The following is a 117,580-nucleotide window of genomic DNA, read 5'->3' as shown; positions in this document are numbered from 1 at the left end:
AGTAGGGGGTAAATGAGCCTCCTCCCTCCCTCCTGGACTAACACTGTCTCACTATTCAGACCACAGGAATCATTAACTTGCCCAGTCAACAGGCACACTTCCCTCATTCGCTCTCTCACTGCCTCTCTGTCCTCCTTTCTGTCTCCCAGGGACTCTCGCACACATGCCCACGCACACACAAACACAGCAGCACACAAAAGCACAAATAAGCCCCAGTGAAATATTTAACCACGCTACTCAGCTCACATTGCCTCTGCCATCATTTGTTATACTGTATCTCCTTGTCTGTCTCGCTGCCTGTTCTCTCGGCTCATCTGTTGTCTCTGCTGTCTTTCCTTCCTTTCCTTTCTTCTGTTCATCTGTTCAGTTATTTCCACGGAGCCCTCATCAGCCCCTGGCCAGAACGTACCGAGTGCAACTCTGCTTGATACTTTGCCTTTCTCTTGTCTTTCACACTGTGTGGCTTTTAAACATCGCCCTTTTCCCTTCCCATCTTTTATGCACTTTTCTCCCTTTTTCACAGTTCTTTCTCCCCGCCTGTCTTGATGTTGTCCAGTTTTCTTCATGCTCGTTGCCTCCTTGAATAATTTTCTTTTCCTATCTCATTGTGTGTGTGTGTGTGTGTGTGTGTGTGTGGTTTTTTTTTTTTTTTCAATTTCAACTACCTTAAGCTGTGCATTGGTTTGGAGCAAATCTATTATCCTCATTCATCCTCCCACCCTCTGTCCTCTTTATCTCTCTGTGTCTCTTTCTGTCTGTTTCTGTATCTTTTCCTCTCTCCTCTCCTCACTTGCTTCTGGCCCCAGCCCTGTATTCATTAACATAGTGTTAATGATCCCAGATGGACTGACATGTACTCTATGGTGGCGAAGTGTGAATGGCTTCTTCCAGGGTGTATGTGGGTGGTTGTGTGCCGGTGTGTGTATGTTTGTGTGGGCACGTACGGCTGTTGGGTACACATGTGCATAATTGTGTGTACATACGTGCATGCCTGTGTCTACGTACATGTGTGCATGTGTGGGCACTTGTGTGGGCACATGTGCTCGTATCAGGATTTTTTTCTTCTGGCGGTAGATTGCTCTGTTGTTGATGATAAGCATCTTTCATGCCCTGCTTTTAGAAAGAAAACAATGAAGCTGATCACACCACAGCCAAGCGCGTTCACAGGGAATTTATTCTGCATTTCAGTATCAAGTGAGTGCAAACGGTTGGGGATAGTAACAGTTCTGGACTTCACCGAGGTATTAAAGTCCTTTTTTTTTACATTTTTGGGACAAACTTGAGAAGGCCTTGAAAAAAATGTCTCAATGCTAAATTGCTTTGATGGATGTCAGTGGCACTGCATGCAAGTCACACATTTAAGTTTCACATTTGTGGAAACAAAACTAGACTTTACCAGTGCTTCTACAAAGCTACACATCCAGCAGCTTATTGTTTCTTAGATTGCCCCATTAGCTTGTCTGCAAATTCTTCATGAGATTTCAAAAACCTATGTTCAACAGATTTTTGTGATTTTTGTATACAGTCCCATTCACAACAAGTCGCCTAAAGGCACTTTGCATTGTAAGGTAAAGACCATAAAATATTGGAAAGAAGGAAGTCAATAATACAGCAGTGAAAACAGGTGAGTGAAGAAGAAACACTCAGTGCATCATGGGAAGCCCCCCAGCAGCTTAAGCCCATTGCAGCAGAACTGAGGGTTGGTTCAGGGTTGCCCGATCAAGCCATAATTATAATCAGTCAATCAATTATCAAAAATCAAAGTTTCAAGCCCAATCTTAAAAGTAGAAGGAGTGTCTGTCTCTCAAATGCACTGGGATCTGCGAACTGCTTTCTCAGAAGAGACTTTGGAAAACTATAGGTATCAAAAGTAGGTCTCCAGTCTGAAAGCAAGGAGCTCTGTTATAATAATGAGGTATTATGAAGTAGTTAAGATAAGGCCTGATTATTCAAGATTTTGTATATGAGAAGAAGGGTTTCAATTTTTTCTAGATTTAACAGGGAGCTGATGAAGAGAAACCAACATTGGAGAAACATGCTCTGTCCTTCTAGTTCCTTTCAGCACTCTCATTCTGCTTCTGGTATCAGAGACACCTAATAATAATGAGGTTGGAATATTGTCCAGAGTTGCTTTTTTTCTTGTATGTAACACCGAGCTTCAGACATGTTCTCACTACTGGAAATATTAGTTTGGACAGGGGTGCTACTTGGACAGAGTGTGCTGCAGGAGGGGCACCGGACACTCATTCGCCCACTGCAAATTCACCAGAGTATTTGCGCAATCAAACTTCACACTGACTTTGTACTTGGAAGCTGGACAGCTAAAGACTGCAAGCTCTAGTAAAATACTGAGCTATTCCTGAAATGATTTCAGGTCAGCAAGTGTTGCTCCTATTAACAAAAGTCTAAATCCTGTAGAATGCAATTACATTTTAGATGAGAAAGTTTTTGAATTTATGAGTATTTTGCAGAAGGCACTGCACGTGTCAATGTTCTTATGCACAATGCAAAGTGAGAAAGATCAAGGTCCACCAAGAAGTGTCTTAACAAATTTGGTGTATAAAAACTTGACCTGTTTGCACAGAGCCTTGAGCTTGAGCTCAGCCAACACCAGTGTGATGGATTGAATGCTGACTGTGAGTCAGGCCTTATCAGCACCAGTGCAGGATTTCACTAATATCCATGTGGCATAACCTGAGCAAATTTCTGCAAGCTAAGCTTCCAAAATCTTTTAGATGTCTATAATTCCAAAAGACCCCATTTTACTTTGCTCCTGCATCAACACTGCTTTTGACCATGCGAGTTGTTCATAAAGTAATATAGCTGCTTAATGATTAAACAATATATCATTTTGTGGGGGGCACAGACATGCATGCTATGTTAAATGCGTCTAGGGATAGGTCCAAAGGATCATCATGTTAGTGAAGGCAATAAGTTAAAACCCTGCTCAAGTTGAGATCCAACTGGTGCACACACACACAAACACACTGTGCACACACGTGTGCACACAGTCTGCTAAGGTTACAATGTTACAGATGCTAGGGCAGAGTGCATGTATATGTGTGTCACAGATACCTTAGCATTCTTAAAATGTATACGCACACTTTGCCTGACCCACCCGCCAAATATAGTTTATTGCACTAGTAGGATAAATCTCAGTATGCATGCACCATAAACACCCACTGCCATCCAACTTCAGCCAAACAACAAAACGTACCAACCAGCAACTTAACTTTATCTTTTAATACTTCTGAGCGGCGCATCTATTTTTTTTTTTTCTATCTCTCTGCGGTGCTTCTTTCCTTTTCTCAGTAAGTTGTTCAGCCCTGTCACGCTGTTCCCTCTGCCTCCTGTTCTGTCTCTCTGTTCTTTCTTTGTCTATCACTGGCATGGTCACGATCGTTGCATAATTGCACAGTTGCTTAACTATCGAGAACACGCCGTCTAGCACTTGCCATGTCAGGGACCGGTCCATTTTCCCTTCTTAATGTAAGCACACACGACACAGACTCTGGTGCACACAGATGCACAATATCGATTGCTGTCGCTACCTAAACCATTATCTCTGCATCTTTTGTTTTTGGTTTTTTTGTTCCTATTGAGAAAAAACATGGCATAAAGCTAATGTGCTACTACAAAGACACCTGTGGATGCAATTACAGAAAGCAACTTCCACCCACACTCCGTTCAGCCACATACCTAGAATTATTACGCTTCTCTTTTTGTATGCATTTTCTTGTGCACTTTCTGTAATTGTATAGCTTATAAATCCCCACAATCATATTTTACAAATACACATAATTACAGAGAGTTCAAAGAGGAAACGCTCGGAATTAGAGCGCAGATGTGATTCTTGAAGAGATTGTCTAATGAGGGACTGAAAATCAATTTAGTGAGCACAGTTCATTAATAATTGATGTTCTCCAGTCAAACAGGAGATGTGCCTTTTTGTGTGTGTGTATTTGTGTGTGCAGCTGTGGGCAAAGAGTGGTCACCATGGTGATCTCCTTAACCAGGGTCTTCTAAATGACACAAGTGGGTGGCAGAAAAGTCACACGAATACACACTGGCTTTACTATTTTAGTGAGGACTTGGTATTGCCAGTGTATTACTGCAGTAAACCGCTGCAAACCTACAGCTGCAGCAGGGCCACAAGTGATCAAACGGGGACAGTTTGTATAGCGTCTCTTAACTTTAGATGGGGTGAATTGTGACAGGGTGAAGCAGGGTCGACAGTTACCCTCGCACAAGGCTTATTCTGATTGTGTGTCAGAATAAGCCTTTATAATAAGAATTCATCAAATTGTCCTTATTAAGAAAAACGCCCTCATTAGATCAGTGAACAGTCCCCACAACTGTGCAGGAACTTAACCAGAGCACATGCAAACACACACAGACAGATATGCTTGGAGGTTTTGATGGTTTATCCTTGGCAGACGGATACATGCACAACATGTTCCTGAGGGATTTTCTATACTGCTGCCAAACCTGATCAGTACAGGGTCATCCATACACACAGATAGGCACGTTGGCGATTTATGGATTTGCAAGGACTGAAATGATCCAAACTACATAAGCATGGACAGGTTGTGCATCCAATTTTCTGATCAGAGTACGTGATGGGCTGAGGGAAGATCGGGTCATATCTTGGAGGTTACAGACAGAGTTGAAAACAGACAGAGAAGGAAGGATCAGTAGTGGTGGTGGTCTCCTCCCAAGCTCCTAACTGCTAACAGATGGTCTCCTCTACCAAAATGAACTAATAGAATAAAATACCATGATGCAGTTAGACACACGCGCAGACACATTGATCCTGCAGGGAAGAGGCTCATGGGGATCTTAGGAATGTTTTTGAGATTATTCATTTTAAGCAAAAAGGAGGTTCTTTTGGAGGAGTCTTTTCAACAGGGACTTTACTCAACCAACTAAAATGTTCCTCTGATGTGGGCTTTTAGAGGACTGCCGGGAAGGAATAAGCTCAGAACCAAGACATCTTAGTCACTGGATGGTGCGCAGTCAGTACAGCCTCAAAAATTAATGAGAAGCATAGCTATAAAGTTTGCAGAAAACATATCATTTTCTCATATGATTCTGACAAAGATTTTCAAAGCTGAAACTCAACAGCAAACAAAATCAAAACTTTGATTTTTGTGTTAAAGCAAGAAGAACACATTGTGACCTTATCTGGTTTTGATATCTGCCGTCTGGATCAGCTGGCTTGCCAAACCTTTCAAAATGCTGGAATAGATTTTAACACGTTTGACTCAGAGACTCCTACATCTGGGTGTAGATTTAGCCCCATATGTACGATATTGAGGGACACTTTGAACGGACACCTTTCATATTTAGATCTTAAAAGTTTAGGTTTTGAAAGAATGAAACACTTGAAATCTGCTTTCTGCTCCTTAACTAATGATCAACAGTGGAGGCTTTTTCAATTACTCATTAGCCAGAAGTCACATTAGCTGGGATGCACTCAAAGGGCAGGTGAGGGATGGTTATCCAAAGGACAGTCAAAGAACAGTACCGGATGGGATTACTTGGATGTGAGACTGTATTGTTACTCTTACACGATTAAAACCAATCACATTACTGCACCCACGTCTGAAAGGAGGATAATGTATACTAAGGAGGCACACTAAGTCTGGTTATAACAGGCTTAAGAGTTATTAAAGGCTATGAACTCAGAAGCACATTAGTTAGCCTGCAAACTGTGTAGGGCCTCACTAAAATCTTACATGTTGTGGGTTTGACTTCAACTGGAGACAGAACTGATGGAAAAATGGAGGATGATTCCTGAAAACTGATTTTAAGGTCATCTGAGTACAAATGCGACCCCACCTTCCTCTGCTCCTCTGCTCTCCCTTACTAGAATAAATCTCTAATCCCATTATTGGATATTATATGTAAGTGGGTTAACATCAGTGGCTATGCCTATTACAGGGATAAGTGTGTGTATGCCTGTGTGTATATTTGTGCATTATGAATGTGACTGCAGCTAACTCTTCAGTGTGTTTTCATAGGAACACATCGTGGAGGATGTCAGTGCATCGTCCTAAATCAGTCAAAGAAACATGTCAGATTTGGAAATGATTATGGTTGAGAAAAAATGTAGCTTATCACTTATCAACATCATAGCAGAGTGGATGTCTGGAGGCTTGTGCCTGCTAGTATGCTGTCATTTAGATCATTTGCATGTGTATTTCATTACAGTGGTTATTCCTATTTACGGGTTCATTTACTGTTTTTAATTCTTTTAGCTATTGTGCAAAGATGGAACCTAAAAAGTAAGACCTGTACTGTTCTGCACTGGTGTTTTACTCACGTATGTTAAAGTTATGTTACTTTCTATATCTGCATTACATAAGGAAATATGCTCAGTGTTCGCTTCTTTAGGTAAATCTTCCTAGTTTCAGGTTGGACTTCGTATTTCCTTCAGAATCATCTATATCGTGGCATAGATTCAACAAAGAGCTGATGTGACTCTCTTGTTCCACCACATCTCAAAGCTGCTCTAATGAATTGATATCTGATGCCTGTGGAGGGCATGTGAGTATGGTGTGCTCATTATAATGTCAGGAAACACATTTGAGATTATTTAAGCTTTGTGAGAAGGTGCGTTACACTGCTGGAAACAGCCATGAGAAGATGAGTACTCTGAGCACATAGCCCATAAAGGAGGGGTCTCCAAGTCCAGTCTTTGAGAGCTACTGTCCTGTTCTGACACACCTGAATCAAATGAATGGCTTGTTTCCAGGTCTTTACCAAACTTGATGACATGCTGAAGAGGTAATCCAACTGTTTGATTTAGCTGTGTTGGAGTAGGGATGCATCTAAACGCTGCAAGACAGTAGCTCTCGAGGACTGGAGTTGGAGACCCCCGCCATAAAGGATACCCATCCTCTGATGGTCAGCAACAATGCCTAGGTAGGATCTGGCATTTAAACAATGCCTAGTTGGTACAAGTGGACCCAGTGTGCTAAGACAAAAGAGAATTTCCCTCACACCGTTAGCAGCAGTCTGAGCCACTGACAGAAGGCAGGATGATCCACGCTTTCATGGTGTTGATGCCAAATTCAGACTCTACCATCAGAATGTCACAGCAGAAATAGAGAGGCAACATTTTTTTAATTTTGGTGGCCCAGCGTGAACCATATCCTTAGTTTCCTGTTCTGAACTGACAATAGTTGTACCCAGTGTGGTCTTCTGCTGTTGTAATCCATCTGCTTCAAGATTCGAGATGCTACGTGTTCACAGATCCACTTCTACATACCTTGGTTGTAAACAAGTGGTTATTTGAGTTACTCTTGCCTTCCTATTGGCTCAAAGTAGTCTGACCATCGTCCTCTGACCTATGACATCATGTCGGTCTTTGTAAACCCTACAGATGGCTTTGCGAGAAAACGAGATCTAGATCAGCAGTTTCTGAAATACTCAGAGTAGTCCATCTGGCACCAACAACCATGGCATGTTCAAAGTCGTTTTTCTTCATCATTCTATTTCTCGGTTTGAGGTTCAGCAGGTTGTTTCAGCCATGTCTACATGCTTAAATGCACTGAGTTGATGCCGTGTGAAAGGCTGATTTAAAGGTGAATAGGTGTACCAAATGTAAAATTATTAGTTTGAATGCACAAACGTTTCCTATATTCTCATGTGATCAAATAGTATTGCAGTTCATACTGAAAGATCTGAGTACTTGTGTCCCAGTCAGTTACATATAAAATAAAAAGTAAATCATATCTGTGATTTGTACATACAATAGTAACGAATTCATACCAGTACACCTTTGATGTAACATGTTTTGTCGGTTCACTGCAAACTGTTAAATGTTACCCTCCTTGACTCTTAGCACTATGTGATCTGAAACACAATACTGCCAGATATTTCAATGAAATGTCAACTTTCTCAATCGATTTGTGCTGCTGGCTTCAACCCTGCACCTTGTATTATAGGGGCTTAAAAACAGACAGAAGTCAAATGTAGCAAACTTTACATTTTAATAAAATAAGTTTGCTGAATGATATAATTTTCCAATTAATCAGCAAACCCCTCTGGCTCAAAAAAAGCTTTTAAGTCAGTTTCTCTCAGGGTTGTCATCTTCTGCAAGGTGTGTCTGTTAGCTGATAAGCAAGCAAACGGCAAATGGCCTTTGGAATTTTAGATGTTTTGATGTTTAATGACTTTTTTTAAATTATATTTTAAAACAGAGAACTGGAGTAGTTTAGCAAGTCCATCACACAGTGATGCTTTTTTACAAGCTATATGGTGTTGACTGTTTACTTTGCTGTTTTCTCACTGTTCTCAGTAAAAAGAATTTAATTGCAGTCCTCCTTTGTGGTTTGCTCAGTGTGGTTCAGGCCTGCACTCATGTGCTCGCGCAACTCTCACGGTCATGCAACCAATCCCTGTAGTTTTGCACCACCTTTTTGCTGGCCTCCACTCCATCATGAATGCCCTGGAAATAATTCCCTGACTACAAATGGCTGCCAGCAGGGTTGCCAGTTCAATTCCCACCAGCTGTTTGTCTTGTATGTCTCAGCAGAGGCATGACAGAGAAATGGGGAAGATATACAATAGGCCAGCTCTGGCACTTCTAATTACAGAGCAGGACACAGCAGAGAGAGGGCTGTTAATGTTCAGACTGACTGCTATAATTACAATCAGCCTGGATTCAGCCTGGTACAGCCAGGCCCCATCTATAGGGCCGAGGTGTTAAACCACCCATGGCTCTCATTAGAGGACATGGGCTAATGAGTGCTCTCCACACACATACGCCAGCAACACACAAAACACATACACCGTGTCCAGAGTTCACTGTGCTTTTACAGCATTCTGGCAAGCTTAATTTCACACTTTTGCCTCCAGTGACACACACACACACACAGTCACCCGCACCCTGTGAAGGGAGTGATTTTAAATAGAGGTATTATGACTAGAGCTGGGAAAAAGCCAATTAAGAGTGTGTGATTTTAATTATTCCATCAATTTTACTATGCACCACTCAACGAGGGACCCAGAGAGCACAGGAAATGAGCGTGAGGGAGACATTTAAAGAAGAAATAAAATGGCTTAACTAGGTAGGAGAGGAAATGTTTTCAGAGATACAAGGAAACTGGGATATTAAAAAGAGACACGCAAAGCGAGACGAGGAAGGAGGAAAAAAAACACGGAGCAGGAAAGTGGGAAAGGGCGAGGGAGGTAACCTGATCCCTGCCCTGATAAAGCCAAATTTATTTTGGAGGGCAACAGAAACAGCTCCGTGTCACTACGCAGATCTGCACACCATGGAAGAAGAGGAATAACCAAGTCCGCTACGAAGTTAGAGACATGTCGACTGGGCTCAAGAGAAACAGCAAAACAGAAATGACAGATTAGACATGGGCAATGACAAGTGCAGACAATTTCAGCAGTAAATAGAGCCCGAAAGAAAGAAGCGAGAGAACTGAAAGAATGGACTAAAAAGCTTTCTCAGCTGTCTGAAGGGGCCAGATAAAGCCAATTACTTCACAGCATTTATGTCTCTGCTGCACAAACCAGTGTCAGACCCAGGGTTGACAGTGAGAGCAATGAAACTGCACGTGGGCTGAGCGAACATATATCGCACAAGTGCTAATCAGAAATGACAGAAACAGAAGAAACTTCATGATGTCACTTTGAAATGTACATAACGTCAGTGAAATCACAGTTTCTTGTGATACACCCAGTGCAACCTCACTGGAGTTACTGGTCTCTGAGGCCTGGGTGGTGTTTTTCAAACTGTTTGGGTGGAGCACAAGTGTTTTGGGATTGAGCCACAGGGTGTTTCTCGATCACGTCAGCGTGCTTGTTGGCACTGTCGGGGCTGTTGACTTTTCTGTGGTGAATGACTAAATGCGTGGACATAAAGCAGTCTAAATAAGACCAGCATCACTCAGGTTGTCTGTCTGACTCAATTAGGAACAGACGGAGGAAAAACAAACAAACAAACAACACATGCACGTGTATACACATGCAATTTGTCTCCAACTTCACAGTGCTCATGCAGAATGCTTGGCCTGACCTACATCTTATCGCCCATAGCTTCAGACAGCAAACAGTAGGGTAAGCCTTACTTATGAACAACATTACGGACACCTACTGCAGCTTAAAGGATCCTGGTCCGGGCACCGTGTTAATACAGCTGTCGGAGAAAATGACGGCTGTGCATTTGCAAGCTGTCGGAGAAAAAATAAGCAGAAAGACAGTCAGTGGACAATCTGTATTTAGGGCAGTTTTTAAAAAACAACATTCAGCCCTGATCCTTGTGTCCTTAATGCATTGTCCAGTCTGCTAGAGTCTCCACAAATTAAGGACGAGTCATTACAGTGACCGGACTGCATCAGGAGGATCAGACAGATTCAGACAGGCTAGATTTAATTGACAGAATCGCGGGAGACAGACAGTAAGCTCTGTCTCACACATTTCCTTGTTTTTGTCAAGCTGAGTTGTGAAGAAATGAAAGGATTGGAGAAGTTTATCGGACATAGACAGACGGGCAAAGGAATGGAAACGAGGGCAAGTGAAGGGCCACAGATTGTAATTTGGCCCTGCTTCCTACTGGTCAATCAGTCTAGGTTACCTTGGCAACAGCAGACACAGCTGGGTTTTATTATGGGGTATATGGGATATGCCAATGCAAACTGCCAACACAACCCGCAAGTCTGGGTTATTAATAGAAAGGAGCATGTACGTGAAGAAACACTCGTTGGATAGTAACGTTAACCTGCTATATCTACCTTTGCTCTGCTGAGTCACATGTTTGGAGCGTACGTGCTTTGGGTCACAGCAAGCTTAATATTATACGGGTACTATTATCCAGTTGTGCATGCACCTTGTTCAAGAGCAGATAAGAAAGTCATATAAAGAAGATATAAACCAAGAGAGAGCGGGCCTGTGCACCTGTACAAGTGTTATCACGACTCAGTAAAACTTTTATCTTACAACTGTATGCGCAAAGTTCACCTGTGTTTCTCAAGAATTGACTTTGAAAGTTGTACTGTTTTGGCCTGAACAATGTAAACTGTAATCGCAGCTCTGGAAGCTTTCTTATTGTGTGCCTGCAAACTCCCACAGAGACAGGCACGGCAATGCTCTCAAGGTTTACACAGACACTATTGTCCCTTCATCAGACTAGCATTGTCTCTGTTTGTGCATCGGGTTGCACTTTTGCAGCAGTGTGTGGAGGCATCCATTAGTACATAAAAAAAAGAGGCATGCACAAGCATGATGGCAAGCAAGAAAAGAAAAGAAGGAAAGAAACACCCATTGGACCTTTGTCTTATCAAACCTTATAAAAGGTGACATCATGCCTGCTGGTAAGGCCGGCCACTGATACTATACTATTTACATCACCAGAAACACTTCTCTTGTTTACCTCACCACATGCTCTGTGCTTTCTCATCTGAGTCAACCATTAATGCGATACAGTGTCCACTCCTCTGTGATGCCATGGTGCGGTCAGCATTATTCCAGGCATCGAAATTTGAAGCCTCCTGCTAAGTGTTACAGTCTATGTTACTAGTTTAGTATTCCCACTCAAGTATACCTGATAATTGTAGCTTTTGTGTTCCTGTTTGCATAGCCTTTGTAAATGGAGGTTTGATGTGGTTTCAGGAGACAGCAGACTGAGCAGAATAAACAGTGGAGTGCAGTAAATCTATGAAGCAACAGCTGCTGAGAGTCCTGCAGCGAAGTGTGAATTTCCCTTATTTTATTGTACCTTTCTTTTATAATGCCCAAGGCCAAAGTGAATGATGTGGTGTTTTGTAGAAATGCTCTTCTTTATCATATAAAAAATAATGACTGTGATTTAAGGAGAAAGCCAAGGTTTGGTAATTTTCACATGTAGTTCTCAGTTCTGTGCTTGGCACGTCAAAACCAGCAATTAAGTCATCATCTAAACCATTGAAGAAATGAAAATATTTGTTTCTTACAGACATGTCCTGCTCCCATTTTCAGTCCATGTAATGTCTATTTGAACACATGTGGGAATAGAGCAGGCCTATAATGTATAATTCTCTACCCAGACGCCACCCTGGCCTAAACCACTGTAGTATTTCCAGTAGTGAGAACACATGTTATGTGGACAGCCTCCTTCTGTGTGCTACATGGGACAGTGTCCTGACCTGATTCTCCCGACAGTGTCCGGACTTGATTTGTAGAAACAGCTTAAGTCTGCCATGGCAGGACCTAGTGTAGCCCAGCTTTGCATTCTAGGTCAAGGGAACTCAAAGGCTATGCTCTTCCCTTTATTCCAATCGTTTTATGCGCCCAACAATAACTGGGTCTCTGTTTGGTGCTGCTGTAGTTTCCTCGTATCACAGAGCCCACTGTGGCTGTCAAAAATGTGTTTGTTTCAAAAGCGATGGATTTGAGCAGAATTCTGCTTTTTGTCCGAAGACAAACAATTAGATTAGTGTGTGCAGGGGATGTGGGTGTGGGTAACAGAGTGAGGAGAGCTGGCATTCAAGGCTGTAACTGAACAAACTCATTTACTGGCCGTTTGTTAGGCCTGAGACAGGACCAAACAAGATACAGAGAAGCAGGATAACAGAGGTTTGAGAAAGAGAGCAGGCTTCAAAATAGGGTTTTTTTATTTGACCTTAACTCAATTCATGGTCAGGTTACAAATCATTGTATTTAAATCTGCAGTCACAGTAGATGTTAGCAAACACATATACAGGGAGGCCTAATTTTACTGAAGATACGTACACTAACTAACCACTTTGCTGGGTGAAGCTGTGACATCTGATGAACATTTTTCATTCTACTTTTATGTGATAAATCTCTCAGATGTTTGTTTTTGAGGCCACGGTGGGTGCTGCTGGTGGAACACAGTGCATCGAATTCAAACGTGTTCCTAATATTTTGTCCACACATTAAGACACATGCATTGGCAGGTATACCTAATAAAGTGGTCTGTGAATGTGTACGTATTGTTACACACGAATAAGTCTGTCATCCAAAAATTACACATTCTTGTTAAAAAAACTTCAACACTCTTCATTAAACTTCATGTGATTTCTAATTCATACGGAAAAAAGAAAACCATAAATTGTATAGTATAGGTCTAATTTTTTTATAGGTTGTAAGTGCTAAAATGATAGAGTAGAATTAGGTGTGGAGTTATTTAAACATTACTTTGAAAAATGATCTTTTGTTAGCACAGAAATTGTCCTCTTTATCATTATAAAACAAAGGACTGGGTTATGAAGAAAATGCAAATGGGGGCACTTTCATGAGTACAGCTAATATGCGTCAAGTCTTTTAAAACTTATATATATGTTTTCTATTTCTTTTCCATATGGGAAACACAATTCAGCTTGACATTAACGATGAAACTTAAGTGCTGAGAAAAAGCAATAAAGAAAAACTAAAGTTTGTAGTTCGGCTTCTGCGCCATATGTTTTAAATAATGCATGGATGGCACATTTTAATAATACTGTCGTCTTGCATTAGGAAAACCATGAAAAATGGCTCTACTTGATGCAGCTAAACTGCAAAACCAGTCAATCAGTCATATGTTTCTATCTATTTTTGACCCTGTCTCATCAACAGGTCTTCTTGCTAACACCAACAATCTACTGAAGGGGACACAATCTGCACATCATTGTAGGAAGCATGAATGACTGTGAATCAGATCCACCTGCTTTGGTGCAAATGAAAGTGACAACAGGTGCACTGGAGAGCCAACAAGACCACCAACAATATGGCAACAATTTTGCAAGCGGTGCCGACAGACCATTCCTCTCTCCTTACATCTGCAGACAGCACAGTGTTTGCTATCGTGTCTCCAGACTCGTCTGTCACATGTTCAGCGCAAATGTGCGAAGAGAACTGGGCACCAGTGGTGGCATGCCAGTTCTGTTGTTCTTGGTAAATTTCCTGAAAACAATCACATCGTCCTGGGCTGTGAGCATAGGTTCCTCTAAAGACCCTTATGCCAAACCCATGGTCATCTGTAGGGATCTAGCCGCGATCCTCCTGTTCCTCCTTGCACAAAGATGGAGATACCACTCCCGCTGCTGTGTTCAGTTGGTCTTTCACAGTTTTGAGACTGTGCAGGAGAAAATAGCGTAATGATACATGTGACGAGATGTATGGATTTGGATTTAATATCCTGCAGGAGCTGGATACCCTGTGCAACCTGAATGAGCTGCAGGTACCATCTCATACTACCAGCACTGATGAGGAACCTTTGTATTCTAGGCCAACGGAGATCAGAGGCTATACTCTTCCCTTTATTCCAGTAATTGTATGCTCCCAACAATCGCTGAGTCTCTGTTTGGTTTTGCTGTAGTTTCCTCAGAAAAGCAAAACTGGAGAAAAATCAGCCAGGCGGGATGAGGAGAGGGCAATGATCTGTGGCAACCACCTGCAAACCATTGCTTTCTGGGAGGTTGTCTTGTAGCAGGCTCTCCACTGCACCTGGTGTCACTTTCATTTGGACCAAAGTGGATGAAACTGATTCACATTTGTTTATACTTGCAAAGTGGACAGATTGATGTCCCTGAAGTTTTACGGACTTTGTGCTGTGTAGTTATTTAAGATGACCACTTGATATGTTTGTTGTTCAAAATTCCTTTTCGTGTTTAGACATTTGTTATACTTTGAGTTTAAAAGCACAACTGCTAATAATGATTTCAATAGGAGATTTTTCACATTATATCTATTTCAAGAGAAAAAGGAAATTAATGATGGCTCAGTTTCATTGAGTCCTTTTCAGGGTGCTCCTATTTGTGCATGCTGGCTCATTGAACGGACTGAATAGAAGTTGTTTTTGTATTTGATCGTTTTTGCATTAACAGCTGTGCTTCTCTTACAAAGCTGCAAAAAAGGATAAAAGAGAAACAAAACAGATCCCACAGTTAACAGCTGCATCCGTAGGTCAGTACCTTTGTTATTCCAACAAAAACACCAAAATGAGAGAGGCAAATTACAAGTATATTAATAATAATACGTAAACTGCAATGCAGATTTGCGTAGAAAAAAACAAGACACAGTAACATAAGGCAGCTTTATTACTCATTTATGTCAGATCTGAAGATCAAGGCCACTCACCATCTTGCACTTTCAACACTGCCAAAAGGGAGAAATCCTCTGTAGAGCTGGAAAGGCAAAATATCAAATTCTTCACTGACAGTGGCCTCAGTAGAGCGTGATGCAACACAGCCAAAAGGCATGTCGTGTTTTGAGTAATGGACACAAAAACTCTGGCTTTCACCCACCGGGGACCTCCTGCTGCGACTACCGCTAACACCTTAACTATCACTGCTGAGGTCTGCTCCAGGATATAAACAATGGCAGGATATGTCCAGGCATGTTTGGTGAAAGTGGTTCTGGGAAATGTAGTAAAACACTTAAATAGTGAGGCAGGTTGTGAGGCAACAGAAGGAAAAACATTCTACATAAAGCAGCAGGCAAAGAGACGGTCGTCATGGACGGAGAAGGGAGGCCAACCAAAAGCAGATCTGCTCTTTGGGTCATGTAGTAGAAATTATTTATTATCTCTATGTTGTGCATATGAGCGAGCATTTGTCAGTATAAGAAACCACCCCCGAGACAGCATGTCCAGATGTTCCCAGATTATTTTTCATCATCATCTATCATCCTTCCCCTTCTGTCCTGCCCCACTGACTTACTGCTGTTGATACGTGTAATCCCACCTCTTATCTCCCCCCCCCCCATGGCCGTGTCTTCATTATGTATTTTTCTGTCCATCACTCTTCCCCATTTAATCTCTTCTCCGCTACAGGAGGTATTTTTGGACTTGTTTTGTATAACACGTCTTTAGAGGGCGTGGGTGTATTTATAGCTCACAAACTCTGGTACGACCCTTCAGTAGACACGTGTTAATGTGCTGATGATGCCGAAAGAAGCAAGGACAGCCCGCAGAATTGGTGTTAATGAGGTGTTTGGATTCATTGTAATGTAGCATACTATATGTGTGCGTGTTTTTCTTTTTTCTTTTTTTTCTATCTACCAGCTTCATGGGAGTTGCACAAACATGCTCAGCCTTGGCGAAAACAGGAAGCGCGCAGGCTCAAATCCCCACTTGTAAAACCAGAGCAAGATTTTCTATATTAATAACTTTTTATGTAATAGTCCAAAATAGATGTTATCAAACCGTCATGTAGGATGACATTTTGATCGCAAAAAAATAAGCTGAAGTGAGGAGAAGGAGGTTAGACCCTATTTTTAAAATCTTTATTTTTGATGATACCAGATAGCCCTTCCTGATGTACAACAAAACAGGGAGATTTTTTTTTTTCATCAATTCATAAATATCTCACCTTAAAAATTAATTAAATGGTTGTAACAAAAAACATTTTATACAGTAAAATACAGACGATTTTGAGCCATGGATATGCACTGATACATTAATTGTGCCTGAAATTATTTAATACAATAAACGTAATATAAATGAAAGTTTAGTTGCTATTTTTCATTAACCAATGGATGAGGAGATAACGTAATGCCCCTTCTTCTTGTGTTAGTTTACTTTTTACATTTGCTGAAATAAATGACTAAAGTTTGTGATGCTACTTTTAATCAGACCAAAGAGGAAATTGATGCCTCTGAGTTTATATAAACTAGTATCTCTTCAAAGGCAATGCAGTCTTTCTCAAGTAGCAATGTATAATCCATGTTAAATTAGGTAGAGACCAATGCAAATACCAGAGAAACCTGAGAACTTACACTGCCTAAGAGGTGTCAAATCAACTTTTAATTAGTGTGTACTATTTGTGTAGCCCTCCATTTTTTTGTCCACAACATCGATACACACAAGGGCAAAGGTATTATGATAATTACTATAGTATTATGATACAACCGCTGGATGCTGGAGTATTTCTCCAGTTAGCACTGGTTCCTGGTAGTTTCTGGCAGTAGCTCCACCAAAAAGCTTCTAGTGATTACTAGTGGTTGCTAGCACATTGCTTAGTTAGAAAGTTCAATAAAAAGGTTCATGTTTGGCTGCCAGTCTGTTCTTTTGCATCACTTCCACTTTCCCACGCTCTAAAACTCAATACATCATTGCTGTAGTCCAGACATATTTCTGCCCACCTTGTTTAGGTCAATCAGCCTACATGCTTGCACTTTAAATTGCACTGCTCATCTTTCGTCCTCCCTTGCAGACTCCTTAATGCAACCCACCTCCTCCACATCTCCACCTCACACAAGTCCCTCCATACAAGCCTCAATCTCATCTTTGTCATCACCAACATTTATACTCTGAGAGGTCCTGTCCTATTTCCCATCTCTGTGTTAATTTCATTCAAATTGTCAAATAGCATGGCTGATTTTGAACATCATTAAATCCTATTCAGTTTCTTCCAGTGATCTCTCCTAATTGAATTACTTGTTCACTAAATTGCTTGTTTGCCTCACACTTTTCACCATGTTGCTACAGCTCAGAGAGCAGAAGGCGAGTATTTGAAGAGAAATCTGTCACTTCCATTAAAACTACAAGTGCAGCAATGTACTAGTAACCAGATCATTCACAACTGGTTGGACAATACGCATTTTTTACCTAGTGACAGGTTTTTGCAAGGGGGGGTCACTGACCAGCCTGTGGGCTAGTGTGAATGGAGCTTTAGCAGAGATTTTCCTGGCGACTGTCATCAGCTTCCAGCAACCACTTACAACATGTTGGGGAATGTGTATTTTTCCCTCAAGACCAGTGTTTGCTAGATGGTTGCAGATGGTCGTCATGTCAAACAGACCATTTCTCTCTCCTTATGTCATTGTCATGCCCCAAAACGGCAGAAAAATTAACATACCATGGTTAGAAGTCACATGTTTGTAAAACCTCAGTAATGTTCCAGGATCCTTTACAGTATAAAGTATACATAGTATATAGTAAAGACGTTTTTGGTTACTATTTTCATATCTCATATCAATCTAAAGTACTGTCCAAAAGATATTGACTGTAAATCTGAGGTGCAGACACGACATTGACTCACCTTGTGAGTTAAGTGTCTTTTTATGCTTTAATGATTCATAGGTCAGTGGACGGATTGAAAATGAGTGAAAAAGCAATAAAAGATCAAAGAAATTGTGCCTCAAGACTTTTACACGCCACTGTAGCTTATAAAAACAATACCAGTCTCAGTGCAGTGCTTTAGAGCAAGTCAAGAGAGCATGAAAATCTGTACAACTGTATTAAAAAAAAGTGAGACAGTCCATCCTATTGGAGGGGAAATATTACACTCCAGACTAAAGTGGTGTATACATTAACAGAGAAACATTTCTCCTGCTGGAGTTGTACAGCTTGAATGGCTAAAAATAACAATAGAGCTGAATCAACACCACTCTGACACCACATCAACAAAAGATGCTTCATTAACACGTGATCTGCTACATTCGATTGTATAAAGTAGTCCTGCAATGGCTAAACGAACAACAGTAGATACAGAACAAAAAAAATAAATATACACCCTCGCTCAGATCCTATCCCAGGGGGTCCGGAAACATATATTACCAGATTTTTGGGTGCGTAATGTCAGAAATAATCAGGCTTTTAGTTTCAGCTTTGGTAGATGACTGACATATTACCCTGATACATTCAGTTAATGCATTTGTGTTTACATGAATGTGCGGAGTAATCACTGCTAATTAAAGGTAAGGTCAAAAACAGGTAAATTAGCAAAATTAGCAATGCTGCAGAGTAACTTTCTTTCAGTGAATTTTCTGTGTATACATTCACTATCTGCAGAGGCTCAATCACATTAATTATGTTTGGGTCTTTTGTTGTTATTAAATTTGGTCTCGACAGTGTTTAAGATTTAAATGATTTCTCATTTCTGGACTTTTCTTCTAGACAACCAAAGATCTTACCATCCAAAAGCTTGTACTTTCTGAACGTGAAATAAAAACTTTGTGCAACCAGAGAAGGCTGGGATGAATAAAAACAGGAACTTTTTGTGTATTTTGTACAGTTTACAAGGCTGCACTGTATGAGGCAAGTATAACTGTACATTACAAATCAGAAGTAACATAATAAGTGAATACCTGCCTTCCAGCTGTTACCTTCTGGAAAGATATGGAAGTGATTTTCCTCAGATATCTTGTCCTCACTTGTAAATATTGATAAGAATTACCTCATGCCTTAGTACAGTCCACATCATCAGATGGTGAAAGAATTTCTATGGAAGCAGAGGTTAAGATGCATTGGACTTTCTTTTTCAACTCAACTGTGCCGTCCATACATTCAGGACATATTGTTCATTTAACCATCATTCTAAGTTCTCTCTTCAAATGGATGAATAATATATTACAGGCAAACCATATAAGTTATTGTACATTGTATTTTATATGCATAGTGTTCTCTATGTTAAAGCACGACGTCTTGTTTTTATTTGTAGGCTGTGTACACTGTGGACCCTGAGCTTCGCAGTTTCATCCCTCTCTATACTAATACAGAGATGACAATAAAGTTCACTTTGACTTTGACATAGGCGTTAAAGACTTTAAGCGGCCATCCTTCCCTGTGGCGTATCTGGACCAAATCTGAGGAAGAGAAATAGGCATTATTTAGGATTTGTCATGGTGAAAGTGCAGTCAGTGAGCACTGATTCTATGGTGTGTGCACAAGCAGGAAGAATATTGGCTTTTGCCTCACAGATTTCCCCACTTGGATGCTGTAAAAGAAACAAACAAAACCCCAATAGCATTTAATTTGTGGCCAATGTGAAAACAGAAAGATAGCATCAGCAGAAATGCATCGTTTGATCTGCAGCACCCATCACAGCAGGACTGCGCTCTTTTTTTTCTAATCCTAGCAGGAAAAATGACAATTGCAGTTACAGATGGAAAGCTGAATGTATGTGTTTAATACTGGCAAAAGCAAACAGTATTACAGTGAGGCTGAGTAGTTAGATTTAATGGGAAACCATTGTGGTGAAATGAAATAGACACAAATGGCTGTGCATCAAGGGATGACCTTTTTCAGATTCAAAAAGACAAAATAGGGGTTAAGGTTAGAAGACTGTAAAGGCGAAGTACATTAGATAACAGCCATGCGTTAGATAATGCATGAATGTCATATGAAGTTTATTATTAATAAATGTTTGTACAAAACAATGTCTCTAATGCATTTCACCGCAGGAGCACACATTTGAAATAAGGCTGACAATATAGGACGTGGCTCAGTCTATATTATGAAATGCAGTGACCTGAACACACCCGTTATGTCAGTTGCATATAAGATTTATCACAGTAATAACAATAACTGCGTTATACAATTGTCATTATAATATCCCGATTCTCATAGTCATTATCAAAACAGTTGGTGTATTTCTGGCATCTGATTTATGCAAAGGTCAGAGGTCAGAGGGGATCAGGACAGCGCAGCAAAAAAGCCAACAGTTATGAAATTGCTGCAAATTACGAACCATAGGCTTTGGTGAAATCCCATCACGAAAAACTACTCGCACAAACATCGTCAGAATTATGGAGATCATTAAAGAAAGTGTATTTCAATGTCTGTGAATCTTTTAAAAACAATCAAAAAGATTAAACCGTCATTTTGTAAATTCTTGCTTTTTCATCTGGCATTTATCCTCAAAAGGGCACAGAGTATGAGTGATGCAGTTCAAGATGAATCCCAATCAAAAGGATGTTCTATAATTAGAATCAGAGGGGTTCATCTGCCTCTAACATACCCCCATATAATGAAAGGGCATTCTGGGACACAAGAAGAACAGCTTTCAGAAACTCGACATGAAGCTCCTGCAACATTAAGCCAATGTTGATTTGTAATTACATGAGATAAGAAGATGAGTGGAGGTTTAGTGCATGTCTTGACTAAACGAGAGAGGTTATTTGTGTTCCAGGGGGCCACGGGATGATACACTCATTTTACAAGCTTAGGCCACTGCACTGCCTGCTCAGAGCATCGAGGCCACGAGAGGATCTTTGCCTCGTTCTCTTTTGTGCTTCCATGTGCTAACAAAGCACGTGTAATTAAACGCCGATGCAGAAGCGCACGTGTTCATGTGTAATGACAGTCTGGAAGATCCTTATTCCTGCTCTTTATTTCCTGCTTGGAACTAAATGAACATAACCTACATTGCCAGGATGCAGGTTACAGCCTCGGAGATGTTTACTAATCAGCATCTGTGAGTGTGTATTTGTTTTTTTCGCCATCAGCTAGAAGAGTCAGTTTAGAATTTATTTTATTATGAGTATTAATGCAGCTAGGACATTTGGTGATATCAAGGATGTCTCCCTCAAGAAAAAATGAAACGTAAGCGTCTCCATTGTGCTCTCTGTTTGGAATTAGAATGAGTGGAAAGCGGTGATGGTGTCGTCAGTGTGCAGGTAAAAACAGAGCACAGCTTCTGCACTGGCTTTTTAATCAACACCTACTGTATGGCCTTGGGTTTGTATTCTGCCATGTCACTTTGTTCCAGCAAATCAGAGCCAAAATTCACATCGAAAGCTGAATGCAGTAAAAACAAACCAAAGAAGTTCTTATACACTGCATGTAGCGAGGCTACACAGCCATTTGAGATCCGATTGTTTTATACACACATGCACACACATGCACACGCATGTGCACACTGTCAGTGTCCCACTAGTTGTTATTTTTTCCCCCATTAATTCCTCTATTTGGGCCAAGCATTACTTTGCAAGTTGCAGCATGCTCACAGCTTCAGTCGTGCTCATCAGCTTGTGTGTGTGTGTGTCTGTGTGTGTGTGTGTGTGTGTGTGTGTGTGTGTGTGTGTGTGTGTGTGTGTGTGTGTCTGTGTGTGGGCCATGACGGCTCAGCTGTTTGCTTCAAAGTTGTTGGGCATTTGAGGGACTTGGATAACAGTAAAGAAAAAAATTATGTCTGCTTTTTATGCGGGACAACAAAAAAAAAGCAGCTAGAGTCAAAATGAGGCAAGAGATTAAGTGGAAATCTAGGGACAAAACAGCAGCTAGACGACACACCATATGCCTCATGGTCCATTAAGCAGCACTTCAGTCTAGCTGAATGCCACGGATTTTTAAAGACCAACTTAGCCAACCAACAAATAATAGCAGAGCTTTCCATTTTATTCCTCATTTCCACATAAATTACTTACACACAAGAGAACCGTTTTTTCTGTTCATTCATAAATTAAAGAGATAATTTAACTCCCAATTGAGTGTTTGAGTGTTAAACAGTAACCCACACACTCAAAAAGACATAATGGAAAAAAATGCACTAGAGGTGGGTCTTAGCTTAACTTAGCACGAAGACTGACAGTGAACAACTACAGTCACGTGGAAAAGAAAATTTTTACAAAACACCCCAAGTAGTCCTGTAAAAAAAACTTAATCCTTACTGCTTCCGAAGGAATTTAAGAGGGTAAGAATGAGCCGTTATATTATACTTGGTTAATTGATCATCAGAAATTTCAGCCTCATGTTACATGTTTACATTTAAAATTCATGACAGTACAATTAGGAAAGGGACTGAACTAAAAGACTGACGTATGTTTATTGGAAAGGGTTGTTGAGAGAAAGCCACTCCTCTCTAAAAAATAACGACTTAGGTTTCCAAGGTTGCATCTGAACAAACTTTTGAAACAAGGTCCTTCAAACAGTAGAGACCAAAGTGGAGATTTCTGGCCATAATGCACAAGACCATATCTGTCCAAAACCAAATACAACTCCTACACAACCATTAACACAAACACCTCACAGCAGTGCCGAGCACGGTGGTGTAGGTGTGATGATTTGTGCTTGTTTGAGCTTTGCATGAATGAATGCAACAAACTGAAGCAAAGGTGTAAAGAAGAGCGGTCCAAAATTCCTCCACAACAATGTGTGGCTGATAAAGTTATGCAGAAACTCATTACTTCAAGTTCTTGCTGCTAAAGGTGGTTCTAAAGCCACTAAACCATGGGGTGTATGTAGCTCGACTCAGGGCAACATCAAAAACAAATCTCCCAGGATCTCTACAGCTTCATACCAAAAGGTTTAATTTGTGAAGTTTCAATTTATTTTGTATGTTTAGGTTGATTTTTAAATTGTGAACTATTGTTTTTCAACAGTGTCGGTCTTTAAACTAAACCATCAGACTACATATAACATTAAATCAACTCCACAATTATCTGCGTCACAGACACATGGAGCCTTTATATTGGAGTATATATAATTTTGTGGCTTTACATTTCTGGGTGAATAAGTTAAGAAAGTCTGAACATGCAGAACCTAAACAATAGATATGAATCCTCTTAAATGTATTCCATTAAACCCGAATGACCCCAAGCTGACCACAGGGGGGAAATTAAAACCCTTTAAAAAACACATTTCTATCTATCTGTGAGTCTACAGAAGTAGAGGGTGTGACATTTAAAAAGTACATTTAAGGTTTATGGCAACGTTTAATCTGTGACACTGCATGAGATGAGAAAGTATAATTGAGCAATATTTTTAATTTAATGCAATTTAAGAAAAATCTAAATGGAAATTGCCACATTTAAGCAAACAGCTTCGTGTTTGTTATATTCTGATGAGCATCAGAGAATCATTTTCACCATCCCGACCTGACATTTGGGCTGTGAAGTAAACATATTTCTCTTTTCACGTGACATGGATAAATGGATGAATAATGGAACGGCAACCGTACCCTCTTCTGCAGGTGGTATGATGGCACGTGTGTCACCATGTGTGATAAATCTTTTTGGTCTGAAGACCTCACATGACAAACAACACAATATGTCCACCGTGATGGCAGCCTTAGGTTTGCGTTTATGTGTTGTGTTGTACGTATGTACAGAATTAGGTTAAAGTGTGCTCCGTACATCATATGCTCTCTAGACTTTGGCTAAAAATCAATCAACTGGCAGAAAAGAGACAAGATATGTATCATTTCAGAGATATTGACCACAGGTAGAACAGTTTGTTCATGTTCACTCATGTGTGACATTTTGACATGAATCAGACAATGACAATGATTCGCCCAGGCTTGCCACATATGTCACAGACCACACGTCTCTATGTCACGTGTTCTTTGTTATACATGTGTATTGTTAGTGTCTCATAGTTGAACTCTGTGTAGTGTTTCTTCTGTTTTGAAAAGCTTGAGGTGTGTGTTCATGAGTGACATGCTTTTTGAAACCATAGTACCGTGTTTCTGTTAAAAGGTAACTGTTACTACTACACAAGCAGTCCCAGCGGAAGGAGATACATGAAGAGGATGTGGGACCTATGGAATATTCAACACGCAGTATCTACACTGACGAGGAAATAGAAGATGTGGAGGGTAAAGGCAGCAGCGGTTCCTGTGATAAAATGGAGCAAATAGGACAGCGACCTCCAAACTGGGCGAGTGGATCCAGCATCGGGCAGTTCCCAGGAACGACATCAGAGAAGAGCGCAGTCCTAGGAAGATACTTCGCAGGACCCTCAAGCTCCAAGGCCTCTGGTAGAGGACAAGCGCTTTCTAATTAGCACACACCCACTCACATGACAATGAATGCATCTGGAGTAATTTGGGATTCGGTATCTTGCCCAGGAATGCTTTGACGCGTGGACTGAAGGAGCCAAGAGTCAAATAACTCACCTTCTACTACCTCAGCTACTGTTATTGGTGTGGCCTTTTAGTTGGTGCCTTTTTGTCTCATCAAAAATGTTGCTGTATATATGCTGTATATCTACCAGGGTAAGTCCTTAGAGTATAAACAAATTTGGTGAAGGAGTGACAGTACTTGCATTGGATCACTGGCTTCAAAATAATAAAATAAAATTTTAAAAAACTGAAAAAAAAAACAATGCATAGGTAACACGTCTACAGTAAGCCACTATTATGTGACTTCCTGCCTGCACACGTCATATAAACAGGTAGAACAATTGGTTGTCGTCATTAGCATTTCACACACTCCAAAATAAAGACTAAAGACTATCACTCCGGAAATCCTGGCTCAGATAATCTGGTGCTTACAGGATAAGAAAAGAGGACTTGGCGATTAAATCGCACAACTCCATTTCTCTGATTAATCAATTAGACCTAACTCCATTAAGTCTATCTGAGAAACGGTCTCACAGTAAAATCTGTTCTAAGAAGTACAAACACTACGTCGCAACGTTGCTATCTCTCATAATGGTGCACTGACCTTGGAAACATTTCAAATACTTTATATACGCAATATGCTTTTCTAGTATCTTGATCTGACAAATCATAGCAGGATGTTTTCACTCTCCGGTCTCGGTGAGTCTTTCATCTCAAGTGTGCATTTAAATGTTTGCACAGTGTTAAAGTACATGTGTACTGATGTGTGTGCCAGACAGAGAGACAGAGTAAATATAACCATCCCATCTGTCGGGGCTGTGCAGGTGCTGTCTTAGAAGCGGAAGATTAGTGCTAAACTTGGAGAAGAGGGGGACTTGTGAGGAGGGGACAAGGGGCAAGTTAGGCGGTGACTAATGCCAAAGGCATAAATCTGGGGGAGACTGACAGCATCAGAGCAGCCGCTCGGAGGGAGGATGAGTAAAACGGAGAGACAGCAGAGCATGTGTGTGATGTGACGGGAGGGCCGCGCATGTTGCGCCCACACGAGAGATGAGGAACCGGGAGAAAGGAAAATATACAGATAAGGAAGACAGGATGATAAAGAGAACTCGCACAATTCCTTATCTCATTAAGTCATTAAGTATGGTTGGACACATATATCCATACCCTAGTCAGGGTGATTAAGCAGTTGAAGCAAGAAAAAGCAAATCTCTTTGAGCATGAAAGAAAAATTGCTTTTAGTGAATGTGTGTGTGTGAGTGTGTGAGTTTGTCCCCAGAGACTGGATTACTCCACGATTCACATCAAAACTGCTAGGTATTTCAGAGAAAAAAAGATTTTTGCTTCATGAGAAATCCATGGAAACGTCCACAGTGATGAACAAAGTAAGGCTGTCTTTTCACCTCGGAGCTAAAATTCTGGGTATGCTGCTGAGTTTTCTAAGAAAAACTTAAAGTTGCATTCATCTAAATGTCCCTATTTTAGAACAGAACTTAGAAGCAAAATCCACAAATCATGTCCTCTGGTTATTCCTTTAGCATCATGCTTTGTGAGATCAGATGATTAACTTAGCACTTTAAATGCAGAACAGAGAATTGGGCAGCTTTTGTCGCAAGAGATTCAAAGAGACACAAAAGTTAACATGAAAAGTTTTACAGTTTTTACAGACACATGCTGTTCACCAAATCTTCACAACAGACAGAAAAAAGAAAAGAGTTTTTCTATAAGGTTGGCAAAAAATAAGCCGTTTACAGAGGTGCTAATGAGCTGCTCCAAGCTGTCCTTTCCAGTGTTTGTACAGCAGGGGTTACACTCATTATAATATATGAGTTTTCTTCTGTTTACTCAGAAGAACTCATTGTTGTTTCTCCAATAAGTAAATAGCACATGGCTACCTGTTAAGTGTCATGTTCCCACGTGTGTTTGTGGTTTCTGCTTCTTCTTCTTTTCTTTTTTTTTATGTTGTTTGGGATTCATAGTTTTATTTATTGGTCTGTGTATATAGATATATTTAAATCTTCAGTCTTACAAGCCTTTAGTGGAATCTTTAGTTCTTGTGTCAGCTGCCCAGTTAAGTTCATTCATGCGTCTGTTTCCCCATTCAATCATGGTTCTCACTTCCTGTTTTATTTTGATAGTTTTGTCTCTAGTGCCTTGTGTCCAATTTTACTTCCTCCCTCCTGTGTCATTGTCTGTGATTATTGTCATTTGCGTGTCCTGCTCTGTTCACTTCTCCTAACTGGCCTCATGTGTATAAATGGTGCTATCTCAGTCTCAGTCTTGGTCTCAGCATCTTTTAATGTCTTCTGCATGTCTCACTCGGTTTTGATTTTTTTTTTTATACTTTCAGTGGACTTTATATCTTAGACCTTTCATCATCTGAAATAAAGGCTCGTCTTTTGTTCCTTTAGTTGTTTTTTTTGGATCTGATTTTGGGTTCAGATCTCATGCTTTGTGACAGCCTGACTCTGCCAGCAATGTTAAAAGGTCAAATGAAATGTAAATCACATGCAGTGTTTCACAAACAAATGTGCTGATTTAATGTGAGAGAGAAAAGCAGAAATTGCAACAAATAAATAAATAAATAAATAATCATACTAATTCAAGTCATATAAGACAGGTTAAATGATCAGCATCAGTAATCAGGGATAAAACTGCATCTCTCAAATGGGTCAAAGAGTTGCTTTACATTAGAATCAAAACTATAAAATTCAGAATGAAAACTGTGTAAGAAGGTTTGAGACCTTAAATACATGTCATTATCCTGAAATTTAAAACAAACAACAACAAAACCGAGAAAAAACGTTTTGAATTTTTGTTAATATGTAGGGGAATTTACCTGAGGTGTGTCGCTTGATCACCCACACCCAGGTTTAAACACCATGTAGGCGTTATGATTAAAAAGGTGGGTGAGACGGCTTTGTGAATTTGGCTGCAGGTTCCACCGCATTCAGTGACTCAGCAAGCTTTCACCTTCTGGGCTGGTTCTGGAAAGATGCTGCATCATTAAGCAAACACACACACACACACATAGACACACATACACAGACACATCATATGCATCAGCACCAAACAACATGTAATCCAGTACATCTTGACGCAATCACCCTTATGTTCAGTCGGAGCCCTGACTGAAACACATTAAATACTGAATTAACATGCAGGCAGAAAGGCGAGGGTCAGGTTATTCAAACAGGAACCATAAGGCAGAGTAGGAGGGCTTCCCTTGTGGCTGCATCAGTCACAGGACTCATCAGCACACAGACGTGCCTTAGGGGACATGGAAAGTTGGTGTGTCTCAACAGGGGGATCGTCTGTTTCATATATGCTCTAGTCATTTCTGTGGGTTGAAGGAAGGTCTGGCTAAAACCACGTCTTAAAGTAAAAGCACATTCCAGCACCATGGCCAACAGTTCTGATAACAGTGTAATGACTAAAGTTATTTTTAAGCTCAGAAAGCCACAAAGAATAAACTGAGTGAGTAAACATGAATGGACCTTGCATTTTCTGATTGACTACTCGACGCCCTGTTCCAACACTGGTTCAAACACTGCACTGCTCAGTGTAATTATGTAGCTTTAATACTCTATTGGCATTTTTCCATTTTTAGCTTGAAATACTGCCTGGTCAATTCATTAGGTACACCTTGCTAGTACCACGTTGGACCCATTCTTGCCTTCAGAACTCCCTTAAGTCTTAATGGCACCGATTCAACAAGGTGCTGGAAACATTGCTCTGAGATTTTGGTCCATATTAACATGAAAGCATGACACAGTTGCTGCAGATTTGTCAGCTGCACATTCATGATATGAATTTGTTGTTCCAGTGCATCTAAAGGTGCTCTATGGGACTGACTTCTAGTGACTGTGAAGATCATTTGAATTCAGTGAACTTACTGTTATGTTCAAGAGACATGTCTGAGATGCTTCTGGAAGTATTCTTCAGAAGATGGGCACACTCTGTTCATAAAGGGATGTGCATGTTAAGTAGCAGTAGCAATACACAGTTAGGCTGCAGTGTTTACATGATGCTCAGTTGGTGCTAAACAGTATCACCCACTCTATTACACCATTACACCACCAGCATCTGCCCAAACCGTTGATATAGGGCAGGATGGATCCAATAATTTAAAAAAGCATTACAATAAAAACACAGAGCTTTTTAAAAGTGTCATGGCAGCATCTAAATTTTTAGCAAACTAAAAAATACTAAAATTAATTATTTCCTCTTTATTTATTTTTTTATTTTAGTAACTAAATAGTTGTGATATGGTTATGTGGGAAAATCCCAGTAGATCAGCAGTTTCTGAAACACAGACCAGCTCATCTGGCACGAACAGCCATACCACGTTCAAAGTCACTTAAATCACTTTTCTTTCTCATTCTGAACTTCAGCAGCTCTTCTCGGTCTTGTCTACATGCCTAAATGCACCGAGTTGCTGCCACGAGACTGGCTGATTAGATATTTGTGTTAATGAGCAGATGAACAGGTTTACCTAATGAGGCGAGTGTGTAGTGGTTGCTTTACCCCCTCATAGCTTTTTGGTGTTGTGCTTGTTAAGAATACATTAGCTAAGATAAGGATAAGAGTTTTAAAAACAGGAGCCGGTGTTTTGTATTTGCATTAAAATTGAAAACAGCTTTAGTGTAAGACAAGACCTGAGGTTAGCCTTGCAGCACAGACTTTTCAGCTTAATTATAGTGTCAGAGGTTTTCACTGCAGAGCAAAAAACATGGGTAGAACAAGCCTATCGTAAACAGCTTCATATTTACAAGCTTGGCCATGCATAACGTTGGTTTCTCTATAAAACAAACACAATCAGAGAAAGTCGGGGTTATTTTCTCTCGCTCTCTTCAGCCTGACTCATTGTGATAAATGAATGCAGAAAGAAAAGCTGCTTTCAAGTCTTTGGCTGGAAGACCTTGAGTTTACACAGTCATTTGCTGAATCTTTGGATGAGCAGTCCTTGAATAATTTTTCACTGCTCAATATGTTATAGTACGAGTACTAAGACGCAGTCACATTGATTTTAACCTTTACAAAGCCACAGCAAAGCCTTCCCCATGAACTCACCTATTGTGGCGTGTGCAAAATTAAACGGTTATATCATAACAGTGACATAAATTTGTGCGATTAATCCAGCAGCTCTAGTTACACAATGTCCATTGTGGTTGTAATGGATTTATGTATTGAGGTAAAGGATTACAAGTCAGGGGCATTAGGGAGCAGTGCCTCTGCTCGCCAAAGCTGCGACTGAACAGCATCATCAAGTGGTCAGAACTCGGTGCTGCAGCATGGATGTGTAAGCGCTCCCTTCGTTATGACAAGCATGAAGTATGAGAAGAGTCACAGTTGTGTTTGCGTGAGGAGTGGCTGCTTTAATTCAATATATTTTTCTGTTTTTAATACTTGGAAGTTTGGAGCGTTTGCTTTTTTGTGCAAAACTGAGATATGGCTGCGTCATCTTTAAAATGAAGATATGTGAACAGAAAGACTTGACATCCGTGAGCATGACGAAGAACAATAGCCTGATGTGAATAAAGACTGGGGTCAAAGGACCGTCACACACTCTGAACTGTGTGCTCCTTGAAAAAGCAGACTTCATTCTGGCAGAAAATGATTTGTTGAATGGTGTCAGTCATAGTAGTCATCCCTCAAGCCTACTTCTCAAATGCTACTGGAAGTCTGAATCACTGACGGCATCCTTTCCCAGAAGGCTGATGATGTGTCTGCTTCCAGATGGAAATGATGAGCACATTAGATCAGGAGGATGGACAGCTGCTCGTTTTCTTGTGATTTCAATGATAATAAAGAAAGCAATCAAACCGCTTCTTCTTATCTTGGTTACAGATCTGCCCAGGTAGCATAGGAGTGTCTGATTGTATTTCCTTTCAGATAATTATTTTTATACTAAACATTGTTGAGCCCTTCTGCAGCTCCTACTGGCCGTGCAGTGGAAGTGCAGAAATCGTAGAGTGGTGCGTGAGCTATATTACCTAAATGCCTAGATGTGGAAAAAGTGCCTGTGGTAGCCTGGAATATCCAACACTCTACATCATCATGCTATCCTGTTTTTCTTTTTAAGATTCTTTTTGTTTGTTTGTTTGTTTGTTTGTTTTGGGTTTTTTGTTTTAGCTTTTTGTTGACTGGAATTATGTGAGAGAAAGCAGGCAGACTGGATTATATATAACCGTAGAGTTTTCACAGCACCTGAAGTATTTGAAATAAAACCCTGTTCTTGTAGACATAGTTGCTACTCTCTATTTGGTGTTGCAGAGTGGATCTTGGCCAGCAATAGCAGCCAAGCTAAAAGGTATCTGGTACCAAGATGTTAACAACAGATCTTTTAAGTCCTGTAAGTTGTGAGGTGGGACCCCCATGGGGAATTTGGAGGCCAAGTCAACATCTTAATCTCGTTGTTGTGCTCCTCAAACCATTTCTGAACTATTTTTGCTTTGTGGCAGGGCGCATTATCCTGCTGAAAGAGGCCACATGCATCAGGCAATACCGTTTCCATGAATGAGTGTACGTGGTCTGCAACAATGTAGATGATGTGTGTCAAAGTAACATCCACAGGGATGGCAGAAACCAAGGTTTCTTAGATCACTAGCCAAGGCATCACACTGACTCCCCTGTCTTGCCTTTTTCCTACAGGGAGTGCAGAATTATTAGGCAAATGAGTATTTTGTCCACATCATCCTCTTCATGCATGTTGTCTTACTCCAAGCTGTATAGGCTCGAAAGCCTACTACCAATTAAGCATATTAGGTGATGTGCATCTCTGTAATGAGAAGGGGTGTGGTCTAATGACATCAACACCCTATATCAGGTGTGCATAATTATTAGGCAACGTCCTTTCCTTTGGCAAAATGGGTCAAAAGAAGGACTTGACAGGCTCAGAAAGGTCAAAAATAGTGAGATATCTTGCAGAGGGATGCAGCAGTCTCAAAATTGCAAAGCTTCTGAAGCGTGATCATCGAACAATCAAGCGTTTCATTCAAAATAGTCAACAGGGTCGCAAGAAGCGTGTGGAAAAACCAAGGCGCAAAATAACTGCCCATGAACTGAGAAAAGTCAAGCATGCAGCTGCCAAGATGCCACTTGCCACCAGTTTGGCCATATTTCAGAGCTGCAACATCACTGGAGTGCCCAAAAGCACAAGGTGTGCAATACTCAGAGACATGGCCAAGGTAAGAAAGGCTGAAAGACGACCACCACTGAACAAGACACACAAGCTGAAACGTCAAGACTGGGCCAAGAAATATCTCAAGACTGATTTTTCTAAGGTTTTATGGACTGATGAAATGAGAGTGAGTCTTGATGGGCCAGATGGATGGGCCCGTGGCTGGATTGGTAAAGGGCAGAGAGCTCCAGTCCGACTCAGACGCCAGCAAGGTGGAGGTGGAGTACTGGTTTGGGCTGGTATCATCAAAGATGAGCTTGTGGGGCCTTTTCGGGTTGAGGATGGAGTCAAGCTCAACTCCCAGTCCTACTGCCAGTTTCTGGAAGACACCTTCTTCAAGCAGTGGTACAGGAAGAAGTCTGCATCCTTCAAGAAAAACATGATTTTCATGCAGGACAATGCTCCATCACACGCGTCCAAGTACTCCACAGCGTGGCTGGCAAGAAAGGGTATAAAAGAAGAAAAACTAATGACATGGCCACCTTGTTCACCTGATCTGAACCCCATTGAGAACCTGTGGTCCATCATCAAATGTGAGATTTACAAGGAGGGACAACAGTACACCTCTCTGAACAGTGTCTGGGAGGCTGTGGTTGCTGCTGCACGCAATGTTGATGGTGAACAGATCAAAACACTGACAGAATCCATGGATGGCAGGCTTTTGAGTGTCCTTGCAAAGAAAGGTGGCTATATTGGTCACTGGTTTGTTTTTGTTTTGTTTTTGAATGTCAGAAATGTATATTTGTGAATGTGGAGATGTTATATTGGTTTCACTGGTAAAAATAAATAATTGAAATGGGTATATACTTGTTTTTTGTTAAGTTGCCTAATAATTATGCACAGTAATAGTCACCTGCACACACAGATATCCCCCTAAAATAGCTAAAACTAAAAACTACTTCCAAAAACATTCAGCTTTGATATTAATGAGTTTTTTGGGTTCATTGAGAACATGGTTGTTGTTCAATAATAAAATTATTCCTCAAAAATACAACTTGCCTAATAATTCTGCACTCCCTGTATGTTGCATTGTGGTGCCAGGTGTTCCCCAGGTAAGCGATGCACACGCACCCATGTAAAAGATGTGATTCATCAGACCAGCCCTCCTTCTTCCATTGCCTCATGGTCCAGTCATGATGCTCACATGTCCATTGTTGGCGCTTTCAGTGGTGCACAGGGGTTAGCATGGCTACCCTCACTGCTCTGCATAAGCAACACACTGTGATGCACTGTATATTGTAACACCTTTCTATGAGAACCAGCATGAACGTTTCTGGCAGTTTTAACTATAGTAGCTCACCTGTTGGATAAGACCTCAGAGGCCGGCCTTTACCCCCTTGCATCAATGAGTCGGACGCCGATGACGCTGTTTCACCATTGTTCACTTGTGATAGATACTGACCATAGCAGGCGAGGGACAGCCCACAAGAGCTGCAGTTTGGGAAATGCTCTGACTCGGTTGTCCAGCCATTAAATTTTGTCAAACTCACTTAAATTCTTACACTTGCCAATTTTTCCTGCTTCTAACACATCAACTTTAAGGACAAAATCTTCACTTGCTCCATGATGCATCCCACCCACCAACACGTGCCATGATGAAAAGATAATCAGTGTTATTTACTTTACCTGTCAGTGGTTATAATGTCATACCGGATTGGTGTACAGTCATGTGAAAGTCATTAGAAAAGTTCCACAGGACTTCAGAGACCTGTGGAAAACTAAGAACACCCTATGATTCAATAGCTTGTAGAACCACCTTTAGCAGCAATGACTTGAAGGACTTGTTTTCTCTATGAGTTTATCGGTCTCTCACGTCATGGTGTAGGAATTTTGTCCGTCTTTTCTTTACATTGTTGCTTCAGTTAATTTGCACGCACACCTCTCTTTGAGTCCTGCCACAGCATTTCAATCAGGTTGAAGTCTGGACTTTGACTAGGCCATTGCACCACCTTGATTCTTTTCTTTTTCAGCCATTCTGTTGTGAATTTGCTGCTGTGCTTGGGGTCATTGTCCTAATGCATGACACAATTTCAGCCAAGCTTTAGCTGTTAGACAGATGGCCTCACATTTGACTCTAGAATACTTTGGCATACAGTACGGTTCATGGTCGACTTAATGACTGTAAGATGCCCAGGTCCTGTGCCTGCACAACAAGCCCTCCACCACCAATCCCGTGCTTAACAGTTAGTATGAACTTAATCAGGTAACATGCTGTCTGAGCCTTGTTGTGTCTGAGATGTAGCTCTTGAATTTAAACAAAACATCTCTTGAACATTGCAGTCTGATCTTGTGGTAAATTTGAGAGGACATCCACTGTTGGGAAGACTGTGGCATTATGTTAAGAACCCCCTGAATGCTCCAGCCCTGCAAATTGCCAAAACTTGCTAATCATCACTTAAGTGCATTTGATTATACTTAGCTTTAGGACTGCATATAGTCCTTTGAGCAGTGTCCTTTTCAAATCACTGTAAATATCCACATTTTGACTTCCTGTATAATCTCATCTTTCTAAATGTCTAACTCTGCATTTCACATATCCATCTCCTTCTATACCCCAACTCTATCTGTTTATCTCAACCCTTGTGCTGTCCTGTCACTCAGTGGTGAATATGTTACCTCTACCTATATGACAGAAACCTGTTACATAACATCACAGCCTTTAAGCTTGGCTGCACTCTGACATCAGGAGCAGCATTATCCCTCCATCAGCCGGTCCAGACGTACAGGTACACACTGCTGCCCTGTCCCATTGTCATTCAAATGTTGGGTTGGTGATTGAAGTGCTTATCTCTCCTAATCGGAGTGTGTAAAGGTATTACTGCAGAGGGAGAGCCTTGCCACACCAACTTTGATATGGAAAATCACATCTGTGAGCTCCCAAACAACATTATCTACAGAGAACTGAGTATACCAGGTAAAACCTTTTTTCTGCAACCCCTCCATCTGTTGTCTTGGATTAGCTCCATGCTTATTTTGTTTTTTTTAGATCCTCAAAGACTTAGAGAGCAGGGAGGGTGAGGGAGATTAACAGGGGGAAGCAAATAAAGAGGCGAACACACGTCTTGTTAAAAGTAACATTTGTAAGCTTATTATTTTGTTATCATGATCATTGTTATAACCTCTGTTATGGTTCGTTCAGTTTACAGTTTATTTTCAAGTTCATTTAAAGTCATTCCAGTCGAAGGTAAACATGATTGTAATTGTTGTTTCCAACACTAGTAAATGCTTTTATTGTTTTGCCAGACAACAATCGGTCACATTTTCTCATTCATACGCACACATGGAAAGATCAGAAACAAAGAGTCTGTCGCTCGCTCACTCACTCACTCTCTCTCAATAATTTGCACACACGAACGCACCCATGAACACACATACATGTTTTCTCGCCCGCGTGTCTGAGTTCTTAAGTGCAACTTCTTGAAGAGTGATTTAACCTTTCAAACTCTTCAATCCTCCCATTGGACACCCGAACCCAAACCTTTCCTCCTTCACCCTCCCACCATGAGCTATATGTACACCTGGGGCTGGATCACACATGGTCTTTTAATTGTTTGTTTATTTCCACAGGCACAATCTCTTGTCAGGGTGACATTTCATTAGACTTACTTGCATTCTTCTCAGTTTTTCTTACTAGACATGTTGATCATTTTAACCCATTTAGGTCTCCAAAAAGGCCAAAATAGGTAAAAATTAGACCTTTAAAAAGGTTCAAAATATATCTCTGCCTCAGTGAAACATATGCTATCTATATACAATTAATAGCAAACAGACATAGTTTATTTTAAAAGGTTATCACTTTAGTACTTCCCTTTTATAAATCTGGGATTTCTTTAAGATAAAAGCACATGGCCAAAATGAAAACGAGAACAGCTAAAACATAACAAATACCAACTTTCTGTCCACACTATAAAATCCTCAACTCAAAAATACTTGATCTTACAATTCCCATGATGCAACTCTGTAACTCCTCTCAGAAGTCATGTCTTGTACAAGCCTATATTTTTCAAATGTCATGGCCCTTACTGATTAAACAAGACATCTATTTAAAATTTCAAGGCTAAAGTTCAGCTTAGTTTACTTATCCGTTTAACTTTTCTAAAGGTTAAAGTTATCATAATTAGGCATGTGGACTGCCAGGAAGCTGTAGCCAGTAGTTGTCTGTTAAGCCACTGAATTGTACCTCTTTCCTGTGCTTGCAGTGTTGGCAAAAGGCTAAAATAATGGCTTCAAAACCGGACTTCACAAACCAATATGTGATGTCACTGTTGCTGTGCCCATCTTTTATTTACAGTCTATACCCCAGAGCCAGAGATTACATTAAAAAAGTTCTCACGAGTTCACTAATGCTCCTAATTATCTCCTAACTCATGTATATAGTCACCGGAGCGTCTTTTAAAGGAAATAAAGCGACGCGCCGGTGTTGTTGTTAAAAACATAGTATGCAGCATGACTTTATCTTAAAGTTGAACGAGTTGAAGAGAATCACAGAGTGCAGCCCAGGTTTACATAAAGCTTAACCCAACCCAATTTTCAAACTTTTAAAACCCGTCTTCCCATCTCAACATAAGCAGTTATGTACCACAGCAAACTCAAGAAAACTGAAAATTAAAAAAAAGAAAGGAAAGGAAAACAACCGCAAAGAAAACTGAGCTTCAAGTTTGTAAAAATGCTTACATCACATTTCACCTTGTCAGATTTCAATACATTAGAATTCCATTCTGTTCTGTTGTGACATTTACACGAGTACTTGAACGCCTCACGTACCGGTGGGCGAGCCGCGTGGCGTCAGTCCTTATCGACTAACGGCCAGCTCACAGTCCATCGTCATCATCCTCTTTATTATCATTATAATCAACATCACCTTCATCATTGTTATCAGCTACTATGGTAAGCCATGCCCTACTAGAGTCCATCCGTTGGCAGGGTAGGGTAACCATGGTGAATAAGGTGCTAGTTGCTATGGAAACGCTATTCTGAAGCAACCAACTGGTACATTTGTTTGAGTTTTGGACTGCTGTACCTCCCCACCAAAGCACTTGGTTTGTATGTATAACTTGCTGCTTTAGTCGTGTTTTGATTTTTTTTTTTTTTTTTTGCATTTTCATACTTATAAGATGTACAGTATGTGGATGTATGTATTTTTTTAGGCTGTTAGTACCTTTTAAAATAGTCTCTCTCTCGCTCTCAAACACAGACAAACAGCACACTCGAGATGGTTTTGTTTTTTCCCCCCACTCGGGCACGCATAAAACACACTCAAACAGAAACGCAAAAATGTGGCAACTGACATATGGGTGTACAGAGAACAGGGTTGGTAGAGCAGGCCGCTAAACCAACATGGCTTGGACAGGACCTATTTATTGATGCTCGTGTGAGTGACTGCTCCTCCTCTCTCGTCCCCTCCTCCGGGTTCCTCTTCCTCTCCTCTGAACAGCTTGCAGTCGCTTGTGAGGAGCGTAGTATTGCTGAGTGTATCCATGGCTGCTCGATGGCCATCGTGTGCTTCATTAACCTCGGAGCTGGCAGAGGACGAACTGAGTACTTCAAGGAAAAGACAGAAAAGTAGCACAGCAACTTCTAACGTCCACAAACCCTTGCACTGTCTGTCAATGCCACATATTCAGGTTCCTTTCCCCCTCTCCTATCTTTTCCTCAAAATGGTGAGTCGACATTTAAATGCTTTGTATTTTCCCATGACCCCTTTCTGTCCTTTTGCCTTCTGAGCGCTGATGGTGAACACAGAATGACACAGCATAGTGGAAATGGCAACTGAAACACTGGTGGTCTGGAGTCCCAGGGTCTATCTGTGTATGAACTACCGGCTACTTTGACTACATGGGGCCAACATAGTTCATCAGCTGGCTCCATTTTTTTTTTCCTCTGTGTGCTGGGAAAAGCTCCCAGCATCAAGATAAACAACAACAAGAACAACAAAAAGGCAATTTCAGTTCAGTACCGCTGAAATCTATATGAATCAGTTCATTTCAGTTCTATTTGTTGCAAGAAACTATGGCAACTAGACTTAAGGATTCTTACAGCCAATCAGATCCAAGGGAAAGTCTTCAAATAGGTTTCAGTTTGGTGGCTGGATTTCATCTTTTTATTAGGATTTGAGCTCCACCTCACCTGTGGAATAAATGCTTTGTGTGGTGTGCAGGATTCAACAAGCTCAACATTTGGCCTGCTCATGCACACACACACACACACACACACACACACACACACACACACACACATTCACACACACGCACACAGAAACAGAAAAACACACACTCACAAACAGTCTACCCCCACCTGCACCTGTGGGCACAGGCTGACTTTAATGCCAGATATGGTTCAGTCTGTGTCACCAAGTGTCTGAAGGTGCCTGTACTCTGCCAAAACCACACTCCCTCAAACACACAGCTGTACACACACAGACACACACATGCACGCACGCACACAAAGACACACGCACTCCCCCCCCACACACACATTGTGATTCTTCCAAACTCTAATTTCAAAGTCTTGCTCCTCTTGCTTTCTGCTCTATTTGCCTCTCCTCTCCTATCCTCTCCTCAGATATTGTACACCTTCCCAAGGCTAGTTGGCATGGTGACGCTAATGGGATGGCCGTTGCTAGGAGATGCAGAGAGCGGCCAAAAAGAGCATCGTCACGGTGAGAAGAAGGCGATCCCTGGATGGGCTGCTTCCACTGACGCTCTTCTCCAGCTTGGGAATAACAGGATTAAATTCAGCTTGAAAAATAAAAGAGAATGAGAAACTATTAGAACGCAACAACAACAGGAGAGAGACAGAGAGATCTTAATTATAATCATGTCAGATGAGAATTTTTCTGTACTTTTAATCCAAGGTTTTATTATTTGGTCATTCAGACACCGTCTTTAACATCGGCAGCGCTCCTTATATTAGCTGCAAAATTTCTATGTCTGATCTTAGACCATGTTAAGGACAGTTTTTTCCAACTTTCCAATTTATCACCACTATGACCACTTTATGCCACTTTATTAGGTACAAATGTTCAGCAATTTGTTCATGCATATATCTAATCTAATAATAATATCTAATATCTAATCAACCAATCACATGACAACAACTCAAATGCATTTAGAAACATTAGACATGGTCAAGTAGTATTAGGTAGTTTCTTTGTACATTTTGGGCTCCTTAACATCAAATGAGCATCATTTAAACACCACAGCGATCCTAAACATTGCTGCTGGCCTGACAATCCCTTTATGACCACACTGTACATATCTTCTGATGGCTGCTTCCAACAGGATAATATGCCACGTCAGAGAGATCAAATCATCTCAAACTGGTTTAATGAACATGAAAATGAGTTTATTGTACTCAAAGGACCCCAAAATCACAACCTGAAATCCATCTCAATACAGTAGAGCCCCTTTGAGATGTGGTGGAACAGGAGATTCGCATCATGAATAAATGTCAGTGCCTTGTTAAATAGATGCTCTCTAGGCAAAAGAGGTTCAACCCCGTAATACCAAGTGGCTGGAGTACACAATAATACACTAAAATAACAGATAATATAAAATATTAGCAAGAACCTCTACTAAATGAGACTTCAGCTAAACTTCAGGGTACAAAATTTAGGCACTTTTCCCCCCTCAGGTGACGTGGCTGGGATGTGTTATTCTGTATAGCAAAGTATCACAGGGTGCAGTACCCAAACACACTGAGCCTTTCAGGATTTCTGTTGGTGTGTTTTTAGTTTTAAACAAGCATCATTTTTTCAGCTAACTGCTATCTCTTGTTACCTGGCCTCTGTACCAGGACTACAGATGGCTTCAAATGGACCGCTTTGTTTTACAGTACACTCCACTGACACAAAACAGTCACATTTCCTAAAGAAATATCTTGATTTTTGAAACAAGAATACCATGCTTACGCAATCCACAAAGCTAAGCATAAGTCTGCATTATGTTGTTGTTCAAAGTCTGGCTCTTTGTCTCAGACGACATGTTGCCCATCCCTGACTTAGATCATCTGACCAGATGCTCCAGGTGGTTTCAAATCCAAGTTACAAACAAAGAGGTTTTGTACTTTTTCAGCTGGCACCTCTAAGCATCGGAACAGACTACCCGTTCATATCAGATCTGTCCTACATTTTCCCCTCTAAATCCTCGCTTAAGACCTACCTGTCTGACAGAATTGAGACCCGTATGTAATTGGGTAGGCAATGTAATAAAGCGATTACTCTTTAGATTATCTATTGCCCAGTTGTCTTTTTTCCCCCTGTGTTTTGGTGGCATACTTCTGCAACACTTTTTTGCTGCTTTGAAGCGTTCTCTATAAATAAAACTCGGCTCATCCTTCAGTGGAACATTTAAAAGCGTTTATCTGGCTTCCTAAATGTGCTATAATCTGGTTTCACAGCACAACTTTTTCTCAAATGTGACAAAAAAAATGATGACAACCCAAGAGAACAAAAGGCAGCTTTCAGTCTTACTCCCACTGAAATATGGTCAGTCTGCACTAAAAACAACACAAAGACTGCAGCTGTTACCAGACAGCATTCATTGTTCTAATAAGGTGACACATTGCCCATCATACCTGAGACAAATCTACTGTATGCACTGTAATAGCCCCAATACCCCTGCACTTACACCTGGAAACAGGCTAAAAATAGGTTTCTTGAGGGCAACACACCAAACTTTGATGTCTAGTCAAAGTGAGAAACACATGACCGAGCAGACAGTTTGCTACAAGCCTGCACCTATGAGACACACGCAGGGGCAGACACTCCCTCTGTAGTCATTTGATTAATAAGACTGGAGACCAGACAGGAGCACAATTTTCTGTCTGTACAGAAGGTCCCTGATGCTGATTAGCAACTATTGTGTTTACGGTCTGATGGCATTGAAATAAAGCAGGGCTGCTCTCAGTGTTTCCACTCGTCGCTGTATCTATCTCCAGAATATTTCCAGCTGCTCCGTGGGTCAGACAGGAGAGTAATGACTCTCTGACACCTGGTTTTAGAGATGGGCTTCTCTGGTATGCTTTGCCAGCCAGTCTAATGAGGTCCATGCAGCAGCGGAGCTCAGGTTAAATGCTTTGACCGTGGTGTATAACTGAGTATGCAGCTGAGGGGTCAGGACACTGTGCGGCTTCAAACTGTTGTTTTGGTGCTGACTGACAGAGGAATGTGGTTTTGTAGACACCAACAGCAGACGGCAGAGCATCTCGTACAACTGGTTCCAAAGTGAGGCTCTGCTAATCGCCCCATTACACAGAGACACACAGACACTCATAGTCTGCCACTGCTGTTAATAACCGTATAATTATTGGCGTACAAGTTGTTTGTGCAAAGGTCATGTGAGGTGCATTGTGACCTTCTGACATGCTGGGCTGAGCCAAACATACAAACGTCTGCATGTACATATTACAGCGCACAAAAAGCAAGTAGCATCTACCTAATAATTAAGAAGCTCAGACAGCTGTAAGTGTCTATAAATCTGGAAGTCACGAAATACAGTGTTGTGCAAAAGTCTTGAGCCACCCATCATATTTCCTGGGAAACTTGCCAAGACATTTTTGAAACATGTGTAAACCGAAATGGAAATATAGTATATAAGGCAAAAACAAAGTTTTTACAGTTCTAATGAGCTTGAAAATCACCACCTTTATACTTCTACACAGCCTGAATTCTCTGAGACAAGCTTTCCTGTCATTTCTTCAGGAATAGTTTTCCAGGCTTCTTGAAGGACATTCAAAACTCTTCCTTGGATGTTGGCTGCCTTTTCTTCTGTTCTCTGTCAAGATGATCCCACACTGCTTCAATAATGTTGAGGGCTGGGCTCTGGTGAGGCCAATCCACGATTGATGGTGTTCCACTGTGTGTTTTTCTATTTAGGTGTGTGTTTGCAGCACAGGCAGTGTGTTTGGGATCATTCTCACGCCAATCAGATGCTTTGCAGATGGTATTTAATTTAAATCAAATCAGAATCAGAAATTTCTCATTTGGATTCATCACTCCATCAGACCTGTTGCTCCCATTTTTGTGTAATTTGGCCTTTTCTCCCTGTTTCCCTTCCATAAGCTTCTTTAAGAGTGGCTTCATTACAGCCACTCTTCCACTGAGGCCATTTCTGATGAAGCTTCAGTACAGTAGATGGAACAGTTGAATATCTAGATGCATCTTTCCTGTGTCAGGTCTTTGCATGATTTCCGGATGCTGGTGTAGATAGTATTTTAGAGCTGTCACTTGTTTGTCCACCACTTGTCCAGTTTCCTCAGTTTTTTTTAAAGAAAGCACTACACACCCGAAAGAGATATTTTATTCTGTCAAACTATATTATCTTTGACATTTTTCATAGACTCAGATAAAGAAATGAAAGGAAATAGTGTGTTTTTGTTACAGGCTGCTAATAATAAAGTGTCTAAAGATGTGCCAACACACAATACTGGTTCATCCCTTGAGTTAAATAAATAAATTGAGTTTTATGCTTGAATGATTAATAGCTCAGTGATAAAGGACTTAACAAAAAAATCATCTGACATTTCCCTCAGACAGAAAGACTGTACTGAAAATTAGTGAAAAATCAGCCAATGCCCAAAGAAAAACTTTGAAAGACTTTCAGGAAGCCTGGAGAACCATTGCTCACGGCCGCTTTTTAAAAACTGAAAGAAAGTCTCCTTGGAAGCCAAATATAGAGTTGATCGTCAGCTTCAGGAGACGTGAAGAGGAACCTGCTCCGCTTTGCATAAGTGGAAACATTGTGGAGAGAGTGCCCAGCTTTAAAATCCTCGGCACACTCATCTCACACGGACTCTAAACACAACCTCTCGCGTGAAGAAGACACAGAAGCCATTTGACTTCTTAGAAACACTGCAAAGAGCAAACCTGCCCAAACAGCTGCTTGTGTCCTTCTACCACAGCTCGGTGGAGTATACTTAGCCTGGCATCTTGGTGTGGTATGCCAGCTGCACCGAGGCTGAAAAGAAAGCTGTTCAAAGAGTCATTAAATCAACATAGAGGACAACCAGCTACCTTCACTCGAGCAGGTCTACAGACAATCAAGGTCCAAACGGCAATCTATCCATCTGTAGCACTCAGAGACAGGCTTCAAATTTCATTGTACTCCCATATAATCAAAAATAAAGGCCTTCTATTCTAAAATATAAGAAAATAAGAGTAGCTCAAGACTTTTGCACAGTGCTGTAGCTTAGACTGGATTACGTCTGTCTAATCTGTGTTTGTGAAGAAGTGTGTGAGCTAAATCCTCTTTTATACACATTTTATACTACATTATGTTACTGTGGGAGTATAAATCTGACCTTCTTCTGTATTTTATGAATACTGAGTAATTTAAAAAGAACTTTTACAGCATTATGCAATTCAGTAGAAACGTCCTGGCATAAATAATTTAAGAGTGACTTTGTTGACACTGTGAGATGTGTTGCGTCTTCTCAGAGCTTATAATTTGTGGCGCTCTTGCATCAGAAAGCCCTCATTAAAGGGGCACTGCAGTGATTTAGTACTGCATTTTTACATAGTACTGAGGATTCAGAGACGCAGGTTAGAAAAAAAACAAACACAAAAAAACTGTGACCGAGACTGTTACAAGAGCGCCTTTCATCAGATCCCGCCTGACTGGTTCATACACACGTCTTTCAACATAGTCTTTATTTAACAAACATCTCGCAGAGCCTCCGAAGACAATAGTCAACTGTCTGCAAAAGCCGCGCAGCTCTCGCCGCGACTAGTAAACAGAGTTTGACATGCTAAATCAGAGGCAGGTTACTTAAAAATAAAGAGCGAACGTTAGCTAAACAAACACTGGCTGTCCAAACAAACGCCACAAACAAACAGCTGTTAGATTGCTGAAGAAATTCAAAAGAAACTGACAGCAGACTGCATGCATGTATGCAAATAATTACGCTTTCCAGGAGTTTGACTGCAAGTAAACAGAATCATTAGCTGTGACATTTGGAAGGGATAAATGGTAAGATCGGGTTATTCATGTTATTGGGCAAATAATAAATAAAACACATTTTAAATATTTACTTATTTGTTACACTTTGCTCCAGAATGCACTCGACCATCTCGCTTCTGTTTTTCTCGTGTAATCTTAGCTTTGTAAACCAAATATTTAAGGCATGTTTAAAAGGTTGCAATTGTGTTATTCAGCTCTCCCATACACCACAAAAATGCACAAATCGGTTTGCACGTTACAGCAGACGTGTAAGCTTGCCAGATAGAGATCGTTTAAACTGGTTGAGTGCAAACTGTCTCACAACTCTTTCTACAAATTGACCTAAAAAACAGTGACAGGTACTTTCACACCTAAGTCCAGCTAAAACAGTTGTTTTTCACTTTTGGGGCAGTTCGATTGGAGAGGTGTGATCATTCACGTACAGATAGAACCTCCGCTTTTTTTTTTTTTTTTTTTTTTTTTAGAAAAAAGGTCCTCACAACAATCCGAAATAAGTTTATTTGTGATGAGCACGGGCTCTTGACCTCGATGCAACTACCGGGTGACCTGGAGTTTGAGCTCCTGTAGCCAGGTGTGCTGTAATGTGGCAGGGCTCACAAACTGCGGTCCTAAACACCTGACTTTCCTCTCACCTCTGCTTTGCCAGCTTTAATCTTAACACCCAGTGGGCTGAACTTTCACACATCCCTTGCAGTGGCACATCATGATTACCTGCTACCTTTTTTCCTCAAAAAGAAACCAAAGCATAGGGAGAATTTACAAAATTTACAAACTGCAGGTATGAAAACGTTGATCTGTAACTGTTTGTGCTGTCTTCTGCTGCCAAGTACCTTAAACACACTGTGCTCATAGGAATAGTAATTGCTACAACAAGCCCCATTAACAAGAACACGCTACAGATTTTTCTACTAATGGCCAGAGCTGATCATCGGATGCAGTAATCTGAGCCAACAGGGTGGGAAAATGAGCGTCTCCCACTGAAAGCCTTCAGTAATCGCACGGTTGCACGGGGAGCAGCTAGCGCCATTCCATCTGCGTTGTAAATGAGATCTAAATGAAATCTAATGCTAGTGGCCGTATTCAGCAGGGAACCACATTGATTGAAAGGGGAAGGTGCCCAGGAAATAAACTGCGAGGAGAGAAGGGGGGAGAAAGACACGGGTGGGTTCCAACACGCAACATTTGAGTTATTTCAACATTTCTACACACAATAATCAGGCAGATTTGAACTGCACAGTCTGTGTGACACTTCAGTAACAGTAATTAAAACTACGATGTGAGGACGTCTAACCGGCAGCCAGGAGGACTGAGAGCGAAGGAGGAGAACAGGAAACTGTACCACTTCTTTGTGTTCAGCTCGTTTCGCAGCTCCCTGCTGATCTTCTCACTTCCTCTCACACCACTTGGGTTATCGTATTAATTTAATTGGCAACACAGCACTACAGGTGAAAAAGACCCATAGGGGCTGGGGTAATTTCTTTTCAGCTATTGTGTTAGCCGCTCACTATCAACAGTACAGCTAGAGTGCCATGTCCTCGAGCTGTCTCTATCAGTTTAACACATTAAATGTAGATATTCTTCTGTTGAAATGATCTTTAATGTCCTTTTCCTTCGCATAAAAAAATCTGTACATGTGTAGCGAACAGATTTTATTTTGCAGTGATCATGTTTTGCATTTACTGTATTAGAAAAGAAAGCAAGGAAGGACCAAGTACTGAGGAAATGTGATAAGAATATATCGTACATATTGTAATATATTGTTGCTAAGTAGCGAATGGGAATTTTTAGCTCTAAAAATTGTTTTGGCATAAAAATATTTCAAACTTTTTTTAATATCACTGTGATAGTGTTAATGAATACCATAAAACCTAAGATAAATATCGCTTCGGGGCGGGAAAAGTATTAAACGAGGGAAAAACTCAATTTCACACATCAAAAGGTGAATAAACTGAGTTTAGGTGGCTTTCTCCTCGACTGCATTGCTACTTGTGCTCTCGGAGGAAAAACGGAAGATGGGAATTAAAAGGCAGAGGCATGAGGAGGGCATAGAGAAAGGAGATGGAGTGAGAGTGAAATAAGATGAAAGAATGATGAGAGGAAAAAGAAGCGAGGGAGCGGTATCTCACAGAAACTCGCATGACCTGCAGCTATTTGCCGCAGCCAGTCATGAGTTTTCTTACGACAATTATTAGAACAAACTGACTTACACGCGTGCGCGCATGCGAGCGCGCGCACACACAAACACTCAGGCACACGGGGAGATTAACAACAACGCAACGCCATATTTTACAAGATACCTTGGAGGAGAGCGTGTGATAGCTAGACAGGATTATGATTGATACCAGCATGCCTGGTTGTGTAACGGCTGCTGGATAGGTAGGCCAAGCTACCTGCATGTTGTTACTGTGTTGCTATGCTGTTGCCACAACACTAAAAATCAACAATATGAACAGGTGATCCCAAAGTCTGTCATTTTTTGATTTACTCCTTCACTTCTCTCTTAAATCGCTGCCAACAGATTTCACATTATACACACTATCAATTTAATCATATAACTCCAAATCGGAGCAACACAACGACAAACAGGAAGCACTTCCAAACGGGCAGGGGCTATCTGAATACAGGATATCTAAAGAGGCCCCGCTTTTCTGAATGAATTTTATACTTTTTGTTGTAAATTTTCAAGAAACTCTGTGTTCTCTGCTCATCTGGGTGAAAACGGCATGAAATGTGTGAAATGAATATTCATGTCGTTGTTTAGCAGGATCAGCAGCTTGCCAAGCCAGCTGGCGCTGTGAAGTTAACTGCGCTGAATATCATTTCACTTGGTTAGCCACTTTTGATGCTGCACAGTCGCACTGCCATCTATATCAATATCATTGGTCAGCCAGCTGATGCGTTCAAAGAATAATGCTGATGATCTTCTACCATATGCGTTTTTTTTAAAATTGCAAGCAAATCCAATACAAGCGTGTCGTATCCATGTTTGCAATAATCCGCTGCTGAAAATACAGCGAGCAGCATTAATAGGACGTTGTTATTCCATATTTTCAGTCACTTAATATTTCAGACTAATACATTGTTGCTTGTTTATGAATTTATGAACTCTGCTTTAACTTCAATGAGACGCTTTGTAAAAGGCAAATAATCTGATTTCCTTGATTTGGTACTAAAGTGATCAAAATCAGAGTCTGTCGCTGTTTTTGTGAATCGAGCTGACAGATGTGTCTTACAGACAGATGTGTCTTACACTTCCTGAACTTCCTGTGTGTATTACTCACCAAGCTCATCAATTTTTAGGCCTGGTCTAAGCGTGTAGACTCCATCTGTAGGCCCTGGCTCATCGTCCACATCAGAAGCTGTGTGTGAGAGAGAGAGTGAAAAGTAATTGAGCTGGGTAGAGAAAAAAGAAGGGAGCAGGGGTTAAACTATTGCTCCAACCAAGAGGACTTTAATTACTTCCAACATGACATCCAATAGAGTGGCATGACAAGGGTGCAGGGTTGAAAAACCCCACAGCACGCCGACTGACAAGCCACAATATCACAAGAAGCCCTGAAAAAAAGATGGAGAGAGACGGGGAAAAGAGGGAATGTGAGGAGAGGCAGATCAAACTGAAGAGAGTCAGTGTGTGAAAAGGGATGGAGAGTGATGGAGTTGTGGGGGTGAAAGAGGGAGGAGAGGTTAATACTACAAAGGACCGGACAGGCCAGGGATCAAAGTCTGTGTGTGTGTGTGTGTGTGTGTGTGTGTGTGTGTGTGTGTGTGTGTGTGTGTGTGTGTGTGTGTGTGTGTGTGTGTGTGAGTGAAAGTGAGTGAGAGCGGGTCGAGAGATTGAAGGGTGGCAGGAGAGCGAGAGAGGATAACACTACATATACATAGCCACCCACTGACCGCACACGGCAATAAATGGATTCTGACAGGGAGAGAGGGAGGAGGGGTGGAAGAGAGAGGGAGAGGAGTGGAGAGGAAGCAGGAGGGGGTTGAGGGCCTTCAAAGCTGAAGCTGCTCCCTTTTTTTGCTGCTGTAAAGAGAGGGAGAGAGAGAGAAAGTGAAAGAAGAGTGAGACGGGGAAGAAGAGAAAAAAAAAGAGGAGCTGGGACGTGGGGGGCTATGCTGTGAGTGAAAATGCTGCAGGAGACTCAGCAGCAGTATTAATAGCTCTGCCTGTTTTAGGCTGTATTTAGATTGTGTGTGCATCTGTATGCAGAGAGTGTGTGAGTTCGTTGGACGCCTGGTGCTTTCCAGATGGGGAGAGTGGCCAGATGGGTCCAGGTAAAGCCTGCGAACAAGTCCAAGCATTATAGGTCAAACATCACCCCCCCCCCCAAACACAAAGCAGGAGACTTACCCGTGGAGCAGCAGACGTACACTCGTAGTCTCAGACAGGCGCGTCCGTGGTGATGAGTGGGCGTGGCTGCACAACAAAATAATACACAATAAATTAAATGCCGTGTGCACTTTTGTTCCAGAGCTTGTACTTAAATATAGCCAGAATTAACCGTTTGGATCACTATTATCATGCATTTGTTAAACAGAAAAACAATCAGCCAGATGTTATGTTACTACTACTTGACTAATCAACCGGCTGGCAATCAGCGACACAAAACAATGACTCGAGAAGGTGGGTTGAATGTTTTATTGCATGCGACTCATTGTGTTGTATAGTTTAGTGTTGGATTTTTCATGTGAAGCAGTGAGAGCAGTGGTCTGAAAATGTTAGGATGGCACAGGATTCTTGTAGATTTGCTCACTTACCTACCAGAATCCTACGTTAATATTACCAAACCCACAAATACACACAAATATGTACAGGAGTAAATGAGTACTGCACCGATTATACAGTCAGTGCCTCGTAATATCTGTTTTGGCACTGTTTTATGACAGGCTAAAAGTTCATTATTTATACAGTGGCTTGTTGGCACAAGGTGCTGCAAGTTAATTTGATTAGCAATCAACAAAATGGATGAGCCTGCACGGCTGCAGGGCGATATGATTAAATGTGAGGCTGCAATTTGTCATCCCCATATTACTCGAGGACATGACTTGGATGATCGAGCCGAATATTCAAAGATAAAAGTTATATGTGTAATATTATAACGAGCAGTTTTTTTTTTTAACCTGCTGCTCTGACCTCAATAACATAGTTCTTTAATATTTATATCTAGACATTTACGACATTAGTGAGATTTCTTTTATAAGATATACAGCAGGTTCGATTCCACTCACAGATGTAGTAATACTCCTGGCCGACGTGGAACTCGTAGCCCAGCGAGAAGGCGCTGTAGCGCTGGAACTTCTCGGAGAACTTGATGGGCGCGTGGGGGGCGTGAGGCCGGTTACACTCCCACCGCTTGAAGCCCATCTGGGGATCACAGCTCCTGTAACCGCGGTAGCTGACCATGTAGAGGACGTACTGCTCTCCGGTGCCCACCATGCGCTGGCTGTCGTTGTAATGAGGGCAATAGATGTCCAGGTAGTCGTTGACGTTCACCTGCATTGTGTAGCCCTCCCTACGCAGACTGGACAAGCAGAGGAGCAGCAGAGATTAAATTATTAAACACTCAAAACGGCTACATATAAATATTACTTGAAATTCTGGCACTTTCTGTCATCATTTACATCATTTTTTTGAAATCAGTGCCATTGCAAAGCTGAACAGAGGTGTTGATGAACACACATTTTACACTCTTTATATTATGAGTGCTAATTTTTGAGTATGTTCGTACACAGATGACACACACAAACATAAACATGTTTTGGGCATTTCCTCAACACTCAGTATCACATACATCCCTGCACAGCAGCAGCAGCGATGTAACATCTCAGATCACTGCACGGGATTTTGTCTTTCGGATGCTTTCTGCTTGAACAATCACCAGGCGTAACACAAATCTTTGTTTCAGAGGTATCGAGTTATTAATACCAGTAAGCGGGTGTGTGCTTAAGGGGGCGAGGCTGTGTATTCGTGGCTGCGGGGCTGCTGCATGCAAAGAATGCGGAGCTGGCTCTTCAGAATGGACTCAAGGCCCCAGGGCCACAGCTCCTTCTCCTGGTGTCAGCGCAGCGTTGTCCCCTAACCCCACTGCTCGTACATCAACCTGAGCGCAACGTTGCACTCACGTCAACCGTCAACGTCCCGGCAACGTTTCTTCCCCCCCAAAGCTCATATATCAGCGTCAACCCTAAAAAAGATTCAGCTTGACAGGAAGATAAGGTCTGATTCTGTGTCTGGGAGCTTGTGTGCGCGCCTATGTGTGTGTGTAGTTTCTGTGACAAAGTGAAATAGGTTCTTTCCTGACATCCAAAAGCCCCTTTTTTCCTCCCCATCACAGACACGGGCCCATATCTGTGAGACTGAGACAGGCTGCAGTTGTAAATCATGCACACTCCGATGAGCATGTGCGTACACACATCCGCTCTCGTTCACTCAGACGCTCTAGTGGTGACACCATAAAATCACAAGGGGGCAGCAGTGTGTCATCCTCAGCCCGACTCTGCCTCGCTCCCACTTTGCCAGTTCTAGGTCATGTCTCCAGGGAGATTATTATTCAATTATTAAATGAAGATCGAAACACTGCTCTCAATGTCTCCTTCTCTCCATCACTTCTTACCGCTCTCTTTAAATCCATCCTGAATTTCTTTTTTTCTCTGAGCTCTTCATTTTTCTCTCATCTCTTTCTTTCAGAGTAACCTAAGACTAATTGTTCGACATTCATCCTTTACTCCTTTTGCCTCGTCTCCTATCCACCCCTCTCACTTTCACTCATTACATCACTTAATAGCCTGCAGAGGAGATTTACTTTTTCTGGCATTAGTGGTAGAAAAATGCAGAAAATGCTTTAAGGGAACTATATTTATAGTGAATGCAAAAGAGAGAGACATGGAAAGCAAGCGAGAAAGGACTCGAGTGAGCGATGAGTTTGGTTCCACTAGGGAGGTGTGAATGCAAATTGAGTAGAAGAGGAGTGAAAGCCAGAATAGAGCAGACAAAGAAAAAAAGAAAAAAAAAAAGAAGAAGCAATTGGCGAGTTTTATGATACCAAAGAAAAGCAAGTTTTGAAAGATGAAGTGATAATGGCAGAAAAGAAAGTGAGAGAAAATGAGGGGGAGGGCATCTCAGGGCATCTTGAATAATCTGAAAGCAAATCACTCCTCCAAGATAAAAGATGCCACAGGATTCCCACTGTGTATGTCCTGGTTTGGTGTGTAGTAGGTACGAATGAGCATTTCTCCGAGCGTACAGCGCTGCGATTTGCCAGCTATTTATTTGATATCTTGACATCTTTAGGAGCCCCATCTCTGACACGCACACATGTACGCACATAAAATCCTACATAAGTGACTTAATGGCAAAACCAATCTTATATAAAAGTGGCATCAGATCATATAATACGCCTTTGTTTCACGCCATGGATAATCGGAAAATCAGACCAATTTCAGAGTGAGATTAAAGAGCAGATAGAGCATTGAGGGGGCTTGCATGATATATCATGTCTGCAGTCTTATTCATATATCACAACAATTATACGGCTCTTGCATAAGCAGAAAGACTGATTGCATTAAACAAAAATGATCCAAATTCTGGACTATACACAAGGATTTTTTTTTATTATTACTCGATTAATGACCAACTACGTGACACAGAAGACACGAAAAGCTGAAAAAGAAAGCAAAAACCACGCACAATAAATGCAATGTGGCATTTTGAACAATTTTAACAACACAATGTAAACTTCAAGAACAATCAGATTTCATTATATGTTGCTCATATAATAAAAAATACAGTGTGTTTGAATATTCGCTTTAAATGTAGTTATGAATTATGTGAACTGAGACTCTCTCATCAGAAGAATGACCCCGATGAATTCGACAAGTTGAGATAAATTTTAATCAGAAAATATGCAGGTGATAAAAATGAGCCAATAAAGCATTTTTTTGGTTTTACTCGAGTGCGTTACGCAGTAAGGCATTTTTACATTTTAGTCGATGCATATGTCAGTAAATATAGAAACGTTTCAGTATAAAGCAGTTCAGTTTAACTACGGCTCAAAAGATGTCCAATAATGTGGCCAACAAATAAACAAAAAGCTTTTAAGCTATAATTTACTGCATGAGTGCGACACTGCATTAGAATCCTGGGTCAGCATTTCCAGTATATGCAAGACGCTGTTAACATGCTTTGCTCACTATATTTTTAACCATAATGGTACACACTAATGTACTCATGTTTTTAGAGAAATGTGTTAATTCTTCTATAAAACACTTTTTTTATTCATTTTTATTTACCAACAAAAAGTCGACTCACAGTTACTGAAATATTGACGACTACCATTCATGTACCGAAACATTGTTTTGAGCAAAGAAGCTGCGATAGTCACATACCAGCCATATCGTTCCTGCCGTCTGCTTCAAGTCCAAAGAAAATGCAATAAATATTTTAATTTTAAAAACGGATTTCCCTTAGAGTCGTGAGCGAAAGTCGCTCTGGCTGAGAAGACTATCACAAAATGTTCAGCCTCATTTTGGAATTTTCTTTTATTCCCCTCTATGATACCGGAGTTTATTAGATCGTAACGCTTCCTGAAATTCCAAACAAAGAGAGACGCAGCGATACAGCCCAGCAGGTTATGAAAAGTCAGAATGTGCTGCTTGCTGATGCTGCCTCCTGATGCCTCAGTTTCCTTTTGTGTTGAGGCACCACTAATTTCCTCCCTTACAAGTGATACCTGGCTAGGTGACGCTGATAACAGCCAGAGACCTGATGGGACATTTCATCGGCCTGAGCAAAAGTTTCCAAGAGCAAAAGATCACTTGTATACAGATCCGCCAGAGAGATGGAGCGATGGAAAGACTGAGAGAAAGATGAGAAGATTTATAGCATGAGATGAGGGGTAGTTGGGGTTAAAAACAGCAGACTCTAGCAACCAGAGAGCCAAGGGTGATAGCTGGAGGGAGTGAGAGCGAGCAACAGCTAAGAGCAAGATCAAAGTGGGCCTGGATCAATGTCACTACTGTAAAATCACATCAGAGAGTGTGAGGGAGATACAGAGAGAGAGAGAGAGAGAGTATGTTGCCTGTATAAATCAGTCATAGGCAACATAATGCCACAGAGTTACCCTCTATCTACTTATTATCTGTGTGGACTGTTGGAGCATCATATATCAATAAAGCACTTGACAGTAAGCGCCATCGTTCCTTTTTGTAACAAGAGCTAGTGGGACTGGCTTACTCTGCTCTTCTGTTGGTTACATGGAAGATTTTGTGGACAGCGGAGGACAATAAGGATAGGTAGAAGCTCAAATATTTAAGTCAGCGAGAGGGTCTCCCCCTTAGGACCATGTTTTTTGTGAGAACAGCACATTGGTCAATATGCTGCATAGTGTATGGCAGCGGTCCCCAACCTTTTTTGCGCCACGGACCGGTTTATGCCCGACAATATTTTCACGGACCGGCCTTTAAGGTGTCGCGGATAAATACAACAAAATAAAACTAGTACCGGTAGCGAAAAAAAGAAGATTTATTCATAACACACGTGAAAAGACCCAGGAAAACCGAGTTAACGATAAAAACGATAACAAAATAATGCTGAAAACCGATAAAAACCCTGAAAACCATACATTTCACACCTGAGCCTCAACTCTCGCGGCCTGGTACCAAACGACTCACGGACCGGGGGTTGGGGACCGCTGGTGTATGGCACATCTATGTGATTCCCATTACGTGGGATACGTGTCCAGGCATAGCTCCACTATTTCACTGTACCAGCAGTGTTTGATTAACTGCTGAAAATGCTCTCATTTGTTACAATTATTCTAATGCAGGGTATTTTAAACAAGGGATGGTGTGAAAGCTCGCTGATGCCCCGGCTAAGGTGGAAAATGTTACTTATTAAGCATATTTTTCTTATGGCTTATTAAACCTTGCCATGACAGGTAAGCAAATGTGGGAGAACGTTACTTTGTAGCAAATTTTAAAATAGCAGCTCAATTTCAGCAGTGGGCTTGAAAATCGCCATGGAAACAAAAGGAAAGACATTAAAAATCACAATGTAACAGTTAGCAAACATTGTTTCTGGGAATAAACGGTCTTTTTTACTGAAGACACTTTGCCACGTTACAATTAGTTGTACATAGATATATAAAAACAAAGAATAAAAAAAGAATAAATCAAAGAATATAAAAGTAATGCTGCTTCGTTTTAGTGTTCTTAGGCTGTGGATCGCCTGGTTTACCATCACGCTATTACAGAAGTTTGTGGCGCTGTCATTACAGTTGTTCTATTAGTCACACCAGTGTTTTTTCCGACATGATTTTATACACCAAGTCAAAATGCTTGCTGCGAAGAAGGCCATCTGATTGATTTTTCCTTATTAGGGGAATCAGATTTACTTTTAGAGACATTTCTGAAAATGCAACCATGACAGACGCACAGTAATTTGGAGACGTTACATTCTGCCCCTTTCAAAACTATGATAGTGTCAAGATAGTTAAAGAAAGGCCAAGTCTGGCTGTAACAAACTTTCCCTCAGTAACTCTGACTCACTTAGTTTCTGAACTAGAGCTTTTAAACTTTAATACAAGATGCTCAATCCGTTTGCTATAAATGACACAAAATGTAACATTGTGGGTTCATGTCAAATACATCACACTCGTTTGAATATCCGTCGATGTGTACTCATGGTAGAAAAAGGTTCAGAATAAAAGTTGAGCCGACTTCACGGATGTTACCTCAACTTTGTGAATGTTGTCTGAATGCCCTTGTTAAACTTCCTGGAAAGAAAGAGTTTGTTTTCTCCTACTCTATATTGATTAGATCAAATTTCACTGGGGGGGATAACCTCATGTTTTGCTTGGATTTGGTAATACATGCTGGGGGTTAGCTGAAGCCACAGTAAATACTTCAAATAAGGGTTTACAGTTTTTAAATTCTTTGGCAACTCTTACTCTTACAATGTACTCTGGAGTCCACTGTCTAAGCTCTCATTTGTTAACCTTGGGTGGACATCCCAGACCATCGGGAGCTCAGTACCAAAACTTGGCAAAGATGTACATCTTAAGTTTCCTGATGGTTATCAGTGTAAAACATTTTAATGTCATCATGTTGCCAACATCCACCTAGCAATGGATGAGTTAAATGACCTGTCTTTTTTTAGCTTTTATGCACCTATAATGCCTTGAACAAAAGAATTATATAACTTTTATCATACATCATTTAATTTATATCCACAAAAGTTAAATTATACCTTATATAATATGCCATAAAGCTCCCTGGCAAACAATTAGTAGCAGAAGAAAATGACCTGTGTTTACCTTTTATTACCAACGACACTATTGGTTTATTTCATCACAATAACATCTCATTTATAGCCACAAAACTCGAATAAGACATCCACAACCACCTAGCAATGAGCTAAAATGACCCATTTTTAAGCAACAACTACCCTTGCTATTTTGTTGCCAGCAGCACATAAACCAAACAATATTGTCACACAGTTAGATCTTTAATAATACCACTACTCTGTAAAATAGTGTTATAGTCCTATTTTCTTTTTTAAAATATTATTTTGATCTAAATAAAAATTTAACTTCAGGTGCATCAGAAAGTGTCACAGCTGTACCGTCCAATGATAAAAACAAAACCCATCTCCCTGCACGCTGGAGAGATGGTGTTATTTTATTACTTATTAAAGTATGTTTATGTTTTTAAATGCTGACAACAAGGCAAAAATAAATCATTTATGCTTTTTTCCCCTTTGTAGTAACACATTTTTTAAAAAGAATGTCAGACGCTGTATTTTATTAAGCTTTTTAACAACTTTTTTCTTTTTCCATCAACCTTCTTTGAAGATTAACCATTTTGAAGCTGTGCTTCAGCAACACAGCTTTCTATAGTAACTCAGCACAGTGAATGCTAACTTATCTTTGGATTTAAGTATGAAGCATTTAATTTAATTTTTCTAATCATTTGCTGATCAAAAGTGGAAAACCACAGGTGGCTGATTGGGTTGTAAGACTTTAAGTGTGCGTTACTGTTTGCCAAGATAAATCAAGGTTAAAGAAATCAAAAGAGACACACCTGATGGGCACAAGGTAGGGCTGGATTAAAACTTGTCCAGCAGTGTTACAAATGATTGCCAATCAGGACTTAAAAGCCACTTTGCCTCCAGAGGCCAGACTTCTTAATCCCATCTCGGCTCGCTACAGAGATGCTAACATTGTTGCGGGAGGACTCCAATCAGCCAGCGGAGTGGTCGGTGTAATTGAACGGCTCCCCCGGTGAATGGAGACTCCCAGAGATCTGTAGCATCAATGAGGCCCTCATCAAAGGCAGACACGAGTCTTTCCCACTGCCTTGTCATTCTACTCTGCCTTTCCTTCTTTTCTCATCACCTTCATCTTCAATCTGTTTCTGTCTACGTTTAACACCGCATGAGAAGAAGCGCGCAGACAAATTTTGATTAAAAACTTGTGTAGAAGCTTGCTCAAATGATGCCGTCTCATTAAATACTGGTTGCAGATGAATTTATCCCTTTATTTGAATCCAGCTGGATTAGTTGAAGAACATGTACAGTATGTGTGTGTGTGTCTGAATGTGTGTGTAAAGTGGTGTTTGATAGGGTGTAAGGGTTGAAATGGTTCTAAATTCTCCCCGTTAAAATCAATAGCTGTCTTGAGTGTGTCCAACAGCCTGGAATATGCTCCCTTTTCTCAAGGCCACTGCACACACTTCCTCTCTCACACACATACAGCCCAGGCCTGCTGAGCGATGTTTCATCATTGGTAATTGATCACAATATTACAGGTAACAGGATTTATTCTCAGGTGGCCTCACACACACACACACACACACACACACACACACACACAGCACCGAAATGATCACACAAGTAGCATTGTCCAAATCTCTTTCCCTCCCTCTTTTGCTTAATTTCTCAGCTCTCATTTGACTTTTTCGCTGTCCTGTCCGCTCACTCCATCTCCCTTCTTCCCTTCCTCTCGGTGTCTGTGGATATTGACTGCACGGTGAGAGAGAGAGAGAGAGAGACTGTCCCAGCAGCACAAAACCTAATGGCGAGCGTTATTAGCCCTTTGAACCGAGCCGTCTCGCTCGCACACAGAGCCACATTCGGCGAACACACTCCCACACCATTATGTATAATAATAAGCATGTTCTCTTCCACACGTGTGTTTCTGCAATCAATCATACATGCGCTTTTTGTGGCTCTTGTTCAAACACTCGTGACACAGATGGATGAATGTGAGGAAATTAAAATGAACAAACGCACATGGAACACCAGATGGCAAAAGCCGAGGTCGGGAAAAAAAACAAAAAGAAGAAAGAAAAAAAAAAACACATGCTGAATAAGACAAAAGGCAAAAAAAAACAGAGATCAGAGACGAAGGCGGATAAAAGCGTGAACGACAACACCAGGAAGGAGGAAAGACAGAATACTTCAATTAAGAAAAATGTTGTTTAACCTGTGAGTAACACCGGGACTTGTGGTTTTTACCTTAATTTGCGTGTTTATTGATTTTGTTTTCAGCTTTAATTTATTGTCCATTTCACCACCATCCCACCCACACAGCCTATTTTACGCTCCAAAGACTTTCTTCACTTTAAGGCTTCTTTTATCTCCCAAACCCCAAGTGTCACCCTCCATGTGTCTGCCAATACAAACCCATCTTTCCTTCTTATTCTGTCACTTTGTTGCCATCAATCCACCCTGCGTTGCTCTATCCCTCTGTTTCCCCACATCTCCCTCTGTCTCTGTTCCTAAAGCCCTTACATGAGCAATAGTGATCCCATCAGACACTGGGCCAGCAGAGGCAAAGAGACGCACTGAGAGCAGAGAGTGTATGTTCCCTAAGCTCTCCCATGATTGATAGTGATCCTGTCTGATGGCTGTGTATAGACTCAGCACTCAGTGAGACATTACCCTCTGACCCAGCTATTGATTCTTGCGTTCCCCGCCCCAAACGCACAACTCTAGCCTTGACCCCCAAACACTCATGCTGTGTGTACAGTCCTACAGATTGATAGTTTTGCGGTGTCCTGTGAAACCTGATCAATCTGCTGCATAACAATCGCTCTCCCTGCCTGCCTCAGCCCACTTCCTGGCCGAGTCACACGGCACCAATGTCCTGTTGACTGATGTGTTTGGGTCAGGGAGGCTTGAATATCAGGGCTGTGGGGAAAAGAGCTCCAGCGCTGGGATAAACGGTTCTCAACAACAACAAAAACATTACTCAGATCCCTCTCTTGAGCCACTTTAATAAGGGATCCGGGGCAAGAAACGCTGCTTGCCAGGCGTAGGGACAATGTAGAATGAGAAGAAACGCCATCCATCAAGCAGAGCAGGGTCAGGCAGATAATTCTTTATCTGCTTGAACTTGTTTTAACCTACTTGAACTGTAAGGTGGGTGGGGTCTACCATATAGAAGCTGGAGCTACTTAACCAAACTCTTTAAAACTCAGTGAGTTGATTTTCTGTGCCATACCCAGCTGTGCTGCTCTGTGAGACCAACTCGGGTGATGTAAGAAAAAGTATCCCTCAACGAGCACTTCAAACAAGGTGAAACAAAAGCTCAGAAGAATTTAAAACCTTTATATGACCCTCAGCCAATATCGCAAACTCAAGTTAAACCCAGAGAGACTATATTTCACCATTGTAAGTCAAAGGAGGCAAAGCCACAAAGAAAAAAAGAAACCGAGAGAAGTGCCAACCGAGCTCCAGCCTAATGGGCTGCCAAGACAAAACCACAGCTGGCTTTCAACATTAGTCTCCATGACGACTGAAGAAGCCCTTGCTATGGTGCTATTGTAGCAAAAAAAAGAAGAAGAAAAAAAAATAGGAGAGGGGGCGGACTACAGGGGTTCATTGCTTTGTGCAAAAAACCCATCCCCTCTTTATCCACCATCTCCCCTCTGTGTCTCTAATGGCTAATTAAGTACCACTTATTACTCTTTGCCATTATCACAAATCATCAGCTATTACTGTGGCAAATTTGGTTTCACACTGTTTTTAGGTGGAGAGTTTCTTTTGTTACGTCTCAGTCCGGCTGCAAAATGAACATAAAAATAAAGGCTAAAAGCAGTGGGAGAGAGCAGGGGTGTGTTTTTAACGGCTACAGGCAAAACTCGAGTCGGTCACGTCCTTTACGACCAGTCAGACATACAGTGCTTCACTTGTACATAACGGGGGGGGGGATTGCCCCAAAGAGAAGCGCTTTTTCCCGAAAATGTACAATTAACTTACCAAGACATGGCAATATATTTTAATTTTTTACGGACAAACCGGATTAAATATTGATACTTTTATTAAACACAAAGTCGAGCTAAATGGATTCAGCTGACGGGGTTGACTTACCGGATTTACTCCTTTATGACTCATCGTGGTGGGCGCTTATAAAAATATATGAGGGAAAAGTTGAGAAAAGTTTACCAACATGAGATGGAGAAGAAACTGATTGGGAAGGAGGGACAGGCAGAGCAGACAGCGAGAGAGAGCTAATTATGTGAAATGACACAAGAATGATGATGATATACCCACACAATGATAACACAATACAGTGAATAAACACATAACTCATCCTATTTGCCTTTTAGGGGTATCTTTCCTCTTCTATTCCACAGATATTGTCATATGCCCATGATTACTGCCTTGAATTGTGCTGGGCATCGCTGTGCTACGAGGTTTAGATGGCACTATTGCAGTTAGTATATAATGTGTTTCTCTGCGATTCCCACGTCTTCTGAGTACTATGTCATTATAACAAAAAGCCCCCTGTGACCTTTCAATGTTCTCAGTAAAAAAGAAAATAACAACAGAAGAAGCACATTTTAAAGGCAATTATAAGCTTTGTTACTCTCAGGGTAAGATACATCAAAGTGGCAAGACACATAGTGGACTTGGTTGGACAAGCAGGCGCCAGCATGAAGTATTTAAGTGTTTAAAAGCGTCTGGGTATTCTTGTCAGATAGGAGATGACATTGAGCTCTAACATTTCTATTAATGCATTGTGACGGGGAGAATTAATTACATATAGTCGCATATACTAGCTCAAAAAGGCCTGAAATTAAAGAATGCAGACTGAAGCGCGGTGCTAATCGAAACAGCAAGCGTTCAATTAGCCGTTTAGGAAAGATGGAATCAATGGAGTAAAACAATGAACGGAGAGAAAAAAAACCTGCACAATGTTCTGCCTCACTTGATCTTGAGAGTTTTCTATTTTTATTCTTTATCAAAGCTGAACATAAAAGACAAGCGGAGCACAGATGTTTCAGCGTTAAGACCTTCTCCAGTGTGCGGGCCAAAGTGATAACAGAAACAAACGGATTTTGTTGGGTGATAAATGAGCTAAAAATCTATCAATGCCAGTTTTTTAACTGAACTCGGGGACTGGTGCGGAAACAGAAACTTTGACTTTGGGGAGTATACTTAATCACTCAGCGACTGTGTGTGCAAGGAAGTGGGGGTGGTCTCTGTTACTCATTGCAACTGTATATGCTTTGCTTCACTATATGCTCAATCATTCCCCCTAATCAGGCCTGAGAAATGCTGAGAGCCAATGGTCAGCTCTGAATGGGGCCTGCTGCACAAAACCTCCTCGCACTCGGGTATAGTGCTTTTCAGAGAAACACCATTTTAATTTGCAGGACAATAAACCAGTAAAGTGGACTATTTGCACAGTGTCACTGCGGTGTTTAGATAATCAAAGGGACGCGGGCTAGCCTCGTTTGCCATAGTAATGTAAATGCACTGAAGTACAGTGAGTGAAACTGATAGTGTAGGATTATGAGCTAGAAGCCTTAGATCGTGTGGATTTTATAAGCTTATCGTGCATCTGTCTGTGCACGTTTGCGGGTGTCGTTGTCGTTGTCTGATGATGTGGCTGACTCTCTCTGCTGAACATGAGCAGACTCTGTCAGACTCGACAGTCTATCAGTGCAACATCCGTCTCACATCCCCTCCTACATCCCCCCAAAAGCACACACACACTATCACTCGTTCTGCCCTACTCTCCCTCCTCTGTCTGTCCATCCTTATCAGCGTCCTTCCATCCGTCTCCTGTTCAATTTTTCATTTCAGGTTCAATCTTTCTGACGTCTGCTTACTCCTCCTCTGACGACACCTCTTCCTCCCTTTCTGTCTTCCTCTGTCAATCTGCCCCCACCCCCCCCACACACACACACACACACACACACACACACACACACACACACACACACACACGCTCTCTCATGAAGTCGATACACCTCTCGATGTGGCGGCGACCTGCCAATCATCATGTGACAGTCTGTGCTTTCATCTGGACTTTGTGTTTGTGTGTCTCCCAGGGGTTTACTGAATGCACACATAATAATCACAAAGTGCTTCACAACAAAACACAAGAAATAAAAGTGTAACATATAACAATGTAAAGCAATAGAATTCAACATAAAACAACAAGTTAATTAAGGGCTTGTCTGTATAAAAATGTCTTCAACTGCTTTTTAAAACAGTCAGTGGCGTCTATACAGTGTAATAACAGTGGAAGACAACCTTGGTGCCACTGCCTGAAAAGCCTGATCACCACAGGTTGTGTGGGGCCAGCAGCAACCTCTGGAGCCAACACTGGATTGATATGCGATCTTCTGCTGATGCACAGTCTGAAGGCGATCCAAAGCTGATTTGTTGAAACGACTACAAAGCCCATACTTGGACACAAGTGTACAAGTGGTTCACAAATGCAGAACACCTGCATGTGAAAGGAGTATAAGACTTCTAAAAAATAAAATGGTATCATAAACATGGGAAAAATATCAAGTTTTCTTTTCCTTCTATGTTCTTGTGCGTGTACTTCATGTGACTTCACATCTTTTGCAGAGACTGATGAGAAAAAAAACCCAACAATACATCATGGTGATATGGTTTTACTTTGATGAGCTTTTCTGGGTTTCAGTCTTTTCTTTCATTCTAACTACTGAACTCTTCATCTTTTTATTCCAAAAACAAACTGCAGTTGCTGCTGGAGGCATAAAAAGCATCACATTGCATGTGCCCAGAGGTATTTCTCAAGAGAGAAGAGAAAATGAAAATGGAGTCAGTTCAATCACTATTGTGTGTTTTTTGTGTGTTTTTTTTTATGTGGGAACGGAAAGAAGCAAAGTTAGCATTTTTATGTAAAGACACTGCAGGTTATTACTTCAAGTCAAAGGATGTCCTTTGCATTAAACGACATGCAAACGTACACCTGGTAAACCAATGTTAAATCATGTAACCGATGGCCACATGGGTCCGTTTGAGATCTCGTGCCTTTGCCCAACTTTAAGGTTTATGGACATCTTTCTGAAATGTGTTGTAGTTATTCGTACTCGGGCATTTATTCAAAGGGGACAGAGCTGTGGGATGGGTATACGAGCTCTCATAAAGTCAGCCCACGTCCCAGTGCAACATCCTGGCCATATAAGCAATGCCTGCTCTGCTCTGCTGCTGGAATATGAAATATGCATGGGCCATAAAGAGCATATGGACCATCCGTCTCAATACGCGCCACAGAAAACCATCAAAAAGATCATTAAACCTAACACACACTGGTGTGCACGCACACACTTACGTACACACCAAATGGCACACAAACATGCACTCCCACGTTGTGCATAATGGTTTATCAGTTTCAACACCAACTTTCTGCTGACAGTGCACACGCAATAACAGTCAAAAGCACGTACACACAGCCGAGCAAACACTTTTTAGGAGAGGGAAGAGATTTGACACTGATTCGTGTACATTTTTCACTCAAAGTTCCTCATGTTGATGTAAAGACATTACAAAGAGCAGCAACATAACAACAGGCGAAAAGAGTCCTCACACAGAGAAACACAAGCAAATGTCTCGACTGTCTCAAAGACATAAACAAACACACATCCACATGCATGTGCCACCCCACTAAGCTGTCACACTGTCTTTATTTTCTTTGCCACACTTCTGTCAGGCTCTGTCACTGTCAGGCTCTCCGGCCCTCCACTGCAGGGAATTAAAATTTAATATAAGCCACGCAGGGAGGGGAAAAGAGTGAGACACGTGGACAGACAGACAGGCAAACAGGTAGACAAACAGACATGTTAGCATACCGGAAGAAGAAGAGGAGAAAGGCATAAAAGAAGCGAGGGCGAAGAGGAAGAAAATGAAAATTATTTGGGCAGAAAGTCCATTTTCATTTATTCAAAATTTACAGAGATGACAACTAAAAACACAGCCTACCACAAAGCACTAGTGTATCCAAATCTATCCATCTCTCTACTTTCATCTCATCCCTTTTTTCGTGCACATCTCTCTAATCTTTAACTACACTATGTGTCAGCGAGGAGTCTGACACTAAGTCAGCGTCAAATTCCATCATCCATGCAGACAGAGACGGGAACACACACAAACAGGACAGCTACAAGACGGGCTTCGTTTCCATCTAATCTCTTTACTCTTTCAGTCAGCCTTCCTTCATCCAGCTTCCCCTAAAAGTTGTCAGCTCAGGTGAGCATAACATCAATCTGCTAATGGGCACTGCTCTCTAGTTACTGCACTCTGCAGGCTAACGAGAGCATTCCAGTCAGCGGAAAGCTCTCGCTTTATTTTATTTGGAAGAGCGAGGCGAGAATACACGGCCGACAAGATGCGAGTGTTTGTTTTCAGACTTTATGTGTATGTGTGGAGGTTCAAAGTTGTAGGAACTCCTGGTTGGAATTCACACTCTCTACAATTGGGAACGTGGGAAAACACACATACACAGGAGGGTACAGTTAATATACATGACAGGTTTTATGATCCAAAGAACAATTTTAAATATTTATTGTCCAATTCTGAAAAAAAAAAAAAAAAAAAAAAAAAAAAAAATTGTTGCCACTTTGATATTGCATGGGGCGATCGTGGCTCAAGAGTTGGCAGTTCGTCTTGCAATTGGAAGGTTGCAGGTTCGAGCCCCGGCTCCGACAGTCTCGGTTGTTGTGTCCTTGGGCAAGACACATCACCCGTTGCCTGCTCATGGTGTACTGTAAAGTAAATACTGTAACATTTTTACTGCAATTAAAGTGAACTTACTGAACCCGAACAAACTAAAAAAAACCTGATGAAAAACGATTATTTAAAAGAAAAACACTTCAGAGGGACTTGGTGGAATTATTTATTCCAGAGAAACAAGACAACATTAAGACATGCAGGGACAGCCAGTGTGATTGTTTCTGACCAAATTTCCAGTGTCCCCAACTCATATTCCCATTAGTGCACATTCTTTGCACAGAGTATACCGTATGTGGATCTTCATGCAGCCAGGAGAACATGGCCTGGTTGATCATTCTCACAGGAGCTAACTGAACTAAGTCTGTTCATTCTTCATTAAATTCAGGTCCAACTGTACTTTTACACTGATCTTGTACTCAGCTGTGTTATTCATCGAGTCAAATACCTTCTTTATATTCAGTCGAACATACACAAAGCATAGTTTTAACCCTGATATCACCAGACACTGATGACACTGATTTCCTTCTTGTCATTTGACTTTAAAAAAGCTCTGACTCATAGTAAGCTGACTTTCCCAGACTTTACAGCTATCCAGGGATGCACTACACCTCCGCTTTCACTACACTATCCCCCACATATTGCCAAATGCAAATTTTACATGTGAATGCAACAATAGTAAAGGAAAGTCATTGGTATACTGCTCCTTTCTGGGTTTAAAAATATCTCTTTTGAAACCAGATGTGCCACCTGCTCACCTCAGCTGCTGCGGAGCTCTCTTGACACAAACCGACTCGCTTTCTTGTAAAAAGCACTTTGATTTAGCCAATTTCAGGATTATGAAAAGACGCTGGTATGTCTTGGGAGACCGTTGTTGTGCCGTTACGGAAGGTGCTGTGTATGTGCGCACCTGGCTAAGGTTTGATGCCGTACGTTGGCGTGTGTAGTCCTTCGAAGATGTGTGTCAGAACACAAACAGCCACAACTGACATCCAGGAGCGGAAAAAAAGGAGAGAGAAAAAAAACACACACAAGAGAAATGAATCAAGTGTTTGCTATTTGACGTTTTTGTCCCCTCTGGCAAGGACTTTCTCCCTCACTCTTTGTCCTTACTCCCCTTCAAACGCGCTTTTTCCAGTCTTTTCTGTCTGACATCACCTGCTCCTCTCGTCTTCTGTGCCACTGTCCTCCCCCTGTCTCTCTCTGTGTGCCACTACCAATCTAGCCACCGTAGTGTAAAGTTATAATCCCTTTCCTTTTCATTCCTGTCGTTTACATCCTTCTCTATCTTTGTAATTATCTCTCCACCCTGTCCCCTTGTCGCACCTCCTGTCAACCATCTATCTGCCTCTATGTAAAATATCTCCATCTGTTTTCGCTTTCATACTCCATTTCGCATTCCCTGCCCTTCCTTATCTCACAGGACTGACCCCTTCATCCTTCCCTTCGTTCCTTCTATCCCTCCTCCCCTCATCAGCGCCCTCCTTCTGCTTCCCTGCCTCCGTCTTTCCGTCCCTCCCTCCCCCCGCTCACGGCACGACTGAAATTCAAACCCGAGCTTTATTGACGGCCCGTGCGGTCAGTGATTTGCTTAGCGCACATTCCTGTCCGGGGCCATGGAGGTTGTGAGCAATCTGGTGTTGGGTGTTAAGAAAGAAGATAAAGCGGCATCAGAGGCCGCGGTGACCGACTCGCCCATCCATTAGTTTGCTGTAATGTTTATCATTACCGCTGAGCTGAGACTACCAGCAGCCGGCCGGCTCTGGCTCTTCTGTCTGAACTCTGAACCTGGTTCATCTCTCAGAGGCAGACTTAACTCGCTCATCGGCTCATGTGCAGCAAACGCCACGTGGCACCATCTGTGTTTTCTCTACTCTCCACCACCTCCATTTTTTCAGTAATAGCAAAACAAAGGAGCGGCAGTGAGACGGTAAAAGAAGTGATGAAGGTCAACTTTTGAGTGGACATTTGGGAAGTGCAATAAATATTAGAAAATGTAATCTATTACTACCAGTTTAGTTTAGTCCTTTATTTTAAAATTTGTTAACACTTGATTTTAATCTATAAGGAACTTACATGTAATTTCAGGATAATGTAAGCGTGGCAACATGAATTTGCACTGTTTGGCAGTAACAGCAGTGAGGCTCCTGGTTCAGACCTCCTGGTTGGCTGTGGCCTTTCTCAGTTTGTAGTTTGCCCCAGGTTTTCCCTGATAGTCCAGAGACAAGCGTGTAAGGTTAATCGGTTATTCTAAATCGGCTGTCGATATGGGCGTGAATAGTTGTCTGTGCCATTGTGTTACTCCTGTGATGGACTGGCGACCTGTCCAGAGTGTGTTATCTGCCTCTCATGCCACGTCAGCTGGGACAGACTACAGCTGAATAAGTGGATAAGTAAATGGAAGGATGGATGTATAGCATGATTCACACTTTAAATTGCATATTTTAATATAGAATTATAAAAAAAACTGTATATTTTCAGAGAAAATAATTTTTTTAAAGGGGAGAAAATAGACAAAATTTAGCTCTATAATATAAGAATCTTTATCTTTTTTACTTTAAATTGCAGGAAATTAAATATGTAGTGATTGGGGAGTGCAGGTAGGCCAGAGCGAGATATTTTTACTGTTATCTGGTGTGTTGAACAAAATCTTAACTGTTAAAAAATTGAGAAGCATATGCTGGATGAGGCGAGAGAGAGGGATGTTTGTTTGCTTCTACATACATTACAGGTGCCACAACTGTTCCTGTCAGCTGACCTATTGTTGCATGAGTAAACCATCCCGTATGCACGTGCGTTAGTGTCTTCACGTGGATTTCTTTGCCATGTGCGTATCATCTGTGAGACCATCTTGCGGACGAGGACAGCTGCTTCAAAGATAGCAGTGTGAGCTTTTGTTCTGTCTCTTCAATCAAAGTGCTTCCCCACAGCTCGGCCTGCCAGACAAAACCAAAGTCAGCCAACACTCGCCTCAAAGCTCGGCTCAATCGGACTGAGAGGCAAACAGCGAGGGACAGAAAGAGACAGAGAGGAGGAGAAACAGAGAGAGAGAGACCTGTGGGTGAGGAGGCCACAAGGTCTGCTTCTGTCTCTGGCGCAATGTGATGAAACCGGCAGGCAGCCAATCAGACATGACGACGAGCCAACCCGGGGAATAACCTGCGGGTCAGCCAGCATGGCGACATGCACACACACTGGCATGCGCGCACAATCGGCAGCGTGTGCTCGTTTGAATCGCGGCATTGTTCGCAGAGGCCCGAGCACACTTTTCTTGATATCAAGTGTTGCATGTAGACAGTAATTGGATTGGTTGTAATTGGTTGTGGTCGGCTGGTTTGAATAGCAAACGCTGGCTTTGCATAAACACACAAATTAAATCCTTGTTTATGATGTGTGCACATATTTTTGTGCTGATATATGTTTGCGTTGGGGGGGGAAAAAAGCAGTCCTTAAGCTAATTTTCTATTGGAGACTGAAGATGCTAGTGGTGAAAATGGGTGAAAAAGAAGAAGAAGAGTGAGTGATGTGTGAATCACATGAGCAAGAGATGGAAGGAGCATGTGAGGGTGGTCAGGGAAAGAGACAGCAGGAGGCCAGAGAGGTCAGCAAGAAAATGAAGGGGAGGGCTAAGGCTGTACTGATGTTTCTTGCGGCATGAGGCTTCATGCGTGGCTAATGTGCTGCGTGTCTGTGTGGCCTCTTGTCTGAGGGACTGCTCCGTTTCAGTGGGTCATGCTAGCAATACCAAGGAACAGACTACAGTTCATTAATATGTAGCGTATGTGTGTGAGTGTGTGTGTGAGCCATGCTGGTGGCTCTGACAGTCGCTGAACGCAGCAGCAGACAGCCAGGACATGTCTCTCCCTCCCTCTCATGCAAATGGGCAAACACACCCATCAGCAGTGCATTTGGAAACACTAAATGAGACAAAGAAACTCCAGAGGTGCGCGAAGTACACAACACTTTGGACCTCCCACTGAGTGTGGATCTGCAATGTCAGCTTTTATGTCTCCGCCTGTCCTTTATTACCCTCTTGTCTCTCTCTTCTCTTCTTCTCAAGTTGTTAAAACCTATTCGCTACCTCACTCTCTCCTCCCTTCCTCCCACACTCGCTGCAAGGATCCCTCTCTGTGAAGAGAGCGAGCAGCGATCACCAGCGCGTCTCACGCCGCTGTACTTGCGCCTATATTGGGTTGTTAATACGTCTCACTGCTCCCCATCGCCATCCATTACAGAGGGTTAAATGCGCCGCTTAACAGTGACATAACACTGTTACTCGATGTATGGTATTTTGCATTGTGGTGGCTGATAACACATTAGTCCCATTTTTACATAACCACTGAGAAAGGAGCAAAGTGGGGCAGGCAGAGAGGCAGCAAAACATTCGTGTGTTTTGTCTCATGCATACTTTTGTGTGTGTGTATTGGTCTGCGTATGCGCGTACGTGTCAAGGGTCAGCGAGACAGGGAGAAAGAAATGGAAGAAGACAGACAGGCAGGCAGGCGGTCTGGATTACAAGAGGAGATGAGGGAAGAGCCTCATCTCTGCCACACACCATTCTCTAGCTCTGTTTACAGAAAATAGAAGGATCTACTGTCATCTACAATATTTCCGCTTGTTCTCAAAAGAGTTAAGCTTTCCAGGATGCAGACGTCTTTAATTGGAGCGTGTGACACAGACAAAGATGCTTAACTAAGCAAAGACCTCCCACTTAACGAAACCTGCGTGTGTTGCACAGACTTGTTTGCAGCATTACATCTTTTTGAATAATCTTTCTGGCCATATGAGCAGGCAGAAGGTGCAAGGATGAGATGCAAGAGAATGTTAGGAGGCAACAACTACAGTTTAGAAAGAAGCCAATAAGACAAACCAGGAGGGATTGGACAGTGTTGCTATATGTAGTGTTTATAAAGCAATTTGTTAGTGATGCACAACTCGATGTAAATATGTACTTTTAAAAGGAAAAGGGAAAAGAATCCATTCGTTGACTATTATTTGTATTTCTTTTGCTGATTATTCAAAAGGCCACCTAACTGTCATTGAGAAACATGGAGCCATTAGTGTAGCGCAACTATTTGCTAATGTTGTATCATCTGCATCTCTAACCTGTGCTTGCTTTTTCTGGACCAAGAGAAGTTTGACCTTTGTTCAGCACAGGTTTAAAAGATGATTCCATCTTTTCTTCTCACTTGTTGCAGTCTTTTCCTGTTGTCCAAAGGCTTTTAATGTTTTCCTAGTGTTTTGTAATGCAGCTGTAGGTCAGATGATTACAGATTTTGAACCCCATTAGCTTCCCATTTCTGTAGAAAAAAAGAGCTCCTACCAAATGAAGGAACAGTCTGTAGCATAAAGACTGGGACAAAGAAGGAACTGTTTTATAAACTAATTAAGGTTCATCAAATTTTATTGAAATTTTATTTATTGAAAAATGTAGGAAGACAAAAAAAATTCACACTTTTTTAGTCAAATTTGTTGTCTTTGTTTTTGCTCATCTTCCAAATGTGACTGGTGGTTTTGAGTTTTTTCCAGTCAAAGTGCGTCAAACACAACTTCCAGATAAAACCAGAGTCGTTCGTTTTTACGATGAGCAGGACGCTGCAGTTTTTAGCTTTTCACTGACACAAACAGATTACCTACACTAACTGAACCAGATGGCTCCTGAGGCTTTATGAGCTGTTTGTTATTTATTGACCTCAATGAGGCTGAGAGGTATTTCAAGACGTGCTTAAAATGTATGTAATCATGTGCATTAAAGCAGAATTAACAATGAAGACAGAAAAACGTAAGATATAAGTAAATCAAATTCTAGCCACATTAGAATCAAGTTTTAATTGAGAATGTGTCAAGTGAGAGGAACATTAGCGTGTGTTTACACAAGCATTAGCACTTCTCCTTATTCATTTCACAGTGCACAGACAAAAATGCAGAGAAGTGACAAAACAGATTTTTGGTTATTGTTATTTCTTTCTTTTACATAACGCTCATCAAAAGAGTGTCGCTTGTTGCAAAGTGCATGGAAGCATCTGTGGGTCTAAAAAGTAAAGCCAATGCAGAACCTGCATTATATGTAATAACCAGCAGAGGGCAGCTCCTCTGGCTACAAAAAAGATAAAAAGTCTATAAGAAAACAACCCTTTGGGTATTGTTTTTGACCTCACTAAAACACTTACCTGATATTTATGGTCCCATTGACCAGTTTCAAGACCTTTTTATTACAGCTGTTTTGTAAATGATGGTCTCCATTAGAATAAACAAAGGATAAAAGGACGAGAACGCAGACTATGTTTTCAGGAGGTACACTCTGTAACTGAATAGTACTGTACAAGCACACAGTGTCCCTCATTTTCTCAGTCAGATCCACTCTTCAGTTGTCACTGCCAATTTCAAAATGATCAAAATACTTGGCTCCAGAATTCACACTGGGATTTTACTAAGGGTGATGTCAAGGGTTCTACCAGAAACACAGAAATGACAGATATCTGTACATGGTGCTGAGTTGGACTCCTGGCTAAAGGCAGTGAGCAGAGGGGGAGGGGGGGGGGGGAAGCTGCTAAAAAGCGTTTTAGCAGGTGCTCTTAGTACCAAAGACATTAGTGGGTACTATCCACAATGAAAACCCATAAAAAGAGCAAGTACAATCATACCACATCGAGCTGTAACATGCAGGGGAAGGAATATTATGTTTTCAGGTTTTCGATTCATCCATCTATCTTCTTGTTTTGAATCAATCTCTTTAACATCTTTGGAGACTTCTCACTAAATTTGGTACAAATGCCCTTAAGCTATGAAGCTATGACGCTATTATGAAAAACTCCCACACAAATATCTAATAGGATTAAAAAAAAAAGACAATTTATACCCTAAAGGTCAAAGTCCACAGCTGGATGGAAAGAGATTTAGGGTTGTTTTTCATATCTGCAATGTTTATGTCTGTTTACACTAAACTCTGGGTTGTGCACTCTCCCGTTGTGCAATTCATTGTGCAGACGCGGACATGGTCATTGGATTCGCGTGCAGACCAAAACAAACCCACAGAGACCCTTTGGAGGAGGTGGTCTCCATATGGTTCCAAACAAACTCTATAATGGTTTATTTATAGTGAGAATGTGATCTGACCTCAAACTAACCCATGTAGCTTGTGTACACTGCAAGATTGAGCACCTTCCCATAGCCAGGTGTGTTTTGCATTGCGGGATGTGGCAGAACACCATAGACATGTACAATACACAGACGACAGCTAGCTGTAAAATTAATGTAAACCCTAAATGTTATCCACTAGACCAGAACGTAGCACCTTCTTCCTGTATTTACTTTTGTTGCTCTTGTCCCACATCTGGGCAATAAAGCAGACTGAAGGCTCTCTTGTGCGGTTTGATTTGCTTGGACATCGGTTGGCGTTTTTGTGAGTGAAAAGAAACCAAACCTCAAGGAAAAGCTCTAAGTTTACAAACTCATCAGCTGATTCTGACTCAAATGAACTACAGGTGTGAGCGTGCCCCAAAACTGCAGTTTTGACTGGTTGGTGGAGGCGTACAACTGCAACTGTTTAAAGTGAGCTACATCCTGCTAACTTAGCTTGATACAAAGACAAAACAGGGGGAAACCGGGAGCCTAGCTTGGTCTAGAGATGCAAACGCCTCCTAACGTCTGCATCTTTTATATTACACAGTTTTCTGCTGACTGTAGCTTCAACCAGCAGTGGTGTCAGCGCTCTTATCAACAACGTGAACAAGCGCATTTCACCACATGCCACACGCGGTACCGTTTTCATTAACAGTATTTGTTACTCAATCCATATCCCCTCCTACACGTTCTCGTAAATCTAAAGTTTCAACCAAGCAGACGCCCTTTAAACCCACAGCCGCACTGCTGCCAGGATACTGCAGCAGTGTCATTATAAAATATCACACAGGAGGTCACTCTGCTCTCCATATTTAAAGAATTTATTAGGATCATTATTCAGGAAGTAAAAGTTAAAACTGATGAACAAGGATTACGATTTCTGTCACTCTGTGACAGGGAGTGGCAGTCATTAGCAGGAGATATTAATAGACAGGCTATTAGCTTAGGTCAGAGCTTTGTGTCAGGCTCTGTTACAGTTACACTGACTTTCTCTCTCCCTTCTCCATCTTCCTCTCCCTTTACTTCCTTTCTGTCTTTCCCAAAACATCTCCTTACTCCTTCTTTAGCCAGCTCTTGGTTATCCCGATTTCCTACCTTGACTCGTTTATGGCTCCACTCTGTTCCCGCCCTACGTCTCCCACCAACACACAAACACTCTCTCTCTCGCTTTCATACACTGGCTCTCTCTGTCACTTTACTCGCACAGTTTTCCTCGCTACGGGCCCAAACCACTTCCCCGCGGCGTTGTCTATCTAATCCTGTTTTCCATCATTCTGCGCTCCCCTCTCTTTTCTCACACTCACACCATGCCATTTCTCACCATAAATCCTCAAACCACCCTCCCCTCAAACCAGCACACATCATTAAATAACACACTCTCACCACTCAAACCCATCTTTTTCTATCTTTCACATTCACTTTAGCCATGACCGCACTATTGCAGAAATATGTGAACGCACCGGTTCATTGTTTTGCTTTGGGGTTTTTTTTTGTGCGTACACGCATTTATTGTTGCTTGCAAACATCTTACCACCTTCGTCTTGTTGTCTTTTTCTTGGCTATGATGTAATTATGCTCCACCGTTGCTGTTGGTACAGAGTGTCAAACATTTAAACAAACTTGCCTTTTCAAGGATACACTTTGTTCTCGTGCCTTGTGACCTTCTATTTAATCACATTATGTTTCACTATTGACTGCAAATAAAAACACTAAAACCCTGACACGTGTCACCACTGAATAAACTCCCGTGTAACTATTTATTGAAATAATTCACACTTTATTTGGTGGTTTAAAGTTGGAACAAATCCCTGTAAGATCGACACACTGTCCCCTCTTCCTTAACCACAACCGACTCACGACCCCCCCCCCCACCAGGTACAAACAAATGTTAATATAGCATTTGTCCTATCACACTATGGAAATCAGCCACTGTGCTGATAGAGCGGTTGATTTCCACACTGCGTGGCCAGATGCTTCCAACGCCGCGTCTTTCATGTGAACACACAGAGGGGAAACACTGTGTGAACTTCTCAAGCTGATAACAACCTTTGTGTGACTGATCATCCTGATATCCTGGGTTTGTTTAACTCGGTTCGTGGCACAGGGCTCAGGTCTAAGGTCTCCTCATTATTATTTTAGACATAAAATAGAACATTTTGGATACTTTAGCCCCCTGCTACAGTTTTTACAAAAGTTTTTAAAAAGTAACAAAAGAACCAGTCATTTAAAAGCATTAATACCTGTCATTTACATTCACTTCCAACTTTTCTGATGGAGGCTTTATAATGTGTGCAGCTCAAGAGGCTCAGAAAGCTGCCATTAGTGCAGCTTTTCACCAAGAATATCTAATATTTTTTACAGTCAGATGCCAGGTTCTTTTTACAATTTGATCAGATAATCAAATTTATAAATGTTCAGTGCTAGTGTTACAGTGAAAGTACAGTTTTATCAGTCTGTTATCACACTATTTTAGTCCAAATAGCTGTATTTACTTAAACTATCTCCTGGGATTTTTCTAAAAAATGCCCCATCTCACGCTCTCACCACTCAAACTCATCTTTTTCCCTTTCTCTCGTCCTTTCACATTCACTTTAGCCTTGACCACACTATTGCAGATATATATGGAATCACAGTTTGTGTGTCCATGTGCATCTGCATTTATTCTTTTGTTAGTTTTCCTGCCTTGTGACCATCTTTTAAATCACTGTTTGTTTCATTGTTAACAGAAACTAGACACATTAAATGTCTGCAAGCCTAAAGCACACTGTCTGCTCTCACCACAACCCCCTTGACCCACCTCAGGTACAGTTAAATGTTAATACAGGACTCAGCTGGAGGTGTGGAAGAAGATAGATTCCACGAACAAGACCTAAGCTGACCCCTCGCCAGGCTTAAGTACAGAGATTTCTACTTGAAGCTCTGTGTTGGTATAGCTATATTTATTTAAAAGGAGAGTTGTTCAGAGTTCAGATTGTTGGGTTGGATTTTAAACTCCAAATATACGTCTATTTTTCGAGTAATCACTTTCAAGTAATTTCATTGTGACTCATTTAAAGATTTCGTGGTTCCTGTGAGTTTTACATTCAGGGAGACCCGCCTTAGGCCTGTAGAACCAGGCAGGATTTCCTCTTATCCAGTAAGAAGGCAACTTTAGGGTTAACCCTGGGTTTTCTGTACTACAAAAGTGGTTCACTTCTTACAAGGGTATAACGGTAACTTGTAACTTGAGAGAAAAGGTTATACTCAAGGTAAGAGATCAACAGGTATGAATTCACTGCCTATGGATCAACCAATTCTCCAGGAAATAATGCCACCATTCCTGGAACATCCCTCAGACATCAGAGTTCAGGAAGTAAAAGGGTCTAAGCTTTCGCTGATGTGCATCAGTTATAAGAAGCAGCAACTTCATTCATTTTTCTCCTGTTTGATATATATATATATATGATGCTAAAACAGGGCACCTCATTGTACTTATAAGCCTTTTATCAAATTTGTATATAGAATATACTGAATTTCATTTTTATACTGAAATGCGCTCAGATTATTAAATACCACCAAGGCTGCAGTAGAAAGAATAAAAACCAACTCTGTCTTTTAATGCTAATTTATTGATATACTCTATTAGAATCCATCAGAGCTGTGATACTGACTTGGCTCTAGGAGCTGTGTCGTTTTCAGTCTGTATTATGTGTGTAACTTCTTCATATTTTTCCCAAACTATAGTTTCATCTTTCTTTGTAAAATCAGCCGCTCTGCAGATAGAGCAGCTGATTTCCACGCTGTGACGGGTCAGATGCTGCCCACGTTGCCTCTTTCATGTGAACACACAGGGGCAACCCTCGGTGAACTTATCAAGTTGATAACAACTTTAGTGTGACCACTTATCCTGATTGCCAGGTAGGTAAAGCCAGATAACCAAAAGACATCATGGGTATGGTGAACTCGCTTCGTATTACCAGGTGTAAGCATCAACTGTTCATTATTTTTAGCATTTCTTTAGATGTTATTTATTTACATATTTGCTCCTCAGGAGGCTCAGAAAGCTTGCATCAGTGCTGCTTTTCCCCGAAAATATCAATTTTTACAGTGCATGCCAAGTTATTCTAACAATTTGATCATATAATCAAATTTCTAAATATTTTGTGACAGTATTGCAGTGTTCCTAAAATACAATTTTACTGCTCTGTGCACTATTTTACTCCAAATAGCTGTATTTACTTAAACTACTTCCTGGGTTTAATCTAACAACTCCCTATCTGCCACCCTCATCATTCAACCCATCTTTTCATGTCTTTCTCTTTCACATTTACTTTAGCCACAGCCACACTATTGCAAGTATATATTAAAAGCACAGTTTTCATATCCACGTACATTTGCATTTATTGTTCCTTTCTAAAATTTGACCACCAGAGTCTCATCATCTTTGTTGTCTTTTTGCTGGCCATGACATAACTGTGTTTCACTGTCACTGTTGGTACAGAGTGTGAAACAGTAAACAAAGATGGCTTCGTGTAATGCTTTTTTCTCCTGCCGTGTGACCTTCGATTTAATCACATTTTGTTTCATCAACAGACACTAGATACATTAAAACCTTGAGATATGTGTTGTAACTGTAACTGTAAAGTCGTGTGTGACTATATATCAAAATAATCTCCAATTGTTGACCCTGGGAAAAATCTCTGCAAGCTTAAAATTCACTGTCTCTCTGCTCTCTTTCACCACAAACCCCCTGACCCACCTCAGGTACAGCTAAATGTTAGGCTGTAGCTTGAGGTGTTACATTCCAGAAACAAGACCCAAGATGACCCTCTCACCAAGCTTTCTTTTATTTTAAATAACTGGTATAGAGCGTATCTTCACCCTCGTGCTGGGTGAAATCCACCAGGGTCATAAACATTTGTGTTGGAAAGCCTGTACTTGTATAGGTACATTTATTTAAAAAGGGCAGTTACTCAGAGTTCAAATTGCTGGCTTGGATTGTGAACTCTTGCCACTGTTATCACATTGTGCACAGTGTTATTGTTCAGCCACTAAATTTCAAGGAATTTTATTTTGGATCAATTAAAGTTACATTTTGTGGTTCCAGTCTAAGCTCTCGGGCAGTAGTAGATAAAATCCAGTGTCAACCTTCAGGTTTCTATACCACAAAGGTGGTTTATTTCTTACTGCAATACTATATGATCCTAAAATTTGTACCTGTGGACTTTACTCTTATAAAATTTGCATGTAACTTAAATAGATCTCTGATATTTACACCTACACTGACTGTACATAGGCAACATATCATTGACCACAGAATCTCTCCCCACACCAGTATGCAGAGGGACATTAGTGACATTAGCATCAGTCCCAGCAGCACTTGGCTCTACCAACTTTTCTGATGGAAGCTTTATGACCTGTGCAGCTCGGGACGCTCAGAAAGGTGCAATTGGTGCTGCTTTTCCCTGAAAACAAATGTGAATTTCCACAGTATTTTTACTTCTTCAGTAACTCCGGTCACTTCCTGAGACTCTCAAAAAATGCCTTACAATGATGAAAATGGTAGAAAGAAATTGCCACTATGTTGAACTACATATTTATATTATACATTTTAAAAAAAAAGATTGACTTTACTTGTTCAGCGAGGATAAAAAAAGCTTTCATCTCGTGCCACAATTGGCTTCACCCTAACACTCTGTCTCCATTTTATTCCCCAACAACGACCTTTCTGTCCATCCCTATATCTTTAAGAAATTCCCTCATTTCTTCCCAATCACCTTATCTCTTCTCTTATCACTTCTCCATTGTGGAGCTGTGACCCCCCCCCCCACAAGAGAGAGAGGTTGAGAGAAAGACAGCTTCAAAGGGTGGGAAGAGAGAAAGGAAGAGAGAGGCAAAGGGTAAAGTTTCGATTTCACAGGAGACAAATAGGCTGACTTTACGTAGGTAACCTCTGTAAATGGGTTTTCGATTTCTAATTTTCAACAGATCCCAATAAACAACTACATAAAGACACACGTGAGAGCGGGGGGGGGGAGATAGAAGAAGACGAAAAAGATTAAAGAATAAGAGGGAGAGACTTTTAAACTAACACCTACATAAAAACTGGCAAATCACCACAGAATTTCCCGGTGGTTTCTTAGTCTGGTCAGTGACTCAACGTTTACAGTCAATCTGACTCCTACACTTAACATCACATAAACATATCACCAATTTAAACACAGATATACACATACGGCTGTCGCCCACGCTAAATATGGTTTGAGGTCTGATCTCAATTAGTCTCCCACCATTTGGCGGTTTGCACAATCTCTTGGAAGAAGATCTCGTAGCCTGTTTGTGACATTATTCATTCAGCAACCACTGACCTATGCTCAGAAGACCTCAGAAATTATGCATCCTATGATTCAGATTGACACAGCATTGAACAGTTTGTAATTGAAAGGATGCAATGGCAGTGCTTATCTCATCTCAGTACTCTCTTCTAAACTAACCTAACCAAGTTAGTAAGTAACAATTATAAAAAAAAATTATTTCTGTACAAAAAAAGAAAAAGTAACATACCACAACTGAGATGGACACTAGCATGTATGCTGGCTTTAGAGAGAGCAATGCTACCACACTGAGCAACATTACTGTACAGAACAAACATTTTCAGCCAGAAAATGAACAAAGAGCGCTGCAACAGATGCTGCGGCCCCCACAGATCTCCGATCTCAACGTCATCAAGTCAGCCTGAAATTACATGAAAAGACAGAAGCGGTCGAGACAGCCTGTAGAAGACTTTTGGGAAATTCTCCAGAAAACAGATACAAGCTACCTGGAAAGTAGCACCGCACACAAACGTACATCAAAGAACTGCTGCTACGTTAAATGCAAAGCAGAGCATCAGTTTGTTTTCTGTTTTACTGCACTTTCATTGAGAAAAATTAAAGTGTCCCCGTGTTACTTTTTCAGCGGTTGTAAAAGAAAACAATACTCAGATACTAATCACTACTAAAAATTCCTATGTGATTACATACTCATTTGTGGCCACATGTATAACAACAATGATACCTTCACCTCCAGCTGACACACAACTTTGCACAATATGACTGCACAAAGGTGTGAACACAGTCCTTCCTCTCACTCATTGCTGAAGCAGCTGGACAAACCTTTGTCAGGAATTTCGGGAGGTCAGTTCGAACTACAGTGGAGTACTGTACAAGTATAGATGTAAACCTGCCCACACACGCTATGGTTAGCTAATAAACTATTAGCGATTAGCTGATAGCTACATAAGCTATTACTAAGGAAGCAGCTAGTGGCTATGGCTAATTATTTATGTCTAAAAAGTTTATGTTTATCTTAAATTCCCACACCAAAGCTGAGAAAAGTACACCAGCAAATGCATATAAACAGTGGCAGCCTACCTTCCCAGGTCCATTGGAAAGCAATAAAATATGGAGCCAAGTCAGCAGAAGCGCAACCTAAAAGTTTCATATTTTAAACCACTCGTCTCACACACCTTAAAGTTATGATACTTTTTTGATACCAATGATTTTTTGCCACACATAAACACAAAAATAGTGTTGTAAATAGATATTGTTATTTGTTTTTGTAATCTTTATTTAAAATAAACCCTTTCATCATATCAAAAATAGCACAGAGCATTGAGTGCACCAGGGTGTTCAGTAATGATTTTGAAATTCTAGTACTGTGACAACCCTACAGTATATAAACACATGGCCCTTGAGTGCGAAGAAAATCTTCCAGGGAGTAATTTTTCTAAGTTCTAAGTGAGAAACAAGCTGTTAGATTTAGAAATAAGCAATCACTCACTGGTCAGCTTTACAAGCTGAAAATATTGGGAAAAACAAAACAAAATAAATATCAATCCATCTGTGATTTGAGAGGTAAACTGAAGACAGGACACTCAGCAGGACCGTTAAAGTGCTGGTTTATATAAAATACTTGATTTTACTTGAGTACCCAAAGGAAACCGATGCAGAAAACAGCCAAAGTTGCAAGCTTCAAAGGGAGCGACAATAACAGCCTTCTTATGTGTACGTCTCACAATATTATGCAGCAGCTGGGGAAGTGTTGCAATTAAATTTTACCACTGAAAATATTTGGCTTGTACTGAATGGCAAAAAAAAACTGCTGGCAATTTACATATCAAGTAATTATTTAAGTCATTTCTCAAGCAAACATTTGCAAAACATTTGCTGCTTCCAGCTTCTTAAATTAGCTTTCTTTTATTTTCCATCACCATAAATTGAACATCTTCAAATTCTGGACCTTTTATTAGAAAAAAATGCATAAACAAGAAATGGAATTTGGCTCTGCATAATTGTAAATGGGTTTTTTTTTCTAAACAATGTTGCTAAAAAGAGACTGATTGATAACAGCAATTGCTCTAATAGGACCATAATTACTCAGAAATCACCTCCCTCTAAAGGGGATTTCTCTTTCATTCATCCATCTATGAATCAGCAGATTTACAGTCATATTGACCTTTTTTAGTCATTGAAGAAGAAAAGAAGAGCCAGAGCTCATCCTCCCCTCCTAATAAGCCTGATCTGTACTTTTTTGTTTATTTCGTCTCGCTCAAAATTGCTTCTAGGTGCGGCTTGTTCAAAAAGTAATTCTCCTCCACCATATTTAATTGTTTTATTGTATCATTACTTCATGTTGCCGCAGCATTAATGCACTGCACATTCTACTATGCCTATTAAACTGTAATGGCTCTACAAAGCAATATACGTCGTGATCAGGCGCACGCACACATACACAAACACTATCCTAACGTACACAGACTATTAAGCGCCAATGTTGCCAGAGAGTGATATGAGGCAATAATGCAGACGAACAATCTGATGAAGTGTGCAGAAACAGTCATTAGCTGAGTCGTCGTCCTCATTCAGTTTACCACACACTTAACATCTTAACGAAGGAGCTGCGTTGCTTCCACACTTATAATCCCTTGCAGCAACACTACCAAAATACAACGCGCGTGCACGCTGTCTGTCACCGTGAGAGCACGCAGTCATTTTTAAGTCATTTCTATCAACTTCTGTCAGCAAACTGGAGAAAGACTGAGAATATGTGCATACATTACGCTGCATGTAAGTGCGAGCTAGCGAGAGAAAGTCTTAAATGTTTCTGAGAGTGTGAGAGGAAGTAATAAGATGAGGGGAGTGCGTTTGTCTGCTGAGAGAGGGATGATGGATTGTTGAGGAGAGGCAGGTGAACCTGTATATCTCCCTACAGCGCCGGTCATAAAGCATGGGAGCAGCCTCCTCTCCAACAACACAATGAGATCAAATAACCTCCAGTGCCTCTGAGCATAGGCGCACACATACACACGCGCGCGCACGAGGTGAACGCAGCATCAGTGGCTGGCACTGATATTCAAGTTTCGCTCTGTTTTGAAACATCCATCATATTTCTGAGTAGAAAGGAAAGCAATGAAAGCATTAAGGCGAACACCCTTTGACGCACCCCTCTGCCTATCTCTTGCAAAAACACATATATGCTTACACGTATATGCACGGGGGCGTGTGCACAGCAGCCCATGAAGTAGCAGGTGAGCAGAGGTGAAGTAAGATGAACAAGCATGAGAGGAGGTTGAAGTAGACGAACAAATCTGAGCAGGAAAGGGGAGGAAAAACAAGGCAAAGGGCTCAAATGGAAGAAGGGTCGCTTGATGGGAGAGACTCTTCTGGGCTTGATGAGGAGGGAGGGGAGGAGTGTTAGGATCCAGGCAGTGCGTGATTGTGCGTGTGTGAAAAAGTGAGAAAAAGGAAAGGAATAGCATCAATCTTGCTGAATCTGAATGGTCACTTTCTTTCATAAAAATAAACCTGTGAGCAAGGCATTTAACAACCAGCATCTATCACAAAGCCCTGACACCGCCACAGTCCTACTCCCTTTCTGTCCCTGACAGTCATTAACAGGCCTCTCTGACTTCTCGCTTTGCTTTCTTATTGTGCGTGTGCTCCCATTTGTGTGTGTCTGTCCACATGTAAAGCTCCCCACTGCTATACAATGCGTGTGGAATTTCACGCCGTAATCAGCCACAGACCGGAACACACGCCAAACAAAGCAATCGGCACAAAAACACGCCGCAACACACACACATGCAAGCATCGTGTTGCAAACACGCACTTCAAGCAACGGCTGGCGAGATCTGGCGGGCTTTGAGATTTTTGCACTTTGCCCTCTTCTGCAGATGGCCAGTTACATGATCAGCTATGGTCCGCTGCACTGCAGCCACTCACCGAACTGTGCAAACACAGATCATGAAAACATCCACCAGCACTGGACCTGGGGCTAATTTGGGATTAGGGTGTGTGATGCCTAAAACAGCCTAAAACATGCTCACATTGATATGGAAATGCGACCAAATACCCCAAAAAACAGTTACTTTAATGGTGAAAAAAAAACCTGTTTGTACATGCGCACACACAGATATACATATGAATGGCATGCGAGGGATCTGTCCCAGAGTTTGGTTGCGCCTATCAAAGCCTCGTCTCTCCCAGAGACCAGTCGAGGCCCAGCATTGCACACTTAGCATTAGAATACATCAATGGCACAGGATTGGAGGCACGCAGGCTTTCATACTCAGAAAAACCCACCTTCAGCCTCTATCTTCCCCTTTTTTACTCCCTCTTTGGTTCATCCCACCCCCACTGTTAGCCCTCTCCTATTATCTCCCACTCCTCTTACTCCCTCCTCCACTCCACATCCTACCGCGTCTTAAGACTCCACTCCCCCCTCCTCTCCAGAAGGAAGCCTTTTTAACCGTGACCAGAACTCAGAGCTGCATGGACCGTGACCACATAGCCATACAACACCAGATAGGCTGTGTGTGACTGTGTGTGTATGTGACTGACATAAAATAGTCATAGTTAGGGCTGCCACTGCTCAGTCACCCTCAATGTTGTGAGCGTCTGAACAGGCTGCTTCAGATCCTGTTTATCTGTGTGGGATTCACTGTCGGGCCATCAGCATTCACCCCCAAAACTTCACTGACTAACTGACAAACTCCACTTAATGGAATCAAACTTGGCCCATCAAATGTGTGTCAGTGCATGCATTTGTGTGTGCGTGTGTGCGTGTTTGTCCCATCACTTCTGTATGTCGATACCAAGAGACAGCCTTCAGCCAGAGAACAGAGGAGAGAGAGGGGAGAAAAAAAACAAGCCAACTCTCCTTTTCTCTCTAATTACAAATGACAAACCTGCTACCAAGAGTCGGTCTGGCACCTGACGACGCATGATAACCTCTCAGCTCTCTGCCAATATTCAGTAACAGACTGGAGGCTATCTGTGTGTGTGTGTCTGTGAACATGTTGACTGACAGATTAAACAAGAACACCAAATCAAACAGTGTCCTGCCCCTTGGCTCTGATTTCCAATGACAAAGCAAGAAGTCTACGGCCAATATCTCACCTGTCTTCCTCCTCTTTCCCTCTTTACTGCCCTTTTAGTTTCTCATCCTCCACTTTACTTTCATCGATTTCCTCCTTGCTTCCTTCCTTCCTTGCCCTCTCCCTCTCATACTCCGCACCTTCTGCTCGCAGTTTAAAAAGTAACCCTTCTTCTCGAGATCATCCATTTCCTCCCCGTTGCGTAATAATCAGGTTATCACTACATTGTGGCTTGTACTCTTACTGACTACTATCTCTAATCCCATTATAATGATCTAAAAGGCCATATACTGCGAGTGCCATGTGATATAATATGTTTAGAACACGGGGAGGCTGTAACCTGCTCTCACATCATGCGCTCTCATTTTTCACACCCTGCTCCACTGTGTTGTTTCGGTCGTCTTCTATCTGAAGCAAACTGCACAAAGATGGTAAGAGCAGAGATGACGTACCAAAACTTTCATGTAGAATTTATTCTCTTGCGTTCAAGCATAACTTTTTATTTGCGAGAGCCACATACACTAAGTTTAAACTATTTGTTGTTCAGTCATATTGGAGTAAAAATAGAGCAACTAAGAAAACTTTAAGGTTGCCTGGTGATTACATTTGTTTGTTGCTGTCAGAGAACGACAGCAAATATCTTCAGCAGCCAACTGACTGCCCAGAGGTTCAGCATGTAACTGGACGACCGCTTTAAATCACAAAGCACCTGTACAGGTTGGTTCATGGGAGGCAAGCTGTCTCCAAACGATTGCATCTGACTCCGACTGCAGTAACTCGTTTTGGAGAGGAATTTCTGAATTTCTCTTTCAAGTTTGTGAGGTTCTGTCTGGACTCTGGATGTAAATAGTTATCGTGTATTTGTCTGTATGTAGACAGGAAGAGATTTGTAGCAGATCTCAACACATTTCTGATTTTCACCAATTTATCACAGTTAATTACAACATGTAGCTGCCAACTTGACCCTGTTCAGTCACAAGCTAATAGCAGACTGACGTTTCAGTCTGAAGTCCAAATTTTCGACTTTGAAATTCAAAGCATCCGCACCAACTCCAGGTTAATCCAAGATGGCCGTGGTGAACGTAAACATTAGTAAAACTTTTCATCTGAACCAGCATTGTTGTGTGTTGGAGACTTGCTAAGTCTGGTATGCACAGACCGCTGATCAGGCAAACAAACAAGTACTGCACTTTATTGTTAGCGATACATGAATGCCTCTCCGTAGCTAAAAAGATAAACAAATTCTATTTTTCTTACTTTTGAAACTTTTTTACTGGAATGTTTTTAACTCGAGAATGACGTCACTTCTTCTGCACCATGTGTCTTATTGCTATTTTATTACTATCTTGATCATTTCAAGATGGCAACTGAATTCAAGCGATCCCAGACCTGGCCGCATTCTTCAAAGCAAGAATTTCAAAGGCAATGAGTGTGCAAGATTTTTGCACATGGTCGCAATAATTTTAGCCGTGCAATCTCCAAGTTGTTGCTGTGGGGCTTTGAGTCACATAAGTGCGACACACACTGTTGTCTCTTAATGTGGATGTTCAAATTTGTTCATGTCGTTTTTAAGAAACGTTTTGTGTTTTTAAACAAACTTAAATATTGGATGAGAACTTTCTATTACAAAATTTTTGTGCAAAACTGGCAGAAATATGATTAGAATCAGAAACTGGTCTGAATTGAGCAAGAACTGGATGCCTGTCTTTAGATTTTTCAAGTTTTCAAATCTGTGCCAGCGGACACATATCAGTTGGCACTTAAAAAGTTCAACATTCAGCCCCAGAATATAAGAGCAACTTGAAATATGAAAAGAAAGAATCAGACAGAGACAAGGAAAAGGGCTGTTTTCACACATTCCAACTCCAGACAACATCAAGAGTCCGAGTATTGTCTGAAGTTGCCCTTTCTCACATGTAGCACACAGCATGAAGTCCGCATCAGACGCGTTCTCACTACTGAAATATTAACTTTAATTTAGGCGAGGGGTGGCACCTGGGTAGTGTGTGCAGGAGGCACACATGACGCCCCCTCGCTTGCTGTGAATTCAGCAAACAATTAGCTGCACTGCTCCCCCATGAGCGTTATTGTACACAGACTTTGTACCACGGAGCTGGCAAGCTGAAGTCTGTTTAAAGTCAGATCTAAGACACATACAGATCCACCCGGCAATGCCTAGAAAAGCCCAGGGCTGCAGTGCATGTGTGAAAGCCTGCATCATATACACGCCAACGCTGGCCTGAATGCACAGCAGACATGGGTTCACGCTACAGGGGTGAGCTTACACTTCTTCCCATTCACACTTAGTATTGAGTTAGCATTGACACCCTGCTGAATAGTCTTGTGAAGGCACAGGACGATGCTAACCGGCAGGCACTATCACTAGCCGCCCTGGTCCTTGGCGGAATAGCCGGGGAAGCATTGATATGGTAATGCTGGGGACATTTCAGGGCCAAAGCTTGGGACCGTGGGCGCTCTGTGATCCTCCAAGCCCAAAAAGGACAGATCTCCAGGGTATTGTGATTTCCCCAGTCAAGGCCCTGAGTGATCAGGATAAGCCCGTCCATGCTGCTTTAGTGCTGTCACTCAGCCGCTATTGTGGTCATGTGAACGGCCATTTTCATCACAATTGACCTCGGTTTTGGCAGTACTGTTCGGCAGGGCCCTCCTTTCTCTATTCTTTGGTGCCCTCCCTTTCCTTCTCCTTCACCCTCCATCAATGATTTTTTTTCTCTGTCTGGTTCTTCTTGTTGTATGCGCTCCCTGTCTCTTTTTTAAGTAACAACAATTGCCAGCAGATATGCCTTATGCAGAGTTAAACTGCTCTCCCGCTCTCTGCCTATCCTCATCCATCTCTAAAGCCACATCCAGCCTAAGAGGAGAGTAGCTTGGAGGCTCTGATTATCTCATCTGATACTATAGCAATGCGTGATGCAATACATATGTTGGGATTTACTGTTCACCTCTAGGGGAAAACACTCGAGTGTGTGCAGTGTGAGTGACATTTTACACACAGCGAGTGGGTGGTTGGGTGGCACCATTCTTTTTTCTTCAGTCACAATTTTGCAAACAGGACTGTATGTGTGTTTCTATGAATTTGTGTGTGACAGAGTGTGTTCTCTTTGTTCCATTTTATTTGATCAGGGCTGGTAGCAAATAACAATGTACCCCCTTGAGGAATCTATGGGGAGCAAAGACAGAGATTGCCCCTGTGTAACCAGTTTTTTCTTCGGCATATGTGCATGTGTTGGTGAAAGATAGTACGTGTGTGTGTGTGTGTGTGTGTGTGTGTGTGTGTGTGTGTGTGTGTGTGTGTGTGTGTTGTGCATGGATGGAGGTGAGAAAGCAGAGGGGGAAAATGGAAAGAACAGCAGAGGAGGAGAAAAGGGAGAAGTATGCATATGTATGGGTCTAATACATGTGGGTAAAATGTGTGGGTGGTATGCTCTTAGGCTGTGGGGCATTCACATGCCTTCTTTCTTGATTTCGTTCTGCACCCCAGTGCAACACATATACGCATATTCACACACGCAGACACATATACACAAATGCACGCAAACACTAGAATGGGAGGAGAGTTCGTCTGGCTGCGAAGAACTCAGCTCCATCAACACAACACATCCTATTTCCCAACATCTCCTCCCACATCTCCCTCTCCCCCGCCACCACCTTTATTTCCCTCTCTCCCGGGAAGTGACACAGAATTCTTTTTAACTGCAGTACATTCATTACAACAACCCTGCAACCCCCACATCCTCCACGCGCCCCTCCACCCCCCAATCCTCTACTCTCCTTCTCCCTTGCCATCGCACATGTGAAATAAAGAAAGTGGATGTAGCCACCTCCAGCAGCTGTCCTGGACTTAAAGCTTTCATTAAAAACAAGACAGGCGCTCAGGACAGAGAACTTGGCTGAGAGATAGTACACACTCATTCATATGCAGTCTTACTACGGCGGCGCTACCACATTGCCGTACCTCAAAGCTAGGAGAAGAGAGTAGAGCCTACAGACAGCGTGGGTGTTAGCGTAGAGGCCAGGCAGCATTGCTAGCTCTCAGCCATCCTCCTCTCCCTCCACTGACAACCATCAACTCTTTTCAGTGTACTCATGTATGCACCTCATTAAAATATATAACATACATACATTAAAAAAAAAAAAAACACATCTGAAGTCCAAACTAAAGGTCAAAAACTCAAAGGTATTCAGAGAATCACACGTGAACATGCTTAAAAACAGAGCAAGCATAGACAATACATACATAGATTTATTAATATCCATTTCATGTAAATCAATAACTGCAGCTGCTTTATAGAAGCACTAGATTTGTATAGCTGTTATGGAGCTCCTCAGATGTATAAATCCACAAAACCACAATTATTAGTGGATTCCAGCAAGAAATAAATAAATAAAGTATTTTATAAATTGATTATATCTATCGGTTTTCACCCAGAGAATTAGGAGACCAAATATCATTAAAGCTGTGTATTGCATTGCTTTCTCTTCCAATACGTCAATGACACACTGGCGTCAAACATTATCTGATTGATTAAAACATGCTCGAAAATGGATTCCCCAGAAAATTCGTAACAGAGTCACAACTTCATGACTCCTCATCATCGAGCTTATTAAATGAATAAGTGTAAAATGAGCAAGTTAACTAACTCACAGTGAAGAAAAAGCAATTCACAGGAGGAAAAGGGTGAACAAATGAGAAAGCAAATCAGAGAGGTAATTAACTGACAAATTATTAAAACTGAATAATAATATAACGCACACACACACACACACACACACACACACACACACACACACCTTCACAATAGATTGCAGTGAAGACTTTGCTGCCTGCTTTTTGAGGGCATATTTTCCTTCATTTACAAAGATGCTGTTACATATTACAGATTGTGACGCCATCGCTATAGAGGATAATGTATCAAGATAATATTTGTCATCATCAGTTTCTCTGTGATTGTCACCCCTACAGGGCGTTTGTAGACATCAGGGATTAAAACATATTACAAATTACTACTGGATTAGACACTAATATCCAGCAGTGTCGACACCAACACTCCTATCTTTGCCTCCTCCAGCTGACTTATACCTTCACGCAGCCTCTCCACTCAGTAGCAGCTGAAACACTTAAACAGCAGTGAACCTTCACAAGACTGAATAACATTTTATGAGGAATTTCGTGAGGTTAGTAAAGCCTGGCCATCTTAAACGTTAAGAGACAGCGTTAATTTATCAGGATAACACAATTATTTGTGTCTAAAAGGTGTCATGTTTCTCCTAAAATCCCAGATTGGAGCAGAGAAAAGTCTACCAGCAACTAGACAAAACCAGTGGCAGGCTAACTTAGCAACGAAAAAATAGAGCCAAATCAGATTTTTGTCCCTAGCCTTTACAGAAATATTACACTTGAAAAACACCTTTTTATTTCTGTTAAAAATAATATAAGAACAAAATATCTTATTTAAACAATTAAACCTTCTGGAGGCATTCATTTGATATATAGGCGCAAGTAACAGACAAGGGTTTCTCTCGGGATAAACACACTTTTGAGTTTAAAAAATGTTTTTAAATACAAAAATATAAGTATACCTATCAAATGTACAATAAACACGACATAACAATTTTTTAAAATAAATGTGATATATATAAAGATCGCAATTGTCCCGTGGAGCTATGTCACATATGTTTCCGTTTAATAAAATTTTGAAATAAAATCATCACATTGATGACATCACTTGACTTCCTGAGACATATTTCCTGACGGTCTATAGAATGTATTGTAATTTTTCTCTTCTGTCTCATAATTTCGTAAGACACTTTAAGTCACTGGTTTGACCCAATTTTTTTGTAAAAAACAAAAAAACAAAAAACAGCAAAAAATTATTGTCAATAATAATAATAATAATAATGTTTTTATGTAGAGTATGTCTCACAGGTTTGATGCCTTTTAGCAGCTATTTTATTAAAAGCATTTTTCCTGAAAATTTGTCACTACTGTTACTTACTTAATGGTAACATCATTGACGCCCATCTATAGAAAAACTTTATCAAAAGCTGTTGACGGAATATTATAACATAATCCTCCTTTTGTCAGGAACGTTCAAACAAAGTGTCTCCAAACGGTTTACCTCGATGTTACTGTGTGTGTGTGTTTTCCTGTCTCAAATAAAATGTGTCACAGACACTGACATGATAATAAAGTTAAATCAATGAAATTATGTTAAACTTAAGGAATGAATCATTACTTATTTTGAAGTATTTTCATAGTTCTAGCAAACAGATGGCTGCAAACACCTGATTGGAAATGGTAACATATAATTTATTTTTGTATTATTTTTAATATTCTGTGACTCTGGCTACGTGTGCTAAAGGTTTAAAGTAACACCAGTGACAAAAAAGCAGAATATGGTGTTTATAAAAAAAAAAAAAATGGGGAAAAGAAGATTTAAATCTGTCATTTTTGTAAATACATAAAGTCAACGAGTTATGTAATAATGCGGTCGAAGTTAATGCCAAAAAAATAATTCAATTCTAAGACATCTTGGTGTCATATTTTGCAGAATGACGCAAAAGCAGAGCACTACCTCAGACGACCTAAAAATACTCTTTTTTTTTTTCTCCTTTGTTGCACTAGGAGAATGTTAACGTGTTTGTCATACACACACCTTACAGTTAGATGTTTTTTGCACTTAAACACAGTTTTGTCATTGATGTTACGATTTGTTGGATCTTTACGAAAAAAACGATGCCTCTTAATTTTCTGTCAATTTTTTCTCCACTAGTACTGAAAACTTTACCAAGTTCTGAGTATTTTCCAGCTTATCATTACTGAGTTTGAAATTTTAGCATCTTAAATTGAACAATACAGCAATAACCAATATAAAATTACAATTTAAGGCTGCAGATTATGATTCGAATCATCAGCTAATCTCTCAATAATTCATGTGTTTCCAACACAATTTCCATCAGCCTAAGGTAATGCTTTGAGGTAAGTTTTTTTTTTTTTCCAGTCTTCTCATCAGAGATACACATAATGGAATATATAAATAGATCACATTTTAAACTCTAAGGAAATTTGTGCTAAAAACTAATAAACTCCTTTGTTAGCCTACAACATATTAACTGTATTCTTATTGCCAACCAAAAGTAGTTAAAATAATTATTTTTAATCTTAATGATTTACTTTTTAAAAAAAAAAAAAAAAGTGAAATACCTTGTTTTTATCCAAAACCAGACACATTTCACACAAGTCCTCAAATGAGAGACAATGAACTGATGAATCATTGTGGATTAATTTCTGTAGAATGAACTGTTTTGGTACAAAGCCACATACACACGAACGCATACCAGTTAAAACTAGTACAGAACCGCTGCATCACATTGGCATTCACCACACAAGTGCAACCTGGACAAGATGTGAATACAACAAGAGGAATCCCTCATAAAGAAGCTCTAATAAATGCATACACTTAATACACACACACGCACTGAGAGCTCATTGTCTGATGTGAAGAGAGACTTGAGAGTAGTAGGATGATGCAGAGGAGGACAATGAGGAGGAGAAGAGGAAGTGATGCCAAGAGGCCGAGCCAACAAGTGAGATGAAGAGGTGGAGGGAGGGCCGAGCAGCAGATACACGGCGAGAGAGAAGAGGAACAGGCTGAAACATCCAAGAGAAGAGTGCAGAGTCTGTAGGACACCATCGATCCAGCTTTGGCAGAAATAGACAACCAGACCAAGAGCAGCACAGGCTCTCTGAGGCACACTGACTGACAGCAGCATGGCTGGCCCTACACACATCAGAACAGCAGGAGCTTTTCATGCTGTACATGAACACTTAACACCCACACACAAGCATCCATGTGTACGCACAAACACATTAACAATGAAGGCACAGATAAAACCACCAGGAAATCACAGGCAAAAGAACTGAGATTGAGACCAACATCAACAGCACGCGCATGCTTGGCAGAACTACTACATATTTTCTGATTAAAAAATAAATAAAATCATACAGCTTGTTTTATGCAACACCACCTGGAACCAGTTAGCATTACGGCACAACAATCTTTTCAAGCTCATTCCAAAATTAATCCAAAACTTGTAGTCGTGATTTATGCACACAAACAAAGACAGCAAGCTATAGCTACAAATACAAACCTCAGCTTTTCCTGCGTCATATTCAAACCAAGTTTCCACTTTTGATCACGACAAATATGTGGTATATATATGTTCGTTTGGATTGTAGGGCCTCGTAAAACGATTAACAGGACACTTTCAAAAGCTACAATAATCGGACATGAAATCAATCAGATATGAGTTAGTTGGTTAAGCTTTTCCTGCTGAACATTTCTGGGGATTTTGAGCTAGCGGTCAGAAAACAAGCAATGTGGTGATGTCACATGTGACTCTGGCCTCTATTAAAATGTAACAAGCAAATTTCACTCGTCATGTTATATCACACAAATTATCTAAGAATATTACAGTCGATTAGACTTCAGATAATATATTAATTGGTAATAGAAATGTCCATTTAAGTGATTTCAATAACAATGATCTTAGTGATATAACTGCATTTCGAAATCTTTTTTTAATTAGCACCAAGGCTGTATAAAAATTAAAAAAGAGGCTCTGTGTTTTCAGTATACCTGTCACATGACACTGATAATGAAAATAAATCACCAGCCCACCTAACCAACAGTACTCTTCAGTAGCCACTTGGGGACGGCTTAAACTGGGAGTCAAACCCATTAGATCAACAGGTTTAAATGCTCAAGCTTAGAGATGATATTAGCATGTTTACAACACTGTTTAACTCACTATTTTTTTATATTCAGGCTTAAAGTTGGGGGGTCATTTAGTCACACAGTGAGCGGCAGCTGATCCTCATCTCAGTGAAGCTCTCCCAACAGTGTTTGTGGTTTTAGTGACTTCTGCAGTATTATTAATAATATCAAAAATAATATGGCCTGTTGGCAGGTGTTCAAGAAGTTTTTGCTTCAGTTTTGAAGAATGAAATCGCTGCTGTTGTTGCTCTGTTGTTTAACTCTGTACATTGCACCCATTAGCTTGCTATCCAAGCTTGCTATTATTAGCCAATAGCAGAGCACTTCTTTTTCTCTGAATGTGGCTGCTGCTGGCTCCAGATTAACAATATGGTGATGACGCCGGCACTAGGCTGGAATTTTCAGTGGCTGCATCTTTTATGTACAGTCTATGCGCTGCACAGATACAGAATGAAGAAAAACGAACCAAAGTGTCATGAATGCAACAACCCTCATTTCAGCCTTATCATCATGCATACATTTTCTGCAGGTGGTTTTGGGACTAAAGCAGTCTGAGTGACTGCTTTGCATTGACCCATCAGACCGGCTGATTGTCAGCTTTACTGACTGGCTGCTGTGGCCATCAGGAGCAGAGTGCTTGTGCAGCGAACATTTCTGCCTCCCTCCCTGGCCTGGCTGGGACTGATTAAAGCCTTCTGCTGAAACAAGGTCATAATTCACTTAGCCATTTCCCAATTTCCGCATAATTACCCTCCTGCTTCACAAACGCTAACACGCATGAACACATCCGCACCCGCACACATTCGCACTGAAGCTCAGACACAAACACATTTCCTCTCTGATTTGTGTCATTACTGAGAAGAGAGTGGTTAAAAGGTTTCAGAGTTGGCCTCTTAGTGACAGCTTAAATGGATAAAACCTCAATTAAAGACTCTCTCCCTCTCTACATGCTGTCTCTCTGTGGATGGAATAAGCATAATTCTGCGTCCTGTGCATTTTGCTGAAGTGAGGACCTTTTTCCCTACTACCAGGTGCTAAAACAAACCTTCACAGTCAAGACTTTCACACCATAATTCTTCCTGTCTTACGAAAACCTGTTACAGAGAAGCTAACTTCCCAATAAAAGCTCCCATCATTCCCTCACAATTCAGATCTGATGATGTTTACGTCTTGACGAGCCGATAACAATATTCATAACTGAAGCTCAACAATAAACATCAACATTTCTACCCAGCGAGCAGTGACAATAGAAACATTTCTCCTTCCCTGCTGCGCCTCTGTATTGTCCTGGCTGGCATCAGCTGATTCCTGGTTTGTGCAGAGTTGGATGCAAACAGCTGCATTTTTCACGTGGAACTGTACTGTCTTTATGCAGAGGAATACTAATTGTCACGTCAGTAGAGTTTATTAACGCTAGACCACTCCGCTCTGTTGTGATCAGGCTCAGCATATGGCCTCAGACTGCCGCTCTGCTGCTATCATTAGCCGCGTCACAAACACACCATTGGAGCATCTGGTGTGTGCGTGCGCGTCCGTGTGTGTCTGTGCAGGAGCTGACAGTCATTATTAGTACCCCCAAAGCCCCTAGAGCGCTGGTGGGGAATAGAATATAGAGAATGCTCACATATACTTCACACATACACACACCAAAACAGCTTGTAAACATCGCAGCCTTGTTATTAGCACCTGATTACACTGCTGGAGCTTAGACAGCGGCTCAGAGTATTATGTACATATCAACAACAACATCAGGTGCGTGCATCTGTGTTTATGTGTGTGTGTTTTGTCTGCTCTGACTCCAGCTCGTCGCTACGGGACTTGTTCTCTGCGGACAATTTGCTCAAATTTAACACATGGGTGGGAAAGATAAATTCTTGTTGCACCCCATACTTTGCCTAAAATCTACAGATAACAAGGGAAGACGGTCATTCAATAATTTGGCCGTCAAGGAAAAAGGCAATTCATCCGCTTCAAACGGCACCGTTTTAAGTTAAAGCGCTGCGTGACTCGGTGACTCTGATGTGGCCCCTCTTGTTCTTGCAACGTGATTTCTGAGGATACTCCTCTTTGCAGTCACCATTTGATTTGTGCACACACTGCTTCTGTCCTGAGATAAACTCCAGGTTATGCTGAACAGACCTCGACTTTAAGAGCATTAACAGAAAAGATGATAATGTGTTTGACTGTGTGAACTCGTGTGTGCCATTGTGCAAGTATATCATTTACATTTTAAGGTACGCGGTGATTTGCATCTGTTTAAGCTTAGAAAGTGGTCAAGTTTGAGTCAGTGGTACAGCGGTAAGAAGAAAGCAGAACCATTAGCAATGCATATAAGGTTAAATATTTTTGGAGTACGCTTAGGTGAGAGACTAGACGACCAGGGCTGTGCCATACCATAGAGTTCACAATAACTATGCAATATAAAAGTGTCATATTGCAACGTCACGGGTTTATGTTCAACAACAAGAAACACTCACAGATACAGAAAACAATATGACAAGTGCAGGCATGTCTGAGAGGAAGAGCACCTAATACGAGAGCTACTTCAGAAACCTCCAACAAAACATGCAAGTAAACTGTTCTTGATAAAGGTCGAAACAACACACCTGTTTTAGTGTATATACACCTTTAGGGCTACAACATAAAGTTACTTTGGCTATTGTTAAACTGAACTGTTAAGTCATGTTTTACTTTTACTTAAAATTCCCAGAAAAACACTACAGGGGTACTTTTGTGCTTTCATTTGAGTGACGCTGTGTCACTGTGTTTAATGCTGTGTCACTACTATTGTAATATAATGCTGCTGCCGGCACCTTGTTTCAATAGATTCACACTTCAAAGTAGAAACGGTGACATCAGTGACAGCATCTTATTGAAAATGAAGGATGAAAAATGCCCTTCATTTACTTATAAATTCTGCTGCCTGCAAGCATCAATGAATCACTGTTCATTTTAATTTTGTTTCTGTATCATCAGAAATATCATTATTGCAATTTTATTTTGGTATCATGATGTAAATTTGAGACTATATTGCGGCTATGTTGCCCACCTCTCCAGACGACGCAGAAATGGAAATGGTGAACAACAGACTCAATGCTTAAAAATGATTTGATTTTCTTGTAGTAAGACTCTTTCTCTGTTGAGGACCACAGAAGAGTTGCTGTAATTCAAAAACACAGAGTAAGTAACGGGAGAGCTGACTCATATTTGTCCCTGGCTGTATTTCAGATCCTATTTTGGCTGCAATCTCTTGTGCTTTGCTACAAAAGCAATCCCACTGTTACTATAACACAGTGCAGTTTAGCAGTGAGTGTTGGACAGTGAGTAGAGTGAGACGAGTGAGATGGAGGAAAGAATTTGCACCGCATTTTGAGATCACCCAATTTTCACACCTGGCCAGAGCCCAGGTGTGGCTGTCAGATTGTTGCTTTAGGAAAGTTGCATTAATTGGACAACACTCGCCCACCGTGTCTGAACACCTGAGCTTTTAATCACTTTAAGACTGTCCAGACAGCACTTCTGTGATAGTATACAGTGGCCTTAACACAGAACACAGCAAGAAAAGCAATCACTCACACTCTTAGTCCCGTCTTTGGTTAGACTGCAGTGGCTCGCATGTGGCTGGAAGCACCAATAAGGAAACACATCCACGTTCCAAATGCCTACACGAGCACCAACCTAGAAAATTTTTTTTAAATAACAGCTTCTAAAGAAATTAATCTCAGGCTGATGCATGATTTGAGCCACACCACTGGGTCTGTTGCATGATCAAGCTTTTCTACTCTATTATTTAAATCAGCTTTTCCTAGTCAAACTGATGTTTTCAATATTTTATTTTAATTTTTTCAGTCAAACTGATGTTTAAAATGGTATTTTAAACATCACTGTGACTATTAGCACAGAATTTCCAAAATAAAATATGTGCTTTCTTCATAAATATGCATGCACATTCCAGTAGATGTAGACATATACTGAAGCAATTAAAACCAACTTTAAGTTACAGACTGGATGAAACACTACTATACTAGTGTGATTAAATCTTTTACTAAGGGCAAATCTGGAAATTATGTGCGATGCGTTATCGATTATACCCACTGACCTACAAAGCTTCAATACCAATCACTGTTTCTAACACTAGATACAATGAAAGGTTTCTGTGTCCCAAATATGTGTTTGTTTTTATTAGTCAGTGTCATTAATCGCATAGGTCACTCATCCAAGACCCAACACCGACAATTTCCAAGTAAATCGATATCACATTATCAATACATACTGGTCGTATGTGGATTAGCCTTGACGTTTTGGCCGGTTGACATACTGATCTATAATAAATACTGATTTATTCAGTATTTCTTCACGACAAGGTTGTGTAAAAACGCAGATGAAATTTAAAACTGACTCGGTCTGCAACAATACAGCATTTATGTGCAGCTCACTGCAGCCCACCAAGCTACACCTCCACCTCCCATGAGGTTGACAACCAAAAATAAATTCTCAACCAGTTAGAAACACTGATAGTAATGTGGTTCCCTGTATTTATAATCCTATCAAACACATGCACCAGTTTTTAATTTTTCCTGGTCATAAAAATAGACATATTCTTTCTAGATCAATAGTTTACTTTTCTTACCGAGGTCGTGTAGGAAGATTAATTTAGCAAAGACTGTTTAACTCAGCTCTGAGGTGAAAGCATTTCTACTCCCCAACAACACTGTGTTGGTAATTCTAACAGGGAATCTAAAAGGCTTGATAACAACAGCCTCTGCTAACCACTGAGCCACCAGAACAAGATCAGCAGTCACATAAATCAATACCAATCCTGGGTCAGATATTTGTACCTGTGAGACCTTTACTTTTTGCCAGGCTTGATCACAATTGCCGGACTCACAGTGACTCTCAGATGTGTGTTTGTAGAATTACAGCTGTAAAATTCCCCCACACCTCGACCCCCCAAAAGCTCTTTTTGAATCCAACCATTACAGTGACCAGTTAGTGCTAAACCCAAGGCCAAGCAAGCACGAACACTTAACATCAGTACTTCATTTTCACAGCAACGCTTCCAATTAGTCGATGGTGTAAGCGAGACAACATTTGAGGAAATGAAAGGGCCAATCGAGATGCAGAAAAAAAAAAAAAAAACATGGTGGGCTCGATTTTTCAGGGTTTTTGAGTGTTTCATGTGTGAGCTTTGAGAAAGATGCACGGCAAATGGCTTTAGTCAACATTTCAAAGTGTAAAAGAGGAGAGGAGAGAAGAAACAGGAAGAAAGTGTAGGTGGCGAAAGGTGAAGAAGAACTCAAAACAATGCAACATACTTTCTAGCACATGCAGTTCAAGTTTATTTGACAGAAGCAGGAAATGTCGCATAAAATCGACATTATACCAAAATACCACCACCTTATGAGTGCTTTCAGGAGAATGAGAGAAAGACACACACCCTGGCTCATCTGCAAAGTTTAAAAAAAAAAATTGAGAGGAAAACCATTCATTTATTTTCCTCCTTTGCATCTCTTATTGCTCCTCTCACCTACCAAGCAATAACTGTCCAATCAGAAAAAAATGACTGCAGCATGCACACGCATATATAAAGAGTGAGGAGCAGCACAGGACAGAGAAGACCACTGAATCTTATTACGCAAACAGGAGTCATCCATCACACAGGTGTTCCCTATTGCTTTTAATTAATGACATCTCTGTGTGAACGTCTGACACCACGCATGGACACACACCTGTACACCGTGTGGCCTCATGATTCCTTACTAATGAACAGTCTGATCAATGTGTCTATAGCACAGTTAGAACCCTGTGTGAGGCTTTTGCTGCAAGGGTGCATTAACACACATCACAGCTGTGGCACCTCAAACATCACGGATAGATGGGTCGTACACACACATGCACGCCACGGGTCTGGTGATTGTGAGCAATACTCTTCTTTGTGCAGCTACTTATAAATGTAAATACTGTTGTCCGGAGTAGGGCTCAGAGACCGATAGCTTTGCGTTGCTGTCGAGGAGAGTGTTGATTGGCCTGCTCGACCCTCCCGTCTGTCTTAGAGTTTCCCTCCTTCTTTCTCAGGCACAGCCGCGTGTACGAACTCGCCGCGCGGACCAGGGCACCGGCCGGGCATTATTATCATCATTATTATGAAGGCCGCCCTGCCCGTGCCCTATTACAATTCAACACAGCATCCACCTGAATTCGTCCTCCCTTCTCCAACCAGTCTCGCAGTGTTTCTCTCTCTCGCTGCCTCAGTCTTCTCATATTCCTGGCATTATTTCTCTCCTGCCTTGCGTGACGTGTCTCTGTGCACTCCGACAAGCCGGATGAATATAAAACAAGTTCCACCTTGGCATCGATTACCACACATGCACATGTGCATTGGTATGAGGAGTAAATTCTCCCTGCAACAGCTGGCTTTATTCCAGAGGTATGCATAGAGGTGACAGTGTCATGAACAAACACACGCACAAGCACGCGCAGAAACACACACACATAACGAACACGTAATGCCTACAGTTTCTTATGTGTTTGTTTATCCGCAGCCTAATCGCTTGAAAAATATACAACTGATAAATTAAGAGATATCAGCAGATATCTATTATGCAAATCAGTTAACTGCTGTGTTATTAAATTACACGCATACACATGTATAGCCACGCACACGCTCGCGGACGCGCGCGCTCACACTCGCAGCAGTGGTTAATTGCCAGGTGGTGGAAGATAATGTGTGATTTAACAGGCTGATGGATTTGTTTTTGTTTCGGTCACCCATCAATGAACACAGACATCTGTAACAGGGCAAACACACATGCACACACTCACTCTCACACACACACACACACACGCAAAAAAATATGCACACCGTTACACACACATTCATGCCCAGGGATATCAGTGACAAGTGACTGATAGGCGGTGGCACCAGCCTTTGTGCGAGACGCAAACGTGCGAAATGATCCATCTTATAGAAGTTTAAAAAAAAGTACACAGCAGCGATGTGCGTGTGTTTTTACGTGCACACACAAAGCTGCGCATGTAAGTGGGCGAGCTAGCATGCGCACAAATGTAGGCCTGCGGACCCACGTTTCTGCAAGCGTGTGTGTGTGTGTGTGTGAAATAGTTAATGCTTGGTAACAGTCTCAGCCTGTCTCTTGTGGTTGATGAGTGGCTTGGGGTCAGAAGCTGGTTGAGAAACTGCTGGGTCCTGAGGCTTTACAATGTGTTTACCACTCAATCTGACAGCAATACTACAGCTTATTATTGGCCTTCTAAACCTCCACACTACACTGCAAGTTAGAGAAACTCCAGGGAGGCGGATCGCCAACGGCTAAAGACACGCCAGCCAACCTTACAAATGTCGGATGTTGTGCTGTTGAGTACAGAGATTAAAATAAATGCTGGAAATAGGATCTGCGCTGCAGAAAAATGGCTCAGTAGTGAATGAAAGAGTAGATTAGACAGGCTCTCCTGCCGTTTATCTGTCTTTTATGTCCCACTGTCCATGGCCCCTTTGTCTCCTAACTCACTAAGTAGGCTGAATTGAAAAAGTTAGCCCCACTCACTGCTCGTGCATTGTCATTGTGCATGTGTGCAGTGAGAACGAGAAAGAGAAAAAGACGGGGAAGATCAGGGATGAGGCAGGTCCACTGAGATGCGGCTTGTTCTTTAATTAAACACAGTCTTTTATAAAAGACTCACACTGCAGGGGCTAAGAATATTCTGCCACTGGGATGAAAACAGTAAAGGCAGGGAACCTGCCGAGAAAGAGAAGACTGACTGCTGGGCTCTGCAGTGCTCGAGTCCTGGACAGTAGGGTTAAAGGTTAGGCTGCTCCAGACTGCTTGAGTTCTTGCCCTGCTTTTTCTAAAAAAAAAATAAAAAAAGAAAGAAAAAAAATGACCACAAGCTGAATTTACAACAAAAAAAATCAGCTGAAATTGCTTAATTGAGTTTGCACTTCACCAAGGTTAACGCAGCTCACGTTACATCGAGCTGACTGAACCGAGGTCTGGGGTTCACGTCTCGCCTTTCCTTTATGCCTTTAAGCGTGTTTCTTTTTCCTGCGTTTTACCAAAATCAACTTCTGTCTCTTATATAAAAAGCGAAGGTGGAATTTCATTAGCATTTATTATCAAATTTTTATAGCGGAGGGGGGGGGGATATAGAAATTGAATATGAGCACCTTCCACGCAGGCGGTGCTTGGAGAATAAATACCGGCTAAAATGCATTAGCAGCAACTGTGCGTGCAATATTACTCTCTAAAATGTGCAGAGATTATTTTCTTACTTTCAGGAAAACTAATATTGTTTCCACTCACGTCACAACGAATATCCTCATACCTTCAGCGTCTATTACTTCACGCAGCATTTTATGTGTAGTAATTCTGCTGCGAGGTATAAATACACCTGCCTCTCTTTGTTTTATTCCACGCTGTAAACTAAAATCACTGGCCTTGAGTAACCGTTGGCGGGCAGACTCATTCATCCTCCTTAAAATAAAACAACGCCGTATTTTCCGACCTTTCACTTTGTTTATGCTTTTAATAAGCACAGTCATAAAAGAACCGCTATTTATCCGACTGCTCATTCGAGGAGGCCGGTAAATTCCGTTGAAGAGGTAAATATCACATGCTGAGCTGCTCTGAGGGACACCTGGTATCCGAAACACTTTGTGCACAAAGACAGGATTCACTGCAAGATGGAGCGCGAAAAGGTAGGTGTGTGCTCTCTTCTGTACTTCTGACACATAAAGCTGTGATTTTCTGACATTATTGAGACAAGCCGACTATATTAAATCTAACAACTTACTAAAAATATGGCTTCCACGTTTCATCTGTGTTAATTCAAGCGCAGGACAAAGTGCCTGTAGGCCATGTTGAAACATGGCTGTTAAAACATGCAACATTTTACTATGAATTCTACCAGGAAACATAAACCCAGAGTGTGCTGCAGCAGACTGACACTTCATTCTTAAGAATCCAGTGGCAGAGCCCTGGACTCAAGAGGACAGTATTAGAAAGGCAGCTTTCCAAAAAAAAAAAAGGGGGGGAAAGAAGAAAGACGAGAGAGAGAAAAAGCTTTTTCACTTGATTCGAGATAGGGGCGAGGAGCGAGGGATTAGGAGGATAACAAAAAGGCCAACGGACTGAGTGTAAACAAGAAAGGGGGTTAGGAAGGGATAGAAGGAGAGAGCAAGTTGGAGAGGGAGCGGGAAGGAGAGATTGAATAGTGACACTGCTACAACACAATGGGGTCAGGATGAAGAAGTGCTCCTAATTGAACCAGATAGAGGAGAAGACAGAGAGAGGAGAGGAAGGCAAGAGAATCACATGTGATTTCCTTCCTTTTCTTCTCTCTGTTCTCATCCACCATAGGTGTAGCAGAGACGGGGAGAGAAGGAGGGGGTAAAATGTTACAAGCAGAGATTGGTGGCTGAGTAGGGAACAGAAACCAAATATGTCTGACCAGTTGTGCAACAGAAGGTGTTGAAAAGATGGTTTGGAGCCACCTTGACTTCACAGCAGGGGTCTGACAGAGCTGTTTGGGGCTCAAAAATAGCTTAGGAGAAACGTGAGAGGCCTGCTTAAACAGTGCCTGTGGATCTACATCATTTCTTCCATTAAGTTAAAAAAAAGAAAGACAGACGGAGAAGGTGACTGCTGCAAGGCTGATAGAGGCTTTAGAAGCAAGGCTCACAAGAGAAATAAACAACTGATGAAGTTCAAGTGTGATGGTACAAATACGTCAGCTCGGGCCAGACAGAGCACATCATTTTCTTCCCTTTAGAGGGGGCAGATTAAGAGAAATAGTAGACAAACACAGACTGGTAAACATAAGAAAAATGGGGTCTTACTGTATGTTAGAGCTGTTCCAGTAAACGGTATGCCTGTTGGCTGACACCTGGAGCAGGTTCGCCCAGGTGAGACTCATTAGCACCCAGAGAGACAGCGCTACCAGAGCCATGCTCTCGGCTCCTCTCTCGGCCTCCGATCCTTTGGTCTCTCCGGCCACACTCTCGGTCCCTTCACCCCACCAACCAACGCGACTCAAACATCCCAGCAAATGCCTAACAAACGGGAGAGGGGGAAAACAGATGCTTCATGCATTCATATAAAACGTTCAAAGTCCATACCTGATGTAGTAAATAAGTGTTGGAAAAACTCAAAAGTCTATAGCGCTGTAAAGTGACTGAGAACCCTCCCCTCCTCCGTAAACCAGACCTCCTTCCCTCCCTCCCCAACAAATCCTGGGGGCTTCAAGTAAAAAAAAAAAAAAGAAAGAAACGGGGGGAGGGGGGGTATTGTCCGTATGTGCGGTCCCCCCTGCTTTTTCTGACTGAGCTGATCCTCTCTTCTCACCGGGAACTGCTGCTTGTGAGCCCGCCAGAGGAGTGTGGGAGGACGGTACTGGGTCCAAACGGGAGGTCGGTCTTTCGTTGAGCACCAAACAGCCCGGTGCGCCGGGAAAGAGTTACGTGCTGCAGATGTGGAAGGAAAAAAACAAGGCTCAGGCTACTGAAGAAAAAAAATGAAGGATGAAAAAGCGATGCAAAAATAAAAGACACTGAGCAAGTCCACCTCTTTTTGTCCCTAACTGTTCTTTTTCTTCTTTATCAGGATGCTACTGCAGTTCTTTTTCCGTCCAAGGATCCGAGAAACGCAAAGCACACCACTGAGCTCTATTATCGCTGCAAACAATTCAAGCAGCCAGTTTCATTAGGTCTTCAAGACTCTTTCCGACAACCATCCTTTACGGTGAGCACCCTGCCCACCCGTCTCTCTCCCTTCTCTCTCTCTCCTCCTTCTCCGCCTCTCTCTGTTTGGTAGGCAGCACTCGTTCACTTTTTAACTCCACCCCCCGCGAGCGACAAAAGCGCATTCCTCCAATATCGTGGCCGAGCTGCAGTCCATCAGGCATCACTGCAACTTTAAGTTTTTTCTTCTTCTTTTTTTGGTCAACTGTTCGACCTCCACCGATGGCGTGAAAGTAAAAAGCTCCGAATCTCCCTCGGTGCCAAAGAAGTCTGCAGCGACCATCTGTATTTATACCCCCTCACCGCACTCAAACACACACACCGAAGGACGTGTGTGTGTGTGTATCCTTGAGTTGTCGGATGTTTCCGTTTATTACAAAAGCTACAAACACGCATACACTGGCGCACTTGCAGGCCTGTTCTCCACAACTACCCGTCTTTGATCCCCAGACACTGTAAGTCAGTTTAATACAGCGCTGTTGGACCATCACCTGCTATTCTGTTATTGGTGCAGCGCACGCAGGCTCGTCCGTGCGCTGCGGGCACTAATACACAGAAATATACAAACTGTACCCTTGCAGATAAGTCATGTGCCTCCGTAATATTAAGTTTCAGCCTTTTTTAATGCACAAATAGATCACATCCAGACAGTGTCTGATAGATTCTGAGTTCTTTGCATGTCCTGCAGGGACAAGGTGTAATCCCCTCCCCACCACGACCACCACTTTCACCTCCACTGACACAACCATGTGTTTAAGGTGTGTGTGTTTGTGTGTGTGATACAGAGAGAGAGAGAGACCAGACATGAACGGAGACACGTGGAGAGAGGGAGAGAAAGAGAGAAATTGCAGGTAGGAGAAAGATTGTTACAGTTTTCTAGCTGCCTGCTGGGAATGAGTTGGTTAAGGATAAGTCAGAATGATTTATTGGGAGAAAAAAGGAGGGAAATGGGAAGAAGGGGTGCAAGAAAGAGAGAGAAAGGGATGAAATGCCATTGGGGAATCCCTCTGTCTTCTCCGGTACTTCCACCCCTTTCACGAGCTGTCCATTTTATCCCCCTCTGTCTCTGTCCATCCTTGCTTCCTCTCCTCACCTTTTTCCCCCCTCAGATTTCGATGAAAATTCTCTCCTCTGTGTGCAACCTTCTACCTGGTAGTTTGCTTCTGTCCTTTGTTAGCTCTGTTTCTGGTGGTGTCCAGATCTCCTCTGCTTCTCTCTCCATCTCTGTTACATCAAGGAGGCTGTGATTTTTTTAATAAGCACTCCTCTTTTTCCTTTTCTCCTTGCCCCTCTGTCTATCATTCTTCCTCAGCCTGTCCAGTTCATAGATCTTGTTAGACAGTGTAGTATCACAGCAGCACAGTCAAACATCTGGTACAGTTAATTAGTGAATATTTGGTCTCGTATTCAATCTTTCTGCCTTAAAAAGACTGGTGCTTGAACTTTGAGAAAATGATATTCTTTCAGAGCGTGAGGTTACTCTGTGTGCTAAATATGAAAAAGGTTATTTTCAGCTCAGCATAAATTGTGCTTTCTTCTGAAGCCCCCCTCCTTTGTTTTTTTTTCTCTACCTGCCCACTTTTAATTGCATGCTGCCACCATGATAGAAAACAGTAATAAAAAAAAGTTTCAAAAATAAAAACACACTTTCCATTTTCAGATTTTGTGCTAAGCTAACTGCTGACTAGCATCTTAATCAGCAGTCAGATATATTTCATTTTTCACAAAATAAGTAAATTTCCCAAGTTATTATCACACAGCCTTTATAATGTTGACCAGTTTTATTCCTGGCTATGATGCAATATTAAAAACTCGAGGGACACTTATTAACTTTTTCTGGGGGTTTAACTTCCATCTCATTGCCTCTTTATTGCAAATGAAATTTGTTCAGGTGTTATTGTGTAACCTTACAGTGGGGGAAATAATCTTTTGATCCCCTGCTTAATTTGTAAGTTTGCTCACTTACAAAGAAATGAACAGTCTCTAATTTTAATGCTGGGTTCGTTTCTATGGAAAAAGACAGAATAGCAACCGAATCGCCCTCGGTCTAAAGCTCCTCGCAAGATCTTACCTCATGGGGCGAGGGTGATCGTGACGAAATGAGAAAGATGGTGGATCAGCTCACAACTACACAGGAGGAGCTTATTTGTGATCTGAAGGCAGTTAGGACCTAAGTCACCTAGAACACCAATGGTACCACATTATGTCGTAGTAGATCAAAACTTTCACTGCCTGCAAGATCCTCCTGGTCTAGAAAGTGCACATACGTGCCCGTCTTTGCCGGTGAACATCTGAACGATTCACGGGAAGCTTGGGAGAAAGTGCCGTAGTGAGATGAAACTAAAAAGCATGCTCTTTGCCATCAATAAGACACCTCATGTTTGGAGCAAGAGAAATGCTGAATATGACCCAGAGAACACCATCCCCACAGTCAAGCACAGAGGTGGAAACATTGTCTGTTTTTCTGATAAGGGTACAGGATGACTTACTACTAATGGACAGGACCATGTGCCGTATGAACCTCATTCCCTCAGCCAGAACACTGAAGATGAAAATTACCCAAAACATACCACCAAAGTATGAAAAGAGGAATGACTAAAGAAGAACAATAAGGTCATTTAATGGCCTAGTCAGCCTCCAGACCTCAGTCCTAGACAAACTCTGTGGAGGGAGCTGAAGCTGTGAGTTGCCAAGTGTCAGCCAATAAACCGAAAGAGTGTCTGTAAAAAGGAATGGGCCAATATCCCTCCTGAGATGTGTGCAAACCTAGTGACCAACTATAAGAAACGTCCTACTGCTGTGCTCGCCAATAAGTCATGATTTGCTTGGGGATCAAATACTTATTTCACTCAATGATATGCAAATCAATTTATAACTTTTATGTAATGTGGAAGTTTTTTTTCTAGATTTATAGATGATTTTCTGTCTCTCTCCATTAAAACGAAACTATCATAAAAATAGAGACTGTTCATTTCTTTAGAAGTGAGCAGAAGTGATCAAATAATTATTTCTCCCAGTCATTAAAAAAATAAACAGTTCAAGATGTTTCCTCCTATAAGGTGGGATGTGTCACACGGTTAAAAGACTAGAATATTTGTGAAGAGTGCATCTTTAACAGCAGCGTCTGTGGTTTATCCAATCTCTATTTCTTCAGTAACAAAAACACTGAATATTTTAAATTGGTTTATTGAGAACGGAAAAAAGGTGACTATAGAAGCAGGTGAGGAAATCTAAATCACCAGTTAGGTAAACATGCCCTTTATATCTCATCCTATAGCACATGGGCGACTGAGTGTATACAGGCTACAAGATACTGGCAGTAAATATCTTATATGACTGTGTTTTAAAGGAAACTATAGATCAAGAAGACAAAGTTGTCCCTCACAGAGGCACGGTTTTGGTCCTTTTTTGAATAATAAAAATTCGGTTTCTCGCTTTTCCATTTGGTTTCCCTTAAACAGACGCTGACATGCTCTGTTTCAGCAAACGCCCCTGTCAATTCTAATCATCCAGGTTGGATTTTTCAGGCGTGGGTTGCAGTGCTATTGGATTACTTTTGTATTGGGGTTATTATGAGAAACGACCTCGGGGCTGACTGCATGCGGTGACACAGAGGCTCTTATGACATTTCCAACCCATAGCCGGCCAACAACACATCTGTCAAGGGCTTCTTTCTGAAACCTCGAAATCTAATCGGAGCTTTCTCATAGCACTGATAATTGGATATTAGGCCCCTATAGGGCTCACATCCCTCTCCTGGGGCACCAGGAAGTAAGCACTGCAGAGATGAATTCAGCAGGGCTCTTGTATGTGCATGAACATCATGTGAATATACAGCAAAGCCTTTTTTTGTTGAATACTTTTGTTCTGATGGCATTCTTGAACTGGGAGTCTCTTTCTCACTCTGCCTCCTGCTCGCTCCGTTTCTTGGCCTGCTTCGCTGTTCACTGTTGTGTTAGTAAATTGTACTGACACTCCTCCCGCCTTCTCCCGCTCCCTCACCACCTCTGCTGCTCTCCCTCCCTCCCTGTCCCTCTCTCACCCGACTGACTGACACGAATTTTCAATTTCTCTGTTTACCTTTCACCGCTGTGCCTAAAACAACACTGGTACAGCCTAAGAGCAAGGAGGAGAAGACCGGGGGAGTGTGTGTGTGAGGGGTGGAGATGGAGATGAGTACGGAAGAGTGTCGTAGGAGGGAAAGAAAAGAGGGGGAGAGAAGGAAAGGTGCCACTAAGATTGGATGAGGAAGAGGGGGTGGATGCCAAAAAAAATGAAAGAGGTGCAAAAAGAGAGAACGGGGCTTTCTATGTGTTTTGGTTGGAGGGGAATCCAAGGGGGAAAGAGGAAGAAAAAGGAGTGAGGGGTTAAGGGAAGGAGAAGGGGAGCTGATACTTTCGAACAGTCACGCAAACTGATCCAGAGGAGGACGCAGGAGATGAGAGAGAAGAGGAGTAAAGAGAGGGAGAGGAGAGGAACTGAGAGAGTGGAAGCCAGGGTTGGGAGAAAAAGTTAGATGGGGCACAGAACATTAGGAGTGCAATGAGATATAGAGAGTGGGGGTGGCGGGTGGGGGGTGTAGAGATTTATAGAGGTACAGAAAGAGGGAGAGGACAGCAAGAGTGATGTGTGGAGAGAGGGTTTTTTAAGACGAGGAAGAGATGGAGGAAGAGGGGGTAGAGAGGGCGTATATAGAAAGAGAGAAAGAAAGAGGGAGCTCAGAATAGATACGCTCTCAACGGCATGAAATATTGAACGAAGGAGACGAACACAAGGAGGGGCGAAGAAAATGGAGGGCCTGATAAAGACAAATACAATCGTTTTGTGTGTGTGTTTATGTGTGTGTGTGTGCGCGCGTTGTTTTGGAGACAGAGGAAGATGAGAGGGAAGAAGAGTAGGCGACAGGAATATGAAGAATAGTCGCTTGTGACTGGAGACCATCACACACGCGTGTACACACACACACACACACACACACGAGTGCACGCACTGATGTTGCTTTGAGTTTAGATTATTCCCATGTGTGGTGGAGCTGGAGTGGAATTTGGTGGTGTTGAAAATATCACAGTGCAGAATACGTTTCATCACTACTTGCACCATCCCAACACACACTCAAGCGCCCATACGCACTGGCACGCGTGCACCCCCACCCCACACACACGCGCGCGCGCGCACCCCACTCCCACATCCTTTGATCTCACTTCTCACTGATCTTCTCCCCTTCCATGTCAAATATTTAGGCTGCGTTTGGCAGGTTTGACGAAAATTACCATGGAGAAATGATTTTATTTATTTAACTTCCACATCATCAGAAGTCAGTGTCAGTAGCTGAGAGAGGGATGATCCCAAATTTCAATGAGAAGAGACTGGCGCTAATCCAAAAAAACTGGAATGCTGAGGTTCCTGTTTCACGTGCTAATTTAATGCAGGGAATCACTCTTGATAGATTTCTTAGAGGACAAAAAAGAAAAAGAACGCGAGAGATCCGTTTAGAAAAGTCGGAAGAAGTTTAGTTGGCTTCAGAAGATGCTACACCCTGGCATCCAGACACACATGCAAACACACGGCAATCAACACTCCAGCGATGAGTAAACACTCACGCTGTTTCTGTCATTTAGAGTCGAGTGTCGAGATTATGTCTCACTTTGGATAAATAATTGTAATTTTTAATTGATGCAGCGCCTTCAGGGAATCTTGATTTTCAGCCGAGGCTAAGAGGTGTATCATTTTAACGACAGCCTTCATGCAAATATCTAACCAGCATCTCACACATAGAGAGAGCGAGCACAATGGCAGATCTCTCTTCCCGCCCTCCCTGTCTCTCTCACTATCACACTCACACATTCGTGCAGTCACTTACTCTGCATTTTTTTTTTTAAAGCAAGGATCTTGACATAAATCAGATAGGGTGCGTCACTGAAGAGAACGATGGGCTCACTGTAGATAAAGAAGCAAGAAAAGGAGGAAGGAGAGATGCAGCAATTACTGCAGATGTACTGAGCTTACCTTTTCTATAGCATAACCATTTTAAAACTGTACAAAGGCCTCCGCTGTCTGCATGCAACATGTTAGTCAAATACACGTTACTTGCCAGGATTTTATAAAAGAATCGAATGCCAAATGAAATAAGTAAAACAGATATTCACTCATATAATTACTTCCCTAAAAAGAGAAGATGGTATAATTTCATAGTTCACAGTATATACTTTTTAATTTAACAGTTCAAAACAAGTTGAAATATTTGTTTTAGTAAAAGAATCGACTTACAATCATAGAGCAGCGAAACTGTGATAGACCACACCACAGCAAAGTAATGGCGCTCATTGGATTAGACTTTCATGGTCTTTGAGCACCATCCATTCAAATGAAAGGAATCAGTGTAGTCATTGTGGTGCAACATCTGTGCGTGATGAACCGAGCAGAAAGGATACAAGATGACCAAAGTTTAAAGAGTTCAAAATAAAAGTTAAAACAAATAAAGGAAAGTAGTCTAAATGAGTATGTGTTAGTTAACTTTGAATTAAGGTTTATTTTGGGGTTAATTGCCCAAATTAACTCAATTAAGTCAATGTATTTACATCTTCTTTTGATATAGGTGTCTCAAAGTAATAGCATAAGCAATTTAATATTAATCCTCGCAGCCCTATGAAAAAGAGCATCATTACTGCTTCCATGGCAGTGACTAGGGTAAGAGCAGTGCTAATCAAATGCACTTGGTTGACTGATCATTGGAAGTTGTGATCACCTCTACAAAAGCAGAAGTTTTGGGAGTTTTCTGATCTCGAGCATTCAGGTGTGTTAACACAAACCTACAATTTTCCCAGGAGTGGACATCTCAGCAAATTCCCCCCAATCTCCCAGATTGTGCAATGCTCATAGAAACTGAAAAAAAAAAAACCCTGAGAGCTACATTTAAACTTCTCAAACTCCACAGGCCTCAGTCGGCATGACAAATGTTAAAGTTCATGACAGTACAATTAGAGAAAGACTGAATGAGTATGTCTTGTTCAGAAGGGTTGCCAGTAGGAAGCCTAGTTTCTGTAAAATTTATCATGGCAGCACGGCTTCAGTTTGAAAATCTGCATCTGAACAAAACTCGAGAATTTGGGAACAAGTTGAAACCTTTGAGACCAAAATGGAGAGGTTTGCCTTATTTGAGAAAATTAATTAATTAATACAGCACGGTGGTGGAGGGGTGATGATTTGGGCTCGTTTTGCTGACCTTGCAGTCATTCACTCAACTGTAAACTCCTCTGTTTACCAAAGTATTTTACAGTCAAACATGAGGCCATCTGTCCAACAGCTAAATCTTGGAAAAACTGTGTCATGTAGCAGGACAATGGTGCCAAGTACAGCAGCAAATTTACAACAGAATGGCTGAAAAAGAAATGACTCAAGGTGCTTCAGTGGTTCAGTGCCAGGACCTTAGGAGAACTGTGAATAAGTAAATGCCCACAAAGCCTTTTAAAGAAGAGTAGATCAAATTTACTCCACAACGATGTGAGGCAAAGTCACACAGAAAATGATTACTTTAAGTTATTACTGCTAAAGATGGTTCTACAAGCTAGTGAGTCATGGACTGCAAAGAGTCCTGTGAAATCTTTCTTTTCCACAAACGTTCTTTTTTAAAATGCAGATAAATTCATGAATTTGTCATTCAGCACAAGGTTCTGTTAGGTTCCAGTTAAAGTGAATGTCCAGTACTGCAGGGTAAGTGTAAGGGCAACTGCAGCTTTGGGGCTATTTAGACAAACGTTCCTGACGCCTCATATATCAGAAGTCTCAGTACTGTGTACTTCTGCAGACAACACAGAAACACTGAAGACAACAGGCAGGGACGCGCATACACATACAGAAAGACATAAACAACAAAACCCCTTCCCCTAGACAGACACGCATGCCCCCCCCCACCCACACACACACACATACACGTGCACAGAAAATGAACAGGTGCAGGTTGAAAAAGCCAGCTGCCACCCGTTCTTTGTAACATCTACATTTCATCAGCCACAGCAGCAGCACAGGTGATGCCGAGCTCAGTGGGCACCCAGATTAGGTGAGTGGGAAGAGCTTTAACATACACTGTCATCTAAGGTCAGATTTGCATTTTCCTTTTATTGTTAAAGGTTAGGTATTCCAGTGGCTAAGCTTATCTAAGATCAATGCCGAAAGGCACCTTCCACCCTGAAGGACAGCTTCCTGGTGCATCTGATGGTGGCATCATAAATGTGCAGGAAGTTGAAAGAACTGTGGAGAGATGTTTTTTTTTTTTTCTATCCAGGCCATCATGGTGGACACTCTGTGTCATCCGGGCCTGTATCTGTTGCTTTCTGTCTCTTTCCTTTCTTCCTCTGTATCTCCATTTTTTTCTCTTGCCTGTAGCTTCCTCTTTGTTATTCTATCTCAATCCCCTTATTTCAGCTATCTCTGTTGCCTCATTGCTCTTGGCTTCCTCTTTCCTCTGTCAGCCTTTATTTCCCCAACGCTCTCTTCCTTTCCATCCCTTTCCTCTGCTCGACTGCTGTGAAAAAGCGCAGATTAACCTCTGACCCTCAGCGGGAGGTGGGACCTATTAGCTTGTAATGGCTATCAATGCGGCATGTGTGTGGGGTATCCATTTGTGTTTGTGTGTGTGTGTCTTGTCTGGATTTAGAAAGTGTGATGCCTATATGGCTGCCGGCAAATTTAAAGGATGAAATACATTCTGGGTTGTGATGGTGCATTATGGATGTAAGTGGGTTTTGGGTGTCTCCACCAAAGAGGATAATAAAACAATTTCTGCTGCTCTCAGCAAACATGCTGCATCCACAACATCCATATACACAAACATATGCAAGCACACACATGCACAGTACAGAAAACATAAATACAGTTTTTTCCCTCTCTTGCAGTGACTTTGAATGACACCTGATTTGTGCAACAGTGAGTGCTAAGGTCCCTGTACGGCAGAATGTCTGACTGGGTTTGTGCGAAAGGTGTGGGCAGAATATTCACCACTCTGTATGCAAGTGTGCCAGGGCACTGGTGTGTTCATTTGTGTTCATGTGTATGCGCAGAGATGAGATTGGATTTTGTGAAATGCAGGCTCTGACTCCCAGCAGTCCTTTGTCACACTGACTGACTGCTGAAAGGCTGAAAGCGGGAAAGCCATTTCAGACTGTGGAGCTAAATGATGGCAGGTACTCCGATCCGTCCGCTGCTCTCTACAATAACACAATACAGACCAGTCATCAACAGCCCTGTCATCTCCATCTGTAAATGCACTTCACACACCCCCTTCTGTCTCTGCCTCTCCTCTGACTGCCATTGCAAGTTCTGTAACTGTCCCCTAAACTCAAATGGTCCTCACGCCGCTGAAGCAGAGCTGGAGCCACTGAAATCATTTATGTGACTCCTTTTAGCTTGTTTCCTTGCTTTGGTTCCCTCGTGTCATCCCCAATTTGTTTTACAGTTGCTGCTGAATTTGGCTAGTTGTTTTGGTCAGGGAGATGTCAGTCGACTTTAATGTATGAGTCACTTAGAGTAGCCATGTACCTCTGGTTCTGTCGCTGCTACTTCTTGAGCCTATTGATGAAATTAATGACCAGGGGGACTAAATGGCCCGTCACAATACATGGCCCTGGAGACTCACGGGGGTGGGCAGGCTTTTACACTAGCCAAGCACTAACAGAGTCAGCCACAAGAGAGACAGAGCATTAAAAAAAGAAAAGAGGACTACAGAGTATTTTCAAGGTGAGGTGGGCAGAAAGACATCAGACAGAAGAAGAAGACATGCAGCAAAAGAAAAGGATGGAAAGAAAGGGGGAATAAAAGCGGGTGGCAGAAAAGGAAGGGAGGGGAAGCGAGATAGTGAGTAAGTAAAAGCAGGTCTGGTCCAGGTGGGGTTCAGACAGTCAGTATGTTATTTTAGGAGGGCAGAGGGAGGGAGGACGAGAAAAAGGGATGGATGGAGGGAGGGGAAGATGAATGTAGTTAATTAAGATGAGCAGGCGGAGGAGACAGTGTGGAATTACACAAACACTAATTAGAGTCTTCGTTAGGGGGCACAAAACGAGAGCAGCACATCCATCATCTCAACCCTCCATCCCTCTTTTCTCCCTCCTTTACCTCTGTTCTCCATTGCTTTTGCATGGCAACCATATTTCCTCTCACAGTCCTCCCTGCTGCCCCCACCGTCTCCAATCCTCCTCTGCCACTTTCCCTCCCTCCATCTTCCCTACCCTTCTCAATTTTTCCCTATCGATCCTGTCAGCAGTTAACTAAATAGGTGCCATTTAACACCTGGAATCATAATCGAAGCAACCTGTGCTATCCTCTTTCTTCAGTCGGACTTCTATTCTTTGTTTTCACGTAATTCCTTCTTTTCTTTTCTTTTTAAATCACTGCTCCGGGAAGGATTTCATTTCTACTCTCCCACTTCCCTGTTACATGCTGACAAACACACACACACACATTAACTGTACCATGTCAGCACTATTTTTATTGTCTTGCCAAGCCAGTCAATGCCTCTTCTACTCTTCCTACTCCTGCTGCACTCCTCCTACACACAGTATACACACCACTGTAAACTACTTACCTCTTCTTATCTTGTTTTCTTTCCTCTTCCCTCTGTCTCTCTTGTTTTTACACAGCCTGTGAACACCACTCTTGTCCTCTTCATCGTTTCAGTGTCCTCCTCTGACTCATCCTTCATTCTCTTCTAACTGAGGAGCAAATCAGCTCCTCAGTGTTGTCGTCTGCACCACTGTCCCCTCATGAGACCACAGGGATGGATGGAATAATGAGGGATAAGTGTGAATTGAGCTGAGGGTGGTCCATGCCAGTTCTGGCTTCTGGCACTCTTTTGCATGTCGCAAAATTATATTATATCCAGAGTGCAGACACAGTGGAAGCATTTGCAGCAGTACTTAAATAAGCCAAGTATTCAGTGTCTTCACATATTTGACCAGTTATCTACACAGTTACTCAGAGCTGTGACTTCCAGCATTTACTCACTGACTCCAGCATGGCGGAAGAAAAGAGATGACATGCCAGCCGTCAATAATCTATCACAGAGAGCATTTAGTTACCTCATTTCAAGGTTTTCATAATACATTTGGCGTCTCATATATCATCTCTTTTTGTTGCCATGTGTAAGTGTCTCCAACATCAGACACTATAAACGTTTCAGCACATCTGAAAACCTTTTGTAATTCCATGATTCCTATAATGGGAATACCATAGCCCATTACCTTTATTTAACTCAACCATTAGGTGACCATTTTTTCACCACATAAATAAAAATCATCGTCATTCTGTTTCTTTTTTCTAACTATTTTGTTTTAATACACTAATGGAAACTAACGGTTTTCAATAAAAGATCCACAATGTTGTTAATCTGATAACTTCTGGAAGCTTTGGAATGATTGGTTTGGGAGTTAACAATCAAGTTTCTATTATAAATGTATAAGTAAGCACTGACAAATGACTGAAAACTTGACCTTGCCTTGTTTTAAGATTAAAAAAGTAATGTTTATGTTTTTATGTTTTCATTGAAAAAAACATACATTCGTCAATTTATTAGGCACACCTCGCTAATATTGGCCTGGAAGCCCTTTATGTCATCAGAAATGCCTTAATGCTTTCCAAAAGGTGCTGGAAACAATCCTCTGAGATTTTGGTCCACACTGACACAACAGTATCACCACAGCTGCTGCAGATTTGTTGACTTCGCATCTATGATGAGAGCTTTTCATTTGACCACATACCAAAGGTGCTCTGCTGGATGAGATCTAGTGACTGTGGAATACATTTGAGTACAGTGAACCCATTGCCGTGTTCAAGGAACCAGAGCCTCCTGGAAGCAGCCATCCAATTATTGCAACACTGTGATCATAAAGATGGACATGGTCAGCAACAATATTCGGGGAGATTATGGCATTTGAACAATGCTCACTTTGTATTAAAGGCCCCCAAGTATGGCAACAAAATCTCCCACATTATTACAGCAGCACAGCAGCATGAACCACTGATACAAGGAAGGATGTTGGTTTCATGTTGTTTACGCCAAATTCTGACGGTAACAACAAATGTCATAGCAGAAAGACTCATCAGACCAGGCAACAGTTTCCCCAATCTTCTGTTGTACAATTTTGGTTTTCAAAATGTTCCTGTTCTTAGGTAACAGGAGGGGCAGTGCTGTAACCCACGTGCTTCAAGTTTTGACGAGATGTGGGTTCAGAGATGCTCTTCTGCATATCTTGGTTGTAACAAGTGGTTATTGCATTTCTGTGACCATTCTCATCTGACCTCTTGCATCAGCAAGGAGTTTCCACTTCTTTGGGCCATTCTCTTTAAACCTCAGTGATGGTTTGCAAGAAAATCCCAGTACATCAGCAGCTCATGAAATACTGAGGCCAGTCTGTCTGATGCCACATTCAAATTCCCTTAAATCACCTTTCTCATTCTCATGCTCAGTTTGAACTCCAGCGGGTAGTTTTTAACATGTCTATGTGCTCAAATCCATTCAATTGCTGCCTTTAAGATCTCTTGTTGAGTCACTGATGTGTGTGTGTGTGTGTGCCTTACACACACACACACACACACCCACACACACACACACACACACACACACACACATATCAGTGACTCAACAAGAGATCTGTAGCTTATACATGAAATAAATAACAAAATACTGCTGTATCATCCACTGTAATGATACAGCAGTATTTTGTTGAAGTGAAGCAGCAGTTTCCATAATCTGTTTAACTAAAGCAGTGGTGAGCACACACCAGCCAGGATAGCACCATCAAACATAAATATTGTAATATTGCTCTCTGTGTGAATATTTACCATATTATTATTTACTTCTCACTCCCTGACCTCTGACCCAAACCCAAACTTTACACAAGCAGGTTCAGAGACAGAGAGAGAAAACAGAACAGAGAGCTCCCAACTGTTTGAAGCTCCAAACTCAGGTCAAAGGTCACAGTGCGCTCACAGCTGGAGCCTGCTAACAAGCTACTGACCACCTGCCCATCAAGCCTAGGTGACCCCAGAATACTAGCATGGCAATGTACCAGCTACACCTTTATTTTATTTTTTTTAAGTGTTTAAATTCATCTATTAGTATAGGCTCGGTGCAGCAAAATGTAATTTATAATATGAACAAAACAAAAGGTAGACAAACATTTGGTGACATGAGGCAGTTTCAGGTCTCGTTACAGAGACCAAGAGGGGAGGAAATGACGTTCTGCATCTCAAATAAATAGCCTATCATTTGGGGAAACAGTCCCACTTTGCTTTCTGGAAGTAAGATGCGTGAATCACATCTGTACTGTTAGCATTAAGCTGGAGACAACAGCTGCTAGCTTGAACTACCACAGGGTAAAAACAGGGCTAGTGTAATGCCGACCCCATTTCCTCTGGTAAGTGGAATTTGGTATACCTGTATTTCACCGAGCAGAAAGTGGTATCAGTTTTTCATCTAACTCTCTGCATCCATCCATCACCACTTTCCTGACTTAGTGACAGGTAGTTGGACAGCTGGAGTCTATCACAGCTGTCATAGGGCACAGGAGCACCTCCTGGACAGTGTGAGTGCCAGTCCACCACAGGGTTACCACAGAGAGACAGACACTCTCGCACATCCCTCAGAAACACCAATTGACCTAACTGCGGGAGGAAACCTACGCAGTCGCAGAAGAAACATAAATAATACCCACACAGAAATGTGCCAGCCAAACAGTAGATTCAAAGTAGGAACTGTATTATATATAGATCATCGTAGAGTAGATCAGCTTGAGTGAGAGATTTCCATCTACTGGCCTCTCTTAACATCCAGATTTAAACCTAAAACCAAGCTCATATATATATATATATATATATATATATATATATATATATATATATATATATGTGTGTGTGTGTGTGTGTGTGTATGTGTATGTGTGTGTGTGTGTGTATAGATAGATAGATAGATAGATAGATAATTTATGTGACCCCTATAGGTCTGGAAGGTTGGAATCCCTTAACAGTCAGCTTTTGCAACAGCAAATCACCCAGTAAAACCAGCACTTTGTGCGTCACCCGGCCTCTTTCTTCCATCAGGAACCATTGCGGCACATTCATAATTCCTCCTGGCCAGCACAACAGCAGCATGCTAATTTACTGTGAAACCATCTTAGTGTGTCCCATCACTGCACCTCCTGTAATCCCTGCAGGTGAGAAAGAGGGAGAGATGGGTTCTTGAGTATCTGATTGAGCAGCAGACAAGATGAATAATTGATATAAAGGTTCTCCGTCCCAGTGAATATACAGAATACAAACAGATGCATAAACACCAAGTGTCCCGCAGCCCATGCAGTCACCAGTTTCTCAGAGTAAGCTAATCCTCCAGGAAATGTAATACGTGATTCAATTAGTAGCAGCACATAGTGCAAGCTACCTTCTGCGTATGACTTTTGTGTGCGTGTAGAAGTGTGTGTTTGTGCGTGGGTGTAAGCACTCCAAACGCAGAGCTGAACTAAGTCCATTCATTAATGAAAAGCCATTTATTAATATAAGGTGATTTCCCACATCTTTTCCACATCCTTCAGCACGAAGAACAATTTATATCCTGAAGAGAAAGGAACCACGCACATATTCACAGGAAAAGGCCATCTAGTACATTTAAATTCCGCTGGCATGAATACTACATCAAAATGTGCGATTTAATATTTTTAAATAATGAAAATAAAAACCTTTTAAAAGCACAAAACGGCAAACAATAGTCGATCCGCGGTCTGAGGCTAATATTCTCTCTAAATGATCTCTCTATGCTTTTCTATTACTCATTATCTTGTTTTCGTGCACTAACTGTTGTTTTCCACGCTCGCAGCAGTTACATGACGTCACCGTCTGTTTCCAAGGGTCAACTCCAGCCCGAGAACCTGCAGTTTTTCCTGATTTTAATTGCTCTGACTGTTGACAGCAGACATTAAGTTAAAAAAAAAAAAAAGCATTAACATTTAATAAGGACTGAAGTCAGTTTCTCAAAGTGGATGTTTTTAAAACAGGCACGCTGGATTACTATTAAACTAAGTAGATCCTGTTCCTACTGAACTGTTTTCTTTTAGGCGGATGATGAGGTAAATTACATATCAACGAACCGTAGGCAGAAAAACAGTCTTGTTCCATTTGTAATGCACTGTTATGATCAGCTGCTCTCGTTTTTATCACAATACTTTAACTTTGATCTCAGCAGGGTGATTCCTAAAATCTATTTTCGTACATTATAGCTAGACTAACACAACTAAATAATGCCCTTAAAACTTGCATAATTATCCTCAAACTTGGCAGATAATAATTGCTTTCTTTAAAAAAAAACCTGCAGTGGAATACAGCCAATATTTTGAGGTCCGCTGGGGGTAAAGATGTAGGAGTGGGAGCAAGAGAGTTACTCTTTATTGCTCCATCTCTCTTTCACGCTTTCTGAATCTCTCTATTACCCTGGAAGTCTCTGGAATCTCTAAAATGCACACACAAGCACAGTGCAGTGTCCATCTGTGAATACTACATAATATACATGTAGATTGGGATAAGCGTGTGCGTGTGTGTGCGTGTGTGTGTGCTTCTCAGTGTGTGTTTGTGGCTGAGTTATGATTGATGTCTTTCTCCTTATATTAGGCATCTAAAAAGGAATGGGGAAGACGAAGGGAGGATGAGATGAAGGAGGTGGGGTGGGGGCACTTAAGGGCCTGGACCATTTAACCATTTAACCTCAAAGCTCTCTCAATGTCAGGCTAACACTGTCTCCTCTGTCCTCTGTCTTCTCTGTACTGCAGCTCGTAAATTTCATTTCAATTAAGCGCGATATTGCCAAAGCATGTTTTCAAAGCAAGAATAATGATTCAGAAT

General features: G+C 41.5%; 1 protein-coding gene and 2 long non-coding RNA genes across 3 annotated transcripts; 1 reads left to right on the top strand and 2 right to left on the bottom strand.

Annotated features, from left to right (window-relative positions):
- Positions 1–7,487: 7,487 nt before the first annotated feature.
- On the bottom strand, positions 7,488–15,485 carry LOC120732303. Its single transcript, XR_005695568.1, has 2 exons — positions 15,079–15,485; positions 7,488–10,193 (listed from the first exon to the last, which is right to left on the bottom strand). It is a non-coding gene; the product is annotated as an uncharacterized LOC120732303 (long non-coding RNA).
- A 19,266-nt stretch (positions 15,486–34,751) lies between these two features.
- On the bottom strand, positions 34,752–101,982 carry efna3b (ephrin-A3b). Its single transcript, XM_040029787.1, has 7 exons — positions 101,529–101,982; positions 101,310–101,428; positions 100,805–101,017; positions 48,873–49,165; positions 47,995–48,060; positions 46,925–47,002; positions 34,752–38,423 (listed from the first exon to the last, which is right to left on the bottom strand). The coding sequence occupies exons 3-7, from the start codon at positions 100,912–100,914 to the stop codon at positions 38,305–38,307; spliced, it is 666 nt and encodes a 221-aa protein (XP_039885721.1). The 5' UTR covers positions 100,915–101,017; positions 101,310–101,428; positions 101,529–101,982; the 3' UTR covers positions 34,752–38,304.
- On the top strand, positions 96,861–114,172 carry LOC120732301. The gene is made up of 4 exons (XR_005695567.1): positions 96,861–96,966; positions 107,203–107,211; positions 109,366–109,371; positions 114,161–114,172. It is a non-coding gene; the product is annotated as an uncharacterized LOC120732301 (long non-coding RNA).
- The last annotated feature ends 3,408 nt before the right edge of the window (positions 114,173–117,580 follow it).

This window comes from Simochromis diagramma, unplaced genomic scaffold, assembly GCF_900408965.1.
Source record: "Simochromis diagramma unplaced genomic scaffold, fSimDia1.1 OVJJ01000361.1, whole genome shotgun sequence".
Taxonomy (NCBI): Eukaryota; Metazoa; Chordata; class Actinopteri; order Cichliformes; family Cichlidae; genus Simochromis; species Simochromis diagramma.
The sequence above is the reverse complement of the archived record's forward strand: the minus strand, read 5'-3'. Positions and strand labels throughout refer to the sequence as shown.

Coding starts and splice junctions, on each gene's coding strand:
- efna3b (XM_040029787.1), bottom strand. CDS start 100,914: ATGGCTCTGGTAGCGCTGTCTCTCTGGGTGCTAATGAGTCTCACCTGG. Junction 47,003..47,994: donor GTACGTCTGCTGCTCCACGG/GTAAGTCTCCTG, acceptor TCTCACACACAG/CTTCTGATGTGGACGATGAG. Junction 38,424..46,924: donor CCTAAAAATTGATGAGCTTG/GTGAGTAATACA, acceptor TTATTTTTCAAG/CTGAATTTAATCCTGTTATT.